At 32.8% G+C, this 139859-nt stretch overlaps 2 protein-coding genes and 2 long non-coding RNA genes across 4 annotated transcripts; 3 read left to right on the top strand and 1 right to left on the bottom strand.

Moving 5' to 3' along the window:
* Positions 1-12622: 12622 nt before the first annotated feature.
* On the top strand, positions 12623-27989 carry LOC127709964 (aminoacyl tRNA synthase complex-interacting multifunctional protein 2-like). The gene is made up of 4 exons (XM_052215672.1): positions 12623-12777; positions 21042-21278; positions 21688-21913; positions 27472-27989. Exons 1-4 carry the CDS (start codon positions 12691-12693, stop codon positions 27858-27860), a joined length of 939 nt encoding a protein of 312 aa, XP_052071632.1. The 5' UTR covers positions 12623-12690; the 3' UTR covers positions 27861-27989.
* Positions 27990-43390: 15401 nt separating this feature from the next.
* On the top strand, positions 43391-55890 carry LOC127709982 (uncharacterized). The gene is made up of 2 exons (XR_007985885.1): positions 43391-43848; positions 55591-55890. It is a non-coding gene; the product is annotated as an uncharacterized LOC127709982 (long non-coding RNA).
* LOC127709975 (uncharacterized) lies at positions 50054-52380 on the bottom strand. Its single transcript, XR_007985876.1, has 3 exons — positions 52295-52380; positions 51051-51161; positions 50054-50171 (listed from the first exon to the last, which is right to left on the bottom strand). It is a non-coding gene; the product is annotated as an uncharacterized LOC127709975 (long non-coding RNA).
* Positions 55891-58431: 2541 nt separating the features above from the next.
* LOC127709960 (uncharacterized) lies at positions 58432-92129 on the top strand. Its single transcript, XM_052215665.1, has 2 exons — positions 58432-60238; positions 91070-92129. The coding sequence occupies exons 1-2, from the start codon at positions 58742-58744 to the stop codon at positions 91253-91255; spliced, it is 1683 nt and encodes a 560-aa protein (XP_052071625.1). The 5' UTR covers positions 58432-58741; the 3' UTR covers positions 91256-92129.
* Positions 92130-139859: the final 47730 nt, after the last annotated feature.

Genomic DNA, 139859 nt, shown 5'->3' with positions numbered 1-139859 from the left:
GTTTTTAAAATTCTACGACTGAAAAAGCCTAATTAAGGTTTTATTTGCCGTACAGGTAATATTATTTATATGTGTTCCTTAATCAAGATCATGGTTAATAGCTGCACCTAAATATTTACTGTCTTTAACAGATTCTGATACATGATTATGCAAAGAAGAAGGGTTAAGTTTTTTTTAATATATATATTACATAACATTTTTCAGGATTGCAATTCATCTGCAAATCCCGTTCCCATTGCACTGAACTAGATGAATCATTTTGAAGTAATTGTGCATCAGAATTATGTCTGCAAAAAAATCTTGCATTGCAAGTTACATTTTCTGGTAAATCATTAATAAAAAGTAAAAATAATTTGAGACCTAATACTTTTCCCTTAGAAACATCCGGAATCAACAGCTCATTTAAAAGATTTATATAAAAATAAGTAGATGGGGTATGATTGCCAATGAGACAACTATCCACCAAAGTTAACACATTTATAATAAAATCATCTGCTGTTGCCTGTCAGCTAAAAAATGTGTTATCCATTTTAAGTTGTGATTCTTAATACCGTAAAAATCTAATTTTTATAGCTAATCTTTGAAAGGGGACTTTATCAAAAGCTTTAGAAAAATCTAAAAGTATAACATCTATTTGATTGCCATTTGCCAATGATTTTACTAGATCTTGGATACTGATAATGAGTTTGGTCTCGCAAGACTTTTTACTTCTAAACCCATGTTGACTGTCATTTAATATTCTATTATTAATAAGATGTTTCGGATGTGACTTGTTAAAATATGTTAAAAAAATTCTACAACATATTGAAGTTAAAGAAACTGGTCAGTAATCAATATAGCGTTATGCTTGTAACCTTTTTAAATATAGGTACAACACTAGCCTGCTTCCAATCTGTTGGGATTTTACCTGAAACAATTGATTTTTGGAAAAAGTGTGTCAAAATGGAGACAATTTTTCTGAAAAATTAAGTAAAAAATATGCTGGCAGATTATCAGGGCCAGTTGCTGTATGGGGATTTAAGTTTTTAAGTAACTTTAATATCCCGTTATTGTTAATATTTATGTTTGGCATGGTGGGACAGGGACTTGAACCTTTATTGGCATGGAAAATGTATCTTCAGTAGTGAAAGCATTTTTAAATTGTTCATTGAGGATGTTGATTGTGTATTATGATCACTGTATAATAAATCATCCTTTCCTATTAGCCGAGAAACTTCAGATATTTCTGTTTTTTTTTTTACTTTTTATGAATTGCCAGAAAGATTTAGGTTTTTCTTCTAACACGGGGCTAATTATGTCTTGCATACAATTGATTTGAGCTCTTCTTATATCTCCCTCTGTGTTGTAGCTTTATTTTTTTTATGTTTATCTTTATGTTCTTGTTTGCCAGTCTTTTTGGCTTTGTTATAAGCTTTACGATGTTTTTTACAGAGATTATCAATATACCTACATTAGCCCAAGGGTTTGTATATTTTGACATAGTTAATTTGCTTGGTACATTATCTATTATTTTTTTACTACCTTCTTTAAATTTATTCCACAACTGATCAATAGTTTAATTTACATTAACCTGTGATGAGAGTTCAGAAATAAATTTCGATATTACAGCTTTTATCTTTTATAGATCAATTTTTTTTCCATAAATAAATTATGTATGTTGTGATTGTTAAGATATTTGGGGCTGCAGATTGCATCTACCATACAGTATTATGATCAGATATACCTAGAATGGATTTAAATTTAGTTATTAATGGATGTTATCTTTCCTAGTTGGAAAATCAACTACATGTATCTATGTTAAAGTTATTCAGCATATCTATAAATAGTTCGTTCAGCTCCTTAGTATACAATGAGCCAGATATAATTTACTCAGGCCAGTTAATGTCAGGAAGGTTAAAGATCCTGCATCCTTTCGAAAGTGTTACGGAATCCACCATGATTTGGTTTATCGCTATATGGAATATCTGTGTCACAGATGACCTGGGAACAGATATGTTCGCAGCTAAAATCTTCTCTATTCCTTGATTGTCAGTGTATCAAATCCATAGAATTTGAACTATATAGCCACGAGCAACACGACGGTTGCCACATGTGCAGCAGAATCTTCTTCCCCATTCAGACAACCTACGATTAACTCGTTTTTTATGGTGTCCATGCGCTCATGATCACGGTCTTTGATTTAAAGAAGAGGTGCATATGGTATGATGATTAATGAAATGAACTATCCACTAGAACATGTGAAATGGCGAGAATGTTTTCCATGAAGTGTATTGTGGACTGTTTGTCTTTTCATAATTTTCCGTTATTCCCCAAGGTATAAACGGTTTTTTTTCGACTTATAATTTTTTAACTAAATCCTTGCCCGTCAATTGACGGTCGCATGCAGTTTTATTGGCGACACGTATATACCGATGCATATTTGCCATCAAAATTACTGTAACCAGAATGAAAATAACAAATTTTACAAACAAAACAATATAATATATAAGTTATTATTGTTGACAGCGGTCAACTGGAGTGACACATAGTTATCACGTCTCGCAGAATGACAGAATGTGAAGTTGTACACCTGTTATTTTGATTGTGATCTGAGTGATTTTTGGGTTTCCATGTTCATAACCATGTCTGCTTATAACTGTTTATTAAATGGCAATTCTTTTTAAAAGTTTGACAGAATTCAACCAAATTTGCAAAGATTGTTGTACAGCTGGGCACGAAATGCAGTAGAGCACCTTGTATCTTAACTTTTGATCAAAGGATTTTGTTTTTAGGTTTCCCAATTACTAAAACATGGACCTCGCCATTTCTGTATATAACATTTCAGGCGACACAGATCGTTCTTGGGAGACTCACACATTTTATTTAAACGGTGAGCAGTGTAAGTAAACTAGACAACAAGCCACAAGAGTTGAATGTTCTAAGTAACGTTATATATAAAACATTATTACATAAATACACATATAAACTATACAAAGGGATAGTAAACAGACAGCTAAATATCAGTATGTATTGTTATAAATGTATTTAAGTAAATGAATTAATAAACAAAGAGAGGGACACGTTAGTATCGATCGCAATACCACCCTTTTATCCTCAAAACGAACATAAAAATAAGAAGATGTGGTATGATTGCCAATTAATGAGACAACTCTCCACCAGAAAACAATTCAAACCAGAAAACTAACGGCCTGATTTAGGGACTTATCTTTTTTTACCTGTGAAGGGGGGCTGATCATTTTGAAATCAAACGTAAAATTTTCTTGATCCCCCATAATATTTCACTATTTTTTATTTTATCCCCCCTTAAAAACATTTAAAAAAAAATGTGATCCCCCTCTTTTAAACATGCAAAAATTTTAACATGCAAAAACTTACATTTGACACATATGATATGTAGGATATAATTGAAGATTCAAAAGTTCACAAATGTTTCATTAGAGATAAAAATTGATCCCCCAAGTTTGAATTTATCAAAAAATTTGACCCCCCTTTTCCACTTACAGAAAAAAATTTGATCCCCCCTACATTTTTACACTAAGTACAGATCTGAGAGTACTCGCAGTTACTGACAGCTAGCTCAAAACCAACAACTAATAAAAAAAATCATGTATCTAAGACTAAAGTATCAACCAGTACACATCCAACATTTAGTGTAAAGACGTCATTAACATGCAGTCAGAGAAAAACCTGACTTTTACTTGTGCAATGCCAAAATACAGGTATCGACAAATTGTAGAACCGTTAATGTGCATATGTACATGTATACATTTATAAAACAATAATATTAGTTTGGTGATATTTTATGCACATTATAAATTCAAAACACTAATCGCTTAAATCATTTCCTTTTATGTCTAACTAGTGTATTTATTAAAAAAAAAAATTGAAAAGGAAATTGTAACGACTTCAACGGATATGCTGGGTTTATCGAAAGTCAGTAATTAAATAAGAATATAATTATTTGATATGATTCTATAGAAGTGAAGTATGCAGAGTAGAAAAATTATAAACGGAGACAAATAGACATTCAAGAGGGTCGTAATGTGGATACCTTCATGACGAATAACGGTCGGTCATTTTTGGTGCATGACGATAAAATGCACACTTTCTTTAAGACGATAAAAAAATCGACTGATTTTGACGAATCACGTTAATTTTTTCAAAAATAACGGTAACGATAATTATTTGAGACCTCTGACGAATCACGATAAGAATATTTTGACGAATCACGGTAAAATTTTAACCAATTTGACGCTAACGGTAGCCGTAAATGACCGTTTGACGCCTGACGGTAAAGGGCATTCCTACCCACATTCAAAGGAACTTAGCTTATTAAAGACTTCCAAATAGGTTTTTTGACAGACGTTGTTGAAAGATCTTTTCTCCTGCGGAAGTTACAGAGGTATTGAACAAACTCGAATTTGGTATATCAGTTTTGAGAATCTCAGCATAGTGTTAACTTCAAACAACGAAAGCATTGCTGCTTTGTCAACTTGAACAAGCAACAAAGGCATTCCAAGAGTATTTAAATTGTCTTTAAAGTCTAAATATCGTTTCAGTAGAAAACAAAGTTGAATCAAGTTACTTTCAAAATATTTAATATGATCATCTACAAGATTCATGCATTTCCTGAAGAATACATATATATGAGGGTCTGAATGAGGGTCTCTCAATTCTGTATTCTTTAATTTTCGTAACTTGCCATTTTTCTCTATTCTTCAATTATACTCTATTTTTTATATATATTCAAACACTCCATTATTCTCCATTGTTTTCTTTTTTGACCTATATTTCTCTATTCTTTATTTTTTTTTACTCATTATTCTTTAGTATATATAATATAGGTCCATTATTCTCTATTTTGTAAACCCCATTCAGACCCTTAATTATATATAAATATTTTATCATCGCTCACTTTTCTGCTACAAGATTTGCAGTAAGAAAAGGAGAGTTATTATTACTTTCAACATTCATTCCAGTTAATTTTATACGACCCATGGTATTTGATACGGTATTTCGGGACTCCTTTGTTTCTTTTGAAAATTACCTCTCGGTCTGCCCGTGAAAGTTTTATGCTTCCTGTAACATCATGACCACAAGGATCATATTTCCAATCCTCTTATTTTCACACTAGATATATATATATATTTTTTTTTTAAATATCAACGTCGGAATGAACAGATATATTTCTGCTGGGCTTTTTGTTGATGTAAGATTTAGAAAATTTAGATGTTCTTGAAAGTATACAGTTGCGATTTTGTAAAATTATATTGCATTTGAAGCAACCAACACCTAACTATATTGAATATGGTGAGATAAGAATATTGCCTATATCACTACAAACAAAGATACGTATGATGAATTGTTGGTGTAGACTGGTTAGAGGAAATGAAACAAAATTTTCCTCATTATTATATAGAATAGATTGTTACATGTTTACTACACAGATTACGGGCATAAATCTAAGTGGTTAAAATTTATAAAGAATATCTTAGATGATTGTATTATGTCAAATATTTTGCAGAACCAAACTGATATTTCGTCAATATTGATTTCAAAATGTGTTGAACGATAATTTAAGGACCAATTGCAATTTATACAATTTTGGTATTCAGAAATGTTCAAGTCATTGTGCAGTAGATTATTAAAAACTTATTTCTGTTTTGAAAAATATATCTGAGAATTATCACCCTATTATACGCACATCCCTTGTAAATTTAGATGTTGTAGTTATCGATTGCCAGTCGAGACCGGAAGATGGCGCAATTTGCCAAGAAGCGAAAGTGTGTGTTCTCTCTGTGACTCGATGGAAATCGGTGACGAATACCACTATATTATGTCATGTAGCTCTCCTTTTAGAATGCTAGAAAAAATCTGCTTTCCCCTTTGTGTCATGAAAATGTTAACATTTATAAGTTTGAACAACTATTTTCTTTAAAACAGTGTAATCATATATTAGGAAAACTGTGCAAGCTTATTGAGAATTAACGTTCAAGAGAATGTCGTTCCTCCAGGTTAGAAGTTTTTAGTGTTTATTATACAGTGGCGGATCCCGGGGGTTGTTCCGGGTGTTGGAACCCCGTTTTTGACGATCAATGCTTTCGAATGGGGACATATGCTTAGAACCCCCTTTAAAAATGGCTGGATCCGCCCCTGTTATATATACATGTAGTTCATACATGCAATACAAATTTGTATATTGTTAATATGTATATGTTCTCTGTAACATTTGTTCTATGAGAAAAATAAATTATTCATTCAAGATACAATGGGTATTAAAGTATGATCATAGTAAGAGAGACACATTTAAAATGTAGCATCATAAAGCAAACGTGGTCAATTCTAATGGAAAAAAGATAAATGCACATCAATTTAACATAAAAATGCATGTTAGTATTATAGGGACCTTCGATTATACATGTTAGTATTATAGGGACCTTCGGTTATAAAAAGTTTTATTTAGGATTAATTCAATATAAAAATAAGGAGATGTGGTATGATTGCCAATGAGACAACTATCCACCAAAGTTCAAATGAAGTGGATGTAAGCAATTATAGGCAACCGTACGGCCTTCAACAATGAGAAAAGCCAATACCGTGTGGTCGGCTATAAAAGGCCCCGACATGAAAAATATGAAACAATTCAATTGAGAAAACTAACGGCCTAATTTATAACAAAACAGTTTACAAAAAAATAAATATGACAGACATGAACCAACGACAACCACTGAACTACAGGCTCCTGACTTGGGACATGCACATAAAGAATGTGGCGGGGTTAAACATGTTTGTGAGCGCTCAACCTTCCCCTTAACCTGAGACAGTGGTGTAACAGTACAACAAAGGGTCAAACTATAAAAATCAGTTGAAAAAGGCTTAACTCATCAGATGGATACAAATAGAAATACATCAAACAAAAACACAAAGTGGGCGTGGACGGGTACTTGTACATTCCAAAAACAAAAAAGACACTAAATACAGATCTGAGAGTACTCGCAATTACTGACAGCTAGTTCAAAGCCTACAACAACTAATGAAAAAAAATCTTGTATCTAAGACTAAAATATCAATCAGTAAAAATCCAACATCCAATGGCTTTAATGTAAAGACGTCATTAAATTCATTTATAGAATTTTGAAGAAATTTATTGTTCCTAATGTACCGAAAGTCGATATGTTATGTGAAATTTCTTAATTCCTTTTCCGGTTTTATACAGGAACTACAAGGATAAATGTAATCACAGAAAAGAAAAGATATGGGGTATCCATCCATGACACAAAATCCGTACATGCACTGCAAAACACACAAAAAGCGAAGGAACAGCGCTTTTATTGCTGTTCTTCATCTCAAAGTCACAGTGAGGCCTTCAACACGAAGCAAAAAATCTCTCCTCACTGTAAAAAGTAAATTAACAAAAATACCGAACTCCAAGGAAATTCAAAACGGAACTTGAGGTCGATCCCTTATTACCAAATGGCAAAATCAAAAGCAAGTTAATCTAAGACGGCTCCTAGCACCGGTTTGGTGTAATTCTTTGCAGACTAACGACCACGCTACAAGTTACAACTGTGAATGGAAGAACAAAGTCATGGAGTAATACGCATGTGTTTTAAATGTAGTGTCTTCTGGTAAATGCTTCAGTTTGAAAAATGTAACTTAAAACTTACAACTCTGAAAATGTTTTGAAAACGAGTTACCATTTTTAAAGAAACTATAATACGAATTAAAGAAGTGACCTCCTGGCATTTACACTTATTTACCACATTTTATCTACTTAACAAATTGCTTATCTGTCTGAAGAGTGACAGGAATGAAAGTATATACAAAAGTGCGACATCTTGTTTATTTATGTCCACCTAATTACTCGATAGAAGACTAAGACATGTATGGCATGTATGTATACTAAAGAAATTTATCCTGTTGAACTTACTTTAAATAAAGCTGATACTAACAATGACCACTGTCCTTTCCTCGATCTTGATATCTATATCATTAACGGGAAGCTTAATACAAAAATTTATGATAAAAGAGATGATTTTTCATTTCCTATCGTTAATTATCCATTTTTAGATGGTGACGTTCCCTTGTCACCATCTTATGGTGTTTATATATCTCAACTTGTACGATTCGCTCGTGTATGTAACAACGTATTAGATTTTAGCGAGAGAAATTTATGTATTACTGAAAAATTATTACACCAGGGTTTTCGATATCATAAACTAGTCAAAACATTTACTAAATTTTATCATCGGTATAAGGACATCATTCGTAAATATAACTCAACATGCAGATATCTTATACGTTCGGGTATTTCACATCCAATCTTTTATGGTAATATTCTTTACAAAGCACAAAAATGTCAGTATTCACCTCAAAAGCTAACAAAACCTTTAAACAGACTTATTAAGAAGGGATATAGTTACGATACTGTTGTCAGGTCATTAAAGATTGCATATTTTGGCTTTAATATTAATTCACTTATAGGGTCTTTGCATCGGAATTAAACACATTTATTCTAAAACCAGTTGTTGGCATGACACGGGTTATGTTCTTCTCATATATTTTATGACGGTATAATACTGAACCCCTAACAGGAGGGATTGTGCCTGATATTCATATGATGAAGACATAATCTTTTAATCAGTTTAATTGAGGTCTGGAGCTGGCATGTCAGTTTCTGCTAGTAGTCTGTTGTTATTTATGTATTATTGTCATTTTGTTTATTTTCTTTTGTTTCCTATTCTGACATCGGACTCGGACTTCTCTTATACTGAGTTTTACTGTACGTACTGTTGTGCGTTTGCTTTTTCTACATTGGCTAGAGGTATAGGGGGAGGGTTGAGATCTCAAAAAACATGTAAAACCCCGCCGCATTTTTGCGCCTGTCCCAAGTCAGGAGCCTCTGGGCCTTTGTTAGTCTTGTATCATTTTTAATTTTAGTTTCCTGTGTATAATTTGGAGTTTAGTATGACGTCCATTATCACTGAACTAGTATACATATTTGTTTAGGGGCCAGCTGAAGGACGCCTCCGGGTGCGGGAGTTTCTCGCTGCATTGAAGACCCATTGGTTGCCTTCGGCTGTTGTCTGCTCTATGGTCGGGTTGTTGTCTCTTTGACACATTCCCCATTTCCATTCTCAATTTTATGAAACTACATGCATGTGCCTACAACTCTTCCAATTTTTTAATTAGTGATTTCGATCACTTTGATTTTAGGCTAACTAAGAACTTTGTTTGGCGAACCATAAAATCATTATCTTAATTAAGGGAGGATTCATTTAGGGAGCTGTTTATAAATTCTTATGAGTATACATAAAGCATTGACATATTCATTATATTTTTGTTTTAAAACTTTAAATATCGTTTCAATAATGGCACATTTTGTTAATTGGAAAGGAAATTTGTTACTGATATCTCTGAAACTGTAATTTTACCTTGAACTTTGTGAAAATTAGCCTTTCTCGGGCAAATATGTCAATTCAGAGACAGTGACATCACAAGACTTCTGACTAAAGTGGGTAGACGATATCATCCTTTTTGTAATACCCCAAAACACGTAGAACTAAGATAAATTTAAATAATTGTATTTGAATAAATCGATGTTTAAGTCAATTGAAAAGCACTGTAAAACTTATATTATATTGATCTTCGGTTTATCATTAGGGGTCGCCATTTGAATTTCTTGGGATGGGGGTTATGGACGTAATATCCATCTTCCCCTATTGCTAGTCCGGTTTATTTTTTTATGCGCGGAAAATTTATTTTCACTTTTGGTCACAACTATTTCCAGCATTTTGTTGTGTACAAAAGTTAAAATAAATTACTTCGGCAGTATAATTTGATATTGTATATTGCAACAGTAAAACTTTTTCATAGATCGGAAAGTAAAAAGCTTGTTAATTACATTAAGAGAAAATTACATTAAACCAGTTTTTAAAGGAGGGTGTTTTAATAACCCCTCAAACTACAGAGGTATAGCACTTTCTAGCTGCTTAGGAAAATTTTTCTCAAGAGTTTTATATAATCGTTTAGAAAAGTATTCTGAAACTAATAAAATTATTTGTCGTGAACAGATTGGATTCAAAAAAGGATGCAGAACTAGTGATCACATTCTAACTTTAAAAACTATTATTGATAAAGCTTTTAAATCAAACAAAAGAATATATGCATGTTTTATTGATTTAAAAAAAGCTTTTGACACTATAAATAGAGAGGCCCTGTTACACAAACTTGCTGAATATAACATAAATGGACCATTCCTCAATATTCTAAAAGATATGTACAAAGAAGTTTTATTTGCAGTTAAAGTCACTGAAGGCATTACTAAGATGTTTCCTTCCACAGTTGGAGTAAAACAAGGCTGCATTCTAAGCCCTACCTTATTTTCTTTTTATATAAATGATTTAACCTCCATGTTTGATAACTCATGTGATCCTGTAACATTACATGACATAAAATTGTCTAGTCTTTTATATGCTGATGACTTAGTATTAATATCAGAATCTTCAGAAGGTTTACAAAATTGTCTAAACAAGTTAAACACTTATTGTGAAAATGGAACTTGACTGTCAATCTTGACAAGACGAAAACAATGATATTTAATAAAAGTGGTAAAAAACTTACTAAAGACAAGTTTGTATTGAATAATGAAGTAATCGAATGCTGCACAGAATATAAATATTTAGGTATACTATTCAAGCCATCAGGAATTTTCACTAATGCTGTAAATCTCCTCTGTAAAAAAAGCTTCAAAGGCATTGTTTTGTATTAAAAAAATCCTTTACTCAGATAAGATGGATGTTTTTTCCCAAATGAAACTTTTTAATTCTTGTGTTAGTCCAATATTACTGTATTGTAGTGAGATATGGTCACTAAATATTGTGATGAACAACAAAACTCTTGAATCTCAATGGAATCAGTAAAACTCCAGATCAAATTTGCGAAAAGTCTTCTTAATGTTAATTCAAAGGCAGTAAATACAGCTGTATTAGCTGAATTGGGAATGTACCCTATTGGTATACAGGCCCTTAAGTCTTCTGTAGGATTTTGGTTACATATTTTAAATTCAAATGAAAATGAGTCTTTATTATATAATGTTTATAAAGTTAACAAGCAGTTAAATGATGGATTTGCTTCAAAAATTAAAATGCTACTATCAAAATTGAATTTCACTCATGTTTGGGAAAATCAATGTACCTTTTCTAAAAAACGATTACTTTTAGCCCTCGTGAAGAAGCTCAATGAAAATTACATTATATTTTGGAAAAATTGTCTCTTTGATGATGATAATTCAATAAATGGAAATAAACTAAGAACCTACAGAAAATTTAAAGTAAAGTATGAACTAGAAAAGTACCTTTTATTGAATTTAGATAAAAATGTTACAAAAAATTATGCCAAAATAAGAATAAGTAATAGTATGCTGGCTGTTGAACGCGGTAGATACAACAAAACAGCCTTGGAAAATAGAATATGTCCTTTATGCCATAAAGAGGTGGAAGATGAATACCATTTTATCATAACATGTACAGAAATTAATAAAACTAGGATCAAAATGTTTAATGAAATTTCTAATATTGTCCCCAGTTTTAATTCAATGAGTAAAGAAAACAAATTTGATTTTATATTTTCTTGTGAAGAATGTGATATTTTACTTATCATTGTTAACAATATAAGTGAAATGTATAATGAGAGAAACAATTATAATGTCAATATATGAACTGTGTGTGATTGGTGGCTTAACTTATAATGTTATATATAATCATAATATTTGTATTGGTAATTTTATAGAGGAGGCATGCTGTCAAAAATAGTATAATACTTTATATTAATAATCTTTATTTTTTTTTTCAATGCTACATGTTTGTATTGTTTAATGTCTATCGTTTTGTCATTAATATGCCTGTCTGTCTGTCTGTTTGTTTGTTTTGTTTTGGTTTTGTATTGGTTTGTTTATTTAGTAACAATCCTATTGTTTGGATTTTAAACTAATAAAATTCTTATTCTTATTCTTATTCTATTCTTATTCTGTTAATCTAGACGAGAATGCCATTAAAAGATAGAAATCGTACGTGTTAATTGACAGTGCATATTTTTGACAATTTGCTGACCAAATGGTGATCATCGATGCACACCAGTTTCATGCTTCATTTAAGAATTGAATGCTTCTTTTTGTAACTTCATTGGGGTGTAAAAGCGTTGACCGAAGTACATTTTGTATGAAGAGCGGAAGCGCTTCATTCTAAAAATGTGCGCACGGTCAACGCTTTTACAACCCTATGAAGTTACAAAAAGAAGCATTCAATACTTATAATTACATTTTTTAGCTAGTATAATGAAAACACGATTTTTATCAAGTTTTTATTTAATCTACCTGTGCACTTTATTGTGGGACCTCGTGTCATCATGAATGATCAATTTTTATTGTGTAATGAAGTTGATTAAGGAATAACGTGAGATTGCAGTGTAGCCAATCAGAATAACGTATTATAATGAAACATACATCTAATGTAATTATTGAACTTTGAGATTATACTAGTATTTCAGAGAGACTATTGAGTTTCTTTAAAGGGGTGTTTATGTTTATATTTTCTTAAAACCGAATGTGGGTATTAGTCAGACCTATGTTTTCGAGTTCCGTCCCTTTGCTCTTTGACAGATCACACGTGTGGGCCGGCAAACAGTTGAACAATGTACAAAGTAGAGACTTTTTACAATAATGATGAACAAACATCTATTCCCGATGTCATGTACTCTTGTCGAAACTACCATAGCCAGGTTTGTACAATACTGACTGTCCAGATTATTATACATTTACAAGAAGCTTTCTTCTGAAAAAGTGAAAGTACATTTTATCCTTGATTATATATATAATCTATCTGACATTTTCTTGCATCATTTCGGGACCTGGGACCAAAACATATTCGGCACCTCATTTTTTTATCTCTATATTTTCCTGGTATCATTAAAAGTTAAGAAAAATTAATAATGAAAAAATGATAAAACAATATTGAGTAAAAGCCTAGAACATCATAAAATTGTCAACACTTTAGAATTTTGTATACTTTCACAATGTCAGACTAATATAGAAAGTAATATCTTTCATTATGACATTTTTTTAAAAATATTTATAATGATGTAAATGCTAGAGTCTTGAGACAGTTGAGTGCTCAAAAAAGAGATAGAAAAAATACAAAACATTTCCTTCTACTGACCCTTGGAATAGTTACTGTCAAAATATCATGTCCCAGACAAACCCAAATAATAACACAAAATTTCTAAACAGAAGACATGTATTAAATCTAAGAAACCTTAATCAGTATCAGGCCACTGTGTCCACAGAATCAATTGTTAATAATAAAGTCTAAAAGCTTAACAGTGGAATATAATCATAATAGCTTGTCTTGATACCCAACTGTCTTTCTCTGGTGCCATGTCTTTCATCCATGCCAATTTGTGTCGGTGTCGAAGTGTCTAGAATTCAAATCCTGTGATTTCAGTCATCAGGTAAGTCTGTTCTTTTTGTTTTCACTTTCTTGACCAGATTGAACTGGTTTATGGGTCTCTGTGACATTATTAAAATTGCATGCGATAGTCCTCTGCCTGAATTGATTGTAATGAAAGTCATTTTACCGATGTGTTGATTGCTTTTCAGGAGTGGGCATGCTGTCATTGAATAAAATTCGACGAGTACATATTACAACAACTCTTCACTTGTATTTTTGAAGATTATTGATGTAAAATATACATTAATTTGCTTAAAACTATGGAAGAACTAAAGTCAAATCCTCATAAAGGAGCTTTTTAACAGAGTAATCTCTGTTTTAAGATTCCTGTATCTTATTGTAAGAAAACCATCATGATACAAAGTTAAAAGTTCTTGATTTCCAATTATGGGCCTCCGAAAGGGACATTATGAAAACAATACATTCTCATTCAAAACACAAAAACATGAATGGAAATAAAATCAAAATACATAAAAAGTGGATGAGATTACCTTATAATATATATATCATACATAATTATTACATATGATGAGTCTAAATTTCGGTTGACTCTTACCAAAATTTACAATCCCATGGTTAACAAAAGCATTCAAATTGCATTATTTATCTCAAACTAATACACATGTCAAAACATGACCTCTAGGATTTTAAATAGACTGAAGAGTTCATCTGACAATACAAGTGTAGTTAAATTTCCTTTTTTCCAGGAGTGTTTACCTAAGATTATCTTCTATCACCATGATAAATAATTAGTGATACATTGTTAATGTTTATGTAAAATTATTCAAAATGTTTTAAAAACAATTAACCGTAATCATACATTAATGAGCATGGTTGTGCATAAAGTAGGGATAAAGACTTAGTGATCAACTCAAAACTAGTTAATCAACATCTTTAATCTTTTTGTATTTTCCCTTGCAGAAAAAGATTGAAATAAAATAAAATGAAATGAAATCTAAATTTTCCAAATATACTTGAACGAACAATTTTGTCAATTTTAGATCACACTAAGATCGATTGGAAATTACTTTCTCGGCTAAAAACCACAGGAAAATATTGTAACTGTACAAAGAAATAAATAAGAGTTGAAAAATCATATGATTTTATTATAATAATAAAAGACCATTACATACAGATCCGATAAACTGATTTCAGAATAGAATGTCGATCCCCTGCCCATATTGATGATATTCATCTGGTTTTTTTTTAGCCTTACCAAGCTAAGCAAGAGTGTTGTCCCTTGGTCTGTCAAACTTCTGCTGGTATTTGTTTGAGTTGAACTATGGGTATCTTGAAAAATTTCTCTAGTCCGGCTGACTTTGAGTCCACTGTATTATTTAATTAGTTACTGTAAATTCAGAAATGATTGTTTGCATTTATTATTGTTGATTTTTAGAAAAATGAACAAAAATGCAAGTTTAATTATTGCAATTTTAAGAAAAGCTACATACAAATATAGGTATCAGATATCAGAATGAGAGATCTGATTATTGCAAAACTCCAGCAGTTGCATTATTCACATTATTAAAAACTTAGCAATAATTTCTGAAATTACAGTATTTCAGAATAGGTAAAAAAATAGATATGACAGGCATTTCACACTCCTTCAATTGGTTATATATTTTTTAAAAACTTAATTCATTGTCCAAAAAACTATTGTTCAACTTTGAAAAGTATAAGAATCTGCTATTTTCTAGGTTGTCACAAGTTTGATATTGAATTCAGAAAATAAAAATCTTTTTTTCTTACATATTGTATTATTAGAATTTTTATTTCTTTCATTATGAAATATATTATATGGCACTGATTTATATGGTTGGAAAGTGATAGAACTCAATACGGTAGTTCATACGTATCTATTAGTCACATTTCTCTTCTGGTGTATTTAGGATAGCCTTAAATGTTTAAATGTAAAGTTTTTTAAGTACAGATTAGCATAGTAGTTTTTTTTTGTAAATCAATTTAGAAAATTGACTTGTTTTTAATGACTATGCTAAAAGGTCATGGGGAGAACAATGATATAATTCATATGACATTACCCTAATTTTCATGCTCCAGTGTTTATATAAAAATGAAATCCTGATTTCGTCTTAAATGCATCACAAGTTTCTCAATAAGGATTTTTAAAGAGGAGTCCAGGGACTCGTCATTTTAGGCCATTGCGAGTCATAAACTTTTGTCATAAAATGATGATATTTGAGCTAATTTAATACAACATTTTACAATCTTGATGCATCTTTGGACTCACCAGTTTTGAAAATGATGAGTCCAGACAGATTTTCCATGAGGACTCATGGACTCACCTTAGTGAGAACCTTGGCATCATTAAGTATGTCAGGTGAACAATGTAATGCATGGAATTGTTGTGAACCTGTGTGAAATATTTCAATGTGAGGTTTAAGTGTTATGTTACAGAAATTATGCATGATATGTAAACAATATTTTGATAAATGATTAAGATATACTATAAATGATGTGCATATGTCATACACAAATGTGTCAGTTGACCCTGCCATCCATCATGTTCAAAGTTCATTTAGCTTTTAGATATTAAAATATTGTAGACATTATAATGCCAATTTAGTTTATGTTTGAATACATGTATTTGCAAAATAAGGGGAAGAAAGGGGTTACATTACACACACTCTGTCAGGAATTTTCAGTGACTTGGTGTTTAAGTCTGAAAAATCACTCATAGACTGTATTAGATATATATGACCTGGTCATATACCACAGTGCTGCTTAACTTCCATATGCCAGCAATAACCCTGTTTCAGAGTGAGTCCCTTAACGCCAGCGAGATATAGATTTTTACTTAACAATCTTTTGTGTACTGTATTATTTCATTGACAGATAAAACAAATTTCAACCACATTTGTACCATACACCATACATTTAATGGTACATGTGTTTTTATGTCCAATCTAAGGCATTAAATTGCACCCTATAGCTATTATTCAATTCAAACACAGAAAATTTTATATTTGCATGAACTTTTAAAATGTATCCACTCATTATATAATATATCTGTTGCTCATTATATCAACATAATGATCAAGATCGAGTTGCAGCTCAAGTTCTTTTCTTCTGACTGATCATCTGGTCAAAAATTCTGCCATTTCTTAAAGCGGTATTAGATGCCAAATTTATGAGATTTTTGAGAGAAATTACTGCATTAAGAAAGATTAGTTGATAAGTCAAGTGCAGTGTAATATAAATATGTGTACTATTCAATTCCAATGTTTGACAAGAAATTAGGTAAAAATCTTCATATAATTATCAGACACACCAGTATAAAAATAATTTGAATTTATGTATGAAAAGTTTTATCATAAAGACATGGAAGGACATTCAGCTAACAGTTTGTTTTTATAATTGTTAGAATGGCTTTAAATTTTTTTTTATCAAAGTAAGTTGAAAATATACTTGTTAGATGAGTTAAGATTCTGTGAATCACTGAAAAATATTTTGAATGCATAATATGAAAGGGAGATAACTTGGCTCTTCCTTTACATTGCCAGTAAAAAAATCATTCATTTTGCTAAAATATTAATTTCCTTCTATCATGTCTATATCATATATTTAATAATTACAGTCATGATAGTAGAAAAATTATTCAGTAACAAATATGCAATAACCTTTTTTTGCTAGAAAACAAAACAATAACTTATTGCTCTATAAAACAATATTTAGAACAAATAAATTAATTATTTGATATAAATGTTATAATGTTTTCATGTAAATGTCAAACTCTGTTTTTTCATTACACTACTGTGCATACTAAATACCTGATTGATTTTTCCAAACCTATTATGAAACATTACTTGGATGATAAGAATGTTTTCATTACACTCCACACTGTCTCGCTCCATTTGGAGTCCATACGATTCCCTCTGTATTTGTTTGTTACCTTGATTTGTCTGTTCCTAAATGATTTAGGAGATTTGAACATCAGTAAACTACTAACACCTTAACTTATACTAAACACCAACCTTTCTCCAGCAACTTTGAAATAATTAATTAAAACTGCAACTTGAAAGTGTTATGTTGTTTTGGTGTTGTGAAACTGCAAAACCCCTTTTATAAGCACAGTGAAAATTGTATAGACATTTTTGAGTGAATGGATAGATCTGCTTTTCATTAAGTTTCTAGTTTCCAAAGCAATTTTTGTAACCTCTTCCAGACTAAAAATATGTGGTAAATTTTTCTAATCAAATATTGATAAATGTTGTGTAAATGTTGTGATTTATAATATTATTTAATCAGTTAAAGAAACTAGGTTCTCCAATAAAAGAACATAATTATCAGAAAATTAACTTGGTGACCAGAAGACAAATTGGTTTATCATAAATATTGTTTTTAAGTCAGACTGTCTAAGAAGAAACGTTTCTTCACAAAAAAATTGATAATTTAAAAGATTTTCGTATAAAAGTTGCATATATATTTTCTTATAATCAATTTTGTCCTTGCTATCTCCCAGAAAAAAGAAAATAAAGTAAATAAAAACATTACAAAAGCTGTTTGATTATTGCCCCTGCTTAGATACAAATACTGTCAGCTTATATCAGAGAGTTTCTAAATGCACTTTAAAAAAAACAACTTTTAAAGTAATATAGTTAAATTAAAATTCCTGGAATTAAAGAATTACAAGGATCTTTTATATTGAAGTTTATATCTCCGAAAAAACTTTTTATATGTTTTAGCACCATTATGACTGATTAGATTGTAGCAAGTAATTTGTAGCTGACACATTATTTAGTAACTGTAATCATTGCATTGCAGTGCATGAAGCAAGAATTTATAATTAATGCTGTTAGCACAACATCTTCAGGGAGATGTGTGTATTGTTATTAAACGTGTAGATAATATGGGAAATACACTTGATTTCTGTAAAAATAAAAAGGAAGTTGAAAAGAATACAGAGAAAGAAAATACTGTACTAACAAATGTAGGTTCAAGCAAATTTAGTGTTTTAAATGTAATTTAATAACTTGTTTGTGTGTATTGTGTCTCATGCAGTGTATGTATTAGATACACCTTGAGGGTGTTAGCCCTAATGGGTGTATCTAATTTACACCAAGATATAACTGTCAATGCAGAATGATAGTTTTCAATAATTTAGTGATTTGACCATATGTTATTGAAAAGTATGATAAATGCAGGGTATTAAATTTCATTTAACGACATCTTGGTGTAAGTATAAATGTGTATATTTGTAAGGTTTGTCCTTTCACAACACCATTTTGCTAAAATGTTGTACATTATTCAGTTTGAATTCTTCCCTACAAACTGATGAACTAGTTAAACATTTTAGCTTATGGCCCAAGTTAGAAACAATTGCAATGTAAATAAAATCAGGGTAGGCTGCTTTTAAGGAACACTCTCAACATTTTCATGATTAGAATTCTATTAGTTTGGAAATTATGGTGGCATTACAGAATATGAATAATAGAGGAGGTGGGGTTTACGTCAATGAGACTGTAACCTAACGACACAAAATACTTTGACACCTCTAGAGATCAGCATACTGTCTTCAACAAAAGATATGTGTCAATAAAATATGTCTAGCTCTAAATTGTTCTTTGTCTGAAAAAAAAAAAGGTTAATATATTTAACAGACTATCTATCAATGAACTACCATAAATTTGAAATTCCCTCATTGATGAAAATATTAACATATGAATAGAAAAAAACACTGTCAAGGGTCCTCAAAATCGATGATGTTGGACATTGCTAAAGTATTACACTTATTAAAATGTTATATACTCTCTAATTTCTATATAAGAAATAGTGAAAAATAAAATGTTCAAAATGTCTAATTATTGAAAAGTTTTGTAAATAAAAATGGAGGTAAAATTATTTCTTATCTTGCAGTTCATGTAAGGATATATATATTCCTACAGGTGTGGTTTATTAAACTAGTCAAAGGAAAAGGAAAGGTGACTTCTGAAAATATTTTGTTATACAATTGATAATTTCTGAATAGCACTTTTCACAAAATTACCATATGTATTGATGATCAGTTTGTTTTACACAATTCAAATGGGCATGTACAATACACACATATTTATTTAAATGACATGATTAAACGGTACAGTCAAATGATGAAAAAGACATTACTGAAGTGAATTTTATGGAACAGTTATTTTCCAAATGTCTTTTTTCATACAACACTAAGCATGGTAAGTTTGATATAGCTATAGATTATTCTTGAAAGTCTGATAAATCTGCACGAAAGAAAAGTTGTATTTTTTTGCATGCAGTAAATTACAATTTTGTACATGTACTCATCTCATTAGTATCATTGCTCAACCTTTTGCACGGTCTAAAGTGCAAATTCAAAGGTTTCTATTTTGATTTTTATTGCGTGAAAAGTGAATTGTAATTCAAAACAGCTGATATTTACTGTTTTATTTACTAAGTGCACTGCAGTTTATTTAAATGAAAGGCCAAGGTTTTATGCCTGATAGTCATAATTCAAATTTAGCTAAATTGACTAAAATTGTAGATAAATGTTACTAATTGTAATATAACATGGCAACAGTCATCTTTTAATTGTTCAAGCATCTAAATTATGAAAATACATTGTATGATAGCATGACCAACTTCAAGAACATTTTATTATTTTAGTTGAAGTTTTCAAGAAATTCATGTTTTGTGTAAACAGGGTTGCATCATGCATGTACATTGTTCAATTAAGCATGATTAATACTTATGGCCTTTTTCATATCGGCATAGTTCTCTTGGCCCATATCAGACTCCTGGCTGGCACCATTGGCTGAAATGAGAGTCTGGATAATAACCTGGTCGTTATGGAAAAGGCCATTTATCAATCTATATTAAATCAATATTAGGTTTTTGGGTAAAGATTGCATGAAATGCAATCAAAACCCTATGGTACTGACTTGATATCTATATCTTCCAAGGTTGATCACTACCTTTGATAGTTCAAACAAAATAGTGGAGTGAAGTGATCATTATTTAGATCCTATCCAGTCAATGTCATGCAATTTATTAATGATATGTTATACTTTGATATTTAAGCTACAATACATGTATGATGTGTATTTGAACTACAATACTTGTCAAGAAAACATTTTTTTATTAAAAATTATATAAGTATGCATGGTGTATGAATGTGTTATAAAAATAGGTTCAACTACAAATGTACAATCATGAACAAAGGAAGATAACTCCAACTCAAATTTTTAACTTGCCTACCCTGTAGCATATAAAAATTCACCAAATTGCAAAATGAAAGCAATCTTTACCCTTCAGTGCTCACAAGCACTTTGATTTCAATATTTTAAATAATGTTAAATTGTTTTGCATATTTTGTATGTGTAACATGATTATAACTTACCATTTTGCATATTGGTTAGACAAATTGTCTGGTAAACACTATTTATAAAAAAATGACTTGCAACAAATATTTGGAAAGCACTTGAAAGAAATCATAGTAAGGATTACTAATAACACGAATAATGCAAATCATATAAGTCTAAGAATTTTATAAAAAATAAAATTTATTTTTAGGATGATGAGATACCAAGTGCAGAATCTGATCCATTAGCAGCCTTGGAAAGAAAACAGAACGAAATTTTCAGCAGGTTACAGTGCCTAAGAGATACAGTAAAACAACTGAGTTACAAATACACAATGTCCACAGATATGACATCATCAAAAACTGCTGTGACATCATCAAAATCTGTGCAGGGTACATCATCAGACCAATCCAGTGTACCATTGTTTTCACAGCAAAAACTTAATCTGGTATGAAGACATCATAACAAGAATGTCTATTTTATCTGTTATATACATTCATGGAAAACAATCTTTATCTTTTAATGAATAGAATATCTTAACTGATGGTGCATGTATCTGTACTTTCACCCCCTACAACAATGAAATCGAATATCCACTGAAAAACATTTATCCTAAGTCCACAAAAATAAATAAATTCAAAGTAGGCAATGCTGGTTTGATCAACTTTTAGGCGATTGATAAATGCACTGTTATTCAGTCCTTCATCACACTGGATTTCAAATGCTTTTCTTTTTCCTGGCATATTTAAGTACATTTTTAGACTTGTCATTGTCATTGTCTGTATCTACAAGATAGTTTAAGAGTGCAATAGTATTATATTTCACTATTGGAAGTTCTGATTAAATATGAATTTCAGGGAGATGTTATCCATGACTTAGTAGTGAGTGCTGACCCAGACAGTCCACCTTTGTCTCTACTCGTCCTGTATAAAGTGGCTAGTGAAATGTTTAAAGTGTTTGCCACATCCTATGTCCACTCCAGTGTTGTTAGTATGCCACAGAATCTACGAGAAGTCTTTCAGAATGGTGGCTGCACAAATAGAGATGGAAATGAAATTGCTTTTACTCTTTTGTGGAAGAAAGGTAAATATCTGTTATTTACACACATATGTCAGATATTTGCAGATTGGAAGTATTTTTTGTGGAATGTAGTACCAAAGGCTGTTCTAATTAAAATGAAGTTATGGAAACTAAATGATAATTAACCATTGCAATTTTCTAGAATCAAACAACAAGATATTATTTTTGAAGTACTATTGCAACAATCATTTGACTTTGGCAAACTTTAAAGCATATTTTGAAGTTAAAAGAGGGAGAATTGAATGCTCGTATAAATAAGACTTGTTCATGTGCTTATCTCTAGTAAGAAACCTCAATAGTGGTTTTTGTCTCGCCTTGACGGAGTCAATAAGCGAGACATAGGTATGCAGTTTCCGGCGGCAGCGTCGGTGGCAGCGGCGTCAACAATGTATTAGTTTATGATTAGGTCTAGTTCATGGTGAACCACTAGTGGTAGGTCAATGATATTTGGTATGCAGTTGTATTAGCATTGGCACATTTCAATACCATGGAGATTATTTGGCCCCGCCCCCCTCAGTCAAGGTCTATTGACTTTGAAACTTTGCTTAGTTTACATGTATTAGTTTGTGATTAGGTCAGTTTATGGGGAACCACTAGTGGTAGGTCAGTGATATTTGGTATGCACTTGTATTAGCATTGGCACATGTCATTACCATGGAGATTATTTGGCCCGCCCCCTCAGTCAAGGTCTATTGACTTTGAAACTTTGCTTAGTTTACATGTATTAGTTTGTGATTAGGTCAGTTTATGGGGAACCACTAGTGATAGGTCAATGATATTTGGTATGCAGTTGTATAAGCATTGGCATATCTCATTTCCATGGAGATTATTTGGCCCCGCCCCCTCATTCAAGGTCTATTGACTTTGAAACTTTTGCTTAGTTTTCATGTATTAGTTTGTGATAAGGTCAGTTTAAGATGAACCACTCATGTAAAGTCAATGATATTTGGTATGCAAATGTACTGGCATTTGCAAGTTTCATTTCCATGGAGATTATATAACCCCACCCCCTAATTATGGTTCATTAACTTTGAAACTTTTACATAGTTTACAAGTTAATGTTTGTGTTTAGGTTTGTTTAAAGGGAACGACTTGCGAAAAGATAATGGTATTTCGTTTGCAGTTGTATTAACATTGGCACATCTCATTTCCATGGAGATTGTTTAGCCCTGTACCTTCAGTCATGGTTCATTGACTTTGAATACTTGCATAACTTACATGTTAAAGTATTGCTATTTTAATTTCAACATTTGCATTATCAAAATAACAAATAGGCGAGACATATCTCTGTGTTAACAGTTCATCTTTGGTTATGTACATGTATTTTCGTCCGCTAGGGAATTTATCATTGATGGTAGAATTTTATTTATAATATATATACTACCAAGACCCTGCAAAAAATACTGTCTGTCATGAACTGCAGGTCAAGTTTGATTTTTACTGCTGCATCAACTACCTTTCAAAATATGTGCGCTTTGAACTACTGTGGATTCATTATTATTCGTTGGATACCAATTTTCGTGGATTTCGTGGGTAAAGGTGAACCACGACATTAAATGTTCAAGGAATAAAATTTTTTCTATAGGCTTGTATGCAAACTTCGGCAAAACCATGAAATTAGATACCCACGAATATGTAAGTTTTCCTTAATCCACGAAAATTTGTACCCACGAAAATAAGTGAATCCACAGTATCTCAAAATAGAAAAAAACACATTCTGTATGATATGTTTTCTTGATAGTAGGACCTTGGAACCATACAACATTTCTACCTAGCATAAAAGGAAGATCAAGAATATTTTTTTACTACTGCCTCAATAATTTCCAATTTAGGCTCCTTTAATTATTGAAAAATGGTAAAAACTGTTTTCAGATTGTAACTTTATTTTGCTTCAGAATTAAATTTTATACAGCTTTGTTACATTCCTTCAGCTACCAACCAACTACATTGGTGTAAACGTATGTCAAGTTTTGTTTTCACAATTACTGTTCCAGAGCTATACCCCTTGAATTGTTTCCAAATAAGAAAAACAATTTTTAGATTATAAATTACTTTGGCTTATGCATGTTATGATTAGGACCTTTAAACTTCAACCATACATGTATCTATGTACTACAAAAATGAAAATGCAGGTCATGTTGCATTTTCACTGCCTTTTGAGAATTTCTATCTCAACTTGATAAAGAACTATTTCTGGATGGTACATGTAATTTAAGTTTGCTTTGAATAAGAACATACTAATTTTGTTATTAGCTTTGTACCTACTATGAAGTGTATGTCAAGGTTCACTATTGCTGCAATATCCATTCAAGAGTAATGCCTCTTGAGTTGTTTAAAAAATTACTTCTGTATGATGATGAATTTTGTAGATTTTTGTCAGATCCTTGTAAGTAAAGACTGGACATAGGATCTGTAATTATTATACCCCCGCTTTAAAAAAGGGGGGGTATACTGTTTTACCTCTGTCTGTCCTTCTGTCAGTCCATCCTTCAGTCCGTCCATCCCATGAATATTTTCGTCGCATTTTTCTCAGGAACTACTCTACAAGGATTTCTGAAATTTGGTTTCAGGGTTTATATAAGTAAGTTACACCCTGTGATGCATTTTCAGATTCATCACTCAACAACTTCCTGTTTACCCAACACTTGTATTATTTTACACATGATAGCCAAGTTGAAAATTTTCGTCACATTTTTCTCAGGAACTACTCGACAAGGATTTCTGAAATTTGGTTTCAGGGTTTATATAAGTAAGTTACATCGTGTGATGCGTTTTCAGATTCATCACTTAACAACTTCCTGTTTACCCAACACTTGTATTATTTTACACATGATAGCTAAGTTGAACATTTTCGTCACATTTTTCTCAGGAACTACTTGACAAGGATTTCTGAAATTTGGTTTCAGGGTTCATATAAGTAAGTTACACTGTGTGATGCGTTTTCAGATTCATCACTCAACAACTTCCTGTTTACCGAACACGTGTATTATTTTACACATGATAGCCAAGTTGAAATTTTCTTCACATTTTTCTCAGGAACTACTTGACAAGGATTTCTGAAATTTGGTTTCAGGGTTTATATAAGTAATTTACACTGTGTGATGCGTTTTCAGATTCATCACTCAACAACTTCCTGTTTACCGAAATATTACGGCGGGGGTATCATCAGTGAGCAGTAGCTCACAGTTTTACTTGTTCAATCTGATTGTTATTAAAGAATCACTTACACTGAACTTTAAATGAAATTACATGATCATTGAAATGAAGCAGTAGCATAACTACAAAATATATGTATTATTAGCTCACCTTTTCAAAGGAATTGTGAGCTTTTGCCATCACTTGGCTTCGTCGTCGTCCGTTGTCGTCGTCCGTCCGGTGTAAACTATTTCAAACATCTTTTCTGAAACTACTGAACAAATCCCCTCCAAACTTGAGCTGAATGATCCTTAGGGTATCTAGAATAAAGTGTGTGTTTAATTTTCTGTTTCGTCAAAAAACATGGCCGCCATGGCTAAAAATAGAACATAGGGGTAAAATGCAGTTTTTGGCTTATATCTCAAAAACTAAAGCATTTAGAGCAAATCTGACACGGGGTTAAACTGTTTATTAGGTCAAATTCTATCAGACCTTAAATTTCCAGATGAATCTAACAACCCATTGTTGGGTTGCTGCCACTAAATTGGTAATTTTAAGGAAATTTTGCAGTTTTTGGTTATCTTGAATATTATTATGGACAAAGATAGACTGTAAACCACAAAAATGTTCAGCAAAGTAAGATCTACAAATAAGTTTATATGACCAAAATTGTCAATTGACCCCTTAAGGAGTTATTGCCCTTTAAAGACAATTTTACACAATTTGTTTATCATGTTTTCTAACTTTAAAAAATCTTCTCCTCTGAAACTACTGAACCAAATTAAACCAAACTTAAGCTGAATGATTCTTAGGTTATCTAGAATAAAGTTTGTGTTTTATTTTTTGTTTTCTCAGAAAACATGGCCGCCATGGCTAAAAATAGAACATAGGGTAAAATGCAGTTTTTGACATATCTCAAAAACTAAAGCATTTAGAGCAAATCAGACAAGAAGTTAAAGTATTTATTAGGTCAAGGTCTACCTGCCCTGAAATTATCAGCCAAATCAGGTATCTGATTTTTGTCGAGCCTGCAACTTTTGTCGCAAAAGCAAGACATAGCGATTCTACATTCCGTCGACGTCGGCGGCGTCCACAAATATTCACTCTGTGGTTAAAGTTTTTGAAATTTTAATAACTTTCTTAAACTATCCTGGATTTCTACCAAACTTTGACAGAAGCTTGTTTGTGATCATAAGATAGTATCCAGAAGTAAATTTTGTAAAAAAAAAAATCCTGTTTATCCGTATTTTACTTATAAATGGACTTAGTTTTTCTGCCAGTTAACATTACATTCACTCTGTGGTTAAAGTTTATAAATTTTAATAACTTTCTTAAACTATCCTGGATTTGTACCAAACTTGGACAGAAGCTTGTTTATGATCAAAAGCTAGTATTTTGAAGTAAATTTTGTAAACTGTTTATCCGTATATTACTTATAAATGGACTTAGTTTTTCTATAACACACAATTTTCTTATTTGCACATATATTCTACTTTTTTAGTTGCATCAATTATTTTGAACAAAATTTTATAATTGCATCTTCTATTTACATGTATTTTTATCGATGAATTAAGGGATAAATCATCAAGCAATGTAAAAATTATCTTCTTTATCATTTGTTCATTCAATAAATTTATGTTTCAACTCTTTTATAAATCTATGGATTTGATTGCATACTGTATTCATTTTTTACAAGCATAACTTTTTTCATACATTTCAAAAGTTTTATTTCATTAACTGTAAATCTATTATGTGCATTCCCCTATCACACTGAAAACATAGACAACCTCAAAAGTAGGCTAGACATTCGGTTCTGCGGTACCCTTACAAATTTTTAGGTTATTGCCCCTGAATTGATGATTTTAAGGAAATTTTGCAGTTTTCGGTTATTATCTTGAATATCATTATAGATTAAGATAAACTGTAAACAGCAAAAATGTTTAGCAAAGTAAGATCTACAAATAAGTTTATATGACCAAAATTGTCAATTGACCCATTAAGGAGTAATTGCCCTTTAAAGACAATTTTTCACAATTTGTTCATCTAGTTTGCTTACTTTAAAAAATCTTCTCCTTTGAAACTGCTGAATCAATTTCAGCCAAACTTGGGCTGAATGAATTTCAGAGTATCTAGTATAAATTTTGTATTTTATTTGCTTGTATGCCAAGAAACATAGCCACTATGGCTAAGATGGAACATGGGGGTAAAATGCATTTTTTTTGCTTTTGAAGAAAATATGGCAGATACAAAGAACATTTAAATGGCATTTTAAAGCCAATCATTAATACATATTGAAAAGCAAAAATAATCATTGATGAAAGATTTAAGCAAAAAATTACAGGTGAGAGATTCAGGCTCTTAAGAGCCTCTTGTTCTATTTTATATTGATTAAACAATATATTATATTCGCATTTATATGTTTGCAGTTCAGAATGGTCCAACTTTAATGGTAAATCCCCACAAGCAAACAGTTATAGAAGGAGAATCTAATATTGCTCGATATATACAGAGACTTATAAATCCAGATTTTGACAAATGTGTTGTGGGAGCTACCAGGATTGATGAATGGCTAGATCTGGCAGAGCAGTACATTAGAGGAAATAAAAAAGAAAACGCTGCAGTTTTGAAATCTTTAAATTCCAAATTAGGATCTGCTGATTGGTTAGTAGGAAATACATTGTCATTGGCTGACATTGTCATGTGGTCTGTCATCAACCAATCCAAAGGCCAGAAAGATTCTCCATCAAATGTTAAGAACTGGTTACAACGATGTGATAGAAATCCTTTCTTTGATTTGGCAAATGGTGCATTGTGATATTTAAATGTAGAAATAAATTATGATTCTTCTTAGAAAACTTTGCCAGTCATGAAATGACACCTCAAAATGTTTTTATTTGCATTGATTGATGGTGAAAAAATATGAAATAAATTATTTATTCATTTATTCTTTTCTAGTTTTTATACGCCCGTTTACGGGACGTATTATGGTATACCGTTGTTTGAATGTGTGAAGGTATATACTAGGAATGGTTATTTTTTCAAAACTAAGTATTGATATACTTGCAGAGTTAACTGAGCATGCTGAGTAATACTTGAGTGTAAGCTTGGATTTAAAAGATTTATTTCAGTAAAGTTTGTAAGAATGATATTTATGTGTTGCAACTTTTCCATAGTTAATCAACTTACATGTCTAGCAATAAGACTTTTGTAGAGAAGACTTCTGTTTTGATCTACAGGATGTATAAATATGCAGTCACATCTGGTCTTATTTTGGACTTTTTATGGAAAGCTTAAGCTTTTTATAGGATAATGTCCAGGTTTATGCATATAAAGAACCCAAAACAATAACTATTTTAGATGAGTTGGTATGTGGCTTTTAAAGTTTTTGTGGGAGTGAACTTCTGGCTTGGGTAATATCCCTTTGCATTTGAATCCAAGCTATTTGCCTTTAACCCTTTCATTCAATTTAAGCTTATTTTTAGCTTGAATATACATGATATATTTACAACTTGATTTTTGTCGAGCCTTCGACTTTAGTCGAAAAAGCGAGACATAGCGATCCTACATTCCGTCGGCGGCGTCCACAAATATTCACTATGTGGTTAAAGTTTTTGAAATTTTAATAACTTTCTTAAACTATCCTGGATTTCTACCAAACTTGGGCAGAAGCTTGTTTATGATCATAAGATAGTATCCAGAAATTCCATTTTTTCCGTATTTTACTTATAAATGGACTTAGTTTTTCTGCCGGGAAATATTACATTCACTCTGTGGTTAAAGTTTTTAAAATTTTAATAACTTTCTTAAACTATCCTGGGTTTGTACCACACTTGGACAGAAGCTTGTTTATGATCAAAAGCTAGTATCTAGAAGTAAATTTTGTAAAAATAAAATTCCATTTTTTCCGTATTTTACTTTTAAATGGACTTAAATTTTCTGCCAGGAAACAACACATTCACTCTGTGGTTAAAGTTTTTAGAATTTTAATAACTTTCTTATACTATTTTGGATTTGTACCAAACTTGGACAGAAGCTTGTTTATGATCAAAAGCTAGTATCTAGAAGGAAATTTTGTAAAAAAAAAAAAATCCATTTTTTCCGTATTTTACTTTTAAATGGACTTAGATTTTCTGCCAGGAAACAACATATTCACTCTGTGGTTGAAGTTTTTTACAAATTTTAATAACTTTCTTATACTATTTTGGATTTGTACCAAACTTGGACAGAAGCTTGTTTATGATCAAATGCTAGTATCTAGAAGGAATTTTTTTTTTCTTCCAGTTAACATTACATTCAGTCTGCAGTTAAAGTTTTTAAACATTTATTAGATTCATAAACTATCCTGGATTTTTACCAAACTTGGACAGAAGCTTCTTACAATCAAAAGATAGTATCAAGAGGAATATTTTTATTGATTTACTTCTTCATTTTTGTTGAGCCTGCAATTAACAGAAAAAGTAGGCGAGAACCCTTACGAATTTTTATTTAGTGGTAAACTTTCAATCTCCCAAGTGGTTAAAACAATCAAACAAGAAAAAAACAAATTTTTAACATCATTTTATGATCATATTATGTCAATTCCAAAATCTTTAATATTGATTTTCAATTTGTTCTGATAACATGATTATTATATTAATAGCTACATGTATCGTAAGTATAAAAACTTAAAAGATGATTTAATTGATCAATTTTGTTTATATTTTTAGTTTGCCATGTTATGACAGTATTCTTTATTTTTTTTATTAAATATATATATATATATATTTATAGATAGAGAAAAGACTATTCTGAAAAGGATATTTATTATTATTATTTAAGATTGAACATTTTGTACTAATCTTTTGTACACTTCCTGAACATGTTTGGACATTGTTTTTTTAAATTCCCAGAAATTTTTAGAATGAAAAATAAAAAAAAAAGATTGATAGAAATTTGAATATAATGATCAATTGTAACTAAGTTATTTTTACATTTACTAAAGAATGTTATAATTTATACACATTTATGTTTCACTTGTGGAATAAAAGTTGTGTGAATGAATAGTGGGGATTTGTAGATGGCAAATGCAGTTATAATGGAGAATCGGATGAAAAAAATAGACGAAACAAAGTCTGGCATACCAAATTTTAAGTCTGCAATCCTTGATGTGTTTTTTATGTCCCCGCCGTAGCGTACGTCCCAAAATTGGTTTCCTTCTCTAACTTGAGTTTGCCTCAACCAAATGTTGTGAAACTTATACACAATGCTTATTACCATAAAACACAACACAGATCAAGTTTGAATTTTGGTGGCGTCACTTTAACCATTCTAGAGTTATGCCCCTTTATAAATGGAAAAATTGCAAAATTTTTAGTTTACATTCTCTAACTTAAGTTTGGCTCAACCAAATGTTATGAAACTTATACACAAAGCTTATTACCACAAAACATAGATCAAGGTTGAATTTTGGTGGCGTCACTTTAACCGTTCTAGAGTTATGCCCCTTTATAAATGGAAAAATTGCAAAATTTTTGTTTTCTTCTAAATATCAAGTAATTTTTAAAATTGGAGTTATCTTCCTTTGTCCATCATTATAGTTGAATCAACTACAATCAATGCTTTATACAATGCAATGTTTAATTTTGACTTCCACAGATCAAGTTGAATTTGGGTAGTGTCACTTTAACCATTATTGAGTTATGCCCCTTTATAAATCGAAAGATTGCAAAATTTTTAGTTTCCATTCTGTAACTTAAGTTTGCCCCAACCAAACATTATGAAACCTATACACAATATTCATTACCACAAAACTAAGATCAAGTACAAATTTTTTGTTTCCGTTTTCTAACTTTAGTTTGCCTCAACCAAATGTTATGAAACTTATACACAATGCTTATTACTACATAATACAGATTAAGTACGAAATTTGGTGGCGACACTTTTACCATTCTTGGGTTATGTCCCTTTATAAACATAAAAATTGCTGAATTTTTCGTTTCTGTTCTCTAACTTTAGTTTGTCTCAACCAAATGTTATAAAACTTATTCACAACCAATCTAGAGTTATGCGTGTTTACAAATAGAAAAATTGCTGAATTTTTAGTTTCTGTCTTCTACTTAAGTTAGCCTCAACCAAATGTTATGAGACTTACACACAATGATTATTACCACAAAACTCAGATCAAGTTCAAATTTGGGTTGCGTCACTTTTACCGTTCTTCAGTTATGTCCCTTTATAACTATATGATATGCAAGCGGGGGCATCATCTGTGTCCACATGTGTACACTATCCACATTTATTTTATTACAGTTTACAGAAAATCAAAGTCAAAAAAAGATCATTTTAGTCTTGCTTCAAACTATAGAATGGAAGAATTGATGTTTATCTGGAAAATAACCAGATGCAATATCAACAGAAACCTTTTTGTAAAGAAAGTTTACTTTTTGAAAATTTATTATCTATAAGCTTTTGTATAAAAATTTAAAAGCAATTTAAAAAAGGTTACTCAAACATTTGCATCTGAAATATCTGTAGGCATAACACGTGTATCTCGAATACCAGTAAGCGTGACTCGTGTATATCTGAAATATCAGAAAGCATCATGCATCTGGAACATCAGAAAGTGTCACAAATGTGTCTTGAATATCAGTAAACATAACACATGTACCTTGAATATCAATAAGCATGGCACATGTATCTGGAATATGAGTAAGCATGTGTACTGTAAATTCAGAAATTGATGTAATTATGCTTTTTTTTTTATTATTGAGAATCACTGAATACTGCTAAAAATATGAGATTTAATTAATTCGATTGCACAAATTTTGTGAAGAACAGTCACTACTGAAACTAGATATCATTGAGATGGGAGCCATCTCTGTGGGCCCGGCTGTGCATAATGTGTGGTAAATAATTTGTATCTTTATCATCATGATCATTGGACATGGGGTTGTCAACTGAAACCAAAGTTTTTGACCTTGACCTTTGACCTAGGAAGTTATACATACATTATGACACACCCTCTGTTGTTGGTTTATATACATGTCAAGTATAAACTTTGAAATCATAACGGTTCTCAAGATATAGAGCGGACACGATCTTTACCATAGGACATGGGGTTGTCAACTAAAACCAAAGTTTTTGACCTTGACCTTTGACCTAGGAAGTTGTACATACATTATGACACACCCTCTGGTGTTGGTTAATATACATGTCAAGTATAAACTTTTAAATCAACGGTTCTCAAGATATAGAGAGGACACGATCTTTACCATAGGACATGGGGTTGTCAACTAAAACCAAAGTTTTTGACCTTGACCTTTGACCTAGGAAGTTGTACATACATTATGACACATCCTCTTGTCAAGTATAAACTTTGAAATCATAACGGTTCTCTAGATATACAGCGGACATAATTTGTTATGGACGGACGGACGGACAGACTGATCACTATAGGGCGTCCGCCATTCGGCCAATTGGCACTAAAGCAAAGCACCGTTAAAAAACCGCTTTGACAGCTTCTTTTCAGAGTTAAAATTAAGGGTCGCATACTTTGTTATTTATTACTGTATAAGATTTAAAATCTGATTTATGTATGAATGATTTTTAGCGAAACATTTTATAATCGAAAAGTTGAATATATACAATTTGATAAAAAAAAAAATAGCAACAGGAAGTTAATAAAAGGATTGAGAAAAAATAGCTTGACTTTCATTTTAATCAACATCTCCGATAGCGCGGTGGGTGATTAAAGGTTGTCCTGCGAGAGACTGCCATGCTGGTGATCGTTTAAAATATGTTGACAAAGACGAAAATGATGATTTTTTACTTTTTGAAAAAGATGATAAGAAATTGTTGAGATGCTTTAATTTGTTTCTAAGGCAATCAACACAAAACCTCTTTGCCGCATTGGAATGCATAACACTAAAGTACTATTTTTTAGAACATCTGTAGCGGAAATGCTTCATGAGTTTACTTTCTATCCAAACCAGCACGACCTAAGTTTTTGTGAAAAGCCGAAGCAATTTCTAAGAAATGTGCATTTTTGCAGATTAGGCATGTCCTGATTCTGTGCTGGTGAGTCATTGCTTTGTGTTGGTGATTTTTGACAAGACTTTGAATTAATCTATTTTCGAATCAAACGTAGCAGAATCAATAGAATTCGACAAAGAGTTTTATTCAACCAGTTTTGACACATATTTTACATATGAACATCCATTTGGCTGTACAAAAAGCGTTGTGAAATAATCGTAACCACATTCAGTTAAATAACAGACGAAAACATGTTTAAATACTCGGAATAGTTTTGTCAATCTCTTTAAATGGACCTGATCTGGATATACATGTTGCAAGGTAAAATATATTGCATCAATGCAACGGAAGAGAGATGTCGGAATTATTAGTCAAACAGTGTGAAACTGTTTTTGAAGATTTTTTTTTATCAACATATTAAAATGTTTGCTTTAAACATATTTTAAAAGACATCCAAGAAAATGAGTTTAATAAACGATAATTTACTTTGACCAGTCAGTGTCTCATCTCACTATATACTTTTTCTTGGTATTATATCAGACACTTTCGATGCAGGAATTGCAGGATACGCTTATCCTAATGACGAACTGGTGGTGCTCTATTTGGAGTGCAACGAGTTGTTGAATGGATTTACGGGATTATATAATATATACGTTGCCTCCAATGAATTTGACAGGATAACTAACCGATCTAGATTTCCTTTTCATACAGAGCTGATAAAACCTGTCTCGTATAGGACAAAGATGTGAACAATTACTGGTCATCATATGCCCATCAATAATAAGCAACACCCATACCTATCGTATAATAAGCTATAAAAGGCCCTGTTGAATATTTTACCTAAAAGTGTAAATGTCGTACGTAAACAATAGACATTCAGAATTCGTGTACAATTTTCGTCCTGGACCAATCCTCTTAAAGATGACATCACGTGAAACATTTTAACAGATTCATTAAATATCTCTCACGTTTTAAACTTCGAGCCATATATTAGATCATCTATTTTTTTTAGACAAATCGTTTTGAAGGACAACTTAGTTTTGATTAGCTGGAAAGGTTTTTTTTTTAATTTATTTATGACCACAAGGCATAGGGAATTTTGCACGTTTTTTTGGTGATTATGAACCTGACAATAATATGCACGATCCAAAGAAATCATTAAGAAAAATCACGTTTTGTATCTACAATGGTCACATTCCAATATTTATCAATTATGGACTTTTGACGAGGTATATATAACGTATTGACTGAGTGAAAGTTACATATGTAAATAATGTATTAGAAAAATGGACTTCAATGTTCTTTATGTTTTGTTTTTTTTTAATTTTATTTTTTAACATGCTATTGAAAATATTAATAAATAAGATTATCTTGTTTTATTGTAAACAAAAACACAACATTTTTTTTTATCTGTTTAGAACAAATAAGAATTCAAATGGAACTCATTTCAGTTTACTTGCAAATTTTCTTTTCGTATACTGGCGCTTCCGCCATGATTGTTATGTGTGACGTCACATATTTTTAATATTGACCGTCAATATACGTATAAATAGAGACATAGCGTCAATATACTTAGAAACAAGGCTTCAGATACATGAAATATTATTTGAAACACGTGATCGTAATATCCAATGAAAACAGGTGAATGCTACACCATATGTAATATATCTTGATATATTTGAAACTTAATCTTTAGTGTGTATCAAAATTGACCGTGAAAGATCAGACAACGCATTATATTGATCGTGAAAGACAAGGCGTGACCAGGCTTAATGATCAGAAAACAACATTTCTTTTACAAATTGATATACTTGTAATTGGGTGACGTGGGTAATCACTAAGAAGGTAAATTAATGCTTTTGATACGACTGCAAAAAATTTTTTTGCGTCGTATATTGGTATGATGTCGTCGTCGTTGGCGTCGTCCGAAGACACATTTGGTTTCCAGACAATAACTTTAGTTTAAATGAATGGATCTCTATGAAATTTTACCGGGAGGTTCAATACCACAAAAGGAAGATTGGGATTAATTTTGGGGGTTATGGTACCAACAGTCTCGAAATTAAGGGCCAAAAAGGGGCCAAAAACATGCATTTTTGTTGTTTCCGGACAATAACTTATGTGTAAGTGTATGGATCTTTCTGAAATTGTACCACAAGGTTCCATATCACAAAGGGAAGGCTGGGATTGAGTTTGGGGGTAATTGGCTTTAATGTTCAGCAATAAGGGGCCAAAAAAGGGGACAAAACGCATTTTTCTAGTTTCGAGACAATAACTTGTGTTTAAGTGTATGGATCTCTTTGAAATTGGAATGCAAGGTACCATACCACAAAGGGAAGGCTGGGATTGAGTTTGGGGGTAATTGCCCCTAACGTTCAGGAATAAGGGGCCAAAAACAAGCATTTTTCTAGTTTCCAGAAAATAACTTGTGTTTAAGTGTATGGATCTCTCTGAAATTGTACTGCAAGGTACCATACCATAAAGGGAAAGCTGGGATTGAGTTTGGGGGTAATTACTAAAAGGGGGTAAAAAAAAATTTGGGGGGGATAATTTTTTATAACTTTTTTTGTTTTTCTTAAAATTTTTCATTTTTACATTGATACTTTCTGATTTATATATAAAAGCGAAAAATACTGATATGGCAGGAGATACAAACCAAACATGATGGGTAAATTATATGAAGTATTGTGCAATAGCACAGTATTGCGCAATAGCAGGAAATCTTCAATTGTATAGTATTGCGCTATAGCACAGTATTGCGCAATAGCAAGAAATCTTTAATTGCACTGTGTTGCGCAATAGCAAGAAATCTTCAATTGCACAGTGTTGCGCAATAGCACAATAGCAAGAAATCTTCAATTGCACAGTATAGCGCAATAACAAGAAATCTTCAATTGCACAGTATTGCACAATAGCAAGAAATCATCAATTGCACAGTATTGCGCAATAGCAAGTAATCTTCAATTGCACAGTATTGCGCAATAGCAAGAAATCTTCTATTGCACAGTATTGCGCAATAGCAAGAAATATCCAATTGCACAGTACTATGCAATAGCACAATACTGCGCAATAGCAAGAAATCTCCAATTGCATAGTATTGTGCAATAGCAAGAAATATCCAATAGACTATTTTCATATTACCGACTTTTGACTCCGGATTATATAATTTGTCGACTGGTTACCTTGAACATAATGGTACTCGGTCAAGTAAGAGCAGCCAAAATAAGTAAAATCAAACATATAATCGGTGTAATTTGAGGGGAAAGTTTACTGTTTTCCGATGATTTTGTAGTGAAAAAAAAAATATTAACCAGGTGTTTCCCCCCAAAATTGTACCGATTTAAAGCTTGGTTTTACTTCTATAGGTTGCTCTTACCTGACTTGGAACCATGATGTCCAAGGTAACCAGTCGACAAATTATATAATCCGGAGTCAAAAGTCGTTAATATGAAAATAGTCTATTGCACAGTATTGCGCAATAGCAAGAAATATCCGATTGCACAGTATTGCGCAATAGCAAGAAATCTTCAATTGAAAATTAAATACAAATATTTCAACCCATTTCAAATTCAGACAGTATCAAGCTGGAATATTGTGTCCAAACTTGCACCAACTGTTCAGGGTTCGACCTCTGCGGTCGTATCAGGCTGCGCTCGGCGAAGCATTTTATTTTTTAGGTGAAATATAATTATATACATGTACATATATAGACCCATATTTAGACCTGTTGTCATTTAAGAGGCAGTGCTAACTAGGAATCCAAGATAATAAAACCTCCAAGAGCGAAAATTGTCGAAAAGTAAATATCTTTGTATTTATAATGCTAAATGCATCCACGAATGTGTGGAGCGAGAGGGGATCTGTTGGTCTTTCCTTTGAAATATCTTAATATGTACGTTTTTGTTTTGGTAAGGGTTAGACCAAAGAAGCTATATGTTGTGCAGTTACACCACTGTCCCGGGCTAATGGGGGGGGGGGGGGGGTTGAGCGCTCACAAACATGTTCAACCCCGCCACATTCTGTATGTGCCTGTCCCAAGTCAGGAGCCTGCAGTTCAGTGGTTGTCGTTGGTCCCTGTCTGTCATATTTGTTTTTCGTAAATTGTTTTGTTATAAATTAGACCATTAGTTATCTCAATTAAATTGTTTCATATTTTTCATGTCGGGGCCTTTTATAGCCGACTATAAGGTATGGGTTTTTCTCATTGTTGAAGGCTGTACGATTGCCTATAATTGCTTGCATCCACTTCATTTGAACTTTGGTGGATAGTTGACTCATTGGCAATCATACCACATCTCCTTGTTTTTATACATCATTTAATTGTACATACAGGTATATTGAAGATGTTCTTTCCATTAACAATACAAGCTTTTCTGATTGGGTCCCAGTAATAGTCCTGAACTAGAGATTACAGACACCACATGTACAGCTTTCTAAGCCTCATATTTAGACATTAATTATATACCCCGAATTTGACTACAGCGGTCATCGCAATACCTGAATCTATGACAAACGAGATGATTTCAAATTTGAAATTATAAATTTTCCTCACCTTAGCAGCAATTTACCAACTTCATCCGCATATGGATCATACATTTCTCAATTCGTACGATATTCCGGAGCTTGCAGCTGCTTCTCAGAATTTGTAACATGTCATCAGCTCAGTGTCCGAGCCAAAAATGAAAGAGCCAGGGTTTTGTGAAAGAATGTCTCGTCCTTTTTCTCAAAACGTTTATTGGAAACTACCAAGACCTAATAGATAAATACTTCACAAATAATACAGGATGGTCTTGAGTTATAGATTCTAAGTGCTGCTGACTCTGTGTAGAATTTTATCTACTTTACAGTTTTTACTTAATTTGTCTTTGTACTAGTATGTTCCATTTGGTTGACTATACTGACTGAATTATCAACTACAAAAAACTTTTTTGTTGGCGTCTTTGTTTGAATTAATTGTGTTTGAACGTTTAATGCAGTTGTGTTGTATGTCTGTGATGTATGATTACACAGTTTTGGCTGCTGGATCCCAATAATAGCAATGTTAACCAATAATCTGTTTTGGGGTTTCTCAGACACCCAATTTAGCAATATTACGGAACATAAAAAAATACTATCAAACAAGTGGGTGTTTTAGCTAGCTATAAAACCTGGTTTAAACCACCATTTTCTTAGAAAAATGCCTATTCCAAGTCTGGAATTTGACCGTTGTTTTCTTGCTTTTTTTTTAAACAATGTTTTTTTCCCAATTTTTACACAACGAATCAACAAGGATCTTCGTTTTATAGATACTAGACCACACCCGCGAAATCGCGGGCATTTAGAGCGTGGTTGAAAGTATGTAAACTGTTGTAGGATGAATTTTTGTAAAACTTTTGGGATTTTATGACTGGAGAATTTCAGGAAAGGTATCAAAAGTAATAGGTACTTGGGGACAGGACAATTTTTTAGCCCTCCCCTTTTTTTCAAAATCCGTTATTTTTTTTTGTTTTCTATTAGTTTCAATTATTTTCGTGTTTTTCTGTATACTATGAACAGACATATACTATAATCTCTATATAATACATGACCGCCGTTGATAGTTAACTTGGAATTGATAGTAAATATCAAATACAATGTACACTTTATTTATAGTATATGTATGTTCATAGTATACAGAAAAAGCGAAAATAATTGTCCTGTCCCCCAAGTACCTGTGAAAATTATGTGTAATTTTAAACAGTCCTAAACGGAAGTCTTGTCTATGACTTAAAAGTCCGTCCGATGACGGAAACAATATCCGGACGCCTTTATTTTCGTTTTCCTCCCAAAATAACCTAAACGGAATAATCATAAGCGAGGATGACAAATGCGACTATGCATGGTACCTATAGGACACAAAGGCATGATGATTAATTTATTGGGGAAGGAAGAGAAGCCACACAAAATGAGGTCTTCTCATTTAATAGTATAGATGACTGTGCATAAAAATTAATAGAAATCAGATGAGACAATCTGAACTTTTCATACGACATAAAACTTATACAGGACGGGTAGATGGACTTATATTATTACAAGGCAACTAGTCGATATGGTATTATCAAATAATCAGATCCAATGGCATTGAACCATCATAGCCCTATTCACAAACAAAAGTGAAGCGGAATAAGTCATACAAATCCAATCTTTTGCCATACCGATTACAAATATAAATTATCATGTCACCCCTTCAAAGAATGATTTGATCGTTTTCGTTGAATTTTGCAATAACGAATGAGCGGCAACAGACCTTTCGCGATCCTTTTCACGATCATCAAAAAGCGGTACCCGATCTTTCACGATCCGAAATATCAATTTTTTACAAATATTCCCATTTTTTCAAAGTTTCTGATTAGACCAAAACAAAATAACTTTAAGAACCAGTAATATGGAACGATACTTTTAAGAGAAAAGTAGTTTATGCATTCAAAATATGAAAACAAATCATGTTTGTTTACATTTGCTGTCTCTGAAATGTCGATGAGCAATTTGCCTTTTGTAGTTTTGTAAAAACGGTGTACTTTTGAAACTTGATTTTTCTCAGATACTGATCATAATGTTGAACCATTTTTACAGACAGTTTTATTTTTCCGAAATTTGTCATTATAACTCATTAAATTTAGATTTTTTATTGACCTTACACGTGTCCTCTCGATAAGATTTCCTTCACAATCCTATACCAGGTCTTTCACGATCCAATTTGAACACCGTTACTTATTCTTTCACGATCATTTCTCTCGATGTACCGAATGACAGCCGTGCATTTATTGCCAGCACAAACCATTCTCTCGCAGGACATGCAACCTAACCAACCGTGGATATGTATTTTGTTAACATATATTACATCTTAATTCATGCTTTAACACCCAGTCTACCATAAAAACATGCAAAACAGTCCACAAGGGCGGGGGGGGGGGGGGTCATCAGATTTAATTGAAACTTTGTGTGCTTAAACAACATTATGAAAGAAGTCCATAAAACAAATATTTCAGCTGGTTCCCATGCCTTTCAGTTAGGAAATGCTGTAATGTACCGGGAACCAGTTTCCCCATGTTGGAGGCAGTATTTTTCTATGAAAATGACCAATTTCAACACCCTGAAACTTATGAATGCAGAAAACAACGAGATAAAGAACGATGATTTATTGAATAATAAAGTGTTGAAGCTTTATTACTTCATCAGTACTTGAATTTACGAGAAACAGTTTGTGGATTATTCCCAGGGAGATAACCCAGTAAAAAAAGATATTTTCAGAAAATCATAAAAAGTACGTATTTTTAAAATTATCTAGTCTTTGGTCCATTAAAAATATAAAGATAACTCCCTATGTTTTATCAATTGGAATACTTAATTATGCATTTTAGCTAGTAAACTTGCTGGGGTCTCATTGTAGTACATTCTAAAATTCTAATCTAAAAATGCCTAAATTTACATTTTCTCTCAATAAATCAATCATTTTAAGAAAGGTATTCTGTAGATAATTTTGGAAATGTAAGTGTTTCTTTTTCAAAAGCACTATAACATTTCACAAAATAAGTCAAAGTAACGATGACCATAGTTCAAATACAATTTATGATGCCATAAATATTGAATTTCTATGGTACAAAGGGAGATAATCCAGTAAAAATGCATTTTAAAAAATCTTAAAATCACATTTTTTTTAAACTTACCAGTTCTCTGTTCATTAAATTATAAACATATCTCTATTTGGTTATTTTAAGTGTCAGAGTTAAGAACGCATTTAAGCATATACGATTGGTTGACTCTTGTTTTAATTCTTTTTAGAATTCTCCTTTAATAATGTCCAAATTTACAATTTCTCTTACAGAATCAATAAATTTGAAATATCAATCTGTAGATAATTTTGGAAATATATAAATTTTACTTTTTAAAAACCTACGGAAGCGTATTAGGGCCATACTTTTTTATTTATTTATTTTTCAAATTGTCGACTTTAATCTTGGAATTTTCAGCTTTAATCTTGGAATTATCAACATTAATCTTGGAATTATCAACTTTAATCTTGGAATTTCCAACTTTAATCTTAGAATGATCAACTTTAATCTTGGAATTATCAACATTAATCTTGGAAATTCAAACTTTAATGTTGATAATTCCAAGATTAAAGTTGATAATTCCAAGATTAAAGTTGGAAATTCCAAGATTAAAGTTTAAAATTCCAAGATTAAAGTTGAATTTGTTTGGTAGTTGTGTGCTATGTTTGTCTAAAACAATGTACCTATTTTAATATAATATTAACTAATATTTGGTACCTTTATTTAGGTATAAAAATTGTTACCCGCCATGACATTTCCAGGCTTATGGAGGTAGAACGTCATTGTTAAAAATTTTAAACATGATAAATATCGAGATTCAATCGAATACGTATTTGTATAGAAGAGATAAACACTTCCCTTGGCTTCTTTTTTTGCGGACGCCGAACTATACATCATATATAAGAAAATTTTGAAGAAGTTTTACTGTATCGTTTGAAGTAAAAAATATTTGAATCTACATTTTAAATTGATACAAAAAAACAAAATTCTCTGCTCTATAGATTTTCTTTCATAAATGGAGTCTGAAATTTATCCATAATAAATGCACCGTATCAAATGCATATAAGATAACACCTACTTATAAACTGTTACGCGTCGCATACTATGTATAGAGACATGCATAATAAATCTAAATTAAAAGACAAATCTAAAGAAAGGAATTCTTAAAGCTTACTTTGACAAATTTTAAACTAACTTCATTTCAACAAGTTTAAATTACATGTTCTAAAATAGAGCTACAAAAAAATCAAAATTCTCTGCTCTATAGATCTTCATTCATAAATGGAGTCTGAAATATATCCATAATAAATGCACCGTATCAAATCATATGAGAACACCTACTTATACACTGTTAATCGTCGCATACTATGTATAGAGACATGCATTATAAATCTAAATTAAAAGACAATTTAAAAAAAGGACTTCTTATGGCTTACTTTGACAAATTTAAAATTACTTCATTTCAACAAGTTTAAATTACATGTTCTATAATAGAGCTAAGAATTGTTTGTATTGTAGTAAATTTAATTCTTTGAATTTTATTCAAATACGCTATTGAACATTACTAAGCGCCAATAAATACAATGATTTTGTATTTTACAAAATTAGTGCCTTCGATAAATAAAAGTCGTTATAGAACATTCTCATTTTCATACCGGTATTCGAAATGACTCGTTTCATTGCTATTACAACAAATATGTCATAATAACATGACAGAGAGTTTTGTTTCGAATATTCTAGATAAATATACAAAAAAGCAAATTTTAGACAATGTACCCTCTTTAGCCTGGAAGTGGCTAGTCACATATAGTTAACCACGTTTTTCTCACAATGACGTTCTACCTCCATAAATAAAGGCAACAGTAGTATACCGCTGTTCGAAACTCATAAATCGATAAAGATAAAAAAAAATCCGGGTTCATAAGTCTGGATATGTCATGACTAGTCACATATATGTAACAAAATATATACAAAGAATGACCTTTACTTGTGTACAATACCGTAAGCCACCCGAGAGTATCCTGTCCTATACTGGGCAGTTTACATACGAACACTCATAAAATGCAGTATCTGCTCCCCGGAGCACCTCAGTTTGTGTTTAAATATAGTTCCTCTGTTTGGTTACTGTATGTGTATTAAACGGCTTCCTTTGTATTTATTTGTTACTGTGCTATTTGTGTTGCTAACGGCATTCCATAGTTTTTAATTTCGAACGAGCGTCCTCCAGCTCAAGTTGTTTTACCAGTGTAAATGCATATTCCTTTTTATATGTATCCAAGATTGATAAAGATAGAATATCATTTCAATGTTAACAGTTTTATTTGTGGAACTGTTTATAAATATATTTGAATAAATAACGAATTATGACAATTCTAATACTTGCATACAGTACAATATATCATAGTGCATAGGAACTAAATTACGATCTAAATTCATATTTGTGGTGTCCGACGTGGTGGGAGATAGCTTACTCTACAAAAAGACGGCTACTTATATTCCATATTTATCCTTATGCTCACCTTAAGCTTATTTTTACTGCTTTGTTTACAATTTTAATGATAGTGAACTTTTTGAACTTGCCGCCATCAGAACTTTGGGCTATCTGCCATTACTGAATGCTCACGCGTTTATATACAAAAGTCATAAGTGTCACGTGACATACTAATCCAATAGTTACTTGTCCTTTCCTGGTAGCCGGAACTATACAAATTTCAGATAATGAAAAACATAATATACATATCACCTTGAGTTGTCCGAAGATTGTCCTTATACATAAAATATTAAAACAAAGCTATAGCATCTAAAATATCGATAAAGAAGCTTGAAATAAACAATCGGACACCACTGCGCGCGCATTGATTTAGCAGACGATCTGCGTAAGAACATACAAAGTAAATAACATATAACATAGTTCATTACAACCATCTAAATATTTACAATATATTTGTGTCCGGCAGGGTATAACCATAAAATATTAAATGTGTGGTATTAAAAATACAATATTAGATCAATTGTCCAGGGGACGAATTGGTATTAAGAGAGATAAAATCAACGTTTCATTCCCCACAAAATGGCAGACGGCAAAATCGCCGGTCAGTAAACAATATTGCAGTTAAAGTATTTCCCTATGTATACTAGGCATATCAGACGTTTAAATATGAATATTTGGTTACCAGAAATGATCCTTAATACGGGAATTACATGATATATAGCATGAAGAAGGTAACCCATGAGTAATTACATACATTCCCTGCCGTAACACTTGTACACAAAAAAAATGTAAACAGTGATAAACTCATTTCAAATTCCAGAGCTTTCACATAAAATCAGTTGCTTTACTGGATATATATCACCCTAGAACCAACATATGTACACACCTAACTTGTAAAACTATGTTTTGGCTAATGAAATGCCTCCCCCTGTAATTTATTGGCAAAAAGTGAAACTTTGGCCTGTGAAATCCATAAAAAATAGTAAATTAATGCCATATCTTTGATTACAAATGTAAAATTTTACGCTTGCTCGCTGCGAGCCAAGTTACTATGCGTAAGAACACAACGGTTAAGTTTAAAAGATAATATTTGGTAAAAACTTGAATTTTGACTTGTGATCATAGTAATAAGTATAGTGGATTACTGCCACAATTGTAAAAAATCATTATGAAATATTTGTCAATCTTGCCACAAATTAAGTATTTACTTATAAATTACACCGCACAATTTAATACCTATTTGTTTCAATATAACATTCCCCAGTACCTTACAATACTTTAATGTAAATATAAAGTCCCTGATTGATTCAAATACCACAATTGGCCATTAATATAAGATTTCCATAACATATTGATAAAAGATATGTAGAACATACCCCAAATCAATATAAAATTATGAAAGAACTATGCATATCAATATAGAATGTCATTAAAAAGTAGCGTCATAAATATAAAATCTCGCAAAATTATGGCCAATATTTTTGGCATATCCACGTATACCCATTAAAATAATGTAGCCGAGAATATAATTATAATTAGATTAAGTATACGGAGAAACACAATAAACTATGGACTAGAAGTAATATATCAGTCATTTTTAAGATAAAAGTTGATAATTCCAAGATTAAAGTTGGAATTTCAAAGTTAAATGTTGATAATTCCAAGATTTAAATTGGAAATTCCAAGATTAAAGTTGATAATTCCAAGATTTAAGTTGGAAATTCCAAGATTAAAGTTGATAATTCCATGATTAATGCTGATAATTCCAAGATTAAAGATGATAATTCCAAGATTAAAGTTGATAATCCCAAGATAAAAGTTGATAATTCCAAGATTAAAGCTGATAATTCCAAGATTAAAGTTGATAATTCAAAGATTAATGTCGACAATTTGAAAAAAAATAAATAAAAAAGGATGGTCCTAATACACTTCCGTAAAAACCATTATTATACTTAACAATGTAAGTTAAACTAACAATGAAGATAATACAATTACAATAAATGAAGCCATAAATATTGATTTTCTATTGTACAAAAGGAGATAATTCAGTAAAAAATGCATTTTCTAAAATCTTTAAAAAGTATCTATTTTTTCTTCAAATTAAGCATTCTGCTCTTGATACACTTCAAATTAAGCATTCTGCTCTTGATACATTATAAGTGTTTCGATATTTCTTTTCTTTTCATAAAGTAAAATATAAAACAAAGCATACCAAGGTGTCATAAGTGAATGTTTAGACCAAAAAACTGATTGTGATTTTTTTCTATGATTCTGTTAAAAAATGTCAAAATTTGCAATTTCTGAAAAAAATAAAAAAAAATCAATCTGTATATCCATGTAGCACACATGTAAACCTTTATAGAAATATTTAAAACATTAAAAAATGCATTGTACTTTACAAGATTTCCTGTCTTTTTGTTGACCTTTTTAGGAAGTATCCAAAAAATGTCCAAAATGCCCTTTTTAGACCGGTCAGACCCAAAATATAGCTATACTCAAGCAAAAATATTTTGTCATGTTACGAAGCTTGCTATAAAAATCAACTCAAATATCTGCTAACCATAACCATATCTAGCATATTCAGAGTAACAAAATTTTGACATTTTTGTGGATTTTTTGGGAAATTAAGCCCTTTCCAATAGATGGCGCTGCAAAATCTAAAATATGCCTTAAATCAAATTTTAAAGCTAGAATTTTTTTCTCTTGACTATCAAAACATATGTGCAAAATTTCATTACATTTGGTTGACATGTCATGTGGACCCACTTATAAGCCTTTTGCATGGTTCTATCAAAGACTGGGTGTTAAATCAAATTGCCCAGTGATAATATAAGTAATTAGATATGTCTATTGATTATATATACAATGTACATGCAACCCAGTTAAATAATAAAACTATACGATATTACTCTCCGAAATTGAAGTATTTCAGAATACTTTCCAAGAATCTTGATATGAAACCTCAAAGTATTATATGACAAAAACCATTTGATTCCTTATAAGAGTTGTTACACAACAATGACGATTTTTTTTACTAATCTTTAAGTTTTGGCCTTTTATCCCTTAAATTATAATAGAAAGATAGAAACTGTAAACAGCAAATATTATCAGCAATATAAAAGCTACAAAAATGCCAAATGGCGGGAAACATTAGATTAATTCTTATAGCAGTTATTGCCCTGAAATCACGATTTTTTACTTATTTTCTTTTTTTCCAATTTAGCACAATTATCTCGCAAACTGTAACAGATAACAGCAATAGGAGATCTACAAAAAATGTTATATGATCAAAACCATTGGATGACTCCTAATACGAGCCATTGTTCTTAAATGATTTTTGGCTAATTTTTGAGTTTTTGACAATTATCTCGAAAACAATAATTGGAAGACAACATCTGTAAACAGCAGAAATAATAGAAATAGAATATCTATAAAATGTGTGTAAGACCAAAACCATTGGACGACTCCTTATATGAATTATTGCCCTCATTTTTGAGTTTTGCCTTTTATCTCTAAAACAACAATTATGGGTGGAAAGAAACTAAACATATAAAAATGATCAGCATTACAAGATATGATTTTGACAGGTGATCGAAAGCCTTTTGATACACACTAAATTGCCAAATGACAATAAAGAGAGATACGTCATCATAACATGTTTGGCTTTAGTAATCACGTAATGAAAATATCAGTCTACATGTTCATAAATTTTATTACCAATCCAGTAGTCAAAACTGTTGTGTTGATATGAAATATCATTGATATATATATATATATATATATAAGTCTGAAAATTAAACCCAACAGTGTTAGAGGTTGCACTTTGTAAATACAGCTGTTTCTCAAACCACGCCTCTTTTGGGGAGATATATAATATTCATAGATATGTTAATTTGTTACCGTACTGGTTCCCATTTATGATCTCTGTGTTTCATTTCATAGAGACATCACTTGGGAATGTAACCAGTATAGAAAAACATGGTAGCGCCTAAATTTTAATTCTTAGGAGGTCCAAAAATGGAGGTAAGGGTAGTATAGAATTTTAGTATAAGTTTAAACTCTTAGAAGTTCAGGGCATATAAATGTTGAAAATATGCCGCACAGCCCTATATTTTGACCTTTGAATAAAATAGTAGTGCATATAAACTTTCCGTTCTAGGATATTATTTTTCACGAAACTTCATAGTAAAAGTGTCACAGTTTTAGCCGCAAAGGGAGTTCCTATGGGAAATTGCATTGTCTATATTTACAGAATTGCAACCTATATAGGGTTAAAAATTAGAACATACACAATTTCACAAAATCTTGTTTATCTCAGAGATTTTGAAGAATTTAACTCAATTATGAAGTTTTATAAATATTTCATGAAGATTGAGAAAATCCTGGGCCTTAACTATGATGAGTCAGCATAAATTCACAGTTTACAGTATGCATTGTTTACTTAAAGCCCTGAATTAAAAATAAATTCATAATATATGCCTATTTTTAATTTAAATTGTTTAGAAGTGCTTATATTTACTCTTCGCAGTCATTGCAACTCATATATCCTTCTTAAATATTTTTGGTGGGGTGTTTTGTCCTGTCGATAACCCAAAAGTAAGCCATAACACTTAAATGTGCTTTTTTGTGACTGCGGCATAAAAAGTACAAGCTAGAATTACAAAAAGACCTCAATAAAACTTAAAATAGTGTGTTCTATCCTGAATATGTACCAAATATTCCACATTGCTAGAAACAGGGAAAAAATTTAGGAAATGTGAGGCCACAGGGGCAAAAAACAGAGAAAAATGCCTCCCCCTGGGTCATAAAACAGATAATTTAACTTCTAAATGCTATGATTTTATTATTTTAAAGGTCTTTTGTAAAGAAAACAATAACTGTGCTAGGAAGTTATGCAAAAATAAGATGTAAGCAGTCATTTCTATCAAACTTTTAGTGAATTTATGCACCAGACTGATATCTTCTTAAATACAACTTTTGCAAATATGGCTTTGTTTAAACACTTCTAGTTCATATATTAACTAACTTATGTTAGATATATGGTTAGGGATGATACTGTTGTAACATGAATTCTAAACTGACCATTTGAGGCAGAAATTGTGAACTTTCATTGACAAATAGGCATACAGTAAGATGTGGACTGGAGACACAGGCAGGATTGGATACTTTGTATAATCTTGAATGTTGGAATGATTAACTACTAAACATTACATCTAAAGTATTTTAAAATGCTTTCAATTTGTTATCAGAATAGTTTCAAACAGGTTTTAGACAGTTCATGTCAGAAAACATGCACATAGGGTAAGCTGGCAATGATTAAAGTCTTGTTTTCAAATTCTTTAAAAAATTGAAACAGGGGTAGTGGTATAAAATGTACTGTAAAAGGAAACTAGAGTATATGCAGTGATTTCTTTAAGGCTATAATTCTGATAAATAAGTATTGTTGTGAGAAAAAGTGTTTTTAGAGAGTTTTCTATTTGAATAAATGTTTGTATAGGTTGCACTTTGTAAATACAGCTGTTTCTCAAACCACGCCTCTTTTGGGGAGATATATAATATTCATAGATATGTTAATTTGTTAACGTACTGGTTCCCATTTTTGATCTCTGTGTTTCATTTCATAGAGACATCACTTGGGAATGTAACCAGTATAGAAAAACATGGTAGCGCCTAAATTTTAATTCTTAGGAGGTCCAAAAATGGAGGTAAGGGTAGTATAGAATTTTAGTATAAGTTTAAACTCTTAGAAGTTCAGGGCATACCCAGCAAACACAAAAACATCTTTAAAATGTTTTTAAAATGTTGTGTCTAATGTCATGAAAATATCACAAAAAAACGTCAGAAAAACATTAAATGTATGGTAGAATATATATCGCTAAAACGTTTTCTAATATATTTTCTAAAATATTTGCAAAATATAATTAAAATGTTGTAAAGAAATATCATGATAATGTGAAAAACAATGGCGTATAAAACATTTTGATAATCTTTTAAAAAATATTTTCTAGAAATATTTTCTGAACGTTTGAAAAACATCATGAACCTCAAATAATGTTATAAAAATGTTTTTTGGATGTTTTCTTGCAAGTGAGACTGTGCCTAAAAAATGTTTTCAAAATGTTTTAAGAAGATGTTTTTGGTTGATATCTAGATCATATCAATCTAAAAATTTCTGTACTTTTGATTGAGTTTCCTGCTTATTTAAATAACAAATCATTAGTTAAATTAATTCTATATACAAACAAGAATAAATCAGTTGTTTTGCTAAGCATATGAAATTCAATTCAAAGTCTCTAAAAACAAGAAGTATCTACAAATTTTGACACATCCAAAATGGCAGACACAACTCATCATGATCAAGCCACTTACCAAATATGAAGTCATTCTGTTCATCAGCATTACTAATTAAAGTAATGAAAAATTTGAGAATATTCAACATTTTGAAATACAATGTATAAGCAAACAGGAAACAGGTGCCAGATACAAAAATGTTCTCACATCACAGTTCATCACTATCAAGCAGCTCATTAAATATGAACTCATCTTTATCAGCAGTTTTGGGAAAAACAGTGATGAAAATATTTGTTGGACAAAAACACAACAAATATAGGTGGACAGACGACAGACAGTGCAAGAAAGCCCACATTCCAACCATAATGGTATAATGTTTAGTTTTTCACTCTCAACTTTTATTACCTATCTTATACACATCATGCATATGTCAACCTGAACATGCATGACATATATGCCATTGGACATTAAGCAAACATTATACAAATTTTTAAGTTCAAGTTACATTGACTAAAACTTGTGTCCCAAATTCAGATTTTTCAATACAACTTCTCTTTCTAAACTAAAACACTACACTTCTAATAGGGTTACATCTTAAGTCAATAATCATTGATAGTTGGCTGAAGAGATGAGAACAAAACACCATTTTACATCAACTATTTGATTTATTTAAGAATACATTGAAAAAGTCAATCAATTGTCTTATTCAAAATCACTTGGAATGTCTTGTAGTGTCATATCTTTTTCTTGCTGTGCCATGCTTCTGTAAAAAAAATTAATCTTACATTCGTATATAAACTTCTTGCACATTCCTTTATTATAGAACGATTCACGTTGCCTGAAGGATATACATCACCTCCCCTTTAAAGTTTTGAAACAAATAACGATGATAGTCTGTCGGAAGGGGACGATAAATGGCTGACCGTGTTAAGAGAGAGCAATGTGCCACGCTGAACTTCATTTAGTTATTAAAAAAAAACATATAAAAAACTTTAGACTAGATATGTGTCCAGTCAAGAGTCTTATTTCATTATAGTATACTTGTTGATTGTTGTCTATCATATTTTTTTTCTTTTATTGTTTTGTATAAATCAGGCTGTTGTTTTTCTTGGTTTTTTTTAGTTTTCATTAAATGCATTGTATCATGTAGGGGCCTTTAAAAGCCCTGCTACATAATGTCATTAAACATCTTATTGTCCTTTTTAAGTGTTAAACTCTGTAGAGTGACATAGTTTATAACTTGTCATTTGTATCTAAGGGCATATGATACAGTCCTAGAAGATACTATACATTGTAGGCACATAATAACTTATCGAAGTGTTACGCATTGTTTTCGCAATGATGATAATAATATAACTTAACTTCCGAGAAACACACACTTAAATGAGTTGTTTATATATGTATTTGAAATACTTCAAAGGAAAGCATATTTGTTGTTTATGAAAGCACACTGTTGGACTAAAAGATTGATTTAAATAAACAACTTGTTTCTATTTTGTCACAAAAAAAATAATTTACTAGTATTCAAATATCCAGATATCTTTTCTGTATTGTATGCCCTTAATCTTGAATGTAATGCATTGTTTATGCTAAATATTTGAATTAAATATGGAATAACAGTAATTCTGTATGAAAATCTTACTTCAAAAAAAAAATTCTCCTGAAAGGTTGTAGACATTCCAAAGAACCTGTGCCACTTCCAAATTGTAAACCTGCATATTGAACTTGTCCTTTGTGGCTTTTCTTTTAGCTCCTGTTAAAAAATAAAAGATACATTGTATGTACATTGTGTGTATGAAGCAATAAATATAATTTTAAGCAACAGTTTATATTATTTTGCTTGTACTGACGTCTTACATAGTCTTTGTAATGTTCATTAAGCTGTTAAGGGAAATTTAATTTACTGTTTTGCAAATACATACATACACTGATTTTACTAGAAAAAAAAAATCTCCATATTCAAATGGTGCTTATATTAGTGTTATTGTAACTTGTTTGTGTGCCTCGGAAACAAGGTATTGAGTCATGCTTGTTGCAATAGTTGTTGTTGGTTTAAGTCTGTCAAATTTCTTTTTCATAATGTGTATTTAATGTAGGCAGTTAGTTGTTTTGTTTCAATTGTGTTGAGAAAAATTTAACATTTGTTTGTCAAGGCTTCAAAGTGGACTATATGGCATTGGTTTTCTCAGTTTTGAAAGCCGTACAGTGACCTATAATTTCTTTTATCCAAGTCATTTAAATTCTGGTGGATAGCTGTCTCATACACCTTATCGCTATTTCAGTATTTGGAAATCTGTCCCGCTTGAACTTTTTACGTCAGCATACGTCATACAATAATACACCTTATCACTTTTCCATTGTGGCATCAGATATTTTTTATGATGACGTCAAAATTTTAAGGGAACTCGTGACAGTTGTGTGATGTCCAGTAATAGCGGACAAATAGCAATAAGGTGTATTACCTTCAATTGTGATGTCAAATATTATTATATGACGGCAACTTTTTAAGGGAACTTTTGTGATGTCCATGGCCAGTAATGGTGGACAAATAGCAATAAGGTGTATTGGCAATCAAACACACAAGCCACATATCCTGATATTTTTTTTATATTAAAGAACAAATTCATAATTGTTGTACGTAGATGCTTGAACAGTGGCGGATTTAGGGGCCCCGACCCCCCTTATGGAGCTACTTATAAGATAAATGTATAGACTATTTACAAGTATCACTCCAAACGTTTGCTTGCCTTGGGCAGGGGCCCCCCTTTTTTCAAAACATTGATCCGCACCTCCAGAAAGTTCAAACAGATGTAATTTGTTTCCGATTATGATTGAACACACACAATGAATGCACAAATTTCATCTTAACAGATTAATCATTCTTACCAAGTGAGTATATATCGCGTAACAAACAATTTTCTTGGCTCTCTTTGTTGATATCCTGCCATCGTTTCGAAATTCAAATTTAAAAATCATTTCCGGTGATAAAACAAAAGTCGATTCCGGAAAAGGTCGGTTTTCCGTCAGGCATATAAACGATACAAAAATTGAACTTCGTACAGTTACAGTTTTCATTTCTTAATTTCTAAAATATACACGAACGAAATGAATAAACATTAAAGAAAGGTGATTGTTTATTAATACATTATTGCTTAATTTAATGTTGACTCTTTTGAATTTTAATATAAGAAGGAATAAAATCTGACTTCAAGGAGCTTCAAGATATCAATTAAGGATTTCAACCATAGTATCTTGCTTGTCATGATATTGATGAAATGTAGTACTATATCTTATCCTGAAAAAAAACCGAGCTAATTCCACAATACGTTGTTTGTGTGGTTTTGAATAAAGTTTAAATAAAATGTTATTTTTATATCCGTAAAATGTTGAATAAAATATCAGTAAGACTATTAAGTAATGTGTATGTCAGAATATTTTATAGAAAACATTAAGCTGATATTTTTCAGATGTTTTATGTAAAACATTTTAATTTTACATTATAAAACATTTTATGCAAATAGCAAAACTATATTTTCTGTAAAACATTTTTTTGTAGGATGTTTTTTGGATATTTGGAAAATATTTACTTTAAATGTTGTTAAAATATAAAATACCAATTGAAGAAAATATTATTTTTTTATATTATAAAATATCTACGGGATATTTTAGAACAATGTTTGAGAACATGAATAAAAGATATTAGCAAATAATATTTTGTTAATGTTGTAAAAACATTTTACTTAAATGTTAGAAATAAAACATTTCAAAAACAATAAAATAAACATTTTTCTTATGTTTAAATGATATCTTATTGAAATATTTTGTGAGAGACGTCCATATGACATTTAAAAAATGTTTTTAAAATGTTGTGTGTTTGCTGGGTATAAATGTTGAAAATATGCCGCACAGCCCTATATTTTGACCTTTGAATAAAATAGTAGTGCATATAAACTTTCCGTTCTAGGATATTATTTTTCACGAAACTTCATAGTAAAAGTGTCACAGTTTTAGCCGCAAAGGGAGTTCCTATGGGAAATTGCATTGTCTATATTTACAGAATTGCAACCTATAATTAGATTTTTATGCTGACAAATTTTTGTCCCTCAACGGGATTGAACTCCCCGAGGGTATCACCAGCCCAGAAGTCAGCACTTTTGTGTTGACATGAAATATCATATTCTAATTTTCTGTTAAAGTACTGTTTATAAAAGATTAAATTACTCGTGATTTCTAACACCCAGCCATAGAATGGCATATGTGTATTTGGCACAACTTTTCGGAATTTTCGTTTTTTTATGCTCTTCTATATTGTATTTTATTTGTCCTTCCAACTGTTTGAATAGAGTGACTCAGATAAGTCTTATGTAGACGAAAAGCGCGTCTGCCGTACTAAATCATAAGCCTGGTTATTTATATGAGGTTTATTATATATAAATATACTAAATAAATAAATGATTTGGGAAATACGTTAAAGGTACAAAAAAAACATGAGATTTCCGAATGCAATTAGGTTCTATCCGGGCACTCTGGTTCAAAACCTTGGTTCCATCCGGGTCTTTTGGTTCTGAACCTTGGTTCTATCCGGGTTCTTTGGTTCGAAACCATGGTAACTGGTTCAACAACCGGGTTGTTTGGATAAAGCAACCCAACTTATTGGTTCTACCCGGGTTCTTTTCTAATGTTTCCGTTGAACTTTGAGAAGATATCCGCAAGTATCCGAATAAAAAGATAAAGTGGGTCATTAAACATTTCAGCATCGCCGGAAAATGAAGCTGTAAGGTAATTATCTTCTAATTTTAATTATTTTGATTAGGAAACTGGACAAAAATAAAGCATCGTATATTTTTTTTAAAATAAACCGAAATATACAGTATATCGAACATCCTTTTTATTTAAATCAGTCGTTCCGTTTTCATTTATTTTCCACTACTCATCCCTTATTTCCGTCAATATTTCTAGAAGTTTTAAAAACGCCTAAATAGGACATGTCGTTCAATTGGCCAACGATATGTGCATCTAGCCACTTGACGACTTGCATATATATTTGATTGAACATTTATTGTCAAGTTCGACTGAATTTTATTTGATTGGCTTTGTAATAATGTCAGATTTGATAGAAATACATGTGCAGTATATGTAACAAATCGTTTTGTTCAAAACAGAATGTAAAAAGACATATAAAGAGAAAGTGATGAACAATTTAAGTTTGTAAGCTTTAATCAGTTGACCTAAAATAAGCTTTAAAATATTACAAAAATGTATATGTAGAATATATTTGTAAAATTTGACACTCCTTGTGAAGGGCATGCATATAATCATTTGCCCAAAATAAAGAAATCAAAATTAAGATTGAATATTTTTATAATAAAATTGTGTGTGGGTTGATGCCAGTGCTGGTGGAGGTTTAACCATGGGTATCACCAGCACAGTAGTCAGAACTCCTACGTTGGCGCCGTAGCGGAAGGGGCATAAAGTGTTACCCTTGTCCGTCCGTCCCGAACGTCCTAATAAATGGGTTCCGTTCTCCTAACGTTAGTTTGCCTCAACCAAATATAATAAAACTTATACACAATGCTTATTACCACAAAACACAAAATCAAATTCGAAATTGGGTGGCGTCACTTTTACCGTTCATGAGTTATCATGCCCCTGTATAAACATAGAAAATGCTGAATTTTTCGTTTCCGTTCTCTAACATCAGTTTGCCTCCATCAAATGTTATAAACCTTATACGCAATGCTTAATACCCCAAAACACAGATCAAGTTCGATATTAGGTGGCGTCACTTTTACTGTTCATGAGTTATTAGATGTAAGAAGATGTGGTACGAGTAGCAATGCTAAAACTCTCCATCCAAGTCACAATTTGTAAAAAGTAAACAATTATAGTTCAAAGTACGGCCTTCAACACGGAGCCTTAAAATAGAAAAAAATGCTTAATCTGTTGTTTCCGTTCTCTAACCTTAGTTTGCCTCAACCAAATGTTATGAAACTTAAACACATGCTTATAATCACAAAATGGTCAAAACTACGCGAATCCTGCATCTATATGTGGAAGATGACTCATGTATATTTACAAGCGGGGGCATCTGTGGCCCATAGACACATTCTACATTTATTTAAACATTCTTTTCTTCCTTTGTATTCTACTTATAATAGAAGTAATTTGCATATTTTTTTCAGGATCTCAATGCAGTTTGGTAACAGACAGTGATATTTCAAGTTACATGTGACCAGTATAACAAAATATTTAACTGGATTGAGCTCTCTGTCTGAGTGTACTTTTAAGGTTCTTTGCACTGAGTTCAGTTTATTGATATGCGTATACGTTCTGTTTGAATTTTTAAGATTTAAGAACAGACCATCCATATCTACATGTCCATGAAATGAAATGTAAGGTAAAATGATTGAAACATTTTGCATTATCTATCACAATTGTCAACACATGGTACTACTGAAGCAATAAATGTTTTCTTTAATTTTTCACGAAGATTAAAGGATTTTATTTTCATATGAACCTAACATTCTTAAAAATTGAGAATGGAAATGGGGAATGTGTCAAAGAGACAGTAACCCGACAAAAGAGCACAAAGCAGTCGAAGGCCACCAATAGGTCTTCAACAAAGCGAGAAAATCCCTTACCCAGAGGCGGGCTACAGATGGCCCCTAAACAAAATATGTACTAGTTCAAACTCCAAAACATAAAAATGAACTTACGATTAAAAACATACAAGACTAACAAAAACCAGAGACTCCTGACTTGGAACAGGCGCACAAATGCGGCGGGGTTAAACATGTGTTATCTGCTTTTGGGTCGGGTTGTTGTCTCTTTAACATATTCCCCATTTCCATTCTCAATTTTATTTGTGATATATCAACCCTCCCCCTATACGTCTAGCCAATGTAGAAGAAACAAACACACAGCAATACGCACAGTAGAACTCGGTTTAAAAGAAGTTCGAGTCCAATGTCATGCAGAATAGGTAACAAAAGAAACTTAGCAAAATGACAATGATGCACAAATTAACAAGGGACTACTAGCAGTTACTGACATGCCAGCTCCAGACCTTAATTAAACTGATTGAAAGAGTATGTCTTCATTATATGAAAATCCAGGACAATCCCTTCCGTTAGGAGTTAGTATCATTCCATCACAAAATATATGAGAACATAACTGGTCTTTATCTGCCAGACAGCCAATACAAGAAAGCATAATTAAATACATACAAAATGCTTATTGCAATACATGTATGATGTCAGGTTTATAAACCTGTACTGCCTACTTTAGAGTACCAAGTACAAATTGTCATTAATTTATAGATAATATTTATGTAAAAGGACGAGACTCACAAGACCTAACTGACTTCTAGAATTGAATTGCGTTATTTACTTATTTACTAAGTCCAAATTTTCGGTAAGGACAACACTGCTATATTTTTATACCATGATGTGAAAACTACATGCTTCTGTTTTCATCTACATTTTCCATTAAGATTCATTTATAACTTTATTAAAAAAAAAAAATATTTTGACATAATTGATCATGCAACAAATACTATAGTCATGGTATTAAGTTTGTATTCTTCATATTTCTTTTCTCTCTCGTAGAAATCTATAATCATTGAACAATCAATTGAATTTATTAATTGATTAAAAAAATAAAATTATATTTGAAAAAAAATCTTTTAGATAATTTCAACCAAAGCATGGGAGTCTAGGGGCATGTGAAAAGTTTCTAAAAAACACAATAAAATTTTAGTTTATGCTCCTTCTATGTATAAATTCACCTTGATCTAAAAACAGCCTGATACAAATTTTTAGTTTGTAGCCAATCCAAATTCAAGATTGCCAACACAACTAGACACAGTTTAAAATAAAACTATGAGATATACATAAACAAAGCTTTTCCTCATAAGATGTCTCGCATATCTAAACACAATGTATCTGGGATGATCCTACATGAGTTTTTGCTATTTTGAATACCACGCTAGTACTGAAATAAGATATGACTACAACAGTGGAACATAAAGCCATACTAGAAACATACAGCTTCTCAAAACTAGATCGCACAATAACATCCAAATTGTGCGCCTAGGATATTCCTCTACTTATTTTATGTTCTGGTGTGTTCTGATGTGTATTCCAAAAGAAACATTGTCATTAGTGTGCAATAGTAGTTCACCTTTGCTGTATTTGACAAAACATTTCCGAGTTACGGGTCCTCAATGCTCTTCATCTTGGTAATTTATTTGGCATATTTCCATTTTGATTTGAGTAATTTCAAGATGAAAAGCGCGTGAGACGCGCAAAATTATAAGCATGGTGCCTAATGAGGTATTTTTTTTTTGTTTTTTAACAATGCAGTCTTTTTGGTATTCCATACAAATACAAAAAAATTGTAGCTTTTCCAAATCTTTAACATTACGTTTAACAGCTGCTCAAATTTTCCTTGACAAATAAACATTTAAAGTTGAAAAAGATAGAATCTGTTATTCATTAACTCTTTTAAATAAAAAAAATCGTTAAATTAATAATCCTAGACAATATGGACAAACTTGCATATTTTAAGTATTTTCCTTTCTAAACATAAACATAGTAAAATGATGGCCATTCGAGTAAAAATCTGTTTCTGGTTTATTCTTTGATGAACTATTTAGATTGGACCTGGTTATTTGAGGAAACTATCTGATAAACAATAATATAAGTTGGAGATAACCTTAAAATTGTTGACTTTCATAAATCTTGAACAAAAATGAAATCAATTATATAAGATCCATAAAGCAACGGAAATCAACTGTGTATATTTATATAAACGATAATACTTGTTTAGTAAATAAAATAAATTGTAAATCGTGATAATAAAATAACAAAATAAAATAATTGTAATCAACAAATTAATTGTTTTTTACGCAAGAGAGGCCTCTTTTGTAATTTGAGAATTGATACCAACTTGTTTGAATTGTAAAGGCATAGGGAAATAGAATTGAAGCATTACTGAATCACAAAATTGAATAAGGTTTTGATCAGGACGTATTTAAAATAGTTTTACCTAATTTATTTACTTGATTCGCATACTTGCAGTATAATATTTAAAACGACAGTCTCGAAGTAATTAGATAAGAGATATGCGTTATTGCTGTGTAAGTTCTGTAAAACGATAACAACATAATTTACAAATACCTGGACTGAAAATTATTATTGTGTTTAAATTGTCTTAGAAAACTTCTCGTAATGGTAAACAGATCTGACGACCACACTATCGCAAGTATTTACAATAGTTTAACTTATATGTTTGGATAGATAAGCACATTTTACAATAGTACTAGATTTCAAAATGGCCCTCTCGAGGTCATTAGAAAAAGGACAGACTCTAGTTCTCTGCCAGTTCTGTGAAAATGATAGCAAGATTACAAACAAATGCCTGGACTGCAAACTATTACTGTGTGCGAAATGTTCTAATAAACTTCACGCAATGGTAAAAGGAGCTGGCGACCACACTATCGTAAATATAAGAAGTTTGGGGCCCCAACATTCTGTAGAATTAAAGGATTTTAGAAGTATAAAATGTAAGCAACATCCAACTCAAACAGCCTGCTTATTCTGTAGCACATGCGAGCAAGCAGCATGTCCGACCTGTGTTACAAAAGTGCACAAGAAACACAATATAATAGAATTTCAGGATATATATCAACTTAAAATTGAACGACTGCACTGTGGGCAAGGGAAAGTAGATAACGACTACAAGGAATTAGCAAAGAGAGGCAAAAATTTAGATCACATCAAAATAGAGGAAAACTCAAGACTTTCAAACATACGAGAAAGCATCCGTGACCGCGCAATACTTATAAAAAGTGAAGTTGATGAATGTGTATGTAAGCTTATTTCTGAAGTTGATGCAGAGAATACAAAATTTGACAGGACATTTCAAAACGAACAAAATCAAATTGAGAACATTAAGACAAATCTGAATGCTCAAAGACAAAAGGCACAAGATATGGCAGACTCGAGTGATATGGTTGAGTTCTTTGCTAAGATAGTTGATGTCACCAAATCGATAGAGGAATGTTTACCGCCAACCTATTCAATTACAAGAGAACTTCACTTTCTTCCAGGCTTAGAGTTTCACCCAAGTGTTGTAGGCGTACTTCAACACGAGAACGAAAATCTTGAATATAAACTGAAGATGGAAATAAACAAGAAATATGTTTCTGAAGAAGATGTTGTACAGTTTCTTACCGCAGGTTCTGACAATTCATTGTGGTATAGTAATAATATAGATCAAAATGTGATGAAAAGAGTAAAACCTGGTGAAAAAGGCCTTGAAATTGTATCAAGAGTAAATTTGATGGTTTATGGTATTGTTTGCATTCCTGGTTATGGCCTGCTGCTATCAACCGACGAAGAGACGCTCAAAATCATCATAGAAAACAGCGACGAGATGCTTGATTCTCGTTTTACAGTAAGCCCACTAGAACCAAAATGCATCCATTTAACTAAGGATAATAAGTTAGCCATCGGCGCAAAAGGTAAAGGACCGCTATATCCAGCATCCGGGCAACGAGTAGTCATACTCATGGACATGGAGGGAAACATATCTTCTACATTTGAGTTCAACAAAAAAGGGAAACGATTGTTCACACATCCGTGGGGAATATCGAGTACGACCAATGGAAATATTTTCATTCTGGACAGAAGATTGGTTGTTTTAAAACAAGACGACGGAAGCGTTATAGATATATACAATGGCCGGAAAGGACAAGATTTCGTTCCAAGAGCAATAGTGGCAACGGAAGCTGACAACATTATTATAACGGACTGTGATGATCCTGATGTATCACTTCATATCTTCAACAATTCTGGAAAGCTACTTACATATTACGATACTAGAGACATTGGGATAGACCTTCCATTTTCAATGACTTTTTCTTCGATGGGACATTTTTACATTGGAGGAACAATATTACGTACAAGTAATAAAAAAGCCAAACTGTTTGAAATCAATTTTAATGAAATGTAACATTGCTTAAATACATTCCTTATGACATTGAAAAAGTTGATGTTACGTTATTTTTCCAATATTGAAACCAGACTATATGAGTATTGGAACCATGCACGTACAGTCCGGACCATATCGCATTTGAAAACATTTGAACTGAAACGTTTTATTGATAATGAATTATACCAATATAGAAATAAAGACAAATACACTAGACATCATACAAGTCCACCGATAAAGAAAACGAGAGAGAGAGAGAGAGAGAGATATTTATACCTGGTGTTGATCCAGGAAGGTAGTAGTTGCCCTCTCCTCTCAAAATGAATTAATCTCTGATCTGCACATGTTTACCCGATCATATAAGTGACATGAACACTATTCTAAGCCAAATATAGATACTGTAATAAATAAATAGTTGAGTTACTATATCATAAAAATTATATAGAGCAAGAATGTTAAACTTAAACTGATTGATTGATTGTTGTTACCTTACGTCACATTAGGAGAAAAGGATATATCGCAGGAAAAAAATATAGGAAAGAACCTTCAATTAAAGTGTGTTGTTTATTATATAAAGATGAAAATTGTAATTATATCAGTAAATTGAAAGTAAACTTCAGAAAAGTTTTAAATATATAGACTTATCTCAATATTTACATTTAGTTAAATTCAACATTTTGCTAGATGAAGATTTTGTGGACGAAGAGAGTTATTTCATGTTATTGTTTTCCTTATTTGCTTTTTTTTTATAAGCTGTCAGCTTGTAGTTAATTTTGATTTATTAATTAATTGATGGTTGCTGCTTACCTGCTATTTAAATCCAATTAGGCAAATTTTAACGTGATATATCGCAAAGTCCACAGAAAGAATTACCTGTAGTTTTTCACATGCATCTTTGTTCTGTGGTATCTGGAGTGAATCATTCAAATCTCCCTATTTTTATATTGGTTGCAGGGATTGTCGCTTGTGCTGTGTGGATGCATTAGAATGTATCCCCGTTCTTTTGGTGTATGCCCTTCTATTTTACAGTTTAAATTGGTTGTTTAGCTCTAATTTTCTTTTATCACATTTATTTTATTATCATATATTATTTTTGCTCCATTCAGTGGTTTTACAAAGAAGTCTTTTGTTTTCTGTCGGGCACTTGATGGCAGTTTTTATTAGTTTTTTTTTAACTGCACTACCTACTACGTGTACCTTTTTCATAGTTGTGATCTTAATTAAATTTTTTCGGTTTTTCTTTTTCAATTTTCTTAATTTTTACAAGTCTACTTTTATGATAATTCATGATATTTAGGAATGGAAAAAAAACCCAACTAAATGCTCCTCAAAATCACAAAAATCCACGAGCTTTAAAATTGGCATTCCAAAAAAAAATTCGTTCGTCTTAAATAAAAATATATCGTCCATATTTAGCACTTTCAACAACTGTGTGGAAGGAGACAAGGACTCTGAAACTAGATATTAAACGGAAATGCACAACGATATAAAAAATATGTCAGAAAATGACAAACCTGCTCCAGATTAAAACTTATAGAACTGTTTTGTCATTTGTGAACGGGGAGAAAGGTGGGGCCTGAGGGGGGGGGGGGGGGGACGGGCTTTTCCCTTTTTTGTTATATATGAGTTTACTTGAAGAAATTAAAGTCTTTTTGCTCTTATAGATCTGCTGAGTGGTTAGTATTGTCATTCGCCGACATTGTCACATGGTCTGTCATCAACCAATCAAAAGGCCAGGAAGATTCTCCAGTAAATATTAATAACTGCATGGTTATATCAAAGTGATGTTCTTATCCAAGAAGTAAATTATAATTATTTATATCTACTTTGCAAGAATCATGATATAACACCTCAAAGTTTTACCTGCGTCATCAAGGTCGAAAGCAACTCTAGTAACCGATCGACTCCCTCCGTCCGTTCGAAAGACCTTGGGTAGAAACCTTCGTGAAAGGGAATGATTCAATATTTGGTCTGCAGTTTGATAATATTGAATTGTAGCGAGTAAGCAACTTTTACATCCTCTATGCAGCCATTTCCTGTTTGCCGATCGTTTGATAATTTTCACGACGGGTGCCACATGCGGAACAGTATCTGTTACCCTTTCAGGAGTCCCCGAGATCACCCCCGGTTTCGGTTGGGTACGTGTTGCTCCGTCTTTAGTTGTCTATGTTGTGTTTTGTTCACTTTTGTTTGTCTTTTCGTCGTTTGCCGTTTTTTTTGCAATCGTCAGTTTGTTTTCGACTTGTGAGTTTTAATATCCCTTTGGTATCTTTCTCCTCTCTTTTACAACACTCATTGTACAAGGAAACGTTTCGTAAAACTTCTCTTGGCTCCTATCAAAGAGAATGATTTAATATTTGGTCTGCAGCTTCATAATGTTGAGTTTTAGTGATTAAGCAATTTGTACATCCAATGTCCATCCACTTCCTGTTTGCTGATAGTTTGATATGTTATAGCACTCATTGTACAAGGAAAATTTTCGTAAAACCTTTCTTGTCTCCTATTGAAGGGAATGATTAACATTTTGTCTACAGTTTCATAGTGTTGAGTTGTAGTGAGTAAGCAATTTTTACATCCACTGTACAGCTAGTTTGTGTTTGTCGACAGTTTGAAATTGTAAATAACTATTTGTACAAGGGAAATTTTCGTCAAACTTTACTGAAGGGATTATTTAAAATTTTTGTCTACAGCTTGATTATATTCAGTTGTAACAAGTAAGCAAATCAAATCACGAGTTTTAAATTATTTTTGTTGCTAATTTAGCCCAATTTTTTTCCCAAATATATTAAATGTAGGTAGAAACTGTAAACAACAACATTTGATCAGCAACAGTAAAATTCTTATATGAGAAAAAAAAAACAACATTGGATAAGAGCCATTGCTTATAAGAGCCATTGCCCTTAATTGACGAATTTTGACATATTCTAGTTTTTGCTTTTTATCTCAAAAACTATTTATTATAGATGGGTAGAAATTGTAATCATAAAACAATGCTCAGCATTACACGATATGTTTTTGACCGGTAAGCCTCTTGTTACACACAAAAATGCCAAAAAGACCCTATGTAGAGATACTTGATCATGACAAGATTGGCTGTAGTAATACCAATATAAAAATACCAGTCTTCACGTTTATAAATCATAGTAAATAAACTATATTGTAAATCGTGGTGATAAGAATAAAAATATAAAATGATTGATTTCAATAGATTTCATTTTATTTCATTTACCTAATAGGGGCCTCACTCTTTGTTATCTAAGTATTATGTCTATTTAGTTGAATTATAAAGAAAACATTGAATAGATTTGGAACAACAATGAATAGGGTATGATTAGGGAGTGTAGCTTAACTTCCTGGTTGGATTCGAACACTTCAATTGGTTGTGATACTATTCAAAACAATATTTCTATGAAAGGTATACGCTAGTCCTGTGTTAGTTCTCTAAAACGATAACAACATTATCTCCAAATACTTGGAATGAAATTATTATTGTGTTTAAATTTACTTATGAAACTTTTCGTAATGGAAAACGGATCTGACGACCACACCATCGCAAACATTTACCATGCATAGTTTAACTTATGTGCTTGGATAGATAATCACATTTCATAATAATACTAGATTTCAAAATGGCCCTCTCGAGGTCATTAGAAAAAGGACAGACTCTAGTTCTCTGCCGATTCTGTGAAAATAATAGCAAAATTACAAAAAAATACCTGGAATACAAACCTTTATTGTGTGCAAATTGTTCTAATAAACTTCACGTAATGGCAAAAAGAGCTCATGACCACACTATCGTAAATATAAGAAGTTTGGGGCCCCAGCAGTCTTTAGAATTGAAGGATTTTAGAAGTATAAACTGTAAGCATCATCCGACTCAAACAGCTTGCTTATTCTGTAGCACACATGAACAAGCATCATGTCCGACCTGTGTTACAAGAGTACACAAGAAACACTATATAGTAGGACGTATATCAACTTCAAGTTGAACAACTGCACTGTGGACAAGGGAAAGCAGAAAACGACAACAAGGAATTAGCAAGGTGAGGCAAAAATTTAGATCACATCATAAGAGAGGAAAACTCAAGACTTTCAAACATACGAGAAAACATCCGTGACCGCGCAATACTTATTAAAAGTGAAGTTGATGAATGTGCATGGAAGCTTGTTTCTGAAGTTGATGAAGAGATTACGAAATTTGACAGGACAACTCAAAACGAACAAAGTGAAATTGATTACATTAAGACAAATTTGAATGCTCAAAGACAAAAGGCATAAGATATGACAGACTCGAGTGATATGGTTGAGTTCTTTGCCGAGATATTTGATGTCACCAAATCGATAGAGAATTGTTAACCGCCAACCTATTCCATTGCAAGAGAACTCCCCAGTTTCTTCCAGGTTTAGAGTTTCACCCAAGTGTTGTAGGCGGACTTCAACACGAGAACGAAAATCGCATTCTTTGATCTCGATTGATATTTGTCTCATTAGCAATCATACCTCATCCCTTATCTTTTATCTAGTAAGGTTATTTTTATCTAGTTAGTTAATGTTGTATTCTAGTAAGAACAAAATTTAAACAAAGATTAGTAATAGTTCAAGCGAGTAAAATGACGAGTCCTTGTTGTAAATATTTAATGATATAGGACCCTTGATGACTACGTCCATAATTGTCTATCACACCTCTAGCAAAATTTATTATCAGAATTTGACAAGATTTTAGCTTTAGCTTAAGGTCAACATTACGTTAACAAAGTTGAAAGATGAGTTTGCTTGTAAATTTGTGTAGGAATGAGAGAAATTTGGCCAAATAATTGCTCTTGCTGATTTATTCCTCATCAGTTATACATTATCTCTGCTTCAGTAATTACTGTCTGTAATGCTTCAATGGAGTTCCAAAATGATTCAGGCTTGTAAATTTTTGTAGTAGGAGTTATGTCCTTTATTATGTTATTTTGTTTTGACTCTGTGTAACATCAGAACACAGTTTTTTTCTTTGAATCATTGTGACCATTGATCGATGGCTGTTTATTGTCCAGTGGCAAGTTTCGTGTATATTCAGGACGAAAAGTAAAACATGTTAAATAGGTATGCATACCAACCCTGCTTTGTAATAGACAGACACTCTGAGCCGCCGTATTTTTAACTCGAAAGTTTGCAAGTGTAACAGACTGCAGAATGACATGATACCCTAACCAGACACATTAGATTCTGGGCCGACCAATCTTTGCTCCCAAGTGCACTGTGCTTTGAAGAGAAGGTGCAACTACCAATCTTGAAGTCATTGGTTTGGAATCGAACTCACGATCTTTCGCACTCAATGCGATGATGCTACCGCGAGACGTCACTATCGAGGCGGTCTCTACCAAGCAGACTTTATTTGTATGAATACGTGAGAGATTACCTTATCTGTATTTGGCAAAACCTTTAGGAAATTTGGGTCTTGAATGCTGCTAGAATAAAACATTATACAGCTTTGGTTCATTCCTACAGCTACCAACCATGCAATTTAGGTCAAGCTTTGTTATCATTGTTACTGCAATTATTGTTACAGAACCATGGTCCTTGGATTGTTTGAAAATATTAAAAATGATATACAGATTATAAATTACCTTGGCTTTGAAAATCCTTTTGAAAATGGCTAAGGAACTCAAATTGATAAAAAAAAAAGAATTGATGGTAATCTAAGTTTGCTGTGGATAAAAACTAAATAATATTGTTAGCTTCCTACCTACCATAAAGTGTAGGTCAAGATTCACAATTGCTGCAATATCCATCCTAGAGTTCTGCCACTTGAGTTGTAAAATTTGGTATCTGGATGATGAAATCAAAATCAAAATCAAATCAAATAATTTTATTGGTGTAAATTCCAAAACAGGAATGATACCAGCTGACACTTACAAAATACAAATACAAAAATAGACAAAAATAAACAAAAACAAATATACAGAGACATATTTTCTCAATGATAAGAGACACATATTTTATATCTACATTGCGTGGAGGTGTTATTCATACTATATTATTAACTAAGCTATTACAATAAGCTTTAATACTACAACAGTTCTTAACAACATTATGTTTGCTTTAAATGAATGTTCGAATCATACATATCGCTTATTCCAGCTACACATACAGTACAAATGTCAGTGTCATTACTTTTCAAAATGAAACTAAATTTATCTTGTTCAGACATATTAGCAAAAGATGGAACTATATCACTTAAATTACAAAAGAGTATATTTCTATTAAATTCCAACGCTTTACATTTGATGAGGCAATGGAATCCATCTTCAATTCCATCCTTGCAAAGTGGACAAATTCTCTGTTCTAAAGGCGTTCTAGTATATCTACCAATTTCTATTAGTAATTTGCTATTACTAGTTCTAATTTTACCATTTTAGAAATAACACTTTTGTTAAGGTCCAGTAGGAGATATTTTTCTAATTCGAAATTATTTTAACTTTGCGATACGTTCTTAGTTTATTACCATGACTATCTTTATTAGAGTCACAAAAAAGAGCTTGTTTCCAGGATTTTATGAATTCCTCCTCTAATTTCTTTTGAAATGAAAAAAAGTAATTTTGTCTTTGACATAGTATTTTGATTTTCCCAAACATGCTGAAAACCAAGTTTACCTAATAACACTTTTATTTTACTGCAAAAACCATTAGACATGTTAAAGTTTTCACTGTATGCTTTCTTTACCATACTCTCACTATTCATATTAATGATATGAAGCCAGAAATTAATTGTATTTTTAATGGCTGACAATGAAAGTGGGAATAAACCTAATTCAGAAAGTACGGCATTATTAACAGCACCTTTATTTACACCCAATAAAAATTTAGCAAATTTAATTTGAATCTTATTTGGACTAAAGTTTGCATAGTTTGACTCGATGGTAGTATTTTGTTTCACTAAACTAACAGTAGCCCAAACTTCACTGCTATATAATAAAATAGGTTTAACACATGAATCAAAAAGCTTTAAATGTGGTAGTAATTAAATTCATCTTTTCAGAAAATTATAATCTTCTTATACAAAATATAGCTTTGCTAGCCTTTTTAGATAACTGATCAATTGCTGTAGTAAAAGATCCAGATGGTTTAAAAATTATACCTAGATACTTGTATTCATCAGTCAGCTCTAGTAGTTTTCCATTGTAATAGAATTTGTGTTTTTTAATTATTTGCCCTGTTTTATTGAATATTATAATCCTGGTTTTAATAAGATTAACAGATAGATTCCATTTATCACAAAATATATTTAATTTATCTAAAGCATTTTGCAGGCCAGATGTAGATTCTGATATTACCACTAAATCGTCTGCATAAAGAAGACAAGACACTTGTTTATCACCTAGGCATGCTGGATCACATTTGTGGTCAAACGTTTCAACCAGTTCATTTATATACAATGAAAATAATGTAGGGCTTAATATACAACCCTGTTTTAATCCTCCACATGAGGGAATGGTTTGTGTTAGTCCCTGTTTTAATTTTACAGAGAAAGAGACATCTTTGTACATATCTTTTAAAATATTAAAAAAAGACCCTTTTATATTATATTTTAGTAACTTATGAAAAAGGCCATCTCTATTGATTGTGTCAAACGCTTTTCTTAGATCTACAAAACAAGTGTATAGATGTTTAGATTTTTTAAAGGTCTTGTCAATCAGAGTTTAAATGTTAAAATGTGATCACTTGTTCTGCTATTTTTTCCTAAAGCCTATTTGCTCCTTGTGTAAAATACTGTTTTTTCAAGAAAGTTCTCTATCCTGGTAGATAATATCTTTAAGAAAAATTTACCTTAACAGCTAGAAAGAGCTTTACCCCTGTCGTTGGAAGGATCATTAAAACACCCTCCTTTAAATATAGGCTTAATGATGTTTTCTCTCCATATGGAAGGAAAGATTCCACTTTTAAATATCAAATTAAAAATCAACACATATGTTTTAACTAATTTACCACATGACACTCTTATCATTTCGTTTGTTATACCATCACAACCAGTATTTTTTTTTTAACTTTAAGTCTTTTACAACCTTTAACACCTTCTCCGCAGTAATACTATAATCTAAACAATCATTATTACAATCAATACTACTAATGTTTTCATCAAAATTATTACAATGTTGAAAATTCATTAAATTTTTAAAGTACTTCAACCATTCATCATGTGAAATATTGGAGCTAGGGTCTTCCTTCGCTTTGTCCTTTAATAAATTTACAGATTTCCAAAATTCCGAAGGAATTTTTTCGGATAGGTCAAGTATATTCTTTAGTATTTTATTTTTATAGACCCTATGTTTTTTTACGTACAAGCTTGTTGAAGTTTTTTCTCTCTGTAAAAATTTTAATCTCAAACTAGAATCCCAAGGATTTCTACCTAAAGTTCTACAGAGAGCTTTTATGTGCCTATATTTAGCATCACAGTCTTTGTCAACCCATGTTTTTCCTTCTTTTTTGTTTATTATGCAATTTTGATTCAAATCTGTTATCTAGGGTTGCTGCTCCCTTTAGTAATTTTATTGAAATCAGAAACCACGTCATCCACTACTGATGTGCTGTTATCAGCATTCTCACTTGCTATCAGCTTTTCGGTTTTTGTACAAATATTAAAACTATCATAATTTAAGTTTTCAACAAATTTTTGCTCTCGTATTGGAGACCATCTTATGACTGGTGGCAATTTCCGAAGATTAAATATGTCCTGTTTAGGACCCAATATTTTACTACAAAAATGTTTACGGTTATTTGACAGTGATCTGAAGTATTTGGATGAAAGTCTTCAATTCTGAAATTCAGTATATTTGATAGGAATGTTGAACTACAGATCTGATACAATAATCATCTATTGAGGTTCCATTGTAACTATGGTAAGTTACTTTCCCTATAGAGTCTCCTAGAGTACGTCCATTTAAAATACGTAACTGGGAGCTAGTACACATTTCTATGATACTTTTTCCATAAATATTTGTACGTTGTGGGATTTGAGTATTTCGTTTAATTTGTACATTATCTGCAATGTAGTTAGGTGGAAGAAAATCTTTCAAAGGGTCATTTAGTTCATCGCATATAAAATCTATTTATTTTGAATCAATATGAGTATTCAGATCTCCCATTATCATGACTTCACCTTCTGAGTTAAAATCAGAAATATCAGTCTCAACAATTTCAAATATTTCTTTATCCATACTAGTATATGATGAATTAGAGGGTGATATGTACACAAAACAAATATAAATGCTTGTGGTGTATGCCCTTATATTTTTCAATTATGGGTTGTTTGCCTGTGAGAGAGCTTTCACATGTTTATTATATCTTTGTTCTTAATTGTCAATTATATATTATGGTGTTTGGATGTTTAAATACTCATCCACGCCTGCTATTTTTATTATTGCCCCCTGCTGTGGTTTTACTAAGATTTCTTATAATCTCTGTTTTTGCCAAGTGTTTGTTATATGTCAGTATTGTAATACTTAAGTCTTTACGTCGGGCCTTATATAACAGTTTTTGTGAGAGTTCTTTTACTGCTTTGCCTATCATTTCCTTTCCGTAATTTTTGACTTGGATGGAGAGTTGTCTCATTGGCACTCATACCACATCTTCTTATATCTATATAAAGATCACGTTTAAGACCAAAGTAGGTGTGGTCTAATTTAAACCATAGCATGTCATTCAGAGATTTATCAACTAATTTCATACCACCTATGATTGTTCTCTTTACAAATACAGTTAAAACCCCTCTTTTTCTAATACTTTCAGTAGATCTACAATTAACAAAACATTTATATCCTTCAAGGTATAAAACATCATTAGAAAAAGAATGAGTTTCAGATAGAAATACACTATCTGACTTAATGTTTTCTCTGAAATTTTGGTCATTTAACTTGTTCATTTTATAGCCATTAATATTTCTATAAAGTCCATGTACATTCCATGAACTTACAGACACACATTTGGGTATTTTAATTGTCATAATATTTGATTTTCTTTTGAACTTATCTATGGGATCCTTAATCACACAAATAAAAAAAGATAAAAGAGTAATAATCTACATATAAAATATCAAATATAAAACTTTTAGTTCTTAGAAAAATAAAATAAAAAACGGATTCTAACAAAATATAATAATACTGATTAAAGGGAAGTAACTCTAACTTTCCTTTGACTAGAATGAAGTAAAAAAGTACACAAGTTATTTATCCTTGTTAACCGCTAAGAACACTCAAGAGTGCTGATGCTAGTGAATTCATCAGATTGTTATTAGACTGAAATTTAGCACTCCTCGGATTTTTAAACACATTTCCTCGGTGTGTGTTGTGACTAGGTCTTTGGTATAAAGACTTATTTGCATATGCATGGTTCTGTTGTTGACGGTCATAGCTCTGTCTCAATGGCATTTGTGAGTTGTTAGTATCGATTGAATCATCACGAGAGAAGATTGTTCGTCTTAAGTTACTGGCAAGTACCTTCACTCCTTGGTCTCTGGATAGTTTTGTGTCATTCCAAAATAGTTGTAGTATTTTGCCTTGACGACAGAAATTGTTGTTCAAACACAGTACTATTTTCGCTGACTTTTCGAGTTTAGATGCAATTAGATTGTTCATTGTAGATATCTTGTCGTTTAGAAAATCAGCTGCACTGGGAGTCATGAGAGATAGTATCAGATTGTTCGTTACTGACAGTGCACTGTTTACCAGGGATACGTATTGTGGAAAACTTTCCTCCACATTGCGTTTTTTAAGTCATTAACTCCGACGTGTAGAATGAGAGTATCGGCTCGATCAATCTTATTGATAACCTATGTGCTTGTTGGATTGTATAGGCCGTTATTTTCTTTCCTGTCATGTTTGATCCATTTATGAGTCTCCTCATATCGATATCGTGACAAATTGAGTCATGAATCATAATAACATCACACGGTCTTTTGTGTCTAGAAATGTGACTATCAACAAAATCCATGTCTTCAATATTTTCTTTCTGTTTGCTTTCTGTTTGCTTTCTGTTTGCCTATTTTGATCTTCTGTATCTTCATTCTCGTTGCTTAAAATTAAAGCTCGGAAAGGATTTTCATCCATGACGGCTGTCACTGTATTGTTAGATTTACTTCTTATACTACTTTCCGGAAGTACTTTCGCTCTTTCATAATCCACTTTTGACCATACTCCTTCACTTCGGTCATATAAGGCGGCATAATGTCTATCCTTAAGATCTTTGATCTCTTCATCTTTCACTTTAAGTCTCTCTTGATATGAATTTTTCATATTCATTTTTATTTTATTTTGTTCTTCAATCTCAGTTTGCATTTTCTCAATTTGAATTTCACAACTGATCTTATCGGACCTCATAGACTCTATTTTATTTTTCCGTTCAACTTTTTCGGCTTCATTCTTGGACACAATCTGTGTTTTTTCCTCGATGTGATCTTTTGTCATTTTATCGATCTTTTTGTTTAACGTATCAATAATAACTTGTTTGTCTTTCAACGTTTTTTCTTGAATCTTAGCTGTAGCTAGATTATCGAGTGACCTAATCTGGGCTTGGATTTTATTTTACCAAAAATTTCTGTTACCTCATTCTTAATTTCACCTTTAAGGGTACACTAATTTTTGACGGTATTTGTCATTTGTAAGACTGAATTTTCAAGCACATCTATTCTATTACCAAATGGCTCCAAGATTTGTTGTATCATTTGGCTGGTTATGTCATCTTGGATTTCGGCTTGTGGTTTGATGTTCTCCTTTAAATTTGCTCTTTTGTCATTATTTTCATGCGAATTTAGTGCTTTGTAAATCATTTCATCTGGCGTAGTATGACCTGCCTTGACTAAAGTTGATTTTACATGATCTTTTGATGTGATGTCATTGATTGAATCTGATGTGATATTGTCTGCCTTGACCGAAGTTTTAATTAAGTTAGTATTTTCTTTCAAAGTTTGTTTGGGTATTGTTTGTTCATGTATGTCAACACCTATGTTATTAGAAATACTTTCAACTTTCATCTTACATGATGTGAACTCTCTCAGTCTGTCACAAAAAATTTCAAACCCTCGTCCTTGTTCTAGTATCTTCCCTGTTGTTAGATATACTATTACTTTGTACAAAAAGTCATCCTCCTCAAATTCACTATTATTACAACGGTCACGAACAATAAATTCAGTCTGTACAATAGTATCTTTTTCTTTCCGATCTCGCCATTCTACCTCATATCTACTGTTTGGTGTTAAATATAAACAATGAGCTAATGATGAAATCCAAGCGTGTACGCGTTCATTAGATGTAACAAAACAAACACAGTGAGCTGCCTGTCTATAAATAGTTTTATCTATTAGTTCGTAATGTAGTAATTTACCAGAATTAGTTTTCTGATTTTGATCGTAATTACTTTCAATTTTGTATACAGACTTCAGATGTGCAATACTAATATTTATCTCTGTTGGGGATTCTGTATGATGTGTAAATTTGTCCGCCATATTTGTGTTCATATGCCCTCATATATATACTACTTATATTACCGGTATTTTGTAATTTTATCGCTCTGAAATTATCTATTCCTGTTTCTTGGAAAACCCATAGTGTCTCTAATTATGCATCTTCTGTACATACTGTGCACTATTTTAAATGAATTTTAAAGTTCAATTGGCACTAGAAGAAAAAAACGTGTTTACTCCTTCAGGAACCGGAAGCATATGAAGCATATGATGATGAATTTTGCTGCAAGCTCGCTGTAGGATATCAAAACTTTGTAATATAGTTATCTTCTAATCATGAAATACGGATCAAATTAGCTTATATAAGTTAAATGTTTGTAGAAATGATAGCAATTTAGAAACAAAACTGGATACTTTAAGCTTGGTTTGCTATAGTTCACTAACCTTAAAACATTTTGTAGAAACATCTCAGTCAGGTTAGACTGTTTGCAGGATGTGTATTCCCTGTATCGTCACCTATCCTTTTTGTACTAAAAAATAGGCTCTAATCTAGTTTGCCTTTTCTATTAGTGAGCTGTTCATTCAGCATCTTTTTGTTGTGTCAACCTCATATTTAAAAAACAAGGGTTGAAAGAAATTTTTCCTTGGTAATTGAAAAATTGATCAAAAATAAATAAAGATATTATGTATTTTACCCATTTTCTAATGGGATTAGAACAATACTACATACAACTCATTTGAGTTTGCTTTTTCTGCCTGTCGTCAGTGGAAGTGGACAGAGTGGACAAAACTTTGAGCTTTTCTGTCCAACACACTTTTTTTGTGTAGACATGCTAGTTTTTGTTTTGTTTAATCAAAATACTTATAAATACAATCATTTGATGCAAGCTAATACAAACATTTAAACTTTTAAAGATTTTTGTGAAGATTAGTGTCAATGCTATGGGTGTGGAAAAAAATTGAAAAAATGGAAGGAATTGTAAAGTTAAAGAAAAGTACACGTATAGCCAAATATGCGCAGGGTCCCTTCAAATAGAAGAAGACCATATATTTTCAGTAGTGAATTTTATGTTTTACCAGCATATTAGCATATATTGCATTTTGATGCCAATATTGTACTGTTTTAAAGAATCACTTACACTAAACTTTTAAAAGTTACATATAAAAATAAGAAAATGTGGTATGGTATGATTGCAAATGAGACAACTTTCCACCAGAGACAAAATGATGTAGAACTTAGCAATGGTCATTGAAATGAAGCATTAGCATAAGTATCATAGAATCTTTGTGAATATTAAATTATTAAAAACATTACAAATTATCTATTGTTCTATATTAATATACTAACAATATATTATATTCAAGTTTATCTGTTTGCAGTTCAGAATGGCCCAACTTTAATGGTAAATCCACACAAGCAAACAGTTATAGAAGGAGAATTTTTGACAAATGTGTTGTGGGAGCTACCAGGATTGATGAATGGCTAGATCTGGCAGAGCAGTACGTTAGAGGAAATAAAAAGAAAATACTGCAGTTTTGAAATCTTTAAATTCCAAATTAGGACCTGCTGATTGGTTAGTAGGAAATATGTTGTCATTTGCTGACATTGTCATGTGGTCTGTCATCAAGCAATCAAAAGGCTTAAAAGATTCTCCATCAAATGTTAAGAACTGGTTACAACGATGTGAAAGGAATCCTTACTTTGACTTGGCAAATGGTGCATTGTGATGTTAAAATGCAGAAAGTAAATTATAATTCTTCCTAGAATGCTTTGCCAGAATCACGTAATGACACTTCAAAATGTTTTTATTTGATTGATGGTGAAAAAATGCAAAATAAATTATTTATTCATTTATTCTTTTCTAGTTTATGTATGGTTGAAGGTATATACTAGAAATATAAAAATAAGAAGATGTGGTGTGATTGCCAATGAGACAACTCTCCACCAGAGACCAAATGACATAGAACTATAGGTCACCGTATGGCCTTCAACAATAAGCAAAACCCACACCGCATAGTCAGCTATAAAGGCCCCGAAATGACGAATGTAAAACAATTGAAAGAAAACAAACGGCCTGATTTATGTACAAAACAATAGCCAAAAACAAATATGATATACAGCAACAAACGACAATTTGAATCTGGAATAATTTTGAATTCTGGAAAATAATAAGAAATGTATTTTGAAAACTAACCTAACTAAAGGGGGTTAGCCATGCGCGCATGGCTAATGTTAATTTTACTTTCACTGATATTTCAGTATGAACTAACTAACCCCCTTAGCCATCCATGCATGGCTAACCCTCCTAAATTGATTTTGTTTTCATCATATATTTCTTATCAAGTTTCCAGAATTCAAAATTATTCAAGATTAGATAATTCCTTGTTTAGTGTCAACTGAGCATGCTAAGTAATACTTGAGTATGAACTTGGATTTAATAGATATATTTCAGTAGTTTGTAAGAATAATATTTATGTGTTGCAAATTCACCATGGTTAATCAACTTACATGTCTAGCAATAAGACCTTTGTAGAGAAGACTTCTGTTTTGTTCTACAGGATGTATACATATGCAGTCACATCTGGTCTTATTTGGGACTTTTTATCGAAAGCTTGTTATTGGATAATTTTTAGGTTTATGCATATATAGGGCCGTAACTAGGCATCGGAAACAGACGAGGCAGGGGTTTGGGGCCGCCAACTGAGGTCTCAGGTTAATAGGGGGTACAGGGAGTCAAAGCCCCCGGCCGAAAATTGTAGTATTAGGATCCAAAATAAAACTTGTTACATCCGTTTTTGTTTCATATTTACCGTATGAAGAACTGCATTAGGCTATCAGATCCGGCTGACAGATACTTGCCTCGAATTTTGTACCATCAAACATCCATCCATTTACAGTAGGATACATGTTTGATAGTAGAAAAAGCGGGACAAGTGTTTTTGGTCAACGCTTCATTAAAATAAAACACATTTTCATAACACTTAAATAAAGCCCAAAGACTCCTTTAGTCATGATAGTCACTGTATGTGAATGCTAGTTCGACCTTTCTTGTGCAACTAAGATCCCATCGTTTGAGAACAGCTTCTGCGTTCACTTGCCCGACATTGACCCGGTACAGAGGACGTGTAGCATGGCTAAACCACATAATCTGTCCACGGTCATTGTTGACCTGCACCATGTCTTCAAACGTCGAAGGGCAGAAAAAGATTTCTCACATGCGCAAGAACCGACCAGCAATGTCAATAGTAGCTTCTTCTGGGAAACCAAAATCTCTGACGGTCGAACTTGTTCAAGAGACTTTTTAGCGTGAAATTAATAATTGTAGAACCAAATGCCGGTTTACTGGCTATGGTAATCAGGCAGCCAAAGAGTTCGATACCTAACATAGTTGAAATAAAAGTACAGAAGCTGCACGTCAACATTAATAACTATTCGCAGTATGCATTACTTAATTCTACCCCTGCGTGCATAGATTTCTCCATTTTCTTTTTTTTTCTTCAAGAAAATCAGGCGAGGCCTCGTCTGCCTCATCGGTAGTTACGGCCCTGATATAAAGAACCAAATACAATAACTATTTAAGATGAAATTGAGAATGGAAATGGGGAATGTGTCAAAGAGACAACAACCCGACCAAAGAGCAGAAAACAGCCGAAGGCCACCAATGGGTCTTCAACACAGCAAGAAAATCCCGTACCCGGAGGCGGGCCTCAGTTGGCCTGTAAACAAAAATGTGTACTAGTTCAATGAAAATGGACGTCATACTTAACTCCACAACATATAAATGAACTAAAATTAAAAAAAAAAACATACAAGACTAACAAAGGCCAGAGGCTCCTGACTTGGGACAGGCGCAAAAATGCGGCGGGGTTAAACATGTTTTGTGAGATCTCAACCCTCCCCCTTTACCTCTAGCCAATGTAGAATAAAGAAACACACAGCACTATGCACAGTAAAAATCAGTTTAAAAGAAGTCCGAGTCCAATGTCAGAATAGGTAACAAAAGAAACTAAGCAAAATGATAATGATACATAAACTAACAAAGGACTACTAGTAGTTACTGACATGCCAGCTCCAGACCTCAATTAAACTGATTGAAAGATTATGTCTTCATCATACGAAAATCAAGCACAATCCCTCCAGTTAGGGGTTTAGTATCATACCATCATAAAATATATGAGAAGAACATAACTCGTATCATGTCAAAAACTGAAATTAGAATAAATGTGTTTATTTCCGATGCAAAGACCCTATAAGTGAATCAATATTAATACCAAAATATGACATCTTTAATGACCTGACAACAGTATCCTAACTATATCCCTTCTGAATAAGTCTGTTTAAAGGTTTGGTTAGCTTTTGAGGTGATTGTGCTTTGTATAGAATATTACCATAAAAGATTGGATGTGAAAAACCTGAACGTATAAGATGTCTGCATGTTGATTTATATTTACGAATGATGTCCTTGTACCGATGATAAAATTTAGTAAATGTTTTGACTAGTTTGTGATATGGAAAACCCTGGTGTAATAATTTTTCAGTAATACAGAGGTTTCTTTCGTTAAAATCAAATACGTTGTTACATACACGAGCGAATCGATCAAGATATATAAACACCATAAGATGGTGACAAAGGGAACGTCACCATCTAAAAATGGATAATTAACAATAGGAAATCTCTTTTATCATAAATTTTGGTATCAACATGAGTTGGTATGTGACTTTTAAAGTTTTAATGGGACTTTCTTAGCTTGAATATGCATGATATATTTACAACTTGATAATTATTTAGTGATAAACTTTCAATCTCGCAAGTGTTAAAACAATCAAACAAGAAACACATTTTTTAAAAATCATTTTATGATTCCAAAATCTTAAATATTGAAATCCAATTTGTCTTCCATTGTTCTGATAAAATGTTTATTATATTAATAGCTACATGTATCATAAGTATAAATTTTAAGTTGATTTAATTGAAATGTTTTTTTTTTATATTTTTATAGTTTGACATGTTATGACAGTATTCTTTTTTTTAAATATATATATTAGTTAAAAAGAAAATATTATTCTGAATAAGATTTTTATTATTATTATTTAAGATTGAACATTTTGTACTTATCTTTTTTGTACACTTCCTGAACATATTTGGACAATTATTTTTTTTTAATTCCCAGGAAGTTTTAAAGTGAAAAATTTTATAAAAAAAGATTGATAAAAATTTTAATATAATGATAAATTGTAAGTTATTTTGACATGTACTAAAGAATCTTATAGTTTAAACACATTTATGTTTCACTTGAGGAATAAAAGTTGTGTGAATAATGAATAGTGGGGATTTGTAGATGGCAAATGCAGTTCTAATGGAGAATCAAAGAGAAAAAATGATTCTAACTTCACTGATAAGTCTTTTGTAGACAAAATGCAAGTCTGGTACAATTATAAGTGTATTCCTTGATGAGTTTTTTTAACAGCTTACAGAATATCAAAGCAGTTGAAAAAAAAAGATCATTTAGTCTTTTTTCAAACTAGAGTATAAGGAATTGATGTTTATCTAGAAAATAACCAGATGCAATATCAACAGAAACCTTTTTGTAAAGAAAGTTGACTGTTAGAAAATTTATTATCTATAAGCTTGTGTATAAAAATTTAAAATCAATTTAAAAAAGGTAACCTCAAACTTTCATTTGCATCTGAAATATCTGTTGGCATAACACGTGTTTATTGAATACCAGTAATCATGGCTCATGTCTATCTGAAATACCAGAAAGCATCATGCATCAGGAATATCAGAAAGTGTTACAAATGTGTCTTGAATATCAGTAAACATAACACATGTACCTTGAATACCAGTAATGAATAGTGGGGATTTCTAGATGGCAAATGCACTATTCATTACTGGTAAGCATGTGTACTGTAAATTCAGAAATTGATGCATTCATATATTTTATTATTGAGAATCACTGATTACTGCTAAAAATATGAGATTTAATTAATGCGATTGCAAAATTTCGTGAAGAACAGTCACTACTGAAATTATAACAGCAAAACCAGTATAAAAACATTTAATAATACAGTCACCCACGGTTTAGATTAGCAAAAGTACAATCTCGGCATTTAAAAAACTATGTTGTTACATTATTATTAAAAAAAGTCTCTTTTTAATATAGATCTTTTATTTATACTATTTACCTGTATTGTTGTCGCAATTGAAATGTATTATTTTGGTGCAAATGAAATGCCAATTGGCGCAAAACCAAAGCACTTTTATAAAACCGCCTTGACAGCTTCTTTTCTTATAAAACTTTTGATCAATCAGAATTAAAATTAAGGGTCGCATACGTTGTTATTCTATTACTGTATAAGATTTAAAATCTGATTTAGATAAGAATGATTTTTAGCGAAACATTTTGTAATCGAAAAGTTTATATATACAATTTGATAAAAAAAAAAGAAATAGCAAGAGGAAATTAATAAAAGGATTGAGAAAAAAAAAGAGCTTGACTTTCATTTTAATCAACATCTACGATAGCGCGGTGGGTTATTAAAGGTTGCCATGAAAGAGACAGCGCCCTGCTGGTGATCGTTTAAAATATGTTGATAAAGACAAAAATGACGATTTTTTACTTTTTGAAAAAGATGATAAGAAATAGTTGAGATATTTTAATGTGTTTCTAAGACAAGCAACACAAAACCTCTATGCCGCCTCGGAATGCATAACACTAAAGTGCTAATTTTTAGAACAACTGAAGCGGAAATGTTCCATGAGTTTACTTTCTATATCCAAACCAGCACACCTTAACTTCCTGTGAAAAGCCGTAGCAATTTCTAAGAAATGTGCATTTTTGCAGTTTAGGCATGCCCTGATTCTGTGCTGGTGAGTCATTGCTTTGTGTTGGTGATTTTTGACAAGACTTTGAGTTAATCCATTTTCGAATCAAACGTAGCAGAATCAATAGAAAGAGTTTTATTCAACCGGTTTTGACACATATTTTAACTATGAACATCCATTTGACTACAAATAGCGTTGTGAAATATCAATCGTAACCACATATTACTTTAAAGGCCAACATCTTCAGTTAAATATCAGATGAAAACATATTTAAATACTCAGATCAGTTTTATCAAACTTTTAAATGGTCTGGATCTGGATAAATATGGTGCAAGATCATATATATTGCTTCAATGCAACGGAAGAGAGGTGTAGGAATTATTAATCAAAAAGTGAAACTATGTGTTTGAAGATTTTTGTTTTTGTTAACATATCAGAATGTTTGCTAAAACATATTTTAAAAGATTTACAAGAACATAAGTTAAAACAACAATTTTACTTTGACCAGTCAATGATCTGATAAAAACTGTCTCGTACAGGACAAAGATGTGAACAATTACAGCTCATCATGTTCCCATCAACAATAAGCAACACCCATACCTTACTTATAATAAGCTATAATAGACCCCGGTATGGCAAAATGGGAAACAATTCAAGAGAGAAGACCAGTCGGCACGATTCAATCTAATGAACTGATCGAAATACAAATATGACAAGACAGCAACCATCGACAAACACAAGCTTGTGACGGGCATATTTGACAGGGTTTTACATACTTGTGAGTGAGTGATTAACCCTCACTTAATCTTGCATGTTTCTGGTGTAACAACAAAAGAAGAAACTGTAAAAATCTGTTGGAAAGGGTTAAACCCATCAGATCGGTACTTAAATGTAGCACTAAACAATTAACAAATAGAAAAATTACCGATCTAAGACTACCCGCCAAAACTGAAAGGTACTAGTTATTCAATTCAAAATTTCAAATAATAAATAAACCAGGTTCTAAAAGACTTATTTGCCAATTGGTACACATCCAACGGATTTCGCACAACTTGTAGCTCAAGTTCTCAAGTTTAAATCGTGTGCGCATAACTTTTAAAATTGTACAGATGACACACAACGTTGAATATTTAACCAAAAGTGTCAATGTCATACGTGACAATAAACATTCAGAATTCATGTACTGTTGTTCGTACTGGACCATCCCCCTTAAAGAGCACAACACGTGCACATTTTAACAGATTCAACACATTTTACGTATTGAACTTCGAGCCATATACTGCCATTAGATCATCTAGACAAATCGATTTGAAAGATAGCATATTTTTGATTAGCTTGATGCTTTGTTTTATTTTTTATGACCACAATGCATAGGCATAGAGAATTTTGCAAGTTTTTTTTTGTTGATCATGCACTAGACAATTATATGCATATTCTTCTATTACAAAATTGAAAATTTACATAATATATAGACCTTACTATGCTCATCTATAATCCGAAACAATACAGTGACAAAATGTACACTAGGTTTCTTAACGATCAATTATACAACTTTTTTGCATCAATGATCTTGAATATTTCCTATTTTATACTCAAATAAAAACTTCTGGACATAAAATGTAGGTGCACAATACCAAGACATATTTTTCATCACCTGAGCGTTTTCTTGACAAATTCGTTTTACGAATTTTGCAATAAAAATGGTAGTATAGCTCGCGGAGTACTTATAACGTAATGGTGAAGAAGTAATAAACATAAAGGTTCATTTATTGCCAGCACTAAACATTCTCTGGCTGGACAACCTAACCGACTGTGGATAGGTATTTTGTTAACATATACTACATTTAAATGCATGCCTTAAAGGCAAATTGCCCAGTGATAATCTAAGTAATAGATATGTATATTAATTATATATATATGCAACCAAGTTAAATAATAAAACTTTACGATATTACTCGCCGAAATGGAAGTATAGAAAATTACATATATATTTAATCTATTGCGTTTTATCTAAATTGACGGTATATATGTACCCAGTGTTTGATCAGGAAGTATTTGGATATATGCGATTTGAATATTCGGATATGATCGTACAGTGAATAAAATCTAAAATGGCTCTCTCGAGGTCACTAGGAAAAGGTTAGACTCCAATAATTTGCAAATGGTTAAGAACTGGTTACACCGATGTGATAGAAATCCAAACTTTGATTTCGAATAGAGAGCATTGCGATTTTCATATACAATAAGTAAATTATAAATATTTTGGAATACTTTGCAAAAATCTTGATATTAAACATCAAAGTATCATATGACCTACACTATTTGATGACTCCTCATAAGAGTTGTTGCCCAAAAATGACAATTTTTTACTGCTCTTTAAGGTTTTGCCTTTTATCCCTGAAACTATAATAGAACGGTAGAAATTGTAGAAAGCAAAAATTATCAGCAATACAAAAGCTACAAAAATGCCAAATGCTTTGAGATCACGAATTTTGACTGATTTTCTTTTTTGCGAATTTAGCACAATTATCTCGAAAACTGTAACAGATAACAGCAATAGATCTACACAAATGATTATATAATCTAAACCATTGGATGACTCCTTATACATTGTTCTTTAAAATGAGGATTTTTGGCTAGTGTTCGAGTTTTTGCTAATTATCTCGAAAACTATAATTGATAGACAATATCTCTAAACAGCAGAAATAATAAAAATAGAATATCTATAAAATGTGTGTAAGACCAAAACCATTTAACAACTCCTTATATGAATTATTTTCCTCATTTTAGACTAATTTTCGAGTTTTGCCTTTTATCTCTAAAACAACAATTATAGGTGGAAAGAAACTAAACATAAAAAAATGATCAGCATTACGGAATATATTTTTGACAGGTGATCAAAAGACTCTTGATACACACTAAATTGACAAAAGACAATTAAGAGAGATACGTCATCATAACATGTTTGGCTTTAGTAATCCCGTAATAAAAATACAAGTCTACATGTTCATAAATTTTATCACCAATCCAGTAGTCAGAACTGTTGTGGTGATCTGAAATATCATTGCTATATATTAATATATATATATTTCTCTAATTCTTCGTCAATTTATCCCTTTCTGCACCCATTGTATAAAAAAAAATTAATCAACGTGTGGTTCGTTTGATCTCAGTTCTTCATTGGTTAAAATTCGTTTATGACGTCGAATTTTCTTGCTTTCCTCTGAATTTCCTATTGTGACGGCATGAAAAAAGGCGACCATGCCTGATGACGTCACATAGAAAGAACACATCTCTTTGCAGATCATTCAAAAAGAAGGAATAAGTTTGCCTGCATATTGTTTGAAAATCATTAGAGAAACAGATTCCACCACCAAATCTCGTGTAATACGATATTTATCCACTCTCGACAGTCAAATTTTAAATTTTAACTGTCTCGAGTGGATAAATATCGTATCACACTCGATGCAGTGGTAGAATCTATATATATATATATATATATGTTTGTTCTCTGTTTATTTCGGTTTTTATTGCTCTTCCACTACATTTTTTATTTGGCCTTTTAACCCGTTGTGATTCGAGCTCCACTGATGAATCTTATGCAGACGAAGATGCGTTTGACGTACGAAATTATAAGCCTGGTGATTTAATGAGTTTTACAACCACTGGGTCGATGCCACTGCTGGATGACTTTTCATCCCCGTGGGTATCTCAGCTCAGTAGTCAGCACTTTTGTGTGAACATGAAATATCATTGATATGTTCTTTTTCTGTTATTTCACTGTTTATAAAATGTTAAATTACTCTAGATAATGAGGTTTTTCGAACACCAAGACATAGAATACCTAAGCCGTATTTGGCACAACTTTTCCGAATTTTCGGTTTATAATGCCCTTCTTCTTAGTATTTTATTTTGCCTTCTAACTTTTTTGATTCGAGCACCACCGATGAGTCTTATGTAGACGGAACGTGCGTATGGCGTACAAAATTATATGATTGGTATCTGTCTGGTGAGTTTTAGAACTAATGGGTCGATGCAACTGCTAGTGAACGTTTCGTCCTCGATGGTATCACCAGCACAGTAGTCAGCACTTTTGGTTTTTAATGCTCTTCAACTTTGTATTTTATTATGCATTTTAACTGTTGTGATTCGAGCACCACTGATGAGTCTGAGGTAAAGGAAACGTGCGTCTGACGTACCAAATGATAAGCCTGGTGTCGTGAATATGGACAAAAAGTCTCGAGAACGTAATGTAATGTAATTGTTTCGCGGACTTTCGCGCACATTATTGTAATGTTATTTAACGCTATTGTTACGTAGCTACACATCTATAGGATCATAAGCATCTCAACTAACAAGACGTTATTTTCTTTACACAAGCCCAACAATGTTAATAACCATCAAGATATGGTGCCGTGACGAAAACGAAAATAAGATGAGTTCGAAACTCAAAACAGTCCGGGCAGCACATCGACGGGCGGTGATAAAGCTACTAAAGAAAGGAGACCCGGCAGAAGAATCACAAAAAGATGTTGTAAAACAACAATCCATGATGGAGGTAATATAAACCAAGCAAAAGACATTGTCCGATCTTAATTAAAATATTATTGAAATAAGAAGACGAAATCGATAGAGAAAATGAAGAAGAAATTGGACATACAGATAAGATTCATTGAAATTGAGAACTAACATTACATCAAAGATGTAAGTCAGTCCATAAATCAATCTGCTTTAAACACTAAAGCACCATATTTCATGTACACAAACCCAAGCGTGCAAGAACAGTCAAATCCGATAAATTGGAACTTAGAACAAACAAGCGTAAGTCAGTCAAACATGCCAACATTTATGTCGTCTAGTCATTACAAAAAAATGCCTAAACTCAACTTACCCACCTTTGACGGAACCCTACTAGAATGGTCAGCTTTTTGGAATTCATACAATTCTGTCGAACACGTAAATCCCGCATTAAGTGGCGTCAAAGATTTAATTATTTGAAATAGCTGCTTTACGTACAAGCGAGCCTGTTTATACGGGAATGCAAATTACCAGCACAAATTATAACCAAGCAATACAAATTCTACATGAAAGAGATTTGGATAACAATATAAAATCGTTAACGCGTGCATGCAAATCTTGCTAAATTGCCTGCACCAACATCCGGAACTATAAGAGACTGAAATCGTTCAGTGATACAGTAGAAAGTAAGAACTAGAAGGAATGTGGCGATATCAGGAATCCTACGGAAGCCTATTAATACCACTAATTCCCAACTAACTTCCATGTTTTTTCAGACAAAACATTACTCGAAACTACGGTAATGATGATTGGGATAATTTATGTTTACGCAAAGCAAAAACGAAAGACATTTGTATTCAAGAAGCCGCTAACGTCAATCCTACAGAAACCGTTATTATCCCAATCGCATTGTTCGTAACAGAAACGAAAAAAAAAAAAGGTGGAGGTCAACATGATCTATAGATTGCAAAAAACAATTAATATCCCCACAGGCAAAAATAGTAGCCGTCTTTGAGGAACAGGTTTCAGAAAGTAATTTTTTATAACGAAACCTTGCTAGAATAAAGGAAAAATCATTAGGACAGTATTTTTAAGTCCAAAAAATATAGGTTCCCGTTGCTTTTCTTCACGCAGTTTGTACTATCTCCCTTGCCTATCAATTCTGCACTTAGAAATGAGTGTCTCATAACAGCGTAAAAAAGATTTCTCAGTTCCCAAGGGCTAAGGAAAATATGTTATGTTGCCTTTGGTATAATGCAGAGTGCACTAAGTGTCTAGTAAAAACAACCGGCTGCACACATCGACCAATCAGGATTAGCCATACTTTTCATTCGAAAAACTATGTTATCATCATAAAATGGCTGCGCCCATAATATTTATTGGTTGATTGTTACATAAAGATAGTAAGGACAATAGTACACTGAAGAATAAAATGCAATGTTTATTTTGGTCAAAACTCGCATCACCAAAATCAATGTACAAAAGATCACCGATACAAATGTTCGCATGGAAATCGTCAAGGAAAAACGAGTAGGCTTTAGCTGCTTCAGCAATCATAAGGTCTCTGAATGTAAGTCAAAATATAGTTGCCAGTATTGCAGTGAAAAGCATCTTAGCAGCATTTGTCGTTATACTTAACAAATTAGAAATTCCACTTCGAATGAAGATAAACCATGGAGATGTCCTAGGTACTACAAAAACAAAGAGCATCGCTATACATTCTAACTTTACAACACAAACAGAAATTCTATTAAACACTGCCGTAGAGTCCGTTTGGTATCACGATGAAAATGTTATGACTAACATTCTATTCGACGAAGGCGTCCAAAACTCGTTTAATTCTCAAGAATAAGTAGAAAAACTACAAATCAAACCGAATGGTATAGTAAGTATGCAAATTCAGCATTTGGCGGAAAAGTTGACGAGGTACGCTACCAGGAGATAGCGACAATATCAATTGAGATCAAAAGCAAAGAAAGAATTCCAATGGAAGAAATAAGTGTTCCAAGAATTGCCGCAACAATACATACGAAGAAATGTTAACACATCAACAGTTTGTAAACAGTTTGCTCACCCAGTCACTTATGGTGATTCACTACTCGTTGGAGCAGGTTATTACTGGTCTTTAGTACAGGATGAAATCATTTGAGGTAACGGACCGAAAGCGGTTAAATCTAAAATCCGCTACTTGCTATCAGGACCGATGAATACAGGTATTAACACTAGACAATGGAACTCAAAAATGATGAATGTTTTAGTTGAGCATAAACCCGAAGAGTGCGATTTACAGAAATTTTGGGAGACTGAGTCGAGTGGATTACGGACGGACTCTGATGAAAATACAAAAAGCTTACAAAACATAATGATTAAGTACCTACACTCTAGCATAACTTTTCAGGAAAGAAAATATTTCGCCAAAAATCCATGGAAACAGACCACCCAACGTTACCACAAATGAATGTGTAGCAAGAAGAAGGACCATGAATGTTATAGCTAGTTTGCCAAAGACACGGAGATGTTACATTTATACTATAAAGTAATCAAAGAACAGGAGATAAAAGACTTCATAGAAAGGTAATCTGTACAGAAATCAATCACTATATACCGCACCAACCCGTGACGAAGGAATCAAACACAACCATTATAAGAATTGTATAGGACTGCAGTCACCGTGGAATTCATCGAGATTGACCTTGCCTATCTGTAGCGCCACCTTTTTTTAATAAAGTAACAAACATTCTAAAAAGATTTAGATAAGGAAAATATGGAATCACAACAAATATAAAAAAGGCAGTTTTACAGTAACACTTGACAATGAAGACCGAGACGCCACAAGATTCTTCTTGTTGTACGACTCAAATGACCCAACAAGTGACTTGACAATTTACAGATATAGATTTGTACTTTTTAAAGCAACGTGTTCTTCGTTCATTTTGAATGCAGCCAGCGACTCCACTCTGCATATTTTTGTTGATGCAAGTCAGAAAGCATATGGAGCTTCTGTTTACTTGTGCAAAAACAGATTGTGCAGTATCAACAATCGTTGCATCGTTGAAAGTAAGAACTTTACCGAAATTATATTTAATGGCTGCAGTGATCGGAGAAAGACTCGCAAAAGATGTATCGAAAACTTAAGAATAAAAAGAGCAGTATTTCGCAGGGATAGTCAAATAGTTCTATATTGGCCTACCTCAATTTACCGTTAACCGAGTTTGTGTAAAAGCGTATGAGTGATATTAAGGATATACCCGAAACTTACTAATGGAATTATGAACCTACAGAAATGAACCCATCTGACCTGCAATCCTGTGGAATTACTGCATCGCAATTTGAGGATTCGACTTTATGGATCATAGACCACATTGGATAACTGACGAGGATAAATGGCCAATGTGTACCGGACATGTGGAAATTAGCACTCAGGTAGCCAATATCATTGGAACAGAAACGAATAGAATTGACGATAAAAACCCAAGTGATCTGCAAGGAAAATCACAGATCATAGATATGTCCAGGTTTTTCTAATTTACATAAACTTTTAACAATGACTGGATATGTCTTAATATTCGTTAATAATGGTAAGAAACAAAAGCGCACACTGGAATGTCTCACCTGCTTTACTGACCATTGACCATTGATTTTATGTTTAAAGTCTCACAGATAAAGGTTTTACTACAAGTATCACATAAACTAAACATTCTTAAAGATCCATGACCATGAGGTCAAGGTCAAATAAATCTGTCAGACAGACATGCACACCTTACAATTATTCCATACACAAAATATAGTTGACCTATTGCTTATGGTAATTGACAAACAGACTCAAACACAAAAACATTGACCAATGAACCATGAACATGAGGTCAAGGTCAGATGATACCTGCCAGACAGACATGTATACCTTACAATTATTCCATACGTCAAATTCAGCTGACCTATTGCTGTTAGATAGTTTCCATTAAAGACACCATACAAATATCATCAAGCCTCCAGTAAACATAATGGACAAGTTCACAAAGAGAGTTAATCACCCCGACTTATATGTAGATTAGGAATTATAAGAGACGTTATCAAAGGAGTTGATGGACTTATTCTTGCAGCAAAAGTACGGATTTCTAGAGGACTAGTTAGTACACGACTAATTGTGAAGTTATAGAACTATGGTTACTGATAAATAAAGGACTGTTAAGAGAATTTTGTGAAGGAAAGTGAACGTTATAGGAAATCATACAAAAACTTTGCATGTGAAATATTTGTAGAAATCCAATTGTTATGAATATTTATCCTTTTAAAATAACTCAATTCATGTTGTATTTTGAGTCCCCCTTATGTCCAGAATATGGGCCAAATGACTTTAGAACGTAATGTAATTTAATCGTTTCCTGGACTTAATTGTAATGTAACGTAACGCTATTGTTCCGAATCTATAAGATCATAAAGCATCTCAACAAGCAAGACGTTATTTTCTCTTCAGAAGTCAATCAAAGTCAATTACCCTCAAGATACCTGGTATCTTTAAAGAGTTTTACAACCACTGGGTCGATGCAACTGTTGGTGGACTTTTCCTCCCCGAGGGTATCATCAGCCCAGTAGTCAGCACTTTTGTGTTGACATGAAATACCATATTCTCATTTTCTGTTAAAGTACTGTTTATAAAAGGTTAAATTACTCGATATACTAAGTTTTTTCTAACACCCAGGCATATAATGGCATATATGTATTTGGCACAACCTTTCGGAATTTTCGGTTTTTTATGTTCTTCTATATTGTATTTTATTTGGCCTTCCAACTGTTTGAATGTAGCGACTCAGATTAGTCTTATGTAGACGAAAAGCGCTGGTTATTTATATAAGGTTTATTTAGTAAATAAAATAATTTGTAAATCGTGATAATAATGAAATAACAAAATAAAATAATTGTTATGAACAAATTAACTGTTTTTACCCAAGAGAGGCCTCTTTTGTAATTTGAGAATTGCTACCAACTTGTTTAAATTGTAAAGGCATAGGTAAATAGATTTGAAGCATGACTGAATCACAAAACTGAAGGTTTCGATCAGAAAGTATTTGAGACAGTCTAACCCAATTTATTTTGTTGATTCGCATGCTTGTAGTATAAAATTTAAACGGCCGTCTCGAAGTAATTAAATAAAAGACATGCGCAATTGGTGTGTCAGTTCTGTAAAACGATAACAACATTATTTACAAATACCTGGACTGAAAACTATTATTGTGTTTAAATTGTCTTAGAAAACTTCCCGTAATGGTCAACGGATCTGACGACCACGTTATCGCAAGTATTTACCATAGTTTAACTTATATGTTTGGATAGATACGCACATTTTATAATAATACAAGATTTCAAAATGGCCCTCTCGAGGCCATTAGAAAGAGGACAGACTCTAGTTCTGTGCCAGTTCTGTGAAAATGATAGCAAGATTACAAACAAATGCCTGGACTGCAAACTATTACTGTGTGCTAAATGTTCTAATAAACTTCACGCAATGGTAAAAGGAGCTGGCGACCACACTATCGTAAATATAAGAAGTTTGGGGCCCCAACATTCTGTAGAATTAAAGGATTTTAGAAGTATTAAATGTAAGCAACATCCAACTCAAACAGCCTGCTTATTCTGTAGCACATGCGAGCAAGCAGCATGTCCGACCTGTGTTACAAAAGTGCACAAGAAACACAACATAGTAGAATTTCAGGTTGTATATCAACTTAAAGTTGAACGACTGCACTGTGGGCAAGGGAAATTAGAAAACGACTACAAGGAATTAGCAAGGAGAGTCAAAAATTTAGATCACATCAAAACAGAGGAAAACTCAAGAATTTCAAGCATACGAGAAAGCATCCGTGACCGCACATTACTTATAAAAAGTGAAGTTGATGAATGCGCATGTAGCCTTATTTCTGAAGTTGATGTAGAGAATACAAAATTTGACAGGATAATTCAAAACGAACACAGTAAAATTGATAACATTAAGACAAATTTGAATGATCAAAGACTAAAGGCACAAGATATGACAGACTCGAGTGATATGGTAGACTTCTTTGCTAAGATAGTTGATGTCACCAAATCGATAGAGGATTGTTTACCGCCAACCTATCCAATTACAAAAGAACTTCAGTTTCTTCCAGGCTTGATGTTTCACACAAATGTTGTAGGCGAACTTCTACACGAGACAGAAAATCTTGAATATAAACCCAAGTTGGAAATTACTAGGAAATATGTTTCCGAATATGATGTTATACAGTTTCTTGCCTCAGGTCCTGATCATTCGTTGTGGTACAGTAAAAATTTAGATCAGAAGGTACTCGAGAATGTAACACTTGGTGAAGAACAACTTAAAATTGTATCAAGGGAAGAAATCATGGTGTATGGCTTAGCATTCGTTCCTGGTTATGGCCTTCTCTTGTCAACAGATGGAGAGACGCTTAAAATAATTCCAGAAAACAGCGACGAAATTCTTGATTCTCGTTTCGCAGTAGATCCACTAGAACCAAAATGCATTCATGCGACAAAGGATAATAAATTAGCTATCGGTGCAATAAGTAAAGGGCCGCTGTATCCAGCATCCGGGCAACGAGTAGTCATACTGATGGACATGGAGGGAAACAAACTTTCTACATGTGAGTTCAACAACAAAGGGGAACGTTTGTTCACACATCCATGGGGAATAGCGAGTACGACCAATGGAAATGTTTTCATTTTGGACAGAACAGATAGTAATTGTGATGGTAGGTTGGTTGTTTTAAACCGAGACGATGGAAGCGTTATAGATATATACAATGGCCGGAAAGGAGAAGATTTCGTTCCAAGAGGAATAGTGGCAACAGAAGCTGACAACATTATCATAACGGACTGTGATGATCCTGAGGTATCGCTTCATATCTTCAACAATTCTGGAAAGCTGATTTCTTACTACAATACTAGGGACATTGGCATAGAAAAACCGTTTTCAATGACTTTTTCAGCCACTGGACATTTTTACATCGGAGGAACAACGATAAGTGATAGTGGCGAAAAAGCTGAACTGTTTGAGATCGATTTCATTGAAACCTAGTTCTGTTGGCATTAAATTCCTTATAAAATGAAAAACAATTATGTTTTGTACATTTAAAAATAAGAAGATGTGGTATAACTTCCAAAGCGACAACTTTCCACCAGAGACGTTAACAACTATAGGTCACCGTACGGCCTTCAACAATGAGCAAATCCCATACCGTTTAGTCAGCTATAAAAGGCCCCGAGATGACAAATGTAAAACAATTTAAACGAGAAAACTAAAGGCCTGATTTATGTAAAAAAAAAAACAACATTCCGCTAACCTGGGACAGTGGTGTAACAGTTTAACATAAGAACAAACTATAAAAATCTGTTGAAAAGGGCTTAACTCATCAGATCGATACAAAACAGAAAATAAGTAACAAAAACACAGATCGAACGTGGCAGGGTATTCATACACCCATACAACAAAAAAGACACTAAGTACAGATCTGAGAGTACTCGCAGTTACTGACAGCTAGTTCAAAGCCAATAACAACTAGTAAAAAATCAGATATCTAAGACTAAAGTATCAAGCAGTACACAACCAACATCCAATGAATTTAGCGTCAAGACGTCATTAACAGACAGAGAAAAACATGACCTTGTATTAAGCCAAAATACAGGTGTTGACAGATTGTAGAACCGTGAATGTGCATATGTATATGTATATGTATATGTATATAACAAAAATATTAGTTTGATTTTAATTTACTGATAGCAAAATTAATATTCATACCAATAAATACAATATTTAAAGATCTAATGACAGTGTTGATTTGGTAACCTTTTAGAATAAGTTTATTTAAAGGATCGATTAGTTGACCTGGATCGTACGAAAGCCGAAAAGGATCATTCATATTTTAAAATTCAAAATTCAAAATTCAAAAATCCTACACTAATCTATCATGTTTCCTTACGCTTACGAAAAGCCAACAAAGATCATACTTTGATATACTACTGAAAGCTATGTTATAAAGTTTGTTAAGAACACGAACCCATTAAAACACGGCAAAGGGTCCGCAAAACTTTCAACGGGATGCATACAACTTTACCATTCGAAACCCTTGGTAAAACAGCGTCCTTGCAAGCAGCAACCCTCTATCAAGAAAATTGGATAGGAAGCCCTATAATATCGTATCGTATCGTATATATATATATATATATATATATATATATATATATATATATATATATATATATATATATTCAATGTGCAGGCGCAGCTGAAATGTCGCTTCACTGAAATGGAAAGTTCACACTGGGAAAATTGAAATCATCGCTTTTTCGTAAAGTTTTAGATGTCAACCAACCCTCGTTTTCACGTTATGAATGTAATGCAGACTTAACTGTACATGTGGTATCGTTATTTTAGGTTCATTGATATGTATTTAAATAACCTAAGTCGACGAACTCTGATTGTTTCATCTATGTCGCGAATTAGATGTAAAGTTAAGATAAATCACAGTTATTTTCATTTTAATTGAGAAGCTCTTGTTTAAAGTATGTATCTTAATAATAAAGGTGCGTCTCTTACTATTTTTAGTTTTGACTTTGGTATAGAAATATGGTCATCCCTTGGTCTTCATCCAAGCGGCAGTAAAACGCTTGTAAACTCGAGGACTTTTTGGTGTGCGGGACGCATAAATTCGCAGTCACGCCCGGTCATACTGGGGACGTTTAATCCGATGTTTCGTGTAGAGAGAATGCCTTGCTCTCTGCAACAACTTTTGAGGTGTCTTGTTGCAAGGGAAAATTTCTGTCCTATCCAATATATCCTTATTTCCAGTGGCATTCAAAATTTCTCGCCCTTCATCTAGGGGGTCAATCGCCTATTACAGGACCTACTCTTTGTTATTTTTCTCTCGTCATGAATATGCATGAAATATTTGCCACTAGAGGTTAAGCAAACAGCAAGCCAATTGATTTGAGAATGCAGATCAGTAGCTAAAAATTAATTAGTTCACAATAAGATGGCTAGTGCGGTGCATCGATATGATATACTAGAATTGTTATAAATATATGATATATAAGAAAAATTGCACAAAAAGCAGCAATAATAAGATGTAATAAAGTTTGTATTTCTCCCTTATGGACACTCGTATGACATACAGTCAAAAACACCTAAGGGGCGAAGATTAAAGGGCTACCACACAATTAAATTTCAAATAAACATGTATATGTAAATGCTCTTTTGTTCCGACGTTGGAAAGTTCCGGGCGGAAAGAACTAACTAGCCGAAAAGTTCCGGAGGAACTTATTAACTAGTTACTTTGTTCTTCCTCTGGTTTAAAAGTTCCACCGGAACAAAGTGACTAGTTGAAAAGTTCCAACGGAACATATCAACTAGTTAGAAAGTTCCTTTTTGCCAAATTAGTCAAAACCGGAACTAACAAACTAGCCCCAAAGTTCCAACGGAACTTATCAACCAGGCAGAAAGTTCCATTTGGAGAATTGATGCAAAGTAAAAGCGCAACATATTATATTTGAACCTTTCAAAGGGAAACCAAGATACTGAATATACCATATTTCGTCCTTTTTGTAGAAAGAGGGGGAAGAATGAGTATCAGTATATAAAAGAGCAAATCATTAATTTACAAGAATACCCAACGCACTGAAAGGGGTTTCTTTGGGGACAAATATGCAAAATTTAAGTTGTATTTCATAGCTCACATAAAACGGAATAAGTTGCATTATCATGCAAATTTAGTATTCATAGTACCCTCAAGAGAGGGAAGAATACCCCCTCCTCATGTGGTTCTTTGCATCAATTCTCCAAATGGAACTTTGTGACTGGTTGATAAGTTCCGTTGGAACTTTTGGGCTAGTTTGTTAGTTCCGGTTTTGACTTATTTGCCAAAGAGGAACTATGTGGCTAGTTGATAAGTTCCTTTTTCCGGAACTTTTCGACTGCACTCGGAATAAAACAACTAGTTGGAAAGTTCCATCGGAACGAAATAACTAGTTGAAAAGTTCCGCCGGAACAAAGTAACTGACGGAACATAGTGGCTGTTACGTATACATATATATGACCAAACTCCGAAACAGTGGTGACATCTGGCTACGAAATATGACCCGAACGATAACGCTGTATGGAGTTTGATATATGACAATAACCTTGTGCGTTTCAAATGACTTGATTATGAATTTTATTTACAATAGTTTACCTTATATAAGATATAAAGGTAATTTTGAACACACGAAAGTTGTAAATCGTTCTCCTGTTTTTAAACAGTCACCCATAATTACTGCAACGCAAGTTTTATCGTATACATGTTAAAGTTGAATGTCGTTTTAATCTTTTAATACGACCGCAGGTAGTATTTGATAGACCTTTTCAACAATTGTGTACATCTACAATTGACAACGACTACGACAGGTAAGATGTAAGTGGTCGTCTCAAAAGTTGTGTTGATTGCATATATTAGTTACCTGTAACTGAATTGAAAAAAAAGTGTTTGCCTATATGTATTTATACCACAACGATATTTTTCTTGTTTTGGTTGTACAGCATTTGTTGATTTAAATTCACTTTTATTTTTAAATTGAGTATGAATGAAAGGGAGGTATTTAATATCCTTTCAATCAAATTAGAAATTATGATTCTAGCTTCCCATGTAACCCCCTCCCCCCAGGGTGACTGGGGAATATAAATATGGTTTCTTAGGTCTTCTTCAAACCGGCAGTAAAACTTTTGCGAAAATGGAGAGTCCGTTTGGCTGTGCGGGATGTATAAGTACGCAGCCACGTCCAGTCAGAATGGGGACGTTAAATCCGATGCCTCGTGTAAAGAGAGTGTAACGCTCTTTGTATATGTTAAGAACCCTTTCAACAACAGGTCGAGGGCTCCGCAAGTGGCCTGTTGCAAGACTAAATTTCTGTCCCTTAGCAATGTACCCTCATTTACCAGTTGCAGTCCAAATTTCCCCGATCTTCACCCTAGACTGTCTCTATTACAGGACCTACGATATTGTAAGTATTGTTAATTTGTTCTCGTCCTGAACAAGCATGAAATATTTGCCAATGGACGTAAAGCAACCAACAATCAATCAATCCTATGTAAAACTGGGAAAATGAGAAAAAAATTGAGTAGAAAAAAATAATGTTTAATTTAACATTTTTTTTACGTCTATTGACAAAGTATATTATTTTTGGCCTCGGGTGCCGCCATAATGTACTTTATACTTCGTAGTTTTTTAATTCACCAATGTTATGTTCTAATCAAATCTGTATCCAGTGACAATTTTTACAGGTCATTTAGATATTTGTCCTATTTCATATTTTGGTTATACTTTTTTAGTTCTAAAAGTACAAAATAGACTTGGACAATATTAAGAAGAAAAAAAAAACGGATAATGGACACGCCACGAATAAAGCATAAAATCACACAATGCAACACATAAAACAGGCATTCAGAATTACCGCGTGATCTTTAATACTGTCGTGGAATCATCAACAAGCAGTAAGATCTGAACGGCTACGACAAAAGGAAAAAGATGAAATATAAGGCCGCAGCATAATATTGTTAACTAAAAATTTTACCGAGAAAAAGGATATACCATTGACCGACATATATCGGGGTTGGGACAGGTGCGTAACATATGCGGCGGGGGTTTTACTTATTTAATTGGACCGAAAACCTTCCCCTATGTTTGGTCAGAGGTAAAATAAAATATACCATAGGGACGCATGGTAAAACTAGATAAGTGTAGAAAACCGAAGCGTAGATAAACACAAAGAAAAGTCAAGAAACATAAACAAATCCGGGGACAAGAAAAAAGGTAAATTTCTCAAAGAAAACAAAGTTATAAGAAAAAACAAAGTTATATGAAAAAACAAAGACCCCGTAAAACTTGGATCAACGCAACGACTCCGACAGGTTAAGGGGTTCTAGCTTCGTGCGAGACACTCGACGTGTAAAGGTCATGTTGGGGAACGGTGAAATGTATCAATAACAAAGGGACAACATCTGATGTCATTCGGGACGAAAACAACTATATATAATAACGATAATAATATTCAATATGTACAATAAGTATTACAGTAGTGAAGGTCTGCTGTGAAACGCAACCTCTACAATGGTCACAAGTATGTTTTGGGCGAGTTACTGACGGACAAATAGTCACGTGACTATGTCTTCTCCGTATCTTTGTTACTATGGGGATAATAAAAAGTAGAATCATAAAAAGCATTCCAAAAACGAGTTAATGGCTATTGGCAAGCGGTGCAGTCTTCCATGGAAAACTCGAACATTTAATAATCATAAAACTGAATGGAACGCAGGATTCGGATGTGAATAGATAGCAGTAGATATTTTTAGGTAAATGTATTCAAATTATAAGTATTATATGAGAGAAAAAAAGCATAGAAAATAGCTATTTGCTCGATATCCGTTCTTTTTCAAAATAATACCGTTCAAACTGAATATAAAGGCATGTTATACCTGAATGATTTTTATCTTTGATACGACCCCTCCATTTCACCTGTAAACTGCAGGTGTCATTAGTTGGTGTCGAGAGTTGTTGAAAAGGTCTAATATGTTATGGTGTTGTCTGCGTCTGCGTCTGAAGACATTTTGGTTCGCAGACAATAACTTGAGTATAAGTTCATCGATCTCTATGAAATTTTAGCACAAGGTTCCATACCAGTAAAGGATAGTTGGGATTATTTTTGATGGCTATTTTCCTTGCGGTTTTGTAATTAGAAGCCAAAAAAGGTCAGTTTTACTGGTTCATGGAAAATAAATTGGTTCGCAGACAATAACATAAGTGTAAGTGTATGGATGTGTACGAAATTTTAGTACAAGGTTCCATACCACAATAGGAGGGTTTGGATTGATTTTGGGGGTTATTGTCTCAGCTGTTTTGTAATTAGGGGCCAGAAAGGGGCCAAAACAACTATTTGTCTGGTTTTAAGACAATAACTTGAGTATAAGAGATATTTCTGAGGTCAAAATTTTAACACAAGGTTCCACACCACAATAGGAAGGTTGGGATTAATTTTGGGGGTTATTGTCATAGCTGTTAAGGAATTAGGGGCCAAAAAGGGTCTAACAAAAACAATTTCTTGTCAGGTTCACAAAAATTACTTGAGTATAAGTGTATGGATCTCTATTAAATCTAAGCACACGGTTCCATAGCACAATAGGAAGGTTTGGATTTATTTTGGGGGTTATTGTCGTAGCTGTTTAGGAATTAGGGGCCAAAAACAAGCATTTTTCATGTTTCAGGACAATAATTGGTGTATAAGAGTATAGATTTCTATGAAATTTTACTAAAAGGTTTCATACTTCAAAAGGAAAGTTGGGATTGATTTTAAGGGTCATGGCCCATACCGTTTAATAATTAGGGGTCGAAAAGGGGCCGAAAACAACTATTTTTCTGGTTTGCAGGCAATAACTTGAGTAGAAGTGTATGGATTTCTATTCAATTTTAGCACAAAGTTCCATACCACAATAGGAAGGTTGGGGTTTATTTTGGGGGTTATTAAAGTAGATGTTTAGGAATTAGGGGCCAAAAAGTACCTAACAAAAACAATTATTTGTCTGGTTCACAGACGATAACTTGAGTATAACATATATAGATCTATATTAAATTTAAGCACAAGGTTCTATTCCACAATAGGAAGGTTGGGATTTATTTTGGGGGTTATTGTTGTAGCTGTTAAGTAATTAAAGGACTAAAAAGGGGTCAAACACAAGCATTTTTCATGTTTCAGGACACTAATTTGTTTATTTAGAGTATGGGTTTCTATGAAATTTTACTACAAGGTCCCATACTTCAAAAGGAAAGTTGGGATTGATTTTAAGGGTCATGGTCCAAACTGTTTAATAATAAGGGGCTGAAAAATGGCCAAAAAAACTTGGATTTTCTGATTTCTGGACAATAACTTGAGTATACATTTGTAAGCCTATTTATTGTTATTTAATTGTGCCACAAGGTGTTATACCATAAAATAAAGTATAGGATTGATTTTAGGGGTTATGACCCGATTAGTATAGTTAAAAGGGGCCAAAACCAATACTTTGTATAAATTGCTTATTTTTTTAGCAATTTCGATGGGGTTTAATTCAAAAGACTTGAATTCTTGGGAGTCTTTAATATGCTGAATCTAACTGGGTATTTAATATTTGGATTTTAGGGTCTGTTATTGAAATGATTCATATTAAGGTCTTAAGGGTCCAAAATTAAACTTTGTTTGATTTCTTTAAAAATTAAAGTAATGGTGTTCCTTGATATGCTGAATCTCACTGTGTTTTTAGATTTTTTTAATTTTGAGGCCTGTCTTCAAATTGGTCCACATTAAGGTCCAAAGGGTCCAAAATACAACTTTTTTTTATTTAAAAAATAAATTGAATTCTTTGATATGCTGAATCTAAACGTGTATTAAGATTTTTGATTTGGGGCATGGTCGACCCACATTAAGGCCCAAAGGGTCCAAAATTAAACTTTTTTTGACTTAGGAAAAAAAAAGAATGGTTGGGATTCTTTGATATGCTGAATCTAAGTGGTATTTAGATATTTGATTTTTTGGCACAGTATTCAAGATGGTCCAAATTGGGGTCCAAAATTGAACATTGTTTGATTTCATCAAAAATTAAATTGTTTGTTTTATTTGATATAGTCAATTCATCAGTGTTTTAGATTTTTAGATTTTGTGCTTGGTTTTCAAATTTGGTCCAAATTTGGGTCCAAAATTAAACTTTGTTTGATATCTTCAAAAATTAAATCATTGGTGTTCTTTAATGTGTGCAATCTAACAGTGTTTTAAATTTTTGATTTTGGGCCCGTTTTTCAAACTGGACCCCTTTAAGGTCCAAAGTATCTAAAACAAAACTTAGTTTGATATTAACAAAAAATGAAACAATGTAGTTATTTGATATGTTGAATCCAACCATGTATTTAGATTTGAATATTGGTCCATAATTAGTAAATGTCTAATTTTAAAATTATTTAAGAACTTATCTACATTCATTCTGTGTCAGAAACTATGCTATTATTACATATTTGCTCAGAATCTAAATTCAGAGATGCTATTGGACAATTAACAGAAATTTTAAGTTGGGTCATAGTTGCATCATATCTAATTTTAGAGAACTATTTTTATGGTTTACATCACTGGTTCATGGAAAATAAATTGGTTCACAGACAATAACTTTAGTATAAGTATATGGATGTGTAAGAAATTTTAGCACAAGGTTCCATACCACAATAGGAGGGTTGAGATATTAAATAGCTAATCAAGCTCTACATTTATAGATTTATTATAGAAATGGTTAATTGAGTCATAGTTTAAAATAGATTTGCTGATTCAGATATATTAATTGTGGTTATAATTGTGTATGCATTGTGTTCTATTTAAAGATTATTAACATGTTTGAATATTTTCTTATGGTTGAAAATTCCCTTGGAAATTAAAATAGACCTTTGTCCATCTGTTGAAGTGGAAGTGTAGGTAAGTGAAGTTTTTAAATACATTTGTGCCATACATTATGTTATGTTACATCTTAATAAAAACAAGAATGTGTCCATAGTACACGTATGCCCTACTCGCACTATCATTTTCTATGTCCAGTGGACCGTGAAATTGAGGTCAAAACTCTAATTTGACATTAAAATTCGAAAGATCATATTATAGGGAACATGTGTACTAAGTTTCAAGTTGATTGGACTTCAACTTCATCAAAAACTTCCTTGACCAAAAACTTTAACCTGAAGAGGGACAAACGGACGGACGGACGAACGAACAGACGCACAGACCGAAAACCATAATGCCCCTGTACTATCGTAGGTGGGGCATAAATACGTTATTTTTAGATAATAGTCTATTTTTATTAAAGGATATATTTCATTACAATACATTGTGTAGATAAAGCTGTTGACATTGATAGATAAGTTGCAGATATTAGTTTGTGACAAACAAAAGATAAAATATTGGAACCTATTAATTACAATTATAAAGTTTGATTACACTAAGTGTTTTTATATGATCTAAATTTTATTCGCCTTCTTTAATTTTTGTTGTTGTTTGTTTTCCAGTATGATAACTGTGAAATACCATGCCCAGACTGAAAAGAAAATCTACATTAATGATAAGAAATGATCGTAAAATCAATTACACAATTAAAATTGGAGTGACAGATTTATTTGAAAATTTTGTGTTTCCTAAGTGTTGTTGATGATAAGCTCTGTAGGGATGTATAAATATAGTTTGAAATTTACTGTTCATTATTAGATATTTTAAAGACATTGTATTAATGATAAATGATATTTTCGAAATTATTCGTTTCTTTTCTTTGGTAAATTGTTTGAAGAATTTTGTGGTAGGTTTGTTTGTTATTCTTTATAAACCAATTTTCTGAATGCTATATATATTTTTATGCCCCCGCCGTAGCGGAGGGGGCATTAAGTTTTACCCTTGTTCGTCTGTACGTCCATCCGTACGTCCCAAAATTGGTTTCCGTTCTCTAACTTTAGTTTGCCTCAACCAAATACTATGAAACTTATACACAATGCTGATTACCACAAAACACAGATCAAGTTTGAATTTGGGTGGCGTCACTTTTACCGTTCTAGAGATATGCCCCTTTACAAATGGAAAAATTGCTGAATTTTTTGTTTCCGTTCTCTAACTTTAGTTTGCCTCAAACAAACGTTATGAAACTTATGCACAATGCTGATTACCACAAAACACAGATAAAGTGTGAATTTTGGTGGCTTCACTTTTACTGTTCTAGAGTTGAGCCCCTTTACAAATGGAAAAATGCTGAATTTTTCGTTTCCGTTCTCTAACTTAAGTTTGCCTGAACCAAATGTTATACACAATGCTTATTACCACAAAACTCAGATCAAGTACAAATTTGGGTAGCGTCACTTTTACTGTTCTTAAATTATGTCCCTTTATAACGTTATATGCAAGCGGGGATATCATCTGCGTCCCATGCACATTCCCCATTTTTTTTTTGATGAAGCGAACTCCTTTAAAAACTAAGCTTATATTGTCTGTTAATAAACATGTTTTTAGATTTTTGATTCTGGGCCCAGTTTTCAAGTTGATCCAAATCTGGGTCCAAAATTAAACTGTGTTTGATTTCAACATAAATTGAATATATATGGGGTTCTTTGAAATTCTGAATCTAAACCTGTAATTAGAATCTGGATTTTTGGGCCCAGTTTTCAAGTTGATCCAAATCAGGGTCCAAAATTAAACTTTTGTTTGATTTTAACAAAAATTGAATTTATGGGGTTCTTTGAAATGCTGAATCTAACAAGGTATTTAGATTTTGGATTTTGGACTCCGTTATAAAATTGGTCCACATTGAGGTCCAAAGGGTTATAAATTAAACTTTTGTTTGATTTCTTCAAAAATTGAATTCTTGGGGTTCTTTGATATGCTGATTCTAACCATGTACTTAGATTTTGGATATTGGACTATAATAGGTAAATGTCCAATTTCAAAATTTTAAGTTCTTAGACCACATTCATTTCGTGTCACAAACCTATGCTGTGTCAAATATTCAATCACAATCCAAATTCAGAGCTGTTTTAAGCTTAAATGTTGTGTCCATACTTGCCCCAACTGTTCGGGTTTGACCTCTGAGGTTGTATCAAGCTGCGTCCAGCGGAGCATTTTATTCTCATTGCTTACATCCACTTCATTTGAACTTTGGTGGATAGTTGTCTCGTTGGCAATCATACAACATCTCCTTATTTTTAAAATGACAATTCTGTTTCTTTTCGTATCAAATTGATCAAAATCAAACCAGAACTGACACAACAATATCGTTTTAAAATACCGTTGTTTTGAATGAAATACACACAGTAACCTGGAAACAGTATACCTAATGTCAATATATATGTTCCTGCAGTAGTAAACGTAAAATTTTAGGTTACGAATAATTATAAGACAAGTGAATTTGTGTGTTGAAGTAGAAAGACGTTGGCATGTTCGTTTTTTATGCAATTGAAAATTTTAGGATATTATTAATATTTATATAAAAGTAAGAATATACCAAGGGGGTAATTCGCAACATTTACAAGTCGAAGAAAAAAGACAACCCAAAAAAAACCAAAAAAAAAACCCAACAGATTCAGTCCACAAAACTTTACACAGAAACTAAGAATTGAGCACTCTAACATTCATCTTAGAATAAGTAAAAACTGTGTCATTCAACTCTCAGTTTTCAACTTTATCCACATATGTTCAGAAAATAAACAGGTGTCTTCTATTCCGTCCGTAATTTATCGGGAAACTAAAATTAACTTTTTTAATTATCTGTAGAGACTCTTCCCTAACAAAAAAAAAAAAAAAACAGAGCTTATAGAAAAAAAAGAAAATTATGTGACACTTGTTACTGCAATTAAATATTAGGTGGAAAGGAAAGAGAGGTGAAATGAGTTAAGACTCTTTTGTTTATCCACGAGGATCTCGCACGTTCAGTTCTATTCTTTCAACTTGTTGAAAATTTTACAAGCTTTGCAGGAGCCTGTTGTTCAGTGGTTGTCATTTGTTCATGTTTTCGTAAAATATTTTGTTATGAATCAGGCCGTTGATTTTCTCGTTTGAATTGTTTCGCATTTTTCATGTCGGAGCCATTAATAGCAGACTATACGGAATGGGTTTTTCTCATTGTTGAAGGACGTATGGTTGCCTATAATAATTGCTTACATCCACTTCATTTGAACTGTGGGTGGTAGTTGTCTCATTGGCAGTCATACCACATCTCCTTATTTTTATATTATATTAATAAAAAAGCAATGCATTTGCATTATATAGAGGCTATATTCGTATGGCACTACACTAGGTACACCCGTATAGCATTACATTATGAACAGTCTCCTTCTATTACACTCGGTACATTCTTATAAAATTACATAAGGTAAATTTGTTTAGCATCATACTGAGTACTATACTGGATACATTCTCATAACATCGCTTTTGGTACATTCTTATAGCATTACACCTGTACATTTTAAGCATTATACTATACACAATGCTATAGCATTTCACTATACAAAATGCCATAGCATTACACTATACACAATGCTATGGCATAACACTGGTAAATGCAATAGGAACGTCGATCTTAAAGTATCATGTAGGTGTATGTTTTCATCTTGAATATGCATAAAATATGTGCTCCGGGAAGTTATACCAAAAACTCCGATCTGTTCTATTTTGTTAACATTTATATGCGAGGTTTTCTTTTGACCTTATTACAGCCATAAAAATTCTCAAGATAAAATGAAATCAACACGTTATAAATTTCATGCGTCCGAAGCGCTTTTCTGGATTTACCTTCATCAGGAACGTTCAAAACCGAATATTTGAAAGCCAAGGATGTTTAAGAAACGAAACAGCTGAAGAGCCATATTATGCAGATGTATTTTTCTTATTTCTTGGAAACCGTGCATGTGGATTTTTAACAAATAATGGTGCAAGACATATTTTCCTTTGTTACAGAAACTCCATTTAGAAAACCTTATATCATGCTTGTCGTGTAGTTGAAGAAAAGGGAAAGCGATCAAGACTGGAAATTCTGTAAAAAAAAATTGTCACGTGCATGTGTGTGAACCAGACAAATAAAATGGGTTTTGATGTAGATTATATTGCGCGCAATACCTCGAATAGCAACGGAAATGGTGAGGATGAAAAGATGCAGAAAATTAGGTTTACTTTTTTAAATAAAACATGCAGAAATAAGATGAAAAAAAGAGGTGTATACGCGATCCCAATATTATAACCGATTAATTGGATTTGTATAGAATTCTTCTGTCAACGCTGTATTAACCGGGACAAATTCAAACTCGATATTTGATTCATTAAAATGAGAACAATACAAGCATTACAATAAAGGTGCTGAAACCGGTCTAATATAGAAAAGATGAAGTTAAAGCCTACAGTAACTTTCTTTCACTTGCAGTATATTTATTTGCCAACTTGCATTTTTTTGGCGGTAGATATATCCTTGAAAATTAGTCCGTTTATTTCCTTATCATTTTATTACGCTTGAGAATTTGCAATAGTTAGGAAAATGGGTGATACACACTCACGATTTTGTTACGACACTGTACAGTATAATATAATTATAGCGTAGAAGTTGTGGCGACGTTGCTGTATACATCAATAACGTCGCCGAATATTTTTCCCGCTAAAAATCAAACTTCCACAGGAAATAGCTTCAAAACTAGAACTGTTGCTAAGGACTTTCTTTGCACCAATGGATTCGTCGTTCATTTTTGAATCGTATATCAATTATCAAAAAAAGTTCTAGGGACCAACAAAATAGAAAATCTTGATAATGAATATCTGCTTTTTAAGATTTTCCCTGTGTATCCTTTGTAGTTTTGGTGTATCATGCTGTAAATTTCAACAGCTCGTATCTCAAAAACGTAAACGGTTACTCCCTTTTTTATTTTATTTTCTGGTGTAATTTTACAGGCAGAATCCATATGTGAAATTTAAAAAAGTTCTGTTGAGTAGTTAATTTAATGTAGTGTTTTATTATATAATTGAGCGGAGATTCCGTGTCCATAATGCCGTTTTTAACAACAAGAACCAAATAACCATCCAACACAAGACGAAGAAAAATATGCAAACTGCTGAATGGATTTCGATAAAATTGTACATGTGGGCTATAATATGATCATATTCATGATGTTAAACGGTCACGATAAATAGCATGTCAGTTCGAAGTCTAGCGGCCATTTACGAAATTGCGTAGAGCTACAAGATTTAAAAATTCGAGAACACAAATATTAAAGCAAGCACTTCGATATTGTAATATTTTCACATAAATTATGATAAGAATTTGTCAACTCAACATTAAAATGTGATTTATTATATTTTACGAACGAATATTTAGTATATATTTTTACACCTGAGAATAATTCTCATTGACTACACCGAAAAGCGGATGCAATTAAAATATATTTTTGTGTTGTATAAATGAAGATGGTGCACAATTTCCCACAAAAAGATTAACCTTCAATCTAAATCGAGGCAAACAGTTTTAATAGATATCATTTTATGAGTTATGGAGGCAATTTGTTCAAGTCGAGTGTGCACTCTTCTTCCGAAGAGAATTCGTCGAACCCCCTTGCTGGAATGGGCATTTGGAATAGATACCAAATTTAAGCTTCATAATATATGAAAACATTCTGTTTTTAAATGAAATATGTAGTAAGCCACGTTTATTTACTAGCAGGTGGGGATTCAGTGCACCTGCACCCCCCGCTAAAAAAGAAGAAAATGTGTAATAAAGGTAAATTTACAGCCAATTTTGCGTCAAAATAAGGTCAAAATAAGATCCACTAATTCCTTATTCTAAGGAGCGCCCCCACCCTTTCCCATCTAACATCAAAGCCTGGATCTGCGTCTAACCTTTGACCTTTAAAAATGTTCAGATCAGTTTAGCATGAGGTAAGTTTTAAACGTGACCTACTGGCGGTATATATAAGATCAAGTGATAAGATTAAGATAATATGTTTAGTGTTTGGATTTCAACTGCAATAACACAGGATTATTTTTCTTGCTTTGAGAGTTTTGAATTTTGAATTTTGAATTTTGAATTATGAATGATCCTTCTCGGCTTTCGTAGGATCTCATTTAAATTTTCGGGCTCGGTAAACAACATCTCCGTAAAATTTAGGATGTGCAATCCCTTTTGAAATAAACTTACAAGCCAAATCTTTGTATCTATGGAAGAATTTAGTAAAGGTTTTAAGAATTTTGTGTTAACGAAATCCCTGACTTAATAATATAACAGTAATACATAGATTACGTTCATTGAAATCCAAAACGTCATAACAGACACGGTCATAGCGAACGAGTTGTGATATATAAACACCGTACGAGGGTGCCAAAGGAATATCACCATCCAAAAAAAGGAAAATTAACAATAGGCTATGGAACGCCACAGCTGTATTATGGGGTATCTTTCGTCTTTACATAATATGGTTTTGACATTACGTAATGATGTTTTGATATCACTCAATATGGAATAGTCATTACTTAATGCTATTTCCATATTACATGATATGGTTTCGTATTGACCAGATAGTGTGGAAATGTAGTGTAAAGAGTTCAAAAGTCAAAACTGTCAGCAGAGTCAAGGGGACTATTAAAAGCACGTAATTTATCTAAAACATCCAAAGATTTTTTTTACACTCCAAAAATAGTTAAATCCACTATTTTCATTTGTTTTATTGCAATAGTTAATGATAAGTTCTTTGATATTAGTTAAGGAACTAGTTAAAAGCATGGGAAAATTAGTTGTAGAACACTTACTAGAGGTCGAGATGAAACGATATTTTACGTTTTTTTTTGGGGTGTAGTTTAGGTAACCAATATATAAATAACACATAGCTGAGAGGGTGATAAAGCAGATTGTTACTCCGAGAAAACATTGTCAACTGAGGCGAAGCCAAGGTTGACAATGCTTTTTCGAGGGTACCAATCTGCTCTATCACCCTCTCAGCTATGTGTTATTTAATTTATTATACTGAATGTCCTATCATTATTGTCTTTTACTGTTGCATTTTAAATTTAAAGTGTTTTACTATGACGTCACGTACATAACAACGTTACGGGTATAAGAAAAATCAACAGAAGTGAAGCAAGATGTTTTATTTTTTATTTTGACAGTCAATGAAAAAATTCTGAGCCAAAACGTAGAACTTAAGCATTGTCTTTAATTACTTGATGTAATTTCAAATCATTGTCCTTTAAATTATCGATATTTGATTGGTCTGCACGAGAAAGTGACATTCAAAAAATTGTCTCCCCCTCAGCCATGGGATAGAGTAAATTATCTCCCTCGTATTAGCCAATCAAAATCTGGCATTTTAACGTGAAGTATAATAATACATAATATGAACCTTCAAATGTTCATACGATGCCTTAAGCTGTGATGTGGTTACATGTATGATATGACTGTTAACTATATGACTCTCTGTAGAGCGCACTGACCTGAATGTAGAAGAATTTATAATTTCATTCTTTAGAACGTCCGTGTAGTATTTACGTCATACCACCACCACCACATTGTTGGCTGCTTTGTCGGCCGATACAAAAACAAACCGTGTTGCAAGTACTTGAAGTTTCTTTCTTATTCTAGAAATAGGCGTATTAAGTACTCTTTCAATTATTTCTAAGTTTTTTTTTCAAAATGTGATATTCAAATATCCACAACATTCATACATTTTTTCAAATCAGAATCAAGAGATTTTTTATCAGATTTTTCCCGTTTACGACAATTTTTACAATACGATGAAAGGGCGTCTTTTATGACCTGACGACACTGTTTCCAAACTATTTTAAATTTCGACGATTCAGTCTCAAGTTAGAGGAATATTATTTTCTACACTGTCGTCTGATGTTAAAATTAAACTTCTGCTGTTTTTTTTTATAACTATACGAAATAATAGTGGGTTCGGTGTTATCAAAATATGGAGGTATAAAGTTTTGAATGGTAGAGTCATTAAATATACAAGATAATTTATTCTCTTATAACGGTTCCAGACAATTTTTTTTTTATATTGCACATAAGGTCCGAAACCATGTTAATACAAAATCGTATATCTATTAAATCGTTTATACAAAATAAATTTAAACGATTAGAAAACTCGAATGAATACGCAAATCTTCTTTAACAAGAACGAACTATAATAGACAATACAATGTATATTATATAAGTCTGTCAACTGATAACGAACACAGGCAAGACTTTTAATAATATTTAAAAATTATTGATTGATAAGACTTTAAAATTATACCATGTAAACGTCATGGACATTATTCATATCTAAATTTGGTAATGCAATGCATGAATAGTATCAATAAAAAAGGGATAACAAAAAAGGGGGAAGTTCATAAAACTGACAAAATCAAACGATATCAACCACGGACTTACTATTACATACAGCAAATTGATAATTGCCAGAATGTATAATGAAATATTAACAGTTATCATTATTATTGCTATAAGTTTGCTATATTCAAATAAGGAATGTATTTTACGTTTTCTTTTCTCTTTTACAATCAGCTGTCAGGTGTGAAATAACCTAGATTAGCAGATTTGGAAATACACTTATAGCTGCTGTGTTCAACGGCAACCATTACATGGAAGGTTGTGTCGAATTTTTAACGTATCAGCTCCCAAAGTAACAATTCGCAGGAAGACATATAACCCTAACCAGGATGCCTTTTTCTTATCCGAGACATGCTCTTACTTTTAGAACATAGTTTCATTAGACAGGGGATAGAACCTACGACCCTTGTACTCATGGGACGATCCTTACCACAACATTTGGTGGGGTTAAACCAGTTGTACATACAGCAGACAATCGTTCCCAATTGTCTTATCGCGACCATATGTCGTAAAACGGAAAGACATGAAAAATAAAACAGTGCTCATTTCAGCATGATAACCATCAACTTGATCACAGAAATAAAAGACAGTACATTATTTGGAAAGCAGGTTGTGGACAACAGATATTTAGAAATTTGGAGCCTACGGATATATCTCTGAATTTGTTTGTTTTTTTTAAATCATAAATTTAAAAAAACTACAAAATGAATTTTCCGATTGTGCAACATGCAACACGCAGACTCGAAAAACGCAAAGGAATAAGAAAAGTTAAAATGAAGTAACCTTCAAGACATTTCTTCAGTGAATTTAAACTCACGAACCCCAGCAAGTGGTTGCTTTGTTCCAATTCAGTCTGGGTGCTTTAATATATTTGATGTTTCCTATACACCTTGCAAAGGATATTTAAGGAAAAATGTTTAACCGCATTTTCCATCTGTTATCATTTATTTTTGTTTGCGTTGTTGTAAAACCATTAAGTAGGATGCACGTCTTGACAATAGTATTCTTTTCGTGCATCTTTTTGAACTATGCAACATATGGTAGAAAAGTGGTATTTAATGAAGGCTAAAAATGTTAGAACAATCTAGAAAGAGTTTTCTGAGCTGTTATAAAGTGTATGCATACTGTCACAATCTCTTCCAAAAAACAATTCTGAGTGTCATTAGTGGTACATAGTCTGTTGAACCTTTCCGAGCACCTCAATTCACCCTAATGTTTTAATCGGGTCTGTGTTGTGTTTTGTAGACTGTTGTGCGTTTGGTCATCGTGTTGTCCGTCTATCTTCGATTTATGATCAATTTTATTGTCCCTTGTTATTATCCTTTTTTTATAAAATTTATATGGAATTAAATGTACACACTTTTCTGGATGATTAAATCGGTAGGGGTGTAGTTTCAAAAGCATACCTCTGATTACTTGTTGGAAAGTTATCTAAAATTTGGTTTACATTGGAAATCGACACAGGATTGTCTACTGCATTCAAACGAGATTACTACTAAGTATTAAGTTCATGTATGATAGCTAGGTTATTATAAAAATTTGACCCTTTCTCAGGTTGAAAGAAGACAGTGATACTTATTTTGATTTCAAATTTCTACTGCATAATTCGTGTCTTAATCACATCAATTCATATCTTGATCTTAAACAGTAATTTTGATTTCATTCAAAACTACATTCAACTTGGTTCTTCCCTTATTTGGTTCACGGGCAAACCAATCAATATAACTGGGTATTTGATCACTCGTCTTTACACAGTTTCATCTTCCACCTGGAAACACTTTACGGTTTCTCTTCTATTAAATAACCATTATTTGTCATCAAATTGCCTTACCCTTTAAATAGATTTATTACTTGAAGTATTTATATAATAAGGTCTATCCATACAACTTTGAATTCGACTGATCTAGTATTTGTATCTTCAACCGTTTCGGGTCTTACACATCCTTGGCTTTCAAATATTCGGTTTTGAGCGTTCCTGATGAAGGTAAATCAAGCAAAGCGCTTCAGACGCATGGAATTTGTAAAGTGTTGTTTTAATTTATTTTTACAGCACTGGGTCGGTACCGCTGCTGGTGGACTATCAGTCCTCGCGGTTATCATCAGCTTTGTTGTCAATACTTCGGTACTGACATGATTTATAACTCATAAATTGTCCGTTTATAAATTTATAAATTATCATAAACTAAGGTTTGAACTCCCTCAGGTAAATCTAGAAAGCGCTTCGGACGCATGAAATATGTAAAGTGTTGTTTTTAAGTTTGTTTTTCAAACTTCGCAAGGAAAGGTTTAGGATGGGGCATCACAAATAAGTTCTACCTAACTGCATGCTTGTATATCTTCGGTGGCGCAGATGGGTTTGATGTCGAGGTGTTTTGGGAATTCGAAACATACAGGCCAGCATTCAAGCAAAGCATATATATATATAGCAAAATTATATATTCAAAGTAAAAATATCATCCTTTACGGCAGACAAAAAAAAAAACAGCTGATCTGCAAGGTATACCATCAACATGCCACTATACATCACGTACTGTGTTATAACCTTAGATAAAGCAAACGAGGAAAGGCATTACTTACGAAAGCTATATCTTTATAGCCTAGTTGGTCGAGTGGTCTAGGGCGCTGGACACAGTACAGGCGGTGTTGCCACGATGTCTCAGATGCAGGGGTTCGAATCCCGCTGAGGTAAGAACTTAAATTTGCAGATCTTACATTGTTGGGCTAAATTTGAGACGAAGTATCATATAAATTATGATGCTAGCCCTGTATAAAATTTTTCACATATTTAGACGTATATATATATATTATATATACGATTTGATATACGAGCTTGCAAGAGGAAATTAATAATAGGAGTTAGATAAAAGAGTTAGACTTTCAATTCAATCCATATCTCTGATAGCGTGGTTGGTAAGATTGTCCTGAGAAAATGTTTATTTTGCTGGGGATTTGGTCCTGATGGTCGTTCAAAACAAGTAAATAAAGGTTAAAACGGTATTTTTTTTAGGTTTTTTAAAAAAAAAAAATAATTTTGTTTCTTATGTGTTCAAAGGAAAGCAACAAAAAAAAATTGGCCTTTTCGAGTTTGCTTTCTATATCAAAACCCGCATGACATAATTATTCTATGAAAAACTGAATCAAAAGTTCGAAAAAAAAAAAAAAATAACATTGCATGGACTTGTAATGTATCAGTATTTCGTACGTATTTTAGACTAGACACCATCTAATTATCGATCGCAATAACCTCCAAAGACTGCCGATGGTCATATCACCAGATAAAAACAAAGATATATATACATAGATAAGTACGTGCAATCATATAATGACGATTTTTCTAGGCCTGTTTGAGTTCGTGTATAATAGATTAAAATTATATATGTAAATCATTATTTTACCTGTATAAGAATGATTTTTTGGTGGGCAAGATCAGTCAGCAAAATTCATTTTCTGGAGGCTCCTTTGGTTCACTTTTCTCTTTTCGATGTTGAAATTCATTTATTTTTGAAGAATGAACATGCTGATCACATGCGTAACACATGCGTATGTTTTTGAGCTTATTTTGACAAAACTGAACCGAGCTGACTGCTAATAGCGAAATGTTTATCTATATTCTGCTTATATTAATTTTTGCAACAAAAACAAAATTATATTTAATTCGTAGCTAATGCTCCTATAAAGGGTAACATCATCAGTTGATATCAGTTGCAAACATATTAATCAGAATAGTTTTATCAAAGCTATTCTAAAAATACCCTTTAAATGGTCTGATTGCAGGGCCAAATATAAGGCATTATTGGTAAAGGAAGAGAGGCACTGGAATCATTAGTCAAACAGTGCGAGAGCAACTATGTTTTTTGAAGAATGGTTATTTTAATCCACATATAATTCTTACTTAAGCATATTCTAAAAGAAATCTATTTTTATAAGTTTATGCAGGACAACCTAACCCACCGTGAATAACTTATACATTGCTGAGATACATTGCTAAGTGATATTATAAATAAATATGTCATGTCTATTGATTGTTAAAATTCTATTTATATATCATGCAACCCAGTTAAATGAAAATCCCTTATATGCTATTTACTTAACGTTCGTCCAGAAAGTAATTTGATATTCGAGATAAATGTACGGTTAGACTCGTAAATACAAATTCAAAATGGCGCTCTCGGGGTCATTAGGAAAAGGCAAGACTCCAATAATTTGTCAATTCTGTGAAAATGAGACTAAAATTTCAAACAAATGTCTGGACTGCAACTTATTAATGTGTGAAAAATGCTCGGTAAAACTTCACCAAAAGGTCAAAAGAGCAGGCGACCACACTATTGTTAATATTAAAAGTCTGGGATCCCAGGATTCTGTTGACTTCAAGGATTTTAGCAGTATAAAGTGTAAACAACACCCGCAACAACCAGCTTGTTTATTTTGCAATACTTGCAAGCAAGCTGTATGCCCGGGTTGTGTTTCAAAAGTGCATAAGCAACATAATATAGAGGAATTTCCAAACTTGTATCAACTGAAAGTCGAAAGACTGCAATGCGGAGTAGGAAAAGTAGACATAGACTACAAGGAATTAGAGAGGAGAAGCCAACATCTTGACCATATCAAAACCATGGAAAAACTAAGACTTTCAAATATGCGACAAAACATTCGTGACCAAGCAACACTTATAAAAACTGAACTTAATGAATACGGGAGTAGGCTTGTTACTGAAATCGATGAAGAGAATACACAATTTGACATGACAATTGAAAACGAATAAGGTAAAATGGATAACACCAATTAAAAGTTGGTTGATCATAGACAAAAGGAACTGGAGATGAAAGACTCAAGTAATATGGTGGAGTTCTTTGCTAAGATAACCGATGTCACGAAAACGAAGATGGCGTGTTTACCACCACCCTGTTCTATTACCAGTGGAGAACTTTAGCTTCTTCCAGGATAAGAGTTTCAACCAAGTATAATTGGTGCACTTCAACATAAGAAAATAAATCGTGAATTTAAACTCAAAATGGAAACTAGTAAGAAATATGTTTCTGAGGAAGATGTTGTACAGTTTCTTACCGCAGGTTCTGACAATTCATTGTGGTATAGTAATAATATAGATCAAAAAGTGCTGAAAAGAGTAAAACCTGGTGAAAAAAGCCTTGAAATCGTATCAAGAGTAAATTTGATGGTTTATGGTATGGTTTACATTCCTGGTTATGGCCTGCTGTTATCAACCGATGGAGAGACGCTCAAAATCATCCTAGAAAACAGCGACGAGATATCTTCTACATTTGATTTCAACAAAAAATGATTGTTCACACATCCGTTTGGAAAATCGAGTATGACCAATGAAAATATTTTCATTCTGGACAGACTAAATAGTTATTGCAAAGGGAGATTGCTTGTTATAAAACGAGACGTAGGAAGCGTTAAAGATATTTACAATGTCCGGAAAGAACGTTAATTTGTTCAAAAAGGAACAGTGGCAACGAAAGCTGACAACATTTTCTTAACGGACTATAATGATCCTGATGTATCGTTTCATATCTTCAACAAATGTGGAAAACTGCTTTCATACTACAATACCAAAGACATTGGGATAGAAAGCCCATTTTCCATGACATTTTCTGCGATCGGAGTTTAACAACGGAGGATCAATATTATGTAAAAGTGGTAAACAAGCCGAACTGTTTGAAATCAATTAATTTTAATGAAATGTAACTTTATAAATACATTCCTTATGATATTGAAAAAGTTGATGTTTCGTTATTTTCAAATATTGGAACGAGAGAGAGAGAGAGAGAGAGAGAGAGAGACTTGTACTAACACATATACCTGGTGTTGATCCAGGCCGGGAGTAGTCGCCCTATCCTCCCCAATACATCATTCCCGGATCTACACATGAAAACCCTATCATGTAAGTTACATGAACACTATTCTAAGCCAAACCTAGATACAGTAATAAATAAAAATAGTTGAGTTACTATACCGTAAAATTGATATAGAGCTAGAATGTTAAACCTAAAAAGGCTATATCGCATCGAGAAAAATTAGCTGGTAGATAATTTTGATTTATCAATTTATTGATGGTTGCTACTAACCCGCTTGTTAAATCCGCTTAGTCAAATTTTAACGTGATATATCGCAAGATCAACACGAAGAAATACCTGTAGTTGTTCACATGCCTCTTTGTCCTTTGCTTGGAGTGTAGTTGTGTCACTTGCAATCATTCCATATCTCATAATTTTATTTTGATTGCAGGATTTGTCGGATTTGCGTGGATGCATAAGAATTTATCCCCGTCCCGTTCTTTTGGTGTATGCTCTTATAGTTTACAGTTGATATAGGCTTTTTGCGTGTGAGAGAGCTGTTTCGCTCTAATTTTCTTTTATCACATTTAGTTGTTCTATTTCACTTAATTAATCATTGAATACCATTTTTGGCCCATTCACTTGTTTTACTAAGAAGTCTTATGTATTCTGTCGGGCACTTCGTGGTTGTCTTTAGTAGTTTTTTTTTACTGCACTACCAATTGTGTACTTTTTTCAAAGTGATGATCCTAATTCAATGCGTTCTGTCTTTTTAAACAAAAATATTCATCATGTTTACATATCAACTATTATAACGATTCATGATATTTAGAAATGTAAAAACTCAACTAAACTCCCCATAAAATCACGAAAATCAACGAGCTTATAAAATACGCATTCCAAAATAAAATTCAGCTGTTGTAAATAAAAATATACCGTCCATGTTTAGCACTTTCCATAACTGTGTGAGAAGAAACAAAGACTTTGCAACCAAATATTCAACCGAGATGCACAAATATATAAAAAATGTCAGAAAATGACAAACCTGTTTCAGTTTAAAACCAATAGAACTGTTTCGTCATCAGTGAACGGGAGAGTCATTTCTCTCACTGATTTCTATGATATTACTTGAAACAATGAAAGCATTTGTGCTCCTATAGATCTGCGGAGTGGTTAGGAGGAAATGTGTTGTCAATGGCTGACATTGTCATGTGGTCTGCCATCAACTTTTCAAAAGGATAGAAGGATTCTCCAGTAAATGTTAATAACTGTATGGTTATAACGAAGTGATGTTCATATCCAAAAAGTAAATTATGATTCTTTTATGCGTTCTTTGCAAAAATCATGATATGACACCTCACCTTCATCGTCAAAGGCGAAAGCAAGACTAGTAATCGCTACACTCCATCCATTCGTCCGTCCGTCCGTCCGTCCGTCCGAAAGACCTTTGATAGAAAACTTTCGTGAAAGTTTCTTGGCTTCCATGACGGGGAATGATTTAATATTTGGTCTGCAGCTTGATAATGTTGGGTTGTAGCGAATGTGCTATTTTTACATCCTCTATGCAGACGTTTCCTGTTTGCCGATCGTTTCAAATTTTACACGACGGGTGCAACATGTGGAGCAGGATCTGTTTACCCTTCCGGAGCACCTAGGATCACCTCCGGTATTTGGTAGGGTTCGAGTTGCTCAGTCCTTAGTTTTCAATGTTTTGTTTTGTTTTCCGTTTTTTTGGCAAGGCATTGTCAGTTTGTTTTCAACTTATGAGTTTGAATATCCCTTTGGTATCTTTCGCCTCTCTTTTACAACACTAATTTGTACAAGGAATTGTAAAGTACTTTTTGTACAAGGAAACGTTTCGTCAAAATGTACTTGGCTCGTACTGAAGGGATGAATTAATTTTTTTGTCCGCAGCTTGATTATGGTAAGTTGAAACGAATAAGCAAATTAAATCACGATTTGGTAAATAATTTTTTTGACCAATTTAGACCAATTTTTTCGAAAACTTTAAAAGGTAGGTAGAAACTTAGAAACTGCAAAACAGCAACAATGATCAAATATATAACAGCCTTTGCTTATAAGAGCCATTGCCCTTAACTGACGATTTTGTACTAATATTCGAGTTTTGGCCTTTTATCTCAAAAACTATATATTATAAATAGGGAGACATAGTAAACATAAAACAATGATCAGCATAACACGATATATTTTTGACATGTGAGCCTCCTGTTACGCACAAATTTGTCAAAAGACCCTATGAAGAGATACTTGATCATGACAGGGTTTACTGTAGTAATCACAATATAAAAATACCCCAGTCTATATGTTCAGAAATCATAGTAAATAAACTATATTGTAAATCGTGATGATAAGAATAAAAATATTTAATGATTAATATCAATAGATTTTATTATTTTTATTTAACCAATAGGGGCCTCACTCTTTGTTATCTAAGTATTATATCTATTTAGTTGAATCATAAAGCGAAAACTAAATAGATTTGGAACAACAATCAATAATGTTTTTATGAGGAAGTATTTACAATAATTTAACTAAACTTCCTGGATGGATTCGCACACTTCAATTGTTTGTAATACTATTCAAAACAAACCTCTCTAATAATCATATACAAAATATGCTAGTGCTGTGTCAGTTCTCTAAAACGATAACAACATTATCTCCAAATACTTGGAATGAAATTATTATTGTGTTTAAATTTACTTTTAAAACGTTTCGTAACTTACATATATATATATATATATATATATATGCTTGGATAGATAAGCACATTTTATAATAGTACTAGATTTCAAAATGGCCCTCTCGAGGTCATTAGAAAAAGGACAGACTCTTGTTCTGTGCCAGTTCTGTGAAAATGATAGCAAGATTACAAACAAATGCCTGGACTGCAAACTATTACTGTGTGCTAAATGTTCTAATAAACTTCACGCAATGGTAAAAGGAGCTGGCGATCACACTATCGTAAATATAAAAAGTTTGGGGCTCCAACATTCTGTAGAATTAAAGGACTTTCGAAGTATAAAATGTAAGCAACATCCAACTCAAACAGCCTGCTTATTCTGTAGCACATGCGAGCAAGCAGCATGTCCAACCTGTGTTACAAAAGTGCACAAGAAACACAATATGGTAGAATTTCAGGATGTATATCAACTTGAAATTGAACGACTGCACTGTTGGCAAGGGAAAATAGAAAACGACTACAAGGAATTAGTAAGGAGAGGCAAAAATTTAGATCACATCAAAACAGAGGAAAACTCAAGACTTTCAAACATATGAGAAAGCATACGTGACCGCGCAATACTTATAAAAAGTGAAGTTGATGAATGTGCATGGAGGCTTCCTGAAGTTGATGTAGAGAATAAAAAATTTAACAGGACATTTCAAAACGAACAAAGTAAAATATATAACATTAAGACAAATCTGAATGCTCAAAGACAAAAGGCACAAGATATGGCAGACTCGAGTGATATGGCTGAGTTCTTTGCTAAGATAGTTGATGTCACCAAATCGATAGAGGATTGTTTACCGCCAACCTATTCAATTACGAGAGAACTTCACTTTCTTCCAGGCTTAGCATTGCACCCAAGTGTTGTAGGCGAACTTCAACACGATAATGAAAATCTTGAATATAAACTGAAGATGGAAACAAGTAAGAATTATGTTTCAGGAGAAGCGGCTGTACAGTTTCTTACCACAGGTCCTGATAGTTAATTGTGGTATAGTAATAATATAGATCAAAAAGTGCTGAAAAGAGTAAAACCTGGTGAAAAAAGCCTTGAAATCGTATCAAAGGTAAATTTGATGGTTTATGGTATGGTTTGCATTCCTGGTTATGGCCTACTTCTATCAACCGACGGAAAGACGCTCAAAATCATCCTAGAAAACAGCGACGAGATTCTTGACTCTCGTTTTACAGTAAGCCCACTAGAACCTAAATAGATCCATTTGACTAAGGATAATAAGTTAGCCCTCGGCGCAAAAGGTAAAGGGCCGGTATATCCAGCATCCGAGCAACTAGTAGTCATTCTCATGGACATGGAGGGTAAACAAACTTTCCACATTTGAGTTAAACAAAAAAGGGAAACGTTTATTCACACATCCGTGGGGAATAGCGAGTACGACCAATGGAAATATTTTCATTTTGGATAGAACAGATAGTAATTGTCGTGGAAGGTTGGTTGTTTTTAACCGAGATGACGGAAGCGTTATAGATATATACAATGGCCGGAAAGAACATTATTTCGTTCCAAGAGGAATAGTGGCAACGGAATCTGACAACATTATCATAACGGACTGTGATGATCCTGAGGTATCGCTTCATATCTTTAACAGCTCTGGAAAGCTGATTTCATACTACAATACTAGAAACATTGGCATAGAAAAACCATTTTCAATGACTTTTACATCAAACGGACATTTTTACATCGGAGGATCAACATTAAAGACAGCTTCGATGAAGCTTTCCTATTTGAGATTGATCTTTTAGAAATTTTATTCTCTAAGAATTTCGTTCCTCATAGAATTGAAATAGGATGCTGTTTTGTATATTTACATAGTTACTTATCGGTTCCAGACTATATGAGTATTTGAACCATGTGCGTAAGATTCGGGCTAAATGAATAGATATTGTAAAAATCAGAAAAATCTGTAACAAAACTGCAACTGACAAAGTTTATTTTATTGATATATATAAATTAAGAGATGAGGTATTAGCTTAAGAGACAACTATCCATCAGAGCCTAAATGACGTCGATTTAAACAAAAACAAGTCACCGTACGGCCTTCAACAAACAACATAACCAAAACCAATTCAAAAGTGAAAACCAAGTGCATGATTTATGACAAAACAGATTGCACAGACAGAAAACAACGATACCACATATTACAGGCTTCTGACTTTGGACACTGGCACATAAATAATGTGGCAGTGTATGTCTTTATATCCAGTTAATGATCTAAATCTCAGATCTTTGAAGAATTCAACTTAGATTGCCGAAAATAACACTTTATATATGTCGTACGCCCAAATTACGTTTCTTGATTTACTTTCATCAGGAACGCTCAAATCCTAAAATATGAATGTAAAAGTACATTAATACATGAGGAGCCAGATGAATAAAGGGGTCTAAAAGGAATAGCCAAATCCACCTAAGGTCCACTCTGCCTGAGGTTAACCTTTGTTTGTTAATAATCTCTAAATGTATTAGCGGATAATTCGATAAAGGTATGCTATAAATCATTTCAGTGTTATGTGGAAAAGAGAAAGGCAGTCTTGAGTAGTTGCCAATCCCGCTCCTATTTTGAGCGACGACGAGATCTACGGTTTCCCATTTTCCTATTCAAATCTCTAGCTATCAACAGTTAGGGGACTGTATACGTTCTTTCTAAGCCACCAGGTGAATAAGATAAATACATCAGTATTACCTTTATTTCTAGTCCAAACCATACAAGTGATCAAATAAATCATACAAATATGAAATTGAAGAGTGATTACATTTATAATTCATGGAAATAGTTTATCATCATATTTACGGTAAATTTAGAACTTAGCAAGTTATGTTTAACAAGTCTTCTCTTATTAAGATTTTTTGTTAGTTGATTCAATGATTTTAATGGCATACACAGTATGTATACGATAAAAATCCTTGAATCAACAAACAGAAATTCTGAATAGTCTAGCCATTTTCATATTTTGATGTTCTGATATTGTGAGGGATACTCTTCACAAATGTACTTGCATACTTTCCAAATGCATATTTCTATTTTTCATTTGGATGGCAATTTAAGATTTTTAACATGGAAATTTGAGTAGTAAACAAGGAAATTAATGACATTTTATTGAGAAAAAATTCCATGATTTAAAGTGATTCAAAAACTGAAAGTTATGGCCATAAACAATAGGCCTTATAAAAAGGCAAAGGATATCAAAGGGACATTCAAACTCACTAGTCGATGGTCAAACAAACTGACGATGCCATGGCAAAAATTTAAAAAAAACGAGCAAAAGACAAACAACAGTCAACAAAACACAATATAGAACATTCAGTATAAAGTAAGGACCTGTTTTTGTACTACATATTGGTCAACCACAAAGTCATGTGCATTGCACAAAACTAATTCCAGACTTCCAACCAGCTTGTAAATAAAAAGTTGAAATCATCATTTAGGGATAAGGCACAGTGTATATATCTATAAATAGGTATAAGATCAGTAATTGCACTAGTAATAATTTTGTTACTGATAAGCAAAACAGGATAGTCCGTTGGTGTTATACCTTGAAGTTTTTCTATTATTGTTTGTAAAATCAAGCATTAAAAATTCATTAGATGTTAATTTGTATTGAATGCAGTAAGTCCAACACCTTATGGGTATCCTTGTAAAACATTAAAGTTTTCATCAGACGACGTCTTATTTGAGTTTTTTAGTGACGATTAATATCAATGTTTTGCGTTTTTTCTAATATCTTACACACTATAATAGATAGATAGACACTTTAAAAAGCCAAAATTATCAGCAAGATATGATCTACAAATGAGTAGTATGGCCAAAATCGTTAGTGGACTCTTTATTGGAGTTATTGCTCTTTAATGAAGATTTACCAATTTTTAGGGTTTGTTTTCTCTATTATCTTTAAAACTATAATAGATAGATAGACACTTTAAATAGCACAAATGATCACCTAGACAAGATCTACAAATAAGTCACCATAGCCAAGATCGTCTGTCAACTCCTGATTGAAGTTATTGCTCTTTGATGAAGAGTTCTACCAATATTTTGGGTTTTGCCTATTATCTTGAAAACTATAAAAGTTAGGGAAAAACATGCCCAACAAGACACGATCTACACAAATAAGACTTTGTAGACTCTCATGAAAGGAGTGATTGGTCTTAAAGTACGACTTTTTTTACCCTTTTTTGTGGTTTGGGCAAGAACTGAAGAAGAAAGAGAGAAAATGTACACAGAAAAAATGATCAGCAATGCATGATCAACAATAAGAGATTTTTGTCTTGAATTCTATTCGTCTAAAATGTTGGGGAGCGTTCATTGTTGAAGATGCACACAGAACTAGGTGAGTGGCACAAGCTCTTTACAGCCTCTAGTAAATTTTTTCAGTGGATTAAGAATCCATGTGGTTTATCCCCTATCAAAGAGTAAGGTGAGGTATATGGTAAAATATAGCTATTCCTTAATCAGAATGATTTGTTATCACTCTATAGTTACTTATTTCAGGAGATATGTCTCTTGATGACTACGAAATGTCAATAAATGCTTATCAAACCACTAGCAAATTTGTTTCTTATCTGATTTGTATAAAACTTAATAATAAACTTAAGGTCAATAGTACCTAAACCAAGTGAAAGGATGAGTTGGCTTGTAAAGTTACAAGTTGCGTACGGTAGCGTATAATTGCTAACATCCACTTCATTTGAACTTTGGTGGATAGTTGTCTCATTGGCAATCATACCACATTTCCTTATTTTTATATTGTAATATTTTGTAGAATTTATTCCAAATAATCCTATAGGAAATTGCCCAAAAAAGTTCTCTAGCTGATTCCTCATCAGTTATACATAAGCTTCAGTTCAGTAATCACAGGGTTCAAAAATGATTCATGCATGTAAATTTTCGTAGGAGTTATGCCCTTATCATGTTACTTTATTTGAATGTGACATCAGAACACACTTCTTTTCTTTCCATCTACTGTGAAAATTAAGTGATGGCTGTTTAACATCCAGTAAATGCAATGAAAGGAAATGTTGGGTATGCTCCCATGAGAAAACAAACCAACGACACACAAAAAAACTCCAAAAAGATATCTAACGTAAGGGCACCAAAATTGCACTTAGTTTGACATACGTTTATTGCAGATCCAAAACAAAGTTTTAATTCTGTGTTAAGTTTGTAGATGTATACTTATTTATTATTCAGTTCCACAAATTTAATCCATACTGAATCATACAAAAATGGGTTTGAACCGACTTCCAAATAACCCAATATTGTGTAATGAAGAGGACCTAAATTGCATCCATGCTTAAATTCAAATCCGTAAAAATCTAAAAACTGATGTTTTGTTTTATTAATCCACATATTTAGAACAATTTGACAATAGTCCAAAGAAATGGATGCCTGTGATATATTTTTATTGCTCATTTTTAATGGTTTTTTTTTAACTTTTGTGGACGTCGCACGCGACGTTTCCGTAAATTTTACTATCTTCACTGGAAACTTCATCTGCTGACATATAATGTGCTCGTTTTGTGTATGTTTTAATATATTGACCTATGTTAAAAGACGCCCATAATGTCAATTATAAAAATACAAATTGTTTAGTTTCTAAGAAAACTTGTACGATTTCCGCTGCTTTTTGTGCAAAATGGGTGTAAATTTGGTATTCGGTGCATTTGGCCACTGTGACGTTAGAGGTCAACATGCGATCTTCAGCATTAGACAATTGTCTATGATACAATATGTATAAGAGACTGAACACATATCGTGTACTTGGCCTGGGGGACTATTGTAAGAACCAAGAATCGACGATTAAACTGCACTTCACACTTTATTTCATTCAATTTTAACACAAGCCACTCTACTGCACTGGCAGACGACAACTAACTCAATAACTAATTGCTAAAACATGTTCTACCTTTCCGGACCTAAGAGCTAAATTGTATGAGGCAGTCCCGAAAACCAGAAGACCCAAAATAGGAATATAACATCCCCGCCCCAAAAAAATATAATTTAAAATTTTGTCTGGTAAATGGAAGTGCCGAACACATTACAATATAGTTGAAAAACTGCTTTCTTCCTTGAACCATTATATATTTCTACTTTCATACACTAAAGTATACTCTGAGACATTTCATACCATTACTTGCTACTTTTGCTTAAATAAGCATACATGTATGTGGATAATAATAAACTTGTATGTCAATACTCATGATACTGTATGTTTTGCAATTGTAACTTTACGTTCCTATTTTTGTGAAATTAGTAGAGATCTATACTCTTAAATTTCTTTAAATGAAAATATCAAACCACAATAGCTCACAACCACACACACACACATCACACACAATCACACACACAAACTATATCAACATTATCATATGAAACAGTAGATTGTATGCCTAACTTGCACACGAACTTAAGTACCAAGCACAATTTTAAATTCCACAATATATGTCTTAAATGCAAGTAAATTTGGTTGACAAAAATTCAGTTAGAATACAGTAATAAAATATCGGCATAATGGTTGTTGTAGCTAAACGCAGTCTTCTTTTCATAGTAATCGTGGTGACGCAATCATCACCAATAAAACTGAAACTAATGTCTTATATCGACGGGATTTTCTCTCTGACTATACACCAGTATAATTGAACACTTATTTTAACATTGGCGATACAATTATCACCAAACAAAAACTGAAACTAATGTCTTATAACAACGGGGTTTTCTCTCTGACTGTACACCAGTATAATTAAACTCTTATTTTAAAATTGGCGATACAATTATCACCAAAAACACAGTAAATTTCAACAAGAATACACCTTTGATACAATTAATTTACACATAGCGCAATCTAACATATGTTGACTACATAGTCCTTATTCAATTAAAGGAGGTGGTCGTTTAAGCAGAAGTTCCTGAGCTTTCGGTGGTAATTGTGAACCTATAAGCCACTCGGCATTTTCGGCTGGTTCACCAACTTTTTGCACTAGATATAGAAATCCTCCCTGATCTTGCTTTTCGCCAAAAGACGTTTGACTTTAAAAACGACATCATTGTTTGTTTTCGACGCAACATAATCTAAATTCGTAAAATTAGAATCTTGATATTGTGCAGGTAAACGAGTTTTTCTAGAAGAACGTCTAATTTCATTTGCATGTTGCGGATGAAGTTCATCCGAATTATCGTTGCCTTGTGCTGCTGACAAAATATCGGACTGAGACACTTCAGCTTCTGTCGTACCGTTAGATAAGCTGGATGTGCGGTCCCTTCGAAAATATGGTGTAGGGTTAGGTTCCCGGACATTGGCAAGTTTTAAGCAATTGACGTGCACTGGTTGTTTGAATTTAATTTTTCCGTTTGGATCCCGCAAAAGTATTAATTGTTCGCTCGGTATGTTCGTGACTACAAATGGACCATCGTATGTGTGTTTGAATTTTCTGCCTTATCCCTGTTGCTCAATGTGCAAATATACGTAGTTGCCAACTGATACTTCTAATTCATTTGTTTTTTCATTTGTCGCTTTTTCCATCCTATCTTATGACTCAATGGAATGCCCAACATAGAACATCAGTTTCATTAAGAATCCATGTCAGTTTATCTACATCGAATATAAAAAAGAAATGAGGTAAAATCATGCATCTTGATAAAACAATTATCTGATCTTTCATTCCAAACATGCATTTAGGTTCACGATTGCATTTCTTTTTTTAAAGAAAGCAACTTGTTAAGTGTTCATTACGTTTTGACATAATCCATATTCGCACTAGTGCTTGCTATATTTAATGTGTCAATAATGAGGAAATATAGATCAATGACTAAAGTATTCCAGATCCATGATATGTGCACTGGTTGTTTGAATTTACGTTTTCCGTTTGGATCCCGCAAAAGTATTAAATGTTCGCTCGGTATGTTCGTGACTACAAATGGACCATCGTATGTGTGTTTGAATTTTCTGCCTTGTCCCTGTTGCTCAATTTGCAAATATACGTAGTTGCCAACTGATAATTCTAATTCATTTGTTTTTTCATTTGTCGCTTTTTCCATCCTATCTTATGCCTCAATGGAATGTTCTTTCACTAAAGTTCGAATTGTGTCGAGACGCTTCTGTTGTGCCACAATGTATGATTTTGTATCGGCGGGTATATCGTTTAAATCTGTTGCAGGGAATGCGGATAACGGGAAAGCAGGTCTCTTGTCGTATAAAACTTCAAAAGGGGAATACTTTGTACTTTGATTGATTGGCGCATTGATTGAAAACACAACAGCGGGTAATATGAATTCCCAATCTTTCCATTTCTCTATGTATGGAGTAATGCGTTCCGCTAGTGTTCTGTGCGTTCTTTCGCATAGCCCGAGGCAATGGTGCATAAAAGTCGGTATAAAATCCTGATGAACACCAAACATTTTACATATTTCTTGTGTACAACTTCCAACAAACTCAGAACCTTGGTCTTAAATCAATGTTTCACATACTCAAAATTGAGATACTAAACTAAATACTGCATTTGAAACAGTAAGCACATCCTTATTCAGAATAGGCAATACAAATAGATATTTTGAGAACATATCGCTTGCAGTAAATAAATACTGGTTTCCGTTTGGAGATGTTTTGAGCGGCCCAAACAAATCAACTCTCCTTACCTGAAATGGCTCACTAGATGTACGATATGGAACAATCTTGGCCTTTGCTTTTAGATTCGTAACTTTTCTGGATTGACAGTCATGACATGACGCAACATAATCTGTGACATTTTTCCCCATCATAGGAAAATAAAAAGTATCTCTCAAATGATCCAGCGTATTTTGAATACCGCTATGACCACCTAGCGACGAGTATGAATCATTAACTATATCATATCGATCATTTTGTGAGGAACAGTTAACTGATATGCGGACTTGCTCTTATTTCGCTCAGATTTAGCTTTTCTGTTTCGATGCAATACACCACGTATCAATATGTAATCCGGAGCACCCAATAGTATGCGCCGAGCATGTTTTTGAGACTGAGGGAGTTGGTTGTCTTCCAAATAAGTAATAATATGTTTATATTCGAAATCATTTCGTTGCTCGTTTTTGACTTTTGTCATGTCCTTTACGCCGTTATACAAATCAACATACCTCTGACCGTCAGTTTTTTCCTCATTTGCAGAAATTGCACTTTTAGCACTGCTACTTGTAGCCTTATTTTTGATATTTCGTTTCCTGGTAAAGTCATTTTTGTTTTCCGTGGCCATAGGCTCATCAGTGTCGGACATATCATTAGACGTAGATTTCTTAGATCGAAATAATTCAGCAAAGTTTTGACCCCCTGGTAATTCAATTTCTCCGACTACATCAGTTGTATACCGGAAATAAGGATCTTCTTCCGTTGGACTTTCAACTTGTAAACTATGTGGGTTTTCACAGCGAGACAAAGCGTCTGCAACCTGCATCTTCTCAGCAGGCTTGTACTCAATTACAAATGAAAATTATTGTATAACGGCAAGCCATCTTTCATATAAGGCCCCTTTAAATTGTTTCTGAAAAAGATGTTGAAGCGCTTGGTGGTCACATTCGACTATGAATTTTAAACCCCTTAAATAATCGGCACAATCTAGTACGCTCGTCACCATGCCTAAGAGTTCTAACTTTGTCGGTCCATATAATTGTTGCCATGGTTTTAGAGATTTTGAACCAAAATGAATTATTTCCGGTTTACTAATTTGTGAAACTTCTTGGTAAAGCATATCGGGAAGACGTGTCTACTGCCAAACGAAATGGTAGGTCAAAAGACGGAAAACTTAAAATTTCAGAGTTAGCGAGACGTGTGTTCAATCATATAATGCCATTCTTTGCCCAGCTTTCCATTCAAAACGTTGATTTTTCTTCAAAAGTCTATTAAGTGGATAAATCAGGGCACTGACATTTGGAATAAATTTTCTAAACCAGTTGAACATGCCAATACGACGACGGAGCTGTTGAATGTTTTTCGGTTCCGGGTAATCTGTTATAGCCTGAATACGGTCTGTTGGAGGGCGAATACCGTCGTTTGATAGCTCATCACCAAGAAAAACACATTTCTGGTTTGCAAAATAACACTTCTTTGCACCTAACTTTAGCCCTGCTGATCGAAACATTTCGAAAATCTCGTTCAAGTCGTCCAAGTGTTTCTCAAATGTTTCCGAGCAGAGCAGGACGTCATCTAAGTAACAGAGGCATGTCCTAAATTTTAAACCATGGAGCACCTTGTCCATTAAAAGCTGAAAAGTATTTAGGGCAGTTTTCAGACCCATCGGTAATCGCTGAAATTTGTATGTGCCGAAGCACGTGTTGAAAGCCGTGTAACGAGTTGAATCGGGTGATATTCCCATTTTTAAAAATCCGCTGGAGACATCAATTGATGTTATAAAATTGGGTACCATTTCCGACATAGATTCGGTTAATTCCTACAAATTTGGAATTGCGTATTTGAAATCCTCCGTTTGTGCGTTAAGATGACAAAAATCGCAGCAAAACCTAAAGTTTTGTGATTCCTTTTTATCGGCATTGGCACTACACTTTGTTACTAAAACGACGGGGCTCGTGATTGACAATTCCTCTGATTCACTCACGGGTTTAATGATACCTTGTCGTAGTAATTCGTCCAATTGTTCCCGTAAGATTTCACGCTTGTATGGAGGTAACCTATATGGGTTCTGATGTTTCGATACCACATTTGGTTTGAGATTTATCTTATGTTCAACTAGAGATGTAAATCCGAGATCTGGATTATCTTTTGTGACAAACAAATCTCGATTTTCATAGAGACATTGCTGTAATTGTAACAGTTGTGTTTCAGTCAAATCTTCTGATAAATAAATTCAGCAGCAATATTCAGGCCAGAATCTACAAATTTACTCGGGTTGAAAGGAACGTCCTGTCCTTCAACAATCTAAATGTTTTCAGTCACAAGTTCTATATTTTGTACTTTAAGACCTTCTGTATTGTCACTCATTCTTACATATGAATTATCATTTGATAAAACAGTAAATTCTGCAATATGTTTGCCTTTGGGCATTGTAATACGAACGTTACTTGCATTCAATATTTTTATAGGAACATTGTGATTAGGTGGTACGACAACAAGCGATTGTGCTATCATAAGTCCCTGATGTAACGCAAATTGACTATTCGAGCACACCCCTTGCAAACCTACCATTATAAAAATTGGCACTTTGCCATAAGTCAAAAGCTCAGTGTTTGACTCAACGAAAATTTTGTTTGTAGTCTGGACATGTATGTTCTTAAACCATTAGAGAAATCACTGAAGTCTAACAACACTTTATGAGTCCGTAAATATTCAGTCCCCAAAATAAGCGGACGTGAAACAGTTGGGAGAATGTAAATATCAATAATTTGCTCCTGGTCATGAATGATAGCCTTTAATCTCGCGGTTCCGAACACTTTAATCTTTTCGTTATTAGGAAGTCTAATTTCAGGATCGGATAATTGTTCAAATGAAATTTTCAGTTTATCAGAAATTGAGTCAAAAAGGTTCTTTGAAATAACATTGATGGAGCTGCCTGTATCTATAAGTGCAGCTACATTCAACTGATAAAATCAACTTGCATATAAAAAAATTGAAAGTATCGTCGGCACTTACGGATGACACCCCGGACGGCTGTGCCTGTCGGCCGGGTTCAATTGGTTTCCCTGAGCCAAAGCCCTAAGCGTAAAACAAGAGGCTGCGGTGTGCCTAAACTGTTGACATAGCTGACATTGAGCGTTCGGCTGTGATGGACCGGCACTGTTTCAGTTACACACTCGTTGAAAATGACCCACCCCTTTACATTTTCTGCATTCTGCGTTATCAAACCTCGACTGACGGAGAAGGGCATTGTTTTGAGCCATTTCATTTCGTGTATGTGATTGTTGACAAGTTTCATTTTAGAAACAAGATCTGTAAGCAACTTTATTTGCTCCTTCATTTCGCTCAGCTCTGAAGCTTTCTCGGGTGCTTCAACATGCATATGTTGTTGCTTATGTTTTATTGCATTTACAACATCATTATGTTGGCGATAGCCACACGCCTCGTCATTTTAGCTGCTGTTAGAACACTTTAAATGTTAACCGGTTGGCCAGCACGGACAAAAAATGACATCTTATATGAAAGCCCACTAATAAATTTAGCTACTACCTCATGATCTGGCTTTTGCAAAATTTGTGCTTTTTCTAGTATCTGACTATAATAATCCTCGAGCGACTAACCAGGGGACAAATTCAAACTTTGAAATAATTCGCTTTCCATGATTACAGTGGCGCCATGTAAATTAAAATTTATGTATTTTTCTTTAAACAAAACATAAATATTCTGCCAAGACTGTTTTGACTCATCGCTTAAAGAATTAAACCGTAAGTGCGGGGCCTTTCAGATGTAAGTGAAAAGCCGCTATTCGGCGTTTGTCCTGCTCGGCTAAGCCGTGAAGTAAGGTACAAGATTCAAATTCTGCTAAAAACCGCTTAGCATTATCCTGTGGGTACCCCGAAAATGTGCTACATTTAGCCAATTTATCCATATTTAACAATTAAGAAATTTCGGTAATGGTACAGGCGTTTCTGGGTCACTGTAGTTATGTTAAACGGATGAGGGGCAGTTTCGCCTACGCTACTCGGCGCTGGAACAGTATCAATTAATGGTGCAATAACAAAAGAGGACTCGGATTGATCAAACTCTTGAAATTCGTTTTCATCAATAAAACTATCACTCAAAATGGAGGAAGTATCTTCATCAAGATTATTGTTAAAATGAACTGTAAAACATGTATTCATTTCACATGGTAGGCCCGTGTTGCGAGACAACCCTCACCAATACTATGTAATCCTACCTTTATGTATATATATCTTTTCCGCAAGTTTATTGTTTTCTGTTTGGTAATAAATTAATAATAAGATCTATTTTGTTACATCTTGTGATCCGTTTATTTGGCAATCGCCAATGGCAGTCAGCAGGGTTTAAGAACATCAGTTATTCGACCTGCTAGTCAAATGCGTTTTGTTAAAATATACTTTTTCACTCATTTGGTCTTTTGGAAAATGTTGTTTGTGCTGTATTTAGACACCTCTACCAAGAAATTTGTTTTGTATGCACACGTATAAAAATTGCCGTTTTTATCCAACGCAATCAAAGGTTTGAACGTTGTTTTCAATTTAGACTTGTTTATATTTTTTCGTTTGGGCTTGTATTATATAAGCCTTCGGATTTATATGATCCGTTCATCCTATTTTGACTCTTTCAAAATTTAAGAGTCTATCCTAAATTGAGGTAAATTATATGGCCTTCCAAATACCGTTTCGATTCCTAACATCACTGAAGAGACATTAATTGTCGAAATCCGGATATGGTGTACAAATTTTTGCACCTCGCCCTCATGTTTGCGGTATACCATCTTTTCCGCAAGTTTATTGTTTTCTGTTTGGTAATAAATTAATAATAAGATCTATTTTGTTACATCTTGTGATCCGTTTATTTGGCAATCGCCAATGGCAGTCAGCAGGGTTTAAGAACATCAGTTGTTCGACCTGCTAGTCAAATGCGTTTTGTTAAAATATACTTTTTCACTCATTTGGTCTTTTGGAAAATGTTGTTTGTGCTGTATTTAGACCCCTCTACCAAGAAATTTGTTTTGCATGCACACGTATAAAAACTGCGGTTTTTATCCAACACAATCATAGGTTTGAACGTTGTTTTCAATTTAGACTTGTTTGTATATATATATACAATAGGATATATATATATATTCACACGTATTTCTATACGAAATATGACCCAAGAATATGTGGCGAGGCAGTCCTCACCAAACGGACTTTTACTGGCGTACAACTCGTGTATAATATTTCACGGACTTGGTATTTAATATTAGGAGTGGCGAGGCAGTCCTCACCAATTAATACACCAAACAGATTTTTGTTATATGTATTTTCAAGGTCTATTATACAATTGGAGTGGCGAGGCAGTCCTCACCAATTAATATCATTTATATATCAGTAGACAATGATAAATGACACTGACATAAACATAAATAGAAGAGTTATTTCTTAATTTTATATGGAAATATCAGTCTAAGCACAGTCTTTTGCTATATACTTGCCAATTCGTAGCAACCAGTAACGAGCTAAAACCCGACAAGGGTGAATTCTATCTCTGTATAGAGCACCAAATCTGTACGTATATCTTGATGATGCCACAGTTCTGTTTGGATGGTGTGAATAGTCAATATACATGTTCCGTCGAGAATTTTGCAGATCTAAAGAAAAACGAGGGGAACATTTTTGTAAAATTCTGTTTGTTTCTCTGATGAACTGGTTTACTGTCTCAATCTCACAACACAAAGTAAAATCGTCTCTTTTAAACCCAGCAAGATCTGACTTTGTCAAAATGTGATGTCTGCGTTGATGGGATTTATTCCAATGATGAACTGAGTATGGTGGAATCTCTAAAAATACTAAGTTCACTCTATGAAAGCCTCTGCCAAATGAATAAAGATCTCGAAAACAATTAATCAGTTCCCTCGCTGCAGAAGAATCGCTAGATTTCAATTTGATAAATGGACTGTCTGTATCTTTGACCGTCAGGTTGCAAGTTCCAAGCCAAACATACAATACAACAGACCTAAACTGACGCAGCTCACGTTCAAGATTGTCTCCAAGCCAGTTGTATTGTTGTCTCGTTGTAACGTCTGCCTCATTCCACCAAACTATATCAAGTTCGAAACCTCTCTGAATTTCGCTTGACAAATAGTTGGCCTTACTGTATGATAATACTATCGGAGTTTTTAATAATGTAACTCAGGAGACAGTCCTTAGTTTGTCGATTTCTTTTTCTAACTTTGAAAAACTCATCTATTATAGTTCATTAAATTTCAACAAAACAATATCGGCAATAACAATGCAGTAAAAATTCAGCAGTGTCAATTTCATTTGTAAAATGTTAACAAGGTCACGAAGTGCGGTTAAAAAAAAAACTGTCAATCATTTGTTACCTGATCATCTCATCAACATTTCATGAAACGTAACACTGTCTGTAAAATAGTTTGTCTTCACTTTAAATCCTCCACCATATCGTGTACTTGGCCTGGTGGACTATTGTAAGAACAAAGAAACGACGAATAAACTGCACTTCACACTTTACTTCATTCAATTTTAACACAAGCCACGCTACTGCACTTGCAGACGACAACTAACTCAATGGCTAATTGATAAAACATGTTCTACCTTTCCGGACCTAAGAGCTAAATTGTGTGAGGCAGTCCCGATAACCAGAAGACCCAAAATAGGAATATAACAAACATGCCATAAGTTGAAGGTCACAGGAGGATTCAGTAGCATTGATTAACATTTTTCATTATTCCTATTACACTATACTTCCTAGTTAAGTTATCAAACACTAGGTGACCTATAATTTTAAAACTTGGCATCATGATCCATTTAGGGAAGAAGACCACCCCCAACAAAAGGTAAAACACTTTCAAATATGTTTTACGGTTCACTGACATATTTAGTTTTACGTCTGAGTTCAGGTATCATATTCTAAATGACCTTTAATCCCATAAATTGTTTTAAGGATGTATTTATTGGAGTAAAGCGGTATTCCGCAAAAAGTATGCCTCTCTGACTTATATCATATTCTTTATTGATATACTAGTAAACAAGTATAACAAAAGACCAATACGTACTCCAACGCAAATTCAAAAAGGGAAAGTACATGAAAACTACTGACAAAATCAAACGAAAAACAACTGCAATATTCCTGACTTGGTACAGAATTTTTCAGAAGAAATTGGTGTGGTGGGTTAAACCGGATTTTATAGCCAGCTGAACCTCCCACTTGTTTTTGACATCCATATAAATGATACGTTTCATTGCCTTTTACAAAGTTAAAAACGTTCGAGGTAAATTGTAGGATACTGTTACATATTGTCTGTTGTTATAAGAATAAAAAGATCTGGTATGATTGCCAATGAGGCAACTCTCCACAAGAGACCAAAATGACACAGAAATTAACAACTAAAGGTCACCGTACGGCCTTCAGCAATTAGTAAAATCCATACCGCATAGTCAGCTATAAAAGGCCCCGATATGACAAATGTAAAACAATTCAAACGAGAAAACTAACGGCCTTATTTATGTACAAAATAATGAACGAAAAACAAATATGATATACAGCAACAAACGACAACCACTGAATTACAGGCTCCTGACTTGGGACAGGCACATACAGAATGTGGCGGGATTAAACTAGTTTGTTGGCGCCAAACCCTCCCCCTTACCTGTTGGTCTTTTTCTTTTTTAGCCGTGGTGTTATCAGTTTATTTTCAACTTATGAGTTTGAATGTTCCTTTGGTATCTTTCGCCTCTCTCTTATGCAATGATGTGTTTGTAGGTCCCAGAATGCTAATTCGAAATTAACAAAAAAACTAGTCAATTTATTTATGGATACGGATTTGTTACTGTTGGTCTTTTCTGATTTTACCAGCTCTTCATATTTCAACATTGTATTAAGTTTCGGATTTTCAAATATTTTGGCCTCGAGCTTCACTGAGGAGACATGTCGAAATGCGCATCTGGTGCACTAGAATTGGTACCGTTTATGTTATTATGATACTAGTATACCTTGATGATATGTACATGTCTCATTTCCGTTTCCTCTTTGTTAGTCAGATATATGTAGCTAAGATAATGATATCACAGTTTCCCCGACAAACTGTTGGCCAGTCATCTGAAGTATACCAGACAATTCCTGATGTTTGCAACTTAAAACATATATGAAAGGTTAAAGTTTGACGACTGGGAATCTCTATTTTGCACACCCTATTACCGGCTATCGATACGGCAGATACAATATGATCTGTGTTTCCGATTGCTATTAAAACAATGTATTTTGCTATCTTGTACAGCATACCTTTGTCATCATGAGCAATACAACTGATTATCCAATCATGTACATCAGATTTTGACTTGTTTTACCTATTGATTCTGCCGTACCGATAGCCGACAATAAGGTATGCTTTTATTTCTGCGAAAGTTGACCAGTGAGGTGCTTTGTGACGATCTGGTGAATGATCATGAGTCAAGCCTTTTTCAACTGATTTTTATCTATTATTAAAAATGAGTTCGATGACCCCCGCCTGCCGGCCAAGATGGCCGATATGGCTAATAATAGAACATAGGGGTAAAATGCTCAAGTTTTGCCTATTATTTTGATTTCCGCTATAAATAGAGAAAATCTGACAGGAACAAAAATATTTAAAACGTTGAGCCTTACCTATTGTCATTTTATGTCAAAACTATAAGACGACTTCTTACAGGAGTTATTGCCCTTAAAAGACAATTTTTTTGATATTATCTCGAAATCATAATATATAGACAGAATCTTTAAATAGCAAACATGATCAGTAAGACATGATCTGCAAATAAGTTACATGACCAAAATCTTCAGACGACTCCTTATTAGAGTTATTGCCCTTTAATAACGATTTTCACCAGTTTTATGCGTTATTGCTTAATATATCAAAATATATATTAGATAGATAGAATCTTTAAACAGCAAAAATGATCAGCACGACAGGATATACAAATAGGTCAACAGAGCTGAAATCTTCAGTCAACTCCTTATTAGAGTTATTGCCCTTTAATGACGATTTTTACCTTTTTTTTTCATTTTGGCTAATATCTTAAAAATTATAATAGATAGAAACTTTTAAATGCGAAAATAGTCATCAAGACAATATCTAGAAATAAGTCTACATGACAGAAATCGTTAGTCATCTCCTTATTGAAGTTATTGTCCTTAAATAACGATCTTTCACATTTTCCCCATTTTTGCCTATTATCTTGAAAACTGTAGTAGATAGGTAGAAACTTTGAATAGCACAAATAATCAAAACGACAACATTTACAAATAAGCCACAATCTTCATTCGACTCGTTATTGGAGTTATTGCCCTTTAATGAATTTTTTTGCATTTTTTGCCTATTATCTTGAAAACTATAATAGATAGATTGAAACTTTAAAAAGACAAATTATAGCAGGATAATTTCTACACAAATGTCAACATGACTGAAATTGTCAGGGCTCTTTAGAGCCTCTAGTTTTATATTTTATTCATATGTTGTGCTGTTACACCACTGTCTTAAGTTAGATGGATGGCTTGCACTTTGTAGAACGCCACATGCGGGGTGTTGGCTATGTTTTACACGGGGTGACGGTTTCGACGCGAAGAATTTTCCTTTTTGAAGAACTGTTAGCCACAAAATTAATAATGTATTGCACGGAAGGTTCCTACCGATAACACCCCTCCTCAGTTTTCCATGTTGCTGATTATGAGACTTGAAATGCAGGTTTCAGGATAATGACTATTTTTCGGCGACCTGTTACCGTATTTTTTTGTATAGAAATGACTTCATATCATAGAATCAGACCTAATGATTTTCTATACATGTAGTTATTGCCATTATTTGTTGATTACTACATGTATAGACAAGCTTTAGTTAGCTTTAATGCTTATTATTTTTTTACGGCGTTATTATTCATTTGATTACAAGCAATCATGAATTTTACCTTCCAGCTAGACAATGCTAGAGGAACAAAAGGATGTTAAATAAAATATCCTGTTATATGGCTCCTGCTAGAGGATGATTGAATGTCCGTCAGTCCCATCGCAAGGACGTAACCAAAATTCTGCCAACAAAACATTTGGGAATGAAACTAAAAGAGTTGGAATAAATTGAAAGATCTTTATTTGAAACAACTCATACTGGGCATTATTCAAACTAAAAAAAAAAAGAACTTTTGTTGTTGATTTTAATCCTTGTTCCTTTACAGTATGATAAACGATATGTGCTTTCCGAAACGGTTAGTGATTTATAGCTGTCTAGCTGTAAATATTACTCATCACCTATAAATTTAACAATTGTGTCTTTCTTTGTCATAGATTAAAACTTGAATGTCTACATCAAACCAATTTATCTCATTGTAAATATAAAAATAAGAGGATGTGGTATTAATGCCATTGAGACATTTTTCCACCAGAGACCAAATGATATATAAAATAGCAACAATAGGTTAACAAAAAACGTGAAATAATGTTAAAAACACATGTTTTGAAATTAGCCTTAATTTAGAACGATTTAAACTACACTTGAGTCCCTCATGAGCAGGACATAATCACGTTTTTGCTATAGTAAATGCGTAAAATGAAATACAAGTCTGCACGTTCATTGCTTTTGGCGAAACCTGATAATAATGACGATAATTATAAGAAATTGACCAAAGCCGTGGTAATTTAAGTACTCATGAAGGACTTCATATACATTTTTAATGTCAGTAGTGCAAAACTTTTAAACTTTGCTACCTTCCTTCGTATCTTTTATGATACTTATGTATGAGATTTTAAAGGTTAAACATAATAAAACTTAGTTAAATGATCGTCGTAAATTGGTGATAAAATGCGTTGACAAGGAAGTATTTATTCTCCTCAATATAGTGGTATTCAAAATGGCCTACTCAATGTCATTCGGGAAGGGACAGGCTCCTATGCCAATTCTGTGAAAACGAGAGAAAAATTACAAACAAATGTCTGGACTGCAACTTATTAATGTGCAAAAACTGTTCTGTTAAACTGCACGCAAAGTGGCCATACTATCGTAAATATAAGAAGCTTGGGACTCCAGCATTCTGTAGATTTTAAGGATTTTAGTCGTATAAAATGTAAGAAACACCCAACCCAAACAGCTTGTTTATTCTGCAGCACCTGCGGACAAACAGTTTGTCCCACCTGTGTTCCGAAAGTACATAAGAAACACAATATGGAGGAAATTCAAGATATATATGAACTTAAAGCCGAACGATTGCAGTGTGGACAAGGGAAAGTAGAAAGAGACAACATGAAATAGAACGGAGAGGCAAACATCTAGATGACTTGAAAGCAGTGTAAAACATAAGACTTTCAAACATACGAGAAAGTATTTTTGACCGAGCTACACTTATTAAAAGTGAAATTGATGAATATGTGAGTAAACTCATTACTGAAGTCGATGAAGAGAATACAAAATTTGACATTACAATTCACAAAGAACAAAATGAAATTGATAACATCAAGAAAAAGGTGAATCATCATAGACAAAAGGCACAAGATATGAAAGACACAATTGATATGGCTGAGTTTTCTGCTAAAATAACGGATGTCACGGAAAATATGGAGGAGTGTTTACCACCGCCCTGTTCAATTACCAGTGTTGAACTCCTGTTTCTTTCAGGATCAAAGTTTCAACCGAGTGTAGTAGGTGCACTTCAACACAAAAATATCAACCGTGAACTTGCACCTAAGATGAAAATAACAAATAAGTATGTCTCCGAAGAAGATGTTGTTCAGTTTCTTACCGAAGGCCCAGATAATTCACTAGGGTACAGTAATAATATTAACCAACAAGTTTTCAAGAGAGTAAAACCCGCTGAAAAAACCTTGAAATCGTATCAAGAGTAAATTTGATGGTTTATGGTATGGTTTGCATTCCTGGTTATGGCTTGCTTCTGTCAACTGACGGAGAGACACTAAAAATCATTCCTAAATACAGCAATGAGATCCTTGATTCCCGTTTTTCAGTAGATCCATTCTGATGGCTTTAAATTCCTCATAAAATGGAAATAGTACTTAACAATTAAAATTAAGGTTTATTCTCTTATATCGGTTCCAGACTATATGTTTTTTTATATTGCACGTAAGGTCCAGACCATGTTAGTATATCTATTATCTATCCGATAACGAACACAGACCAGACTTTTAATAATATATAAAGGTTATTGATTTATATATTTTAAAATCATACCTTGTAAACTTCATGAACATTACACATATCTAAATTTGGTATTGCAGTGCATGGATAGTATCAATAAAAAAGTATAACAAAAAAGTTTATGCAAAGTCCATAGAAACTGACGAAATCAAACGCTATCAACTATGGACTTACTATTACATATCACACAATGATTAATTGCCAGAATCTATAATGAAATATTAAATCAACAGTTTTGCTATAAGTTTGTTGTATTCAAGTAAGGGAGGTATTTTACGTTTTCTATTCTCTTTTACAATCAGCTGTCAGGTGTGAAATAACCTAGATTAGTTGATTAATAAATAAACTCATTTCTGTTGTGTTCAACGGAAACCATTAAATGGAAGGTCGGGTCGAATTTTTAACGTAATAGTCTCCCAAAGTAACAATCCACAGGAAGACAAATAACCCTAACCCGGATACATTTTTCTTATCAGAGACTTACTCTTACCCTTAGTAAATAGTTTCATTAAATCGGGGATAGAACCTACGACCCTTGTACTCGTGGGACTATCCTTACCACACATTTTGTTGGGGTTAAACCAGTTGTACATGCAGACAAACATAACCAATTGTCTTATCGAGACCATATGTCGTAAAAGGGAAACAAATGAAAAATAAAACAGAAATAAAGGACAGTACATAATTTGGAAAGCAGGTTGTGGCCAACAAATATGTTGGATGCACGACTTGATAAAAAAGATAAGAATAGTATTCTTTTCGTGCATCTTATGAACTATGATACAGATTGTAGCAAATGTGGTATCCACTAAAGGCTAAAATGTTAGAATAGTCTTCAAAGAGTTTTCTGAGCTGTTACAAAGTGTACATATCTATCACAATATCTTCCAAAAATAAGTTTTAAGTGTCATTACTGGTACAGAGTATATTAAACTTTTCCGAGCACCTCAGTTCACCCTAAATTTTTAATTGGGTCTGTGTAGTGTGAGACTGTTGTTCGTTTGGTCATCATGGTCATTTTGTTGTCTGTTTATCATCGATTTATGATCAATTTTATCGTCCTTTGGTATGTCCTCCTTTTTTACAAAATTTATATGGAATTCAATATACACACTCTCCTGGATGATTAATTCAGCAGGGTGTAGTTTTAATAACATATCTCTGATTACTAGTGGAAAGTTATTTAGAATTTGGCTTACGTTGGATTTCGACCCAGGATTGTCTACTGCATTCAAAGGAGATTACGACTATTGATTAAGTTCACGTAAGATAGCTAGGTTCTCATAAAATTTTTTAGACCTTTTTTTCAGGTTGAAAGTAAACAGTGATACTAATCTTGATTTCAAATTTCGATAGCACGATTCGTGCCTGAATCAAATTAAATCAAATCTTAATCAGTAAATTCAATTTCATTCAAAACTACATCCAACTTTGTTCCTCCCTTATTTGCTTCATGGGCAAAGCAACAATATAACTGTTCAATAGACCACTTGTCTCTACAGTTTCATCTTCCACATTAGTAAACTTCCTAGTTTCTTTTCTATCAAATAACCATCATTTTTTCATCTAATTGCCTAACCTTTTAACTGTATTTATTTCGTGAAGTTGTATTTATTAAGCTATATCAATACAATATTGAATTTGAATGATCTTGTTTCCGTTTTTAGCTAACCTGGACTTAAAGGCCATGTGAGCTTTTGTCATTATATTGCGTCCGTCGTCCGTCCATCGTCGTAAACTTTAAAAAAAAATACACTGAAACTACAGGTCCACATGTAACCAAACTTTACTAAACGTTCTTTAGATATCTAGTTTAAAACCTGTATTTGGGGATATTGTCCATCTACTAGCATGGCAGCTGTTTAAACAGAACATGGGATAAAATACAGATTTTGGCTTATATATATATAAAAACTAAAGCAGTTAAAGCAAAACCGACAGGTTAAAAATTATCAGCAGGTCAAGGTATCTGATATGGAATTTTCAGAACAACCCATTTTGGAATTATTGTCCCTGAGTTATTAGTCAATTTCGAAGTTATAGGTTGATATCTTGAAATCTATAATGGATAGAGAAAAATTTTAAACATCTAAAAACGACTAGAAAAATTTAATCTACAAGTAGCATCACAACAATCGTCAGTTGACCCCTAAAAGGAGTGATTATGATTACTCTTTTTGACATTTTTGCTGAAACTATGGCAGCAAAGTATGATCTACAAATAAGTCAACATAGACGGAATCGTCGATTGACACTTTGACAGAGTTATTGCCTTCATAAGTGGAGTACTGACGTGTTCGACGTCCGCGTCATCATACTTTTGCGTATATAGCTATTTCTTAGACATTTAAAAACAAACAGCTATCACTGAGTTACATCTTGAAGAGACTGAGTACA

The sequence above is a fragment of the Mytilus californianus genome, unplaced genomic scaffold, assembly GCF_021869535.1.
Source record: "Mytilus californianus isolate M0D057914Y unplaced genomic scaffold, xbMytCali1.0.p SCAF_7, whole genome shotgun sequence".
NCBI lineage: Eukaryota > Metazoa > Mollusca > Bivalvia > Mytilida > Mytilidae > Mytilus > Mytilus californianus.
The sequence above is the reverse complement of the archived record's forward strand: the minus strand, read 5'-3'. Positions and strand labels throughout refer to the sequence as shown.

Excerpts from the sequence above, each read along its gene's own strand:
- LOC127709964 (XM_052215672.1), top strand. The coding sequence starts at position 12,691 with ATGTACAAAGTAGAGACTTTTTACAATAATGATGAACAAACATCTATT. Across the intron at positions 21,279-21,687 it reads CACAGCAAAAACTTAATCTG|GGAGATGTTATCCATGACTT; the intron begins GTATGAAGACAT and ends TATGAATTTCAG. Across the intron at positions 21,914-27,471 it reads TACTCTTTTGTGGAAGAAAG|TTCAGAATGGTCCAACTTTA; the intron begins GTAAATATCTGT and ends ATATGTTTGCAG.
- LOC127709960 (XM_052215665.1), top strand. The coding sequence starts at position 58,742 with ATGGCCCTCTCGAGGTCATTAGAAAAAGGACAGACTCTAGTTCTCTGC. Across the intron at positions 60,239-91,069 it reads CGGACTGTGATGATCCTGAT|GTATCGCTTCATATCTTCAA; the intron begins GTATCACTTCAT and ends GATGATCCTGAG.